Source organism: Podarcis vaucheri (genome assembly GCF_965113315.1).
Source record: "Podarcis vaucheri genome assembly, chromosome: 8".
NCBI lineage: Eukaryota > Metazoa > Chordata > Lepidosauria > Squamata > Lacertidae > Podarcis > Podarcis vaucheri.
In genome coordinates this window covers 77793863-77938041 of record NC_138766.1, presented here as the reverse complement: position 1 = coordinate 77938041, position 144179 = coordinate 77793863, and the positions used below count along the sequence as shown (strand labels likewise).

General features: G+C 44.5%; 2 protein-coding genes and 1 long non-coding RNA gene across 13 annotated transcripts; 2 read left to right on the top strand and 1 right to left on the bottom strand.

Annotated features, from left to right (window-relative positions):
- The first annotated feature begins 7505 nt into the window (after positions 1 to 7505).
- Positions 7506 to 9620, top strand: LOC309539675. Its single transcript, XR_014222941.1, has 3 exons — positions 7506 to 7541; positions 8487 to 8619; positions 8731 to 9620. It is a non-coding gene; the product is annotated as an uncharacterized lncRNA (long non-coding RNA).
- A 13144-nt stretch (positions 9621 to 22764) lies between these two features.
- SLC30A8 (solute carrier family 30 member 8) lies at positions 22765 to 85503 on the top strand. 11 transcript variants are annotated; one of them, XM_082235820.1, is made up of 10 exons: positions 68995 to 69256; positions 70273 to 70474; positions 70604 to 70732; positions 73305 to 73486; positions 76399 to 76545; positions 78396 to 78549; positions 80514 to 80703; positions 81609 to 81714; positions 82848 to 82982; positions 85106 to 85503. In XM_082235820.1, the coding sequence occupies exons 3-10, from the start codon at positions 70650 to 70652 to the stop codon at positions 85249 to 85251; spliced, it is 1143 nt and encodes a 380-aa protein (XP_082091946.1). In that variant the 5' UTR covers positions 68995 to 69256; positions 70273 to 70474; positions 70604 to 70649; the 3' UTR covers positions 85252 to 85503. The 11 variants fall into 11 exon arrangements, with proteins under 11 accessions (XP_082091951.1, XP_082091943.1, XP_082091944.1 ...); XM_082235825.1 differs by lacking the exons at positions 68995 to 69256; positions 70273 to 70474 and adding an exon at positions 22765 to 22770; XM_082235817.1 differs by lacking the exon at positions 68995 to 69256 and adding an exon at positions 68860 to 68978 and having other exon boundaries at positions 70273 to 70732.
- A 46563-nt stretch (positions 85504 to 132066) lies between these two features.
- AARD (alanine and arginine rich domain containing protein) lies at positions 132067 to 135530 on the bottom strand. The gene is made up of 2 exons (XM_082236050.1): positions 135065 to 135530; positions 132067 to 133250 (listed from the first exon to the last, which is right to left on the bottom strand). Exons 1-2 carry the CDS (start codon positions 135311 to 135313, stop codon positions 133110 to 133112), a joined length of 390 nt encoding a protein of 129 aa, XP_082092176.1. The 5' UTR covers positions 135314 to 135530; the 3' UTR covers positions 132067 to 133109.
- Between the last annotated feature and the right edge of the window lie 8649 nt (positions 135531 to 144179).

Here is a 144179-nt window from a genome sequence, read left to right as displayed (position 1 = left end):
GATTTGCTCTGTAATGCTCAAAGGCATGTTTGTTTATTATTAAATTGTTAATAGACTTCCTAGATTTTGGCCCAGCAGGCAGGCTCTCTTTTAATTTTACTCTGTATGGCACCACAGGTTATTAAGAAAGAATCAAGTGTTATTAAATCCACTGCTTGCCCTTGCCCATCATCTTTCTCCCCACCCCCAGTTGTGTCACCTGTGTCAAGTTTTATCATGTAATATCCTTTGGGCAAGATGGTCCTACAATAAACAAATATCACTGATAATACTTCTTCCCTCACTGGTATTCATGTCCACGTCAAGCAGTGCCCAGTGCCCAAAGACTAGGTTTAGTCTCCATTGGGCTGTTTTGGTTTTTATTTGTGGGAGGGTTGACACATTAGTACACAACTCCAGTAATGTTCAGTGTTGTAATTCTGCTGTTGATAGCTATAAGCAGCTTTCTCTTCCTTAAAGGTAAATGTAAAGAAACTGACCGTTAAGTCCAGTCGCGGACAACTCTGGGGTTGCAGCGCTCATTTTGCTTTACTGGCCGAGGGAGCTGGCGTACAGCTTCCGGGTCATGTGGCCAGCATGACTAAGCCGCTTCTGGCGAACCAGAGCAGCGCACGGAAACGCCGTTTACCTTTCCGCTGGAGTGGTACCTATTTATCTACTTGCACTTTGACGTGCTTTTGAACTGCTAGGTTGGCAGGAGCAGGGACCGAGCCCTAGGCTCTGTGGTTTAACTCACGTCCCATTCTCTTCCTTAGCACACTTAAAAACAGCTTCTCATTGTGAAGCTGCCCAAACAATGGTTCTTATTTACCCTTCATATCTTTATAAACGTTTCTATATGAATCTTTCCAGCCACTCCATAATTCTCTTTTCCCCTCCCACCTGTTTGTTTCATTTTTATTTGCTTAGGGTTTCCATTTTTTGAAAATATTTTGGGATTTCTGCTAGCCTTGGGATCATCCTGAGTCTCTCAGTACCTCTGGCTTGTGCATAGGTGGAACACTTTCAGCTACATAAGCATGGCTCACATCTATGAGTATATACAACTGGGGTCTTACAAGAAAGAAAGAAAGAAAGAAAGAAAGAAAGAAAGAAAGAAAGATGTGCTCTCCCAAGCCCACCTTCGCAGAAAAAAAGAAAAGCTTGTGTTCAGAATTCTTGAACATCATTCAGTGGTCCCTTCTTCCTCCCCCATGCACACATACCTATATCTATCAGTCTGCATGCCCACTGAGTGTGCTCAGTCCTTGCCTGTTTGGTGTTTGTTTTTGTTTGGCTATTTTGAGTGGGTGGGATGGACACACTTGTGCCCAGTCCCAGTTACATTAAATTAATTCATTTCTCAATTGAAGCCTTTGGGTATCTCTCCTGTCCCTCGGAGCATTTAAAAATAACTTTTCAGTGTGAACCAGGAAGAAAGGCATGGCACACACACACACGTCCAAAGTGAGGCTGGGTTAGCTAGCCATGCCATTTCCAGTATCAATTATGTGTCCATTAATTGCTTTGTGTACAGGCTAGCTTGTTTGTCCCAGTAGTCTGGAGAAGGGCATTGTTGGCATATGATGGCCACCAACGTGGATAGAGTTAAAAGGGGATTAGACAAATTCATGGAAGATCAGGCTAGTACAGTGGTACCTCGGTTTAAGAACGATTTGGTTTACAAACTCCACGTAACTGGAAATACAGTGGTACCTTGGATTAAGAACTTAATTCGTTCTGGAGGTCCGTTCTTAATCTGAAACTGTTCTTAACCTGAAGCACCAATTTAGCTAATGGGGCGTCCTGCTGCTGCCGCACCGTTGGAGCACAATTTCTGTTCTCACCCTGAAGCAAAGTTCTTAACCCGAGGTACTATTTCTGGGTTAGCGGAGTCTGTAACCTGAAGTGTCTGTTACCCAAGGTACCACTGTAGTGTCTTGGTTTGAGAACTTTACCTCAGTCTAAGAACAGAATCTGAATGCGGGACGCTTCATTAGGGAAAGCGCGCCTCGGTTTAAGAACGGTTTTGGTTTAAGAATGGACTTCCAGAACAGATGAAGTTTGTAAACCGAGGTACCACTGTAGCCATTGTGGTTATCTACTATCAGCACTGCTGGAGGCTGTTGGAGGCAGTATTCTTGTGAGTTTCAGTTGTTGGGAAATACAGGAGTAGAGAGTGGAGTTGTATTCTCGTCCTGCTTGCAGGCTTCCCAAGGGCAAGTATAGCCACCCTGAGGACAAGGTGGGCCATTGGTCTGATGTAGCAGGGCTATTCTGGTTGGCCTGGTGCTGAATTAGATGGATTTGGGAAGATTAAGCAGAGCTCTTGCGTTTTTGCATTCTAGGGCAGGCAGGAAAAACAATGGTTATACAGCCCTCAGCTGACAACCATATATCCACAGGGGGACTTTTGGATGAAAAGAGTAACCAGTTCAAAGAAACTGTGTCAAGGTATTCTGTATACTGATGGGACTCTCTTGAATGACGGTCAAAACAACTGCATCCATATGGTGGAAGGGATGAAATCAGCGCCTGCTTCCTTTCTTGTGCTGAGGCTGATAAGTATCAAAGTTCCCGTTTTTTGCAATTATTATCACACTTAGGACAGTTGTTGTAATGTGTCTGACACTGACCGCATGAGACGGCAGATTTATACACCAGTGATTTTCTATTTTATTTTTTGTATATAAAAAACGACAACAACTGTGCAGCGTTTCAAGATCAAAGAACAGGGCTGGAGTGGCGTTGCTGTGTTAAAACTGACGGCACGTACATTCTTCTGTATGCAGTGTGTAATGCTTGTAACTGGTTACGAATCAAAAAGTGCAGCTTGGTACACAGCCTTACTTAAAAGAGGGAAAAAGATGAAAGCAGTCAAGGAGCATTTAGGGATGAGAGCTGTATAAATTTTTGATAGGATTTAGCTTCCACAGAGAGCTTTACTAGGCTTGCCATACGTCCGGAAAATTCCGGACACGTACGGAAATAGGATGCCTGAAATGGCGTCCGGGGGGAGTTTTTGAATTTTAAGAGATGTCAGGAATTTCCAGGACATATGGCAACCCAACCCCCAACCCCGGTATTCTGTCCCCCCCCCCATTTTTTTGTTTTTGTTTTAAAAAAATTATGGGGAAGGCTGTGCCCTGGCAGCAGTGATGAGAGGTCACTTCCCTTGGCGGGGGGGGGGGCAGGAGGCGGGGGAGGGAGGGAGGCGCCGCTGCCGCGAGCCTGGCCATTTCTCTTTTTTTCCCAAGTTTTCTTCTGGGGTTTTCCTGCGTTTTTTATTTTTTGCAATTTTCCTGTCAGAACTGGGCAAAGTGGCCATCCATGTGTGCTGGGCAACAGTGGGCCGGCAGTGTCATGGTCCTACGACAGGACAGCTGGTGGGTCTCCTCCACCAGGGCTGGCAGTTATTCATAAAATCCTGCTACGTGTCAAGGACTGGGCAGAGGAGGAATGGTGGAGACGGCGTCCACATCCTGACCCGTCCAGGGAGCAGGAAGAGGAAGACAGTACAGTGGTACCTCGGGTTACATACGCTTTAGCTTACAGACGCTTCAGGTTAGAGACTCCGCTAACCCAGAAATAGTACCTCAGGTTAAGAACTTTGCTTCAGGATGAGAACAGAAATCGTGCGGCGGCAGCGGGAGGCCCCATTAGCTAAAGTGGTACCTCAGGTTAAGAACAGTTTCAGGTTAAGAACGGACCTCCAGAAGGAATTAAGTTCTTAACCAGAGGTACCACTGTATAGATATACAGCAGTGGTTTGTTGAGGTCACAGCTCAGTGGCAGATGAGGGGGAAACTTGGGAAATAATGGGAGAGAAGGAGGAAGCAGAGGTGGAGCAGCTGGCTGACACATTATCACTAGAAAGCATTCCAAGAAGCCGGCGAGCCTTAAAAGTAGGAGAGCAGAGGGCTCAGAAGCAAAGGACCCTCAGCGCCACCGGTAGAAGAGATGACGAATGAAGAAGAGGAGTGGAGATGGACAATGCCATTATTCCAAGAGGCTGCATTCCCAAGCCTCTCTCTGTAAATATGGAATAAAAACAGATGGTAAGGACTTGTCTTATCAGTTCCTGGCAACCTGCCGTGGGGGTTGGTTCCTCAGCCGTCTGACACTAAGTGTCCCTCATCTGCAGTTCAGGGCAGAAAAAGCTTCCGCATTTTGTGTCTTCCTCCTTGAAATCCACATCCAATGGGGAGAGCCCAGTGGCGTAGCGTGCGTTGTCAGCACCCGGGGCAAGGCAAGTAATTTGCGCCCCCTAACCCGTGGATTTGCGCCCCCTAACCCATGGATTTGCGCCCCCTAACCCATGGATTTGCGCCCCCTAACCCTAACCCCCAGATGTTGCGCCCGGTGTGGCCGGCCCCCCCTGCACCCCCCACGCTACGCCACTGGGAGAGCCCAGAGATGTTTCTGCTGCTGGCAGTTGCCTTCCTGGCCCAAGGCACAAGGTTCCTTTGAGGGTCCCCCTCCTGCAACAGAATGAGCGCAGCCAGACAGCCAGAGGTATACACGCAGCAGAATAGGGTGCTCGAGGGGCTAATGGTGGGAGGCTGCCCCACATTCTTACTCCTCCACCTCCTTAAGCAAGAAACCAAGGCAACACCTCTTCCCATCCCATCTGTGGTGAAGCTCAACAACTTTGGGGGGGGGTGTCAGCAATTTGACTTTTCGAAATATGGCAAGCTTGCTTTACCCTCTTCTCTAACCAAATCTAAAACACAGTAACACAGAAACATATTGTTTTTACTGATTGGTTACATATTACCCTACCAAAACCTCCATTATCTAAACTTTTTGTTGTCCTAAGACAGGGGACAGCAAACTTTTCCAGCAGGGGGCCAGTCCACTGTCCCTCAGACCTTGTGGGGGGCCAGACTATATTTGGGGGGGCGAACAAATTCCTATGCCCCACAAATAACCCAGTTCTTTTCAATAAAAGCACACATTCTACTCATGTTAAAACACCAGGCAGGCCCCACAAATAACCCAGAGATGCATTTTAAATAAAAGGACACATTCTCTCTAGGGCTGCAACCCTGGGAAGACTTGGACACAGCTGACCCTATTGATTTCAGTTGAGTTTCAGCATAGCTAAGATGCATAAACTCAGCATAAACTCTGATGACTGTCCAACAGCTAAATATCCTTTTTTCCTCCATAGACAGCTACAGGCAAGGGTACTCTCATTCTTACTGGGGAAGCAGGGTGTTATTTTCATTAGTCATTAGACGACAACTTTGAAACCAAAACCTACCCTTAGAGTAGACTTGGAAATTGATACCTGTGTGTAACCACAATCCCAGGGGGGAAAGGAAGCGACAGAGTTGCACCATAGGGCTCAGTGCTCTGATATTCCAGAGAAGACCAGTTTCAGAAAAGCTGGACAATCTGGTGGTCCTCAGCTCTCATCATTCTTGACCATTGGCCATGGTGGCTGGACTGATGGGAACAACCTCTGGAGCATACCACATTAACTGCTCCTGTCCTGCAGGATGTGGAAAGGGATAGCACAAAACCATTGTGATTTAGCGGTTGTTGCTGATGGAGGATCATTTCAAAGTCTGGGAGTGAAGATGCACCCACCTCCTTGACAGAGGACCACAAGATAGTGTGCAGGATAGTGGGCACCCCGGAAATGATCTCTTTTAGCTTCTGCCTTCTGGAAGACGGTACAGGATTATAAAGACTAGGACTAGCCGTCTGAGAAACAGTTTCTATCCAAATGTGATTTTGGTTTTAAATGCAGTATAAGGAGTCTCTATGGGAGTATACTGTATTTAATAATGGGGTGTCAGAGTTTTTAGGGGACTAACCAGGCTGGAATAGCTGGGATAGCAGGCTTGTTGGTTTTTGAATGTTTTACGTAGATTTTTCAGTTTCGTTGTTCTGTATGGGACAATGACAATAAGGATTATTGTCTCATAAGCAGCACTTTGGTTTGCCTAGGACTCCTCCCCACAGAACTGTCCCAACCCAGTCGCAAAATGCCATGTCCTTTGGATGGATTTTTGGCTTTCATGCTGCAGCAATATGGAATGCCTGTCTGCTGCACTTTGCATGAGGAGGAAGGAAGGGAGCTGTCTAGCTACAAGCTGTCAATCCTGCCAGCCGTTGCCATTTGCAGAATAGCTGACAGGAGACCAGATAAAAGTTTTATATATATTTCAAATGTAACATGAGCAAGAGCTTAAAATCTGTCAGCTCAAGCTGGCTGATGTGGCTGGGGAATCTGGCATTGCTGCAGTTTCACATGCTTATCAGCTTCAGGAACAGAAGTTCTGTCCCCCCCCCCCCGAATGGAGATGGTAATTAGAGATTTGAGATTTTAAAAAACAACAACCGAAGAAGCAAAAATGCTTATTAGCAAAGCAAGGAGAGTATCAGATGCTGAATAGCAGCATTGCGTGGAATAGGCATGCTAATACTTGCAGATGCTGTGGAGTTCAGATTTTGGCTAATGGGGAACATTTAAGCTTCACCCAGGTGAGATCTGATGGAATGGCAGAACCCAACCCCCTCCAGCCACTTCTAAAAACAGATAATGTTGCGTTTCTGCAGTCCTACTTGTACCTGTGTTCATAAATTTGGTATCACTTTCTGACTCAATTCAAAGGATAAGATTTGTTGTTGTTGCTGTTTAGTCATTTAGTCGTGTCCGACTCTGCGTGACCCAATGGACCAGAGCACGCCAGGCACTCCTGTCTTCCACTGCCTCCCACAGTTTGGTCAAACTCATGCTGGTGGCTTCGAGAACACTGTCCAACCATCTCGTCTTCTGTCGTCCCCTTCTCCTTATGCCCTCCATCTTTACCAACATCAGGGTCTTTTCCAGGGAGTCTTCTCTTCTCATGAGGTGGCCAAAGTATTGGAGCCTCAGCTTCAGGATCTGTCCTTCCAGTGAGCACTCAGGGCTGATTTCCTTCAGAATGGATAGGTTTGATCTTCTTGCAGTCCATGGGACTCTCAAGAGTCTGCTCCAACACGATAATTCAAAAGCATCAATTCTTCGGCGATCAGCCTTCTTTATGGTCCAGCTCTCACTTCCATACATCACTACTGGGAAAACCATAGCTTTAACTATACGGACCTTTGTTGGCAAGGTGATGTCTCTGCTTTTTAAGATGCTGTCTAGGTTTGTCATTGCTTTTCTCCCAAGAAGCAGGCATCTTTTAATTTCGTTTTGATAAGATTTACGCTTCATATTTTAGCACCAAAGGTCCAGAGGGCTCACGTTTTCTCTCCAAATGAAGCGCTCTGGATGCGTTGCGATACGGAGGTCATGTTGGAACCGGCCCACCGCCATCCTGCCTGCTTTCAGGGTCTTGCACAGAAGCAATCGATTTAAAACAAAGACAAAAAAAGCAAGACAATTGGAGCAAGACAATTTTATTCTCCATCTGCCCCATCTGTCCTTTGTGTGTTTGTTAAGAAACATGCTGGGCAAAAGGCTGCGAGTTCAAGGTTTGATCTGGGAGACACAGGAGCCAGGTGTGTTGTGTGGACCGTGGATTATTGAACCCAGAGCAGAGATTCTTTGGCTCGAGTTCTTGGTGAGCCATGAAACTCATTTGACGCCTCAGCTTACCCTCATAGGGTATTGCAGATTAAATAAATGAGACATCCCCATCTACATCACCCTGAACTCCCTGGAAGAAGCACAGTGGGCACAAGCTGGATGTTGTATGGTTGTCTTTGACATTTGAATTCCAGGGCTTTCTGAAATGCTAAAATGCATTTTGGGAACACTCGTCTGGATAAACATCTTTGTGAGGTGTGTGTGATGCACTCACAACAAATGTTCACAAGTTGTTAAGAGTCGTCAACAGGCTCATCTCAGCTATCTGCCAATCTCCCATTCCCACCACCCTTCTGAGTAATACCCCTCCCCACCTTCTCACTATATAGAAGGATCTGGCAACTTCTGTTTCAGTGTATCTGAAGAAGTGTGCATGCACACGAAAGCTCATACCAAGAACTAACTTAGTTGGTCTTTAAGGTGCTACTGGAAGGAATTTTTTTATTTTGACTATGGCAGACCAACACGGCTACCTATCTGTAACTGGAACAAATGTTCAGGTGCTCTTGCTAGTGTCCAAATGTGGCTTCGTGCCAGAGCAAAAAGGGGATAAGGAACCATTTCCCATTAATTAATTCATTGAAAACATTTATATCCCACTCAGCTAGAAAAGTTCCCACAGTGGATAACTGATCAATAAAAATAGCACAATCCCTGACATCAGGCGTACAATCTAAAAAAGCCACAACACAAAAAGGAAGGGGCGGGGAAGAGGGAACTGTTGGTGTATCCTGAATTCAGGATCTAAACAGAAATAACATATTCCAGTTCACACCTAGCAGAGGGAGATTGGCTTGATAGGACAGGCTGTTTTATCCATAACATGCAATGGGGTTTATCTCCTAGAGAAACTTTAGTTGTTCATGTGTGATCTCTAGAAATACAGAGCCTTCATCTTTACCTTTCTTGTATTTTACAGATGCAGATACCAAATTACTGTAACATGAAAAGCATATATAAATATCAAATTTAAAGGATAGATATATATGCAGCAAAACTCTTTTTACAGCCTTTAGAGAATCAAAGTCTTGGTCTTGAAAGCAAGCTTAAAGGTAAAAAGTCTGCGTCCTGTTGTTACTTCTATAGTTGAGATGAAAGAGTTTTTAATTTTATCTGGAATGTTTAAGGTTAACTGATACCGTATGTGTCTCGCATCCCTGCAGATTGATTCTTCCTTCAAAGCTGAAAACACATTTTATTCATGCAACGCTTCATGCTTCAGCTGGAGGGGAAATAACCAGGCAATGCCTTCTCATCAGAGAAGCCACTCATCTTTCTACAAGGCTGGTGGCCAATGGTCAGGCAGTCAACATACTTGAAGGGATGTGCGTGCAAGGAGTCTCAAGCCAGGAGTTCTGGCAACTGGGATCAAGCCTCTCTCCCCCACTTCCTCAACCACCACTGGAGCAAATAGGAGCATCCCTCCCCGCAGTGCAAAATGCAGAACTGATTTGAGACTACAACAGAGGGTTGTAGCTCCGTACCAGTTAAAGTCCCCAACCTCACCTTAGGATCCCAATGTGCCTTGGAGCCTCAGAAGCTGCAATTGGTGCCTTTTTAAAGTTTTATTATTAGGATGCAGGACACCAGAGATCCCTCCACTCTTGGAAGAGGGACTGTGAACAACACTGGGTGTTGTGTTCTTCCAGGATGAAGACAAAACTGCAAACCTGCCTTGTTATTTTTGCTGTTGGACGCTGAATGTTGTTTACATAATCTTGTTATATTTATAGTACAGTGGTACCTCTGGTTACAGACGCTTCAGGTTACAGCCGCTTCAGGTTACAGACTCCACTAGCCGAGAAATAGTACCTCGGGCTAAGAACTTTGCTTCAGGATGAGAACAGAAATCGTGTGGCGGCAGTGGGAGGCCCCATTAGCTAAAGTGCTACCTCAGGTTAAGAACAATTTCAGGTTAAGAATGGACCTCCAGAAGGAATTAAGTTCTTAACCCGAGGTACCACTGTACTGAAATGTTTTTGTATGTTATTAGATTTGCTGTTGTGTTGTTTTGCTGTGTTGTTCTGAAATGGTTTTTGCACTGTTTGGTTTTGAAACGCATTCCTGTTTTCTTTGAACATTCTCCCTACCCTCCTGTGTGGTAAAATGGCATACAAATAAAAGGAATAGAGACTGAGAAGGGGATGCAGAGGCGGGAAGCCAGTCCCATTCAGCGTTGCTTTTAGTTCATTCTTACAAAATGAAGAACAGATCTCAAAATATCTGGCCGTGGGCCTGACCTCCGCGCCAACCCCTCTTCAAATTCCTCTCAGAATTCCTAAAGTACTGAATCATTTAAAAAATGTACACAGTGATGCTGTTTCCATCACTGGGAGAAGCATAGTTCTTAGCTAATGCACAGTAATAAAGAAGGGCATGGGAAGGGGTCTTTCTGCAGCTTTTGTCTGATGACTAATAACTCCAGGCCTGGGAGAGAATTAACGGCTTAGCCAAAGTCACTCAAGGAAGGCAGCCTCAGTCTAGGGGTCAAGGCGTTTATTTTTTTAAAAGAAACATCACATGATGGCTACTTTGGGGTTACATTTCCAAGCCAAATCTCTCAATTGCATGAAAGACGAGGAGGATTTTGTGTTTTGATTTCTCCCAGGATTATCTGGTGGTTCTGTGCTGCAAAGGAATCCTGATGTCTCGGTGGCTTCAGACCAGTCTTTGCCCAAAGCTGAGGGGGGCAGGAGGGGTCTTCCTATCCGCGTCAGGTGGATGACCTCTACCTCAAATACAGTATCTCAGGACGAGGCTAGGTGTGACCATGATGTCAAGAGGTCTGTGATAGATCTCCAGCAGTTACAATCAAAAGTGAATAGCTGGGATGGGTGTGTGTGTGAGAGAGAATAAGATCTGTGATATGGAACTGGGCGATGGGGTTAACGGCCCCCCAGTGCCATTTTCTCAATTAGCACCCCCAGAATGATCAAATAATGCTATGGGTTTTGGTGAACAGAGGTCTGGGTTGCCTGGCCAAAATCCTGAACTTGGCAAATGAATGTCAGTAGCCCAGGGTGCTCCATTGATGTGCTTCCATGGGTACAAATGGTTAGATGATCTTCCTTAGGCAGATGGTACCTGCAAACAAGGGGAATAGCTTTCTCTCCACCACATATAGCTAGGAATAAGCTAGCAATCTAGGGGTCTCTATGTGAATAGAACAATATCTGTGGGTTCCGAGGGAGACTAAAGCCCTAGGCAGAGTTCCCAGACACAGGGAGAATTCGGAGCATGCTCAGTTAACCAAGTTTGCAAGACAAACACCCCTCCAGACGTTTCCCTTTCAAGACAGGGATATCTAAAGCAGATCAGAGGCATGTCAGGATATTGAGAGTGGAGCTTGTGTGCATACCCCTCCATACATTTAAACTCCCCAAGACAGAGGACTGAGATTGGACCCTGTAAGCCAACAGCATTTTGGGTGTTGGGTTGACTCTCTCTCTGAAGGGCAAGTGGGTTTGGCTGTCTGTGGGCAAGTCCGTTCTTAAACCAAAATCGTTCTTCAACCGAGGCGTGCTTTCCCTAATGAAGCCTCCCACCGCTGGTGCCCTTCCACCATTCAGATTTCATTCTTAGACTGAGGTAAAGTTCTTAAATTATTTCCGGTTTGCAGAGTTTATAAACCAAATCGTTCTTAAACCGGACTGTTCTGAAACCGAGGTACCACTGTATTGTCAAAAACAACAACAACAAAACAACAATGGTAAGGCTCCAGTGGCCTCCTTCAAAGGGAACCAAACCTTGATAACCGCTGCACTCCTAAAACACCTCACCACTTCAAAAAGTGGGATGAGCAGTAAAAAAATATATACTTGTTGCTAGGTAGGAAGAACATAATAATCTTTCTTTCTTTCTTTCTTTCTTTCTTTCTTTCTTTCTTTCTTTCTTTCTCTCTCTCTCTCTCTCTCTCTTTCCCCACCCATCTGGCTGGGTTTCCCCAGCCACTCTGGGCAGCTTTCGACAGAATATTAAAAACACGATAAAACATCAAATATTATAAACTTCCCCAAAAAGGGCTGCCTCCAGAGGTCTCCTAAAAGTCAAATAGTTTATTTCCTTGACATCTGATGAGAGGATGTTCCACAGATTGTGTGCCACTACCGAGAAGGCCCTCTGCCTGGTTCCTTGTAATGTAACCTCACTTCTCGCAGGGAGGGAACCGCCAGAAAGCCCTCAGAGCTGATCTCAGGGTCCAGTCAGAACGATGGGGGTGGAGATGCTCCTTCAGGTATACTGGGCCAAGGCCATTTAAGGCTTTAAAGGTCAGCACCAACACTTTGAATTGTGCTCGGAAACGCGCACAACAGCATCATTCACTGCTCAAATTACAGGAAGAGGGGGCACAACCCCCTATCCCTCTGTGACTCAGTGCTGGGAGCCACAGAATGGGAGGAGTGCTGTTGTGATTGTGTCCTGCTTGCTGGTTTCCCACAGGAATATCGTTGGCCACTGTGAGAATGGGATGCATGGGCCTGATCCACCAGCCTCATCCTGTGTGCTTTTGACCGCTGCCCCATGCTTTCAGAAATGCTTTGGGGAAGCCATGATTTGATTCCGTTTTTGAAAGGACAGAGGGTAGAGCTTGTAGATTTCATTAAGGGCTCTCTAACCCACTGCGGGAGGCAGTGGAAGACAGGAGTGCCTAGCGTGCTCTGGTCCATGGGGTCACAAAGAGTCGGACACCACTAAACGACTAAACAACAACAACAACCCACCCAAAAATAACTCGGAGCTGCTGTCATCTAGCAGGAAATCGGCTGCAATCACACCTACCACAGCTGCAAAGAGAATATTAAAGTCTATGTACTGATCTTTGGGGTTGTTTCCATTGTAGCCTAGCAGTGAACTTAGACTGGAGAGGTTCAGCCACAGAGTTCATTAGCTCAGTTGGTTAGAGTGTGGTGCTGATAATGCCAATATTGGAGGTCTGATCCCCTACTGTTATGTACTGAGTTGAATAGGATCCAAACTGCAGCAGTCTGATTGGTCCTAGAACAATAGGATCCAAATTGCAGCAGTCTGATTGGTCCAAGAACAATGCAGCAGTATGATTGGTTGGCAGGAACCACCCAATCATGCTCCAGATATAAGTGAATCCACAACCTGATTGGCTTACAGTAGAATTCCAGAATTAACCAATCATGTGCAGCCCATTGTGTAAATAATGTATATAAAGCAGATACTTTGAGGGGACTTTCATTCATTCCTCACCACCACTATGAGCTGAAAAAAAGCATGAAATCACTTTGCGACTCTGAGTATATTTCACCTACATTGAAGGGGGTTGGGCTAGATGATCCTGAGGGCCCCTTCCAACTCTATGATTCTGGGCCAGGCACTTTCTCTCATCTTAAAGTACTGCACAGAGTCCTGGTGCGGGGAGCTCCAGAAATGGGAGCGAGGGAGACATCATACATCAGCTCAACTCCCTTGGGAAGAAGACAGGATAAAAATGCAATAAATGCAATAAGCAAGGAGGGCCGCTGTAAAGAACCGTAGCTATGAGAGTTATGATTTGACAGCTTTGTTGACCAGTTCTTGTGAGAAAGAATTTATTTTCCTCTTTCCCACTGGAACCTTAGAAGCGGCGCAAAATACTTAGGCCAAGTAGGAGATGGAGGTCTGAAATATGCAGTTCTTTCAGAGCAGCCACAGAGCTATGCGTCCACAGCATAATAAAAACTCTCTCTCTCTCTCTCTCTATATATATATATTTGTGTGTGTGTGTGTTATTGAATATTTTCAATGAGAAAAGAAACAACAGAAAAGAAAAAAGAAAAAGAAATATATAAAACTGTGATACAATATGAAATATAGGCATATAAGTAATACAGTTTTTCTGAATTAAGGTAGGTAGCCGTGTTGGTCTGATGCAGTCAAAATATTTTTAAAAAAAATTGTCCAGCAACACCTTAGAGACCAACTACGTTAGTTCTTGGTATAAGCTTTCGTGTGCATGCACACTTCTTTAGATACTTCTTCAGATTTCACACGAAAGCTTATACCAAGAACAAACGTAGTTGGTCTCTAAGGTGCTACTGAACAATTTTTAATTTTATATATATATATATATTTAGACAGTTATTCCAACTAATGTAAAATTACTAACAGGACATTGAGATTTTTTATAAATGCATTTTTATGAATGCATCCCAAATATCATTGTATCTATATGCCATTTACCTTCCCGCCGGAGCGGTACCTATTTATCTACTTGCACTTTGACGTGCTTTTGAACTGCTAGGTTGGCAGGAGAAGGGGCCGAGCAACAGGAACTCACCCCGTCGCGGGGATTTGAACCACCGACCTTCTGATCGGCAAGCCCTAGTCTCTGTGGTTTAACCCGCTATCCATGCACAATCAGTGTCTAAAACAGGCATAGGCAAACTCGGCCCTCCAGATGTTTTGGGACTACAACTCCCATCATCCCTGACCACTGGTCCTGTTAGCTAGGGATAATGGGCGTTGCAATCCCAAAACATCTGGAGGGCCGAGTTTGCCTATGCCTGGTCTAAAAGCAGTCCGTTTATATCTTGTGAGAGTTTTCATATCTTCCACCCATTGCTCAAAGAGGGACATGGTATTATCTTTCCAATGAATCAATATCAGTCTTTTGGTGGAAGTTAGGGTGCGGAGAGTCCATCTACACTGACCTGCTGTCTTACCCCATGTCATTGGTATATGGTTTAAAATATTAGTCATCAGCAAAATCAACTTAAGGGGTGAGGAAACCATTCTTTGGTGCAAATGCCTCATTTCCTATTTTATTTCACCACATCTGTTTATTTTTAGGGCTGTTACCCAATCAAAGAAAGTTTGGCACAAACAGCAAGCCGCGAAAAACCTCACTTGCTGTTTGTTCCAGTTCAGCATTAAAGAGCAGGTTTCCTGGGGAAAGCAGTGGGGCTTAAGAAAAAACACCCAGACACAGATCAGGAAAGTGCAGGCCTATCCTGTGCCTAGAAAACATGGGGCTAAACATAAGTGTGAATGAACCCACAGTTAAACCAGGCATTACCGGTACCTATTTCAGAATGGCACCCACAAGCTGCAATTTTTGTAACCACTTCTACTAAAAGTAATTAACAAATTTTTCTTTGGCAGAAATGCTGTTGAATTAATTGAAAGCATGTTTTAATTTTTCAAACAGCTTTCAATTGATTAAACCATTAGATTATTCAACCAAACTTTGCAGCCCTGTTTTTTTTATTATTATTTATTTCTGTCCCTCAGTTTTGGCCTCTAACAAACCCTCTGGAAGCTGCTTATGATACAATGCTGAAAAGCAAGCATGCAATAAGCAGCCATGTAATATCTAGCAATACAGTGGTACCTCAGGTTAAGTACTTAATTCGTTCCAGAGGTCTGTTCTTAACCTGAAACTGTTCTTAACCTGAATCACCACTTTAGCTAATGGGGCCTCCTGCTGCCGCTGTGCCGCCGGAGCCCGATTTCTGTTCTCATCCTGAAGCAAAGTTCTTAACCTGAAGCACTATTTCTGGGTTAGCGGCGTCTGTAACCTGAAGTGTATGTAACCTGAGGTACCACTGTAATACTATATCTAGTAACACTACTAATATATTTTTAGCTATAGGGAGCAGGTGGCTCTGTGGTCTAAACTACTGAGCCTCTTGGACTTGCCGATCAGAAGGTCGGCAGTTCAAGTCCGTGTGATGGGGTGAGCTCCCTTTGCTCTGTTCCAGCTCCTGGCAGTTTGAAAGCACACCAGCATGAGTAGATAAATAGGTACCGCTGTGGCAGGCAGGTAAATGGCGTTTCCATGTGCTCTGGCACTCGTCACGGTGTCCCGTTGCACCAGCAGTGGTTTAGTCCTGCTGGCCACATAACCCAGAAAGCTGTCTGAGGACCAACGCTGGCTCCCTTGGCCTGAAGCGAGATGAGCACCACACCCCATAGTCAAGTTTGATGGGACTTAACCATCTGTGGGCACTTTACCTATACAGTCGTACCTTGGAAGTCAAACAGAATCTGTTCCAGAAGTCCATTTGACTTCCAAAACGAAACCAAAGTGTGGCTTCTGATTGGCTGCAGGAAGCTCCTGCAGCCAATCAGAAGCCCCGTTGGATGTTTGGTTTACAGAAGAACATTCAAAAACTGGAACATTCACTTCCGGGCTTTAATCGTTTGGGAGCCGATTTGTTCAGGAGCCAAGGCATTTGAGATCCAAGGTACGACTGTATCTTTAGCTACAAAATCAATCTGCATCTCGCTTTTCCGCTGATGCTTCTGCCGGTACTTCTATTCCAGTTTAGCGTGATGAAGTAGCTGAGCCCCACCAGTCTTCTATAAAAGCTGGCAGCTACCGGAGAACTCGGACAGTGTTGAGCCACTTCAGCTTTTTTTACTCAGGAAAATCTTGGCTAGATTTTACCATTTGTTGCAAATTGCCTTTTGTGGGGATGATCTCCGGTAGCCTCCGGGCAAAAATGAATCAACCGCAAAGAAGCCTGTAATTCATTTAGCAAGCGGATCTGGTAAGACGCTTTATAGCCTGCCCACGCAGGACTCTTTTAGAAAAGTCTGGCTGTGGATTCCCAGCGCAATCCTATGCATGTTTACTCAGAAGTAAGCCCCACTGTCAGTTTGCAGGTGCCTACTGCTGACAGGCAATTTCAGTGAAAAGGCAGGAGGCAGAGGGAATTGGGATTCGGACAACCATTTTGAAACGCCGTGTGATGCATGCTGCCAAATTTCCAATTCATCACCCTCCAAAGTTGTAAGGCTCAGCAGTTCCCCCCTCCCAGCACTTCTGAATCATCATTGACTTTATAGATTTCCCCCCTCCACCCCAGTCCTAAATCTCTTTCTCAGACTGTATCATTTTTCATTTTAGCAGATTATTATTTCTCGTGATTCCTTTTTTTGGCTTCCTGACTTAAAAGTTCAGAGTAATTCAGAAAACAAGGAGAAAAAAAGAGTTGATCAACGGCAACGAAGCTGCCAACTGAATTGGAACCTTTCTTTGGCTTGTTAACTTTTGTCCGCCCAAATTCTGGCATCTTACATGCAGAGCATCTTCTCCTTCAGAGGGCAGTAACACATTTAATATTTTTAAATGACTGGAGAGCAGTGCCTCTGAGCGTGAACAGAATACATTTCCAGTGATATTTAGTTGTCTGTCTGAAGCATTATCACCATACTCTTCAGCCAAAAAGGTTCCCAGAGTTGCTCACAAATGTTTACAATAGTACCTCAGGTTACATACGCTTCAGGTTACAGACTCTGCTAACCCAGAAATAGTACATCGGGTTAAAAACTTTACCTCAGGATGAGAACAGAAATTGCGTGGCGGCAGCGGGTGGCCCCATTAGCTAAAGTGGTGCTTCAGGTTAAGAACAGTTTCAGGTTAAGTACGGACCTCCGGAACGAATTAAGTACTTAACCTGAGGTACCACTGTAGTTAAAACAGGACAGTCTCTGCCCACAGGCTTGCAATCTTTTTAAAAAAGACACACAAGGGGCAAGGAATGGGGAGGGAAGAGGAAAAAAGCAAACTCGGGCACCTGTTCTTAAATAGCAGTTCAGAAAGACTTCAGGGATGGGAAGTGTCTGATGGAACTGGTCTTTCGGAAAAGCTGATAAAACGAGCCCGGCATCATGATTCCTGCCGATGGAATGAGCATGATTTTAGAGAGAAAAGTGGGGAGGAACAAATCACAGTATTCTTTGGGGCTTGTGCAAAGTGCCACTTTATAAACAGCACTATATTTTTAATATGAAAACTGCTACAACTATTAACAACAACATCCTGTAAAAGCATTTGTGGTATTGTTTGAATATCTATGCCTGGAAGAAGGAAAACTCTGCTCCTAAACCTCCACTGCCCTTGTGGCTATATTCACTCGTTAGAAAGGCTTCGGGAGTAAAGCCCAAGGAAAAATATGTACCTGCTGCCTTGTGGGACACCTTTGAGAGAAGAAAAGTGTTATGTACTGAGTTGAATAGGATCCAAAATGCAGCAGTCTGATTGGTCCTAGAACAATAGGACCCAGAATGCAGCAGTCTGATTGGGCCACAGGAGCCACCCAATCCAGCTCCAGGTGGAAGTGAATCTGCAACCTGATTGGCCTACAGGAGAATCCCGGAATTAGCCAATCACTTGGGGCCCATTGTGTAAATAATGTATATAAAGCAGACATTCTGGGGAAACTTCCATTCCTCCTCACCACTATGAGCTGAATAAAGAGCATGAAATCCACTCTCGACTCTGAGTATATTTCAAAAAGGCTAAGGAATAAACCCTACACAAATCCAGAGTGGAGTCCCTAAGGCAGTTGGATGGTGTCTTGTACGACTCCTTCCAGCAATTCCTGCAGCCAAGCTGGTGCCATACGCATTGCTCTGTTTTCCTTTGGACCACATCAGCGAGGCAGAGAGTGGAGTCTTGTCGACTCAGCAGCCCAGGACTGCCATACACACTGCGCAGGCTTGCGCCCCAGAGAGATCACTTCGGTGTTGCTAATGCAGCTAAAACCACACCGGAGGCAGCAGTTACAAGTTGCCGATTTCTGCAGCCTCAACAGTCGCTGTGATTCTCCATCAATTTGACTTCACCCCTGGAGGCGCACTCCATTGTCTCTCGAGACAGATGGATACCAACAACCTGGAAGAGCGGGGTGGTGGTGGTGTGTTAACTAGAAACTACACCTCTCTGGGTTCTGTGATAGAAGAATGGTGGGTTGTTATCAATGTCATAAGAATATTACATTAAAAAAATTAAACGAGAGATGTAGCTTTGAAGTGCTATGCGTCTTACAAACTTGAAATACGGTGTTTTTCGCTCTATAAGATGCACCAGACCACAAGACGCACCTAGTTTTCGGAGGAGGAAAACAAGAAAAAATTATTCTGAATCTCAGAAGCCAGAACAGCAAGAGGGATCGCTGTGCAGTGAAAGCAGCAATCCCTCTTGCTGTTCTGGCTTCTGGGATAGAGGCACAGCCTGCATTCGCTCCATAAGACACACACACATTTCCCCTTACTTTTTAGGAGGGGAAAAGTGAGTCTTATAGAGCAAAAAATACGGTATATATTTGCCATAACTTGGTGGGGTTACCAAGAGCCAAATGCAATTGCCTCAGAGGCTGGATCCAGCTTATGAGCTGCCAGAGTCCCACCCTTGCTTTATTTAATACAGTTGTACTGATGTGCAGAATTTTCCAGGAACCGTTCTGTCAAGGGAAGTGGGGAAACTCATGTTAGCATATTTGTTTATCTCTTATTGTTTGGCTTTGAAGTGCACTTTCTCCCTCTCTCTCTCCTTTTTTTATTATTATTATTCAGCAAGACGAGCAGCTGATCTGAATCTCTCTCGGATGACACGTTGACAAAACAAGAAGATTGGCTCGGGCACGAGAGCCTCTCTCTGCAGAATTCGGGACGGGCTTTGCAGCCAGGGAACTGTTCGCTTGTGACAACCTGCCATTTTGCTTCTCATTGTCCAAACTCCATCCTTATCTGCCAACAGTTCTTTTTCATGGATTTAGACATCCGTTGCTAGAGGGGCAACTTTTCTGCAGTGCTTTTTCAGGCCTCAGTGAAAGGATGCGTCCCTCTTGAATACCATGCCCCTCTCCCCACAATCCTCAGAGAATGCTAACAAAGGATGTTTTTTCAGCCTAGAAAGGCCTGGCAAGTTAAACTCTTCCTCCCTTTGATCCTTTCAACTAGATTGCAAGTGTGGCTATGCTCAGTATATTCCTACTGCGTCCTTTCGCTTTATTTTCCTTTCCCCCAGAAATGTGCTTCTTGCTTTCTAATCCTAAGGGATTTTCTCCTGAGCTCCGAGGCACACACACTCATAAATTATCTACTTTTTGTTAATATCTAGGGGTTTCTAGAGTATGTTAGTCATACTCATTGCAGACCTATCAACATGAATGGGCATGATTAAATTAGATCCATTAGCTTCAAAGGGTCTCTTTCTTCTGAGTAGACCTTTGTTGGAGACAACCCTAGGACAGCAACTAATTTAATAATAATAATAATAATAATAATAATAATAATAATAATAATAATACCCCACCCATCTGCCTGGATGCATTTTAATTAATTGATTATAAGGTCTTGGATCCTATCTAGGGTTCTGCTGGTTCAGTTCTACTCATGGGACATTCTCTTCATCAGAAGGTGGAATGACTTCCACCGATTTCCCTTCTACCTGCAGCTCCTCATGTCCTTTGCTTTGGAGGGTCAGGGGACCTCATAGAACAGCATGAGACATGGGGCTGGGGCTTGCAGAGATCAGAGGTATATGGTGAACATTCCCTTAATTCATTTTGCCAGAGGAATCCTCAGATGGATCTTAGTAGCAGCTCCCAGATGCAAATGAGAGGAGTCTTTCTCTTCACAGGCATCTGGTTAGGGTCCAAAGTACAGTGGTACCTCGGGTTACAGACTCTTCAGGTTACAGACTCCGCTAACCCAGAAACAGTACCTCAGGTTAAGAACTTTGCTTCAGGATGAGAACAGAAATCGCGTGGCGGCAGCGGGAGGCCCCATTAGCTAAAGTGGTACCTCAGGTTAAGAACAGTTTCAGGTTAAGAATGGACCTCCAGAACGAATTAAGTTCTTACCCCTGAGGTACCACTGTATTGGTTTTAGCATCCAAACCATTGATCTTAGTTGATGAATCAAATTTATATACAGGCAAAAACAATATTTCCGAAGCAAAAAGCATAGTTTCTTTGTTTTCAGGTGTATCGTGTTATATAGGAAAGGGGAAGAAAATAACCTGCGCAAAATAGTCAAACCAAGATGATGAAGTGTCTGGAAGCTGGGTATGTTTAGCTTGGAAAAGAGGAGACTGAGAGGAGATATGATAGCCACCTTCAAGTATCTAAAGTGCTGTCACATGGAAGATGGAGCAAGCTTGTTTTCTCCTGCTCTGGAAGGTAGGACTCGAACCAATGGCTTCAAGTTACAAGAAAGGAGATTCCAACTAAACACCAGGACAAACGTTCTGACAGTAAGAGCGGTTCAAGAATGGAACAGATTCCCTCGGGAAGTGGTGGACTCTCCTTCCTTGGAGGTTTTTAAGCAGAGGTTGGGTGGCCATACGCCATGGATGCTTTTGTTGAGCTTCCTGCATTGCAGGGGGTTGGGCTGGATGACCCTCAGGATTTAAGGTTGCCATAGGTCCTTGTTTTCCAGGACACGTCCTCTTTTTCAAGGGTAGAGTCGTCATAGTGATCCATAGCTAAAAGGAGAAGTTGGCAAGTGTGTCCTCTTCTTTGCTCTTCAAAATCTGGCAACCCTCTTTCTTCCACCTCTATGATTCTGTGTGAAGTAAGTCCCACTGAACTCCATGTGGAGTAAATTCACTTAGGATTGCAGCCTTAATAGACTATTTTGTCTTTCCTGCATCTTCCATTATCCACCTTCATTGGATGACCGCAGGTTCTATTATTATGGGAGGGAAAACCATATCTCCGCCTGCTTTTTCCATGTGAGGCATAATTTTGTAGACCTCTACCATGTCTCTCTTCTTAGATTTTTCTAATCTAAAAAGCCACAAGTGTTGCAATGCAGCCTTTTCTTATAGGGAAGTTGTTCTAGCCTCATGATAATTTTGGTTGCCCTTTTCTGAAATATGTCTGGTTCAATGGGCCTCTTCACCCTTTCCCTCTATACCGTTATATAGCAGTGAAGTGCTCAAGCATGGGGCGAACAGGGCTGTTTAATGCTTTATATCACATAAAAGGAAAGGGTTCCATGGATGGGGGAGGAAGTACCCTTTTCCCTTTTCCTCAGAACATTCCTCCCCGCCGGAATTATTCAACCATAAGCCCCTTGTTCCCCAAACTAGCAGCAGCCCCCATGCAATCCTGTCGGGGGATAGGAACAGACAGCGAGGTTTTGTATTGCTGTTTATATCTGGTTGTGAAACCGTTCTGGGAACCATTTCAGCTGAAGGGCAGCATAGTGTTCCAAATAAAAATAAGATTGAAACATGTTGTTGCAAGTCCCAGCGATTATGTGTGAAGCAGAGATATATCAATAGCAAGCACCAAGAGGAGAGAATAGAAAAAAAAACCCTCGTCTGATCATCTGTAAATTGTGCAGAAGGCAGACTTGATCCCAAGACTTTTTCCACCGACAAAAACATCAAGGATGACGGAAAGCTGCTGGGAGATCCCAATCCTACCCATGTTGACGAAAGAAGAAGTCTCATTGAGTTCGATGGGATTCATTCCCAAGTGAAGTTCTCTTCAGAGCAGTGAGAGTATAAACACGTGAGGGTGTGTGTGTAGATGAGTGTAGAATCATAGAATCATAGAATCATAGAATCATAGAATCATAGAGTTGGAAGAGACCACAAGGGCCATCGAGTCCAACCCCCTGCCAAGCAGGAAACACCATCAGAGCACTCCTGACATATGGTTGTCAAGCCTCTGCTTAAAGACCTCCAAAGTAGGAGACTCCACCACACTCCTTGGCAGCAAATTCCACTGTCGAACAGCTCTTACTGTCAGGAAGTTCTTCCTAATGTTTAGGTGGAATCTTCTTTCTTGTAGTTTGGATCCATTGCTCCGTGTCCGCTTCTCTGGAGCAGCAGAAAACAACCTTTCTTCCTCCTCTATGTGACATCCTTTTATATATTTGAACATAGCTATCATATCACCCCTTAACCTCCTCTTCTCCAGGCTAAACATGCCCAGCTCCCTTAGCCGTTCCTCATAAGGCATTGTTTCCAGGCCTTTGACCATTTTGGTTGACCTCCTCTGGACATGTTCCAGTTTGTCAGTGTCCTTCTTGAATTGTGGTGCCCAGAACTGGACACAGTACTCCAGGTGTGGTCTGACCAGAGCAGAATACAGTGGCACTATTACTTCCCTTGATCTAGATGCTATACTCCTATTGATGCAGCCCAGAATTGCATTGGCTTTTTTAGCTGCCGCGTCACACTGTTGGCTCATGTCAAGTTTGTGGTCAACCAAGACTCCTAGATCCTTTTCACATGTACTGCTCTCAAGCCAGGTGTCACCCATCTTGTATTTGTGCCTCTCATTTTTTTTTGCCCAAGTGCAATACTTTACATTTCTCCCTGTTAAAATTCATCTTGTTTGTTTTTGCCCAGTTCTCTAATCTGTCAAGGTCGTTTTGAAGTGTGATCCTGTCCTCTGGGGTGTTAGCCACCCCTCCCAGTTTGGTGTCATCTGCAAATTTGATCATTTGTGTAGCAGCTATAAAACTGCTGGCACATTCACAAAGCTAAGCAGGGTCCAGTAGGGTTTTAAACTGGATGAGAGACCTTGTGGTGAAATTCCTTTGCATTGCAAGGGGCTGGAAGGGACCACCTGCCGTTTAAGAACCTCAGTGTCAGGGACGGGGAGGAGTGGTGGGGAGCTTCAGCCAGAGAACCCACTAGGGAAACCTCAGAAGAAGAAGGCTTCAAGCCAGGGGAGTGATGGTGAGATATGGAAGACAGGTCAGAGGATGAAGAGGAGGGGGCAGAATGGTTGGATGATGAACATGCAACAGGCTTAAGTGAGAGAGAGGAAGAAGAGGCAGAAAGCACTGTGGACATAGGACAGGCAGCTGAGGAGACGTGGAGGCTGAGGCTACAACAGATCCACAGGAACCTGCCGGTCCTACTGTATTCAGCTCCCCTCCTCCCTTGTCTCCAAGGGCCTGAAGGGCTCTGCATGCAGCAGAGCAAAGAGCACTGAGAGTGTAGGGATTCCCTTCCTGTTGAAGTTTAAGACTGCTGGGGAAACAGCCAGAAGGGGAGGAGACTTCGGGGGAAGTGTGAGGCAGGGGATCGACCATTCTGGCAACTGCTTCACCGGGGCCAGTCTCGCCGTTGGTTTCCCTGTTTGTATTCTGTGTCCTTCAATAAAGAATCAACTTTGCTGCCCTTCTCTGAGCCTCTATAATGAGCTGCAGCTGACCCAGCCCTCAAAATTATACAGGGCATCCTGCAGAGATGGAAAAACCCTCTCTTCATATATGTTTTACCTTCATGACTGGAAGCAGTATGCCTCTGAATACCAATACAGTGGTGCCTCGCAAGACGAAATGAATTCGTTCCGCGAGTTTTTTTGTCTAGCGAATTTTTCGTCTTGCGAAGCACAGTGTCGGAAAAGTTTTGGAAAAGCTTCAAAAATCACCAAAAACCTCAAAACCTCAAAAAAGGCTACTCCTCGAAGTCAAGTCGCAACTGTATTAACGGTGTTAAGAAAAAGGAAACAAACTTGCAAGACGTTTTTGCCTTGCGAAGCAAGCCCATAGGGAAATTTGTCTTGCGAAGCAGCTCAAAAACCGCAAAACCCTTTCGTCTAGCGAGTTTTTCGTCTTGCGAGGCATTCGTCTTGCGGGGCACCACTGTACCTGGAAATCACAATTGTACAGAGGGCTATGGCACTCATCTCCTCCTCTTGGCAACCCACCGGAGTCTGGCTGGCCAGTGTGAGAACAAGATGCTGGACGAGGTAGACTAAGATGGCAGAGTTATTATGTCTGTCTGTTTATTATCATCCCTCTTTTATTCTATGCGGTTTGTGGTGTACAGGGAACCAGGCAGAGGGCCTTCTCAGTAGTGGCGCCCGCCCTGTAGAACGCCCTCCCTCCAGATGTCAAGGAAATAAACAACGATCTGACTTTTAGAAGACATCTGAAAGCAGCTCTGTTTAGGGAAGTTTTTAATGTTTGATGTTTTATTGTGTTTATAATATTCTTGTTGGGAGCCACCCAGAGTGGTTGGGGAAACCCAGCCAGATGGGCAGGGTATAAATAATAAAGTACTATTAGAAATAATACTATTAGAAATAATAAAGGACAGTGGTACCTCAGGTTAAGTACTTAATTCGTTCTGGAGGTCCATACTTAACCTGAAACTGTTCTTAACCTGAAGCACCACTTTAGCTAATGGGGCCTCCCACTGCCGCCGTGCCACCGGAGCACAATTTCTGTTCTCATCCTGAAGCAAAGTTCTTAACCTGAAGCACAATTTCTGGGTTAGCGGAGTCTGTAACCTGAAGCGTATGTAACCCGAGGTACCACTGTACTATGAGAAGAGAAGACTCCCTGGAAAAGACCCTGATGTTGGGAAAGATGGAGGGCACAAGGAGAAGGGGATGACAGAAGACGAGATGGTTGGACAGTGTTCTCGAAGCTACCAGCATGAGTTTGACCAAACTGTGGGAGGCAGTGGAAGACAGGAGTGCCTGGCGTGCTCTGGTCCATGGGGTCACGAAGAGTCGGACACGACTAAACGATTAAACAACATCATCATCATCATTATTATTATGAGTACCTAGTTCTCCTGCTCCCCATTTTATCCTCCTCACAGCAACCCTGGCCAGGCCAAGATATGGCAACAGGCCCAAGGTCACCCAGTAAGTTTCATGGCTGAGTAGAGATTTGAACCTTAGTCTCCTGGGTCTTCGTCCAACCCCCTAAGCCCCTACAGGTACGAAGAGGGTTGCATCTGGAGAATTGCTGCATTGGGCTGGGGGGGTCTTCTTTAAACCCTCCCTCCCTGCTTGCATTGATTCTTGTCAAATCTTGTCTTTTGCTATGTGACATGCACTTATGAGATGGACCGCTATTCCATACTATTCCCCTCGGGACGTCTTGGGCTCATTGAGCCAATGCTTTGTTGCGGCCACCTACTTACTTAGCTCACTGCTTGCTTTCCATAGCCTTTTGAATCCAATATGTCTGAAGACAACCTAACAGCAGTCGAGATGGGTGCCAAGATTATGTCTCTGCCTGGTTAATCCATCCAGAAGGGGATTGACAGGTACTGAAGGTATTCTGCAGTTTGATTTATTCGTCATAGCAGAGGTAAGAGGCTGTTCGTCCGCACATATACAGTACAGTAGCACTCTGGAGAATGCAAAGCTCAGAGCCTGGCTGCAAATAAAATGTCCCCTTGTCATTTCTGCTTTTCCTTGGTAAATCCAGCTCAAAGCAGCTTACGGCACTGAGGAATTTACATAAGATAATTCTCTCACAATTACGAGATGCAAAATTTAAATGGTCATATCAACAATAGGCTAATGAAAACATCTCATTTTAATAAATAGACCATAACATGGAACAATCCACTGATGACTCATAAGGAGATCTAATAAATAGACACGTAATCCAGATAACAGCAAAAGGAAAAGAAAAAACCATGCAACTCCAACTCCAAAAGCAAGTATTGATGCCAGCAGCAATTCTTAAAATAATATCCCACCCTGATGGACTCTGAATACCATGAGCAGCAGAAACAGCTTTTGTGGCTGCAGTAAAGGTAAAAGGTAAAGGTACCCCTGCCCGAACGGGCCAGTCTTGACAGACTCTGGGGTTTGTGCGCCCATCTCACTCAAGAGGCCGGGGGCCAGCGCTGTCCGGAGACACTTCCGGGTCACGTGGCCAGCGTGACAAAGCTGCATCTGGCGAGCCAGCGCAGCACACGGAACGCCGTTTACCTTCCCGCTGGTAAGCGGTACCTATTTATCTACTTGCACCCGGGGGTGCTTTCGAACTGCTAGGTTGGCAGGCACTGGGACCGAGCAGCGGGAGCGCACCCCGCCGCAGGGATTCGAACCGCCGACCTTTCGATCGGCAAGCCCTAGGCGCTGAGGCTTTTACCCACAGCGCCACCCGCGTCCCGTCTGTGGCTGCAGTAGGGATGGGCAAATCGGTACATTTCAATTTCCTCTCAATTATACATTTCTGCTTAAAAAGACAACAAAAAACTACATGAAAATTTGTCAGCATTTCAGCGCAAATGTCTACCACCACCACCACCATCATTATTTTCATTTGTATACCACTTTATATTTTTGAGAAGGGGAAAATCTCAAAGCAGTTTACATAAAACATTGAATAAAACAATCCAGAATAAAACATAGCTGAAGAAGGTCAAATAGAAAGCACATTAAAACACCAAATAAAACAATTCACAATAAAGCAGTACTGAAGAAAGTCAGATATAAAGTATACATTCCAAGCAACATAATTTACAGGAAACTGAAATATGATCTTTAAGATTTCAAAAGAAAGCCTTGCAGAGGATGCCAAGTATGGAATGCACATTTAACACAGAAAAGTTTTCCACCTGGTGTTGGAGGGTGCGGCCTTGACTGACTCCAGCTACAAAAGCTGAGGCGGCTGAAGAGGCAGAGACCACCTTAGTCATTGACCCTGAGTTTCCATAGCCACTGTCCGGCACGAACCACCTTTGGCAGGATTGGCAGTAATGGCAGCAGATAGGCTCCCTTCTTATTAAATTATCTTATTCTCTTTTTAACTATGCTGCTTTAAATGTGCATTTTATATTTGACTTCCTTTAGTAATGGTTTCTTTTGAAATGTTTAAGATAATGGTTTTTTGGTGGGTGGGTGTTTTGTTAACTTTGCTGCATTCTGCACTTGACCTCCTTTGTAATAATTCATTTTGAACTCCTTAAGATAATATTTTAACTTCCTTTCAATTATGTTGCATTGAATGTATACTTTATATCTGGCTTTCTTCAGTAATGCTTTATCGTGGATTGTTTTATTTGACGTTTTAATGTGCTGTAAACCTCTATGAGATTCTTTTTCTTAATTAATATAAAGCGGTATGAAAATGAAAATAATAAAAATAATACTTAAACCATTTCTACATTTGATATTTACCACTCCGGATATATGCCTTTTTACATCTCTCTTCCAGTCCCTGTATATTTTCATCCCCTCTGTACATATTTTTTTATTTTTTAATATAGCCAGCCACATAATCTGACTATCCTTTCATTTTCATTCTTTTATTTGTCTCCCTTCCTAAAGCTGACTGGTAATTAGAGAGAAGCTTTCATTTGTATATGAATTTATTTGCCCAGCTTCGTCACCACCTCCGCGCTGCTTACAAATAAGCATAACATCAATATTAAAACCTGGATATAGAAGAATAATAAATCACCAGAGATAACATTTACAAGAAATGACAGTGGAATATGAACCGTAAAATCAGAAAGGTATTCAAAAGTAAGTTGGGAAAGGTAAGCCTCGCACCTTTCTGCAGCTTCCCAGCTTTCTTGATGAGGAAAGAGGACCATTTTAATGCCACAAAATAAAATTACTGCCTTTAATTTTCTTTCAGCGCTTTAAAAGCATCCATTGTGCAGCAATTCTATTAATTTCTCTGAAGTATCCGACAGCGAGAAACATCGTCGAATGCAGTATTGCAATGTGCATGTTTCTAAAACCAATTAGCTTGAGATTCCTTTTGGGATGTTACTAAAATCCTCCGCATTAGGGAAGGATCGATATATAATTTATTTTCCAGATATTTGCATAGAATCTCACTGACCAGAAGAGCAAATTGTCGCTCTGTGAGTCTCAGTTACAGGGCAACGAAGAACCTGTAAGATGCCAGTGCCACCTGGTGCTCAAAACGCTAACAGTCAAGGGGAAGCAAAATCAAAGCAAAAGCTTACAGCTAGAAACCAGGGCTGGCATTTTTGGTCCTTCCAGACATCCTTGCTCACAGGGCAGTCTCACCCATTCACACTTTCAACACTGTTCATGCTTGCAAACATTTCGGGGTGGCTGCACTGCTTCATTTCCAACCAGTGCTCCTCGAAATCCCCAGACTTTTTATATCGCAAACGTAAGAAAGGTTGTTTTCTGCTGCTCCAGAGAAGCGGACACGGAGCAATGGATCCAAACTACAAGAAAGAAGATTCCACCTAAACATTAGGAAGAACTTCCTGACAGTAAGAGCTGTTCGACAGTGGAATTTGCTGCCAAGGAGTGTGGTGTAGTCTCCTTCTTTGGAGGTCTTTAAGCAGAGGCTTGACAACCATATGTCAGGAGTGCTCTGATGGTGTTTCCTGCTTGGCAGGGGGTTGGACTCGATGGCCCTTGTGGTCTCTTCCAACTCTATGATTCTATGATTCTGGTTTGTTTTTGCAACAGGGTTGGAGGAGCATCGCAGAACAAACTCGTGCAGAACAAATACACTATTCACGCTCTATTGTTGTCTCAAAAACCTGTTGTAGAATTCACCCACAATAAGTTAGTCCTATGGAGGCATCAGTTGTATATGTCAGTGTGGGGAACCTCAGGTCTGGGGCCTGAATGTGGCAGCACCTACTCTCTGGAAGTCCCTGCCTATAGATATTAGGCAGGCACATCTGCCGTATTGTTTTTGGCACCTGATAAAATCTTTTTTGCTTAGGGAAGCCTACCCAGACATTTAGGCTCATATGCAGTGTTGCAGCACCACTGGTGCAACAGACATCTGTTAAGTATAATTGTTTAATTGCACACCAAAATGGAGAATGTCTGTATGTTGCTAAGAGTTTAACACTTGGAAATTCCATTGGAAGAGCTCTCTGGGCTTGTAGCTGAGCTGATAATTAACTGTTGATGTCCTCTGCTAACCTTCATATCCAAGATTTCAAAGACGGTGCCCAGGCCTTTTTTACTTTTTGAAATATGGCAACCCTACAGAAGAGTTTAACCTTAGATCCCATGATTAAGGTATTCAGTTGCAAATTCGCCATTTTGAAAGGGAGTTGCCTCTGTTTTTTTGTTCCCAGGCACAGTGAGAGAAGGATGTGCTAAGCTGCCTCTCCAGGAGCTGCATAGCCTTATCAGGCTAGATGCTGGCTAATTTAGCAAGTTATGGGACATACAGAGCTTAGATTTCAGCTCGGGGCATAATTTCTTAATATATTTAAGAAGAAGAACCTATGTTTGAATATGCATATGCTTTGTACAACTTTCCGGATGTATCGTTGATGTTTTTGCACCCGTTTTTGAAGAAGTTCTGGTTAGTAAAGCTTTGATTAATAATTATGGGTCTGGACAATTTTTATTCTGAAAGGAGTGAACTTTTATGCATCCACTTGCTTCATGCTGCAGTACCCCATTGCTAGTATTGAAGTAGGAGTTGCTAATGCAAAGGGGCACGATGGTACAGCATGAGACTCCTAATCTCAGCGTCATGGGTTTGAGCCCCACATTGGGCAAAATATTCCTGCATTCCAGGGGGTGGACCCTACTGACTCCACAATTCTATGATCAAACCTCTCCATTCTGAAGGAAATCAGCCCTGAGTGCTCACTGGAAGGACAGATCCTGAAGCTGAGGCACCAATACTTTGGCCACCTCATGAGAAGAGAAGACTCCCTGGAAAAGACCCTAATGCTGGGAAAGATTGAGGGCACAAGGAGAAGGGGACGACAGAGGACGAGATGGTTGGACAGTGTTCTCGAAGCTACCAGCATGAGTTTGACCAAACTGCGGGAGGCAGTGGAAGACAGGAGTGCCTGGCGTGCTCTGGTCCATGGGGTCACAAAGAGTCGGACACGACTAAATGATTAAACAACAACAACATGTTGGAAGGGGTGTGCATGTGTGCAATTTTGCCCTTTGCCTCAGGCGGCAAAATGTCTTGGGCCAGCCTTGAATACATCCCATTGTGTGTCTGGGTGCCTCAGGCCAGAGGGAAGAGCGAAAGTCACTTCTTCACTGTTAGTAAGCTGTCTAAGCAACCCTGGTGGGTTCCAGCAACCACACGGATATGTACGGCTGTCCCAGAACACAATATACAGAAGATCTTCACACAACACAATGCTTCCTTCGTCTTCCCTTCGTTCCATGCCACTGCGTTTTTATATTGTAGCTTCGCTGGGTATATTTTTTGCCCCTGAGGCAAAATGCCAAATAGGATATTTTTTATTTTATAGTTCTAGTGAGAGCTGAACGAAAGCAACTGGCGAAAGAAAGGAAGGTTGGAGGGTGAAATTGAATGACTGGGCAAAGGGTAAGAGAAGCAATATGAAAAAGAATACACTATATGTTGCAGGAAGTAATAGGGAGCAAAGAACGCCTCAGGAACACGAAGACCTGGGAAATGGGGGGGAGGGTGAGCAAGGTTGAAATGAACAGGTGCTTTGAAATTGATTAAAAACCTCATAGGAAAACCTCATTTCTTTTCAGATTTTTTCCCCTGTTAAAAATGTTCACAATACAGGTCATATAATATGTTGCTATAAAGCCTTTGTAATTATAAAATGTTCATTCACTTCTCTAGCAGCTGCCATTTAATTGTTTGTGGGTCATTAATCGGACAGCCCAGTTTGGAAGGAAATAACTAGTAAAATCCAATAGGTTCAAAGGCCATTTTGAGCCGACTGAGCCAAACAGAAAAACCTTTTAAATGTTTTTTTGGTGGTGGTGGAAGCTAAATAATAATATTGACGATGGTGAAGCAGCAGCAGAGACATAAATGAGGAAGTAAAGTACAATAATTCCTGCTGGTGGAAGGTGGAGATTAGGCAAATTCTCATTAAAAAGAAAGGCAATTGGGTATATCTGAGATAGTGATGGATAAACTACCCCTCCGCCCCCACCTCATTCAGTCTGCAATTGGGGCCTGCAAAGCAAATTACTTCCTCACATGCACACGCTATACCTTTAAGGCACTTTAAAAGTGCATTCTATCCCTCAGAGAATTCTGGGTACTGTAGTTTACTTCTCACAGAGTTACAATTCCCATCAACCTTTAACTACAGTACCCAAGATTCTTTGAGGGGTGGGTGGTAGCATGCTTTGAATGTACTTTATATATACGCATCAACTGTCCCGGGGGAAAAAAATGGACATCCTGTTTTTTCTTGTGAGAGTACAACAGCCAAAATGGCTGCTGGCAGAATTTGTGTTTCTTGTGCATGAGAATAAAATAAGGTTAGGATGAGGCTGGGGCTCCTTTTGCAAAAGCGTGTATCAACAGCATTCTGAAGAACTTTTGCCCATTCAGAGTGAGGGTGAGGAACTCTTGCCCTCACTCTAATTTGGCTTCAAGGAATCATCACATACCCAAATCTGATTGGCTACTGAATGCTGCTATTTTATTTATTCATTTACTTTTATTAGAGCCTTCACCTTCCTCCAAAGGAACCCAGGGCTCCTCTAGAGTCATATTCACTACATGATCCCCATTGGGCTTAGATCACAATTCCAGGGAGAAGAAGACCCAGCTGTGGGACACAGTAGGGGAGTTAGGCGCTGAATTAGCATAAAAATATTTGTTTTTAAACAGCAAAATTCAGCTCAACCAGTCTAAAATTGGAGTTAGCCCAGCACACTAATTATTGAGGAGGGAGACATTTGCACCCACTCCAAACCACTAGGCTGTGTGGGGACCTCCCCATCCATCCTTCAGCTGTTTTTCCCCTTCCTTTTTGCTAGGGTTTTTTTTTGGGGGGGGGAATTGTTTAGGGGGTCAGATCAGGCTGGATTGGTGAAATATACTCGGAGTCGAGTGAGAATTTCATGCTCTTTATTCAGCTCATAGTAGCAATGAATGAAACTTTCCCCAAAACATCTAGCTATATATACATTATTTACACAATGGGCCCCACGTGATTGGCTAATTCCGGCCTGCTCCTGCAGGCCAATCAGGTTGCTGATTCACTTCATCCACGAGCCTGATTGGCTGCTCCTGCAGGCCAATCAAGTCACTGATTCATTTCCACCTGAAGCTGGATTGGGTGGCTTCTGCGGACCAATCAGAGTGCTGCATTCTGGATCCTATTGTTCTAGGATTCCGCTCAGTGCGTAACAATTGGCTACCGCATTCCCTCTAATACCAACTGTTATGTACTGAAGTTCTCACCCTGGGCCAGCAGGGGGATACTGTAGATAGTTCAGGTCCACATATGCAAATAAGGGATCTAAAGTGACGTTCAGTGATTGGATAGTTACAGAAAATGGTTACTGTTGCGATCTAGTGGAGCTCTATATAAGCAGGCTGGCTGAACCCTTCAGTTCAGTTCTGTTCTGGCCTGTGAATAAACAAGAGCTGTTTGAAGAATCGCTGCGCCGTCTGATATGTTCACCCACAACTTAACACCAACCACTCACATCTCCCCCAGTAACAAAAGTTTTCTCTTGGGATCCCCAAGACAAAGAAAGGAGGCTGTGTGACCTGTGGAAGATACTCTGCGGTGATAAACGGCAATCCACAAACCAGCTTGCAGAATTACAGGACAGATTGCGTCGTATGTCAAAGTAGCTTTGTTCCATGTATCAAAAAAAGGGGGGGAGAATAGGATGTGGAACCTGAGTTATGAAACGTTTGACGAAAGAAAAATGCCCTGATGTCACAAAACATTATTCATACTGCAAGGGGGTGGGGTGGGGGCATTTCTGTGAAACATTTCATGGTTTGCAATCATTCCTCCCTGCTTGTCTTACAGCAACCTTGAAGAAGAAAGCCAGAGTTTGGAAGACAAGTATGTCTGAGCAGCCTCATAAATACGATAGCCCAACGCATCTCCCAAAACCGTAAGATAAGCACATCAAATTTGTCCTTGGGAACGGCCAAGTTCCACCCGTAGCTCTAACAAAGTTTCTTACAATTTACAGTGGTACCTCAGGTTACAGACGCTTCAGGTTACAGACTCCGCTAACCCAGAAATAGTACCTCGGGTTAAGAACTTTGCTTCAGGATGAGAACAGAAATAGCGCGGAGGCAGCAGCGGGAGGCCCCATTAGCTAAAGTGCTACTTCAGGTTAAGAACAATTTCAGGTTAAGAACGGAACTCCGGAACGAATTAAGTTCTTAACCTGAGGTACCACTGTATTTGGAACCATACTAGTGCACTCCTAAAGAAATGTCATTCTTTAGCTGTATTGTCTTTACGGTGGTACCTCGGGTTACAGACACTTCAGGTTACACATGCTTCAGGTTATAGACTCTGCTAACCCAGAAATACAGTGGTACCTTGGGTTAAGACGATAATTCGTTCTGGAGGTCTGTTCTTAACCTGAAACTGTTCTTAACCTGAGGTACCATTTTAGCTAATGGGGCCTCCCGCTGCTGCAACCGTGCGATTTCTGTTCTCATGCTGAAGCAATGTTCTTAACCCGAGGTTCTATTTCTGGGTTAGTGGAGTCTGTAACCTGAAGCATCTGTAACCAGAAGCATCTGTAACCCGAGGTACCACTGTAGTACATCAGGTTAAGAACTTTGCTTCAGGATGAGAACAGAAATCGTGCTCCTGTGCTGCAGCGGCAACAGGAGGCCCCATTAGCTAAAGTGGTACCTCAGGTTAAGAACATTTTCAGGTTAAGAACGGACCTCCAGAATGAATTAGGTTCTTAACCAGAGGTACCACTGTACTCATGTGTGCTCCCCACACCTGGAGGGTACCCCCCCCCCGAGATCCACTGCCAATGGCCTGATATAGTATTAGGCAACTTCCTGTGTCCACTGTGGAGAATAATATGGTGGATTAGAAGAACCTTGAGACTTCTCCAGCAAGGCTGAAATAATTAGGTTATCTGTGATATACGGTTCTTTCATTCACATGGATGCTGCAAAGAAACAAAGAAATGGGAAGGGGGGCACGAAATTATCGATGTAATGAAGTTAGAAGAATCAGCATAAAGGGGATTACTCACTAAATACCGTATTTTTTGCTCTATAAGACTCACTTTTTCCCTCCTAAAAAAGTAAGGGGAAATGTGTGTGCGTCTTATGGAGCGAATGCAGGCTGTGCAGCTATCTCAGAAGCCAGAACAGCAAGAGGGATTGCTGCTTTCACTGCACAGCGATCCCTCTTGTTGTTCTGGCTTCTGAGATTCAGAATATTTTTTTTCTTGTTTTCCTCCTCCAAAAACTAGGTGCGTCTTGTCGTCTGGTGCGTCTTATAGAGCGAAAAACACGTACATAGAAGTGCTAAGTTGTGGGTTAAAATATCAGACGACCCAGTGATTCGTCAAACAGCTCTTGTTTATTCACAGGCCCAGAGCAGAACTGAACTGAAGGGTTCAGCCAACCTGCTTATATGGAGCTCAACTACAAAGCAACAGGAACAACTTTCTGTAACTATCCAATCACTGAACGTCACTTTCAATTCCTTATTTGCATATGTGGACCTGAGTGAAAACTATCTGCAGAATCCCCCTGCTGGCTCAGGGTGAGAACTTCAGTACATAACAAGAAGCATAGAATTGTAGAGTTGGAAGAGGCCTTTGCCATGCCCATCTTAGCAGACAAAATGACTTGTTATCAGAACAGCGTTTACATTTCCCAGGAAGTTTCCCTTAGTTTCCTTTTGCATCAGCCAAGTTTCCTGCCGTGCAGCGCATCGTGTTATTAAAAGCTGAATAAGAACATGAAGCCAAAATGGATCTTATTTGTACAAACAACTTGCAACGGAGTACTTTTATTTCCTTTTCCCAGTTGCCCTTTGTATCGCGGCTTTGTAATCTACATCACTCGTGCACCACACGAGACTCTCCAGATCCCAAAGCAGCCTGGGCTAAAGACCTATGAGAGCAGAAGAGGAGAAAATATTGTGTGTTTTATAATTGATCCCTGAAGCAAAGTACAAGAATCCGGAGGAGGAAATTGTTGTGGTTAAGAAGCATAAAGCATGTTTGTATCTAGGGTGAATTTAAAAGAGAGGCGGGGAAGAGAACTTCAAAGTGAGGTCGTCATTTGAATAGCATCAAAAATCCAGTGGTGCTTCATATAAATAGCTGCATCTGAGCTCTCTTAGCCAGGCTCTTCTCCAGTTAGACCCAGCAAAGTATTTTTGTGTGCATTTATTTCTAAAAACCCAAGGAGTTCTTTTCAAGTTTCAAATATCAACCCCAGATCAGTAGGGGGAGTCCTACTCACCTTCATTCTTCTTCTCCTTTGGCCATCACTCGTAGCCAAGTAAGATTGTCTTCCATAAATACAGTTTTAACAATGAATACGTAAGTGACTGTGGAGGCCAATTGTGGATCGACACGTCCTTCCACAGTGGGGACATTGGTTTCTGGGCGGGAGTCAATCACGGTGTGGATTTGCCAAGCGTGCCTTTCTCTTAGCATGTTTCTCCCTTTCCTCCCTAGTTTGAGTGTCTTCAAAGCCCATGACACCTTTTGTAAAGGCTTTTCTCCAACTGGAGCGCTCGCAGGCCAGTGTTTCCCAGTTGTCGGTGTTTATACTACATTTTTAAAGATTTGCCTTCAGATACAACTCAATTAGCCCTGTGCCCTTTATGAAAGCTTTAGATGCAGAAATCAGCAGTGAGGGAAGTTTCTCGCAAACATGAAGACTCGGCATGACCACTTGCTGTAGACTGAAAATCAAGCTGCTGTCTAAGTCACAGGGTATCAAGGCTCTTCTCAGCCAAAGGAATGCACATGGAATGTAGTTATTTATTGTCAAAGATAACACAGTTGCTTCTATAGCTCTGGATATCTGCAACCACCAATCTAATGGGTAGGAAGCTATTCCCAGGTCCTCTATCTAAAAGATCTTTGGATAAAGTGTGGTATATAAATTGAATTATTATTAATAATGATAATAATAATACAGAAACATAGTGTATGTTGTGCATTTTTAAAAATCAGATAACTGAGATAAGAGGAAGGATGAAATGTAACTTATAAAAATTTATTTTACCTTTTAGTATTGTTTTTATTTTGTGTGTAATAATTTTTATTAGTTTCAGTTACAATAACTCAATAAAAGCCTCATTGTCAATACCAAATTATAATACAATTAATAATGCCAATTGCTCAGATGCCAAATGTTATTATTTTGTTGGCCCCCCACGTGCTAGAATTGATTTGATAATTTACTTTAACTCTGCATTCCCAAAAACTTATAAATTCCAATTACACACCAGCAGAATAACAAACCTTTATACCGCAGCTGCAATTTTAGCGACTTTTGGTTTTGAATTATGTGGGGATGGGACCATAATCTTTTCAATGCTCAGGGCCTCTAAATGTCTTAATCTGGCCCTGCCGTTGCTTGATGGAATCCAATCCGATCCTGGCCCAATCAACTCTACATTGGTCAGCAATTTGCCTGCCTTTCACTCCAGCTGGCCTGCGTGGCAGAGGTGCAAATGTGGCAGTGGTTACATCACTCTGTTAAACCTGGCTGCTGCCTGACCAGGGTTGAGATTGCAGCCGGCCAACAATTAAAAAATAGCAAGAGGAGCTCTGCCATCCTTTGCGTCTGGTCGCCTTGTCAGAATCCAGAAGCACGTGAGAAATCTTGCAGGCTAACTGTAAATCACACCTGCGGATCCCTTTCTTCCATGGCAGTTGTGGCCATGAATCCAGACGCTCTCCACTTATCTGTTTCATTTATTTGCCCTATGAGCAAGCTTCCTAATTTATGAGCAGTCGGGAGACATAAGGGCAGCGTAATTGAAATTAAGGATGTGAAAACTGCCGTTAAGTTTAATTAGGACTGAGCACATTAATCGATTAATTGGCGCGATGAACTGATTAATAGCTCGGTGGCAAATTAAAAATACAACCCTGATTAATTGGAGCCGGCCATCTGGCCTCTTCCACTTAGCACCTCTGAGACCCTACGATTCTCTGTCATTGCTTATTCAAGCTTGCCTCTCCTTTCTGTCTTTTGCAACTGCAAAACTTTGCCTGCAACAGCTTTCACTCCTGAACATTCAAGCTGTTTTGCCAAATCTCGATGATGGTTTCAACCCAAATCAACAGAAATCAATTCCAGGGAGCTGCAACTAAGGGTGGATTTACACAAAGGGAAAATAAGTCATAGATTAAATCATTATAACAAAAGGGGGGAAACACTATGTAAAATTGCATAGAAAAGTTTTGTGCTCTACAGCGCCATCTGGTGTTGCATGTTTATAACATATCTAAAATGCTGTTTTTTGACTAATGTAGCTGAGTCCTAAGAATGTGGAAATATGTCACTTTGGGTTTCTCTCCGTTTCTTGTTTATCCAATCCTAGGGTTTTGCACATTTTTACATCAGTTTATTTTTATTTATTTCTTAAATCCTCATGAATAGCCTCATCGGCACTTTAGTGTGAATTAATATAAACAGTTTTGTACGCAATTTTGCCTAATATACACATCTTCACAACACAATTTCCCCTAAAATAATGCAGTTTTGTGTGTTATGTTCACTGATATATGTGCTTACAGTATATGTACATTTTGCCCCAGTGTATGTGTTTTTGTACACATTACATGACCAGAGAACAGCACTGCAAAATATGGAGATTTCAGAGGATGGCTGTGTTTCACTTCTCATATTGCCTCAAAATGTGCTAATTGGGTAGTTTCTCCATTCTATGCAAACGCAATCAAATACCTTCCCCATCCCTTGCTACTGCACACTTTAAAACTCTTATCAGTCATTCTATCTTACTCAGCATATTCACTAGTCACATGGCACTCTGATTTTGTCTGGCATTTGGACATAATGCGGTAAGAAGTCCTTTCCAAAGACCTGCTGGAAACAACAGAAACTTGTCAAAAATATTATCGCATGCTTGAGGGCTCGGTTTCATTTGGGTGAGAGAGAACATTGTAGACTTGCTCAGACCATTGGTCTATCTAGTTCAGGGGTCAGCAAACTTTTTCAGCAGGGGGCCGGTCCACTGTCCCTCAGACCTTGTGGGGTCAGACTATATATTTTTTTTTTGGGGGGGGATGAACGAATTTCTATGACCCACAAATAACCCAGAGATGCATTTTAAATAAAAGGACACATGCTACTCATGTAAAAACACGCTGATTCCAGGACTGTCCGTGGGCCGGATTTAAAAGGCAATTGGGTCAGATCCGGCCCCTGGGCCTTAGTTTGCCTACCCATGATCTAGTTTATATAGTCCATACTGACTGCCGGAGATTCTCCAGCGTTGCACATGGGGTCTTTTCCAGCCTGCTCAGAGATACTGGGACCTTCTGAATGCAAAGTAGATCCTCTACCAATGAGCTACAGCTCTTCTTCAGCTGGAGCTTCCAGGCCAGGCGCAAAGGTACCCCCCCCCACACACAGAGCACATTGCAATGCTCAGTTTTGAGGTTCCCAATGCACAAAGTACCGCAGCCACACTCGCCAGAGGTCTTGTGCGACCTTCTCAAGACACCGGTAACTGAGCCTTGCTTACCAGGGTCTTGGGAATGTTGTGTGAGGCTCTCACGAGAACTTGCCGGAACCCGGAAGCTGCCACAACCACCTCTCCTTGCTTCTCCAGTGGTGTGTGTGTGGAGGCGCCAGGGGCATAGGAAGGGGGTGCAGGGGTGCAGACCGCCCCGGGTGTCTCCCGAACGGAGGTGACAAAATGGTGGGAGGCAGTCACCGTGGGGCCTGCTACAGCGTGCCCAAGCCACGCGTCTCAGGCACCCGCAGGCTCAGCGCTGTCCACCTGCTGCCTCCCCCCACAACTGTAGGGTGGCTGAGGCCCCATGGCGTGCCCCATCCCTAGGGGTGCCATGTGCCCTGTTCCGTCCCCCTCTATGGGTGCCAGGTGCCCCGTCCCATCCCTCCCTAAGGGCCCAGCGTACCCTGTCCTGTCCCTATGGGTGCCGTGCACCCCCACCCCATGGGTGGTTTGCCCTAGGTGCCCGAGGAGCCCAGGTGCCCCAGGTGCCCAGGAGACTTCCTCCACCTCTGGGAGGTGCCCCTTAGATTCCACCACATGAGGCGACTGCCTCAGACAGCCCCACAGACAGGACAGCCCTGTCAACTGGGGAAACAGCCCTTCCTGGTCAAGAAGATGCCAGCTCTGATGTGAATTTTCGATGCAGCTATGGGACTCATCTCCCACACAGCCTCCCCCCCCAGCTGTTTTTGCACATCTTGTTTGCTTGTTCTCTATGCAACACTATCCGATCAGTGGCCAACCAGTTTGCCTATGGGAAGACCAACAAGCTGAGCAGGAGCAAGTGGTATTCAGAGATAAATGGTCTACCAATAAAGTGACTGGTTTTTGATGCCTAGCAGCCACTGATAGCTTTATCCTCCATGAATTGCCTTTTAAAGCCATTAAGCTGGTGGTCACTATATACTATATACTTTGGTAGCTAATTCCATAGTTTAGCTATGCACCCTGTAAATAGTTTACTTCTTACTTCTTACTATCTTTCCTCCAAGGAACTCCAGGTGGTGCATACATAGGGTTCTTCCCTTTCCATGTTATGCTCACAACAACAACAACAACAACAACAACAACAACATAATAATAATCATAATCATAATCATAATAAATTTATATGCCACCTCAGAGCCACTCTGGGCGGCTTCCAACATCAAACATAAAAAAATTCCCCAATACAGGACTGCCTTCAGATGTCTTCTAAAAGTCAGATAGTTGTTTATTTCCTTGACTTCTGTTGGGAGGGCATTCCACAGGGAGGGCGCCACTACAGAGAAGGCCCTCTGCCTGGTTCCCTGTTACCTCACTTCTCACAGTGAGGGAACCACCAGAAGGCCCTCGGAGCTGGACCTCAGTGTCCAGGCTGGATGACGAGGGTGGAGACACTCCTTCAGGTATGCGGGGCCGAAACCGTTTAGGTAGGTTTAGGGAGACCCTGTGAGGTAGGTTAGGCTAAGAGTACATGACGGGTCCAAGGTTATCCAATGAGGTCTGTGGCTCAGTGTGGATTTGAACCCTGATCTCCCAGGTCCTTTTCCAGTGATCTGACTGCTACTCCACACAGGCTTTGGTCTGTCCAGAATTTTCCACCTTCATTGGATGACCTGATCTTCTAGTATTGTTAGAAAGAGAGAAAAACCTCTTTATCCACTTCCTACACGCAATTCATAATTTAGTGCAATTTGTCATTTTGTTCCCCCACCAACAATCACTTCTTTTACTCAGCTAAAAAGTCGCAGTGCGCTGTAACCTTTCCTCTTAGGAAATCTACAAACAAAAACAGCATTACTGAACTTAGCTACTCTTATAGAACTAGCGTTTCCAATTAAGGTAATCACCAGGGAGCAATTGAAGGAGGAATGGAGATTTTTCTCATTTCCATAATTCAGCTTACTTGTATCTAGATGAAGAAGAACCTCCTACATTGGGGGTTGGGGGTTGGGGGAGAAACATAATTACCATTTGGTACTAATTACAAAGAGGAGGAGGATCATTTGAACCAATAATCAGAAAATGCTAGATGGAAGTTTGTTAACGAGTGGAATAACCTAGAAAAGATTAAAGTTATGATGCATGATAATCCGAGGCAAAAGCCAATAAAACTCCCTTTGACTTTCTATTTTATAGATGCCTCATAAAATCAAATTGTTACAGAGATCTAGATGTATCTATATTAATTGATTCTGGCCCTTACTTATTAAATAAAACTGTTAACAGACCCCCCAAAAAAGGTGACACCCTCCAAATTGGCACGATACTTGGTTGTATATTTCTTAGTGCTTACTAGGCTAGGAAATGTATTTCTAAGCCAATAGGCTTGCAGGCAGTCAGGCCCTGCAATTAGTTCTCGGTTGTAATTTGCACAGGAGCATAAAATTTCTGTAAAACAGAAGGCCCTGTCTGCGGTCTAGCTCACTAAATCTTGGTCACGCGTGCTTTTGCCTGTCTGGGAATGATTGCGATGAAATTACCAAGTCAAAAGCTCCGTGAAGTTCATCTGCATGTATGGTAAGATTTGGCTTACAACGTTTAGTCCATTAATCAGATTAATCCAACCATCACCAATCTGATGCCTGTTGTCATAAAGTGACTGGGCACTTTATGAACCCTCCGAAAGCAGCGTCCAGGGCTTTCCTTCTGGCAATGAAAGGAATCAACCAGCTGGAGGGATGGAATTTGCTGCAATTCTCATTCTCTGTTGTTTACCTTGCCGACAAAGGTCCGTATAGTTAAAGCTATGGTTTTCCCAGTAGTGATGTATGGAAGTGAGAGCTGGACCATAAAGAAGGCTGATCACTGAAGAATTGATGCTTTTGAATTATGGTGCTGGAGGAGACTCTTGAGAGTCCCATGGACTGCAAGAAGATCAAACCTATCCATTCTGAAGGAAATCAGCCCTGAGCGCTCACTGGAAGGACAGATCATGAAGCTGAGGCTCCAATACTTTGGACACCTCATGAGAAGAGAAGACTCCCTGGAAAAGACCCTGATGCTGGGAAAGATGGAGGGCACAAGGAGAAGGGGACGACAGAGGACAAGATGGCTGGACAGTGTTCTCAAAGCTACAAGCATGAGTTTGACCAAACTGCGGGAGGCAGTGGAAGACAGAAGTGCCTGGCGTGCTCTGGTCCATGGGGTCACAAAGAGTCGGACACTAAACAACTCATTCTCTGTCAAGGGGAATTCCAGGTGGGAAATTTCTGGCCATTGTAATAAGCCAGTGTGGCCTAATGGTTCGGGCATTATGTACTTATTTTCTCAATTTTGTTCCTGTCCTTCACCGTAAAGATCCCAGCATGGGTTTCAACAATGTAAAAATATTATTATTTTTCTTCATTTATTTGTTTATTCAATTTCTACACTGCTGTTCATCTGAGGATCATAGGGTGGTTTGCAATATAAAATGTAAATAATAATAATAATAATAATAATAATAATAATAATAATAATAATAATAATAAATTTATACCCCACCTATCTGGCTGGGCTTCCCCAGCCACTCTGGGTGGCTTCCAATGAGATATTAAAATACAGTAATGCATCAAACATTAAAAGCTTCCCTAAACAGGGCTGCCTTCAGATGTCGTCTAAAAGTCTGGTAGTTGTTGTTCTCTTTGACATCTGGTGGGAGGGAGTTCCACAGGGAAGATGCCACTACTGAGAAGGCCCTCTGCCTGGTACCCTGGTATCAGTTTAAATGATTTAGAATCGAAAGAATTGAGTGGGTCCCCTATATTCAATTCAATTTAATACAAGTATATGCAATGTCTCTTTTTTCAAGTTATGTTTTCTATGGATAAGTTTCATTTGTTGTGAGACATTAGTGTTGCATTAGGAAGAAAAGGGGGAAAGAGGTGGAGGGGGAAATGGTGAGTGGGGTGGGGTCGGGGAGCAATGCTTCTATTCTACTTAGTGTGGGGAGGGGGTTGTGTCAGTGTCACTTGTGTGGTTTAATATTGCATTTTATATTTAAACACACACACACCAAGGTAAAAAGGTGCATCTACAGCATACTGTGATGGGTGGCGCTGTGGGTTAAACCACAGAGCCTAGGACTTGCCAATCAGAAGGTCGGAGGTTCAAATCCCCACGACGGGGTGAGCTCCCGTTGCTCGGTCCCTGCTCCTGCCAACCTAGCAGTTCGAAAGCACACCAGTGCAAGTAGATAAATAGGTACCACTCCGGTGGGAAGGTAAAGGTGCACTGCTCTGGTTCGCCAGAAGCAGCTTAGTCATGCTGGCCACATGACCCGGAAGCTGTATGCCTGCTCCCTCAGCCTATAAAGGGAGATGAGCGCCACAACCCCAGAGTCGGCCACGACTGGACCTAATGGTCAGGGGTCCCTTTACCTTTACAGCATACTGTATGATGAAAACTAAGTGAACAAGGTGCCAAGAAAAATCTCTGTGTGGAGGGAATGCCACACAGAATGCTCTCTCATGGGCAACCAGTACCTCCAAACTTCCTAGCGTGGGGGAAACACCAAGAAGGCCCTCTCTCTTCATCTTATCTTCTGAGAAGGAAGTCTTTCAGACATCTGAGGACATGTTCCAAGTCCTCAGTCCCCACTCAGCCACAAAACTCATTGGGTGAGCTTGAGGCAGCCACATTTTGCCGCCCTAACTTGGCCTCACAAGGTCGCCACGCCGACAGCAGTGTGAAGAGGTGCCCCAGGCTCTGTGGCGAAAGCATGGGATGTACCCCAATATTACTTACTCATCTTTTGGTTTTGGTTTTTATCTGCACAGCAGAGAAGCACAATTTCTCACCATCGCTGTTGGGTCATGCTTGAGGTGAATTCTGTCTTGTGATTAATTGATTAACGTTAAGGATAATGGAATATTTATGCAAATAGTTTTTTTTTGCATCTTAATCCTCTGGAAATTTTTTAATTATGCTATCTCTTTTGAATCATTATGTGCTTCATTGCGGCAATGACCTTGGCTGTAAGATGTCCAAGGGTGCATAAACTTAAAAACTGCCCTTGATAAGTCTTTTCCTCCTTTCAGCTCCTGCCATGTGGGATTAAACCTGAATTTGCTGCTTTGCTGGAGAGTTGTGGCCCTTGCCAAGCCCTGCTTCCTTGCATGTGTTGCAAGGATGTATTTGTCATCTTCCAACAGGTATGCCATAAAACACGGAGGGGGAAGTGGATGTGGCTGAGGGCAAGATCTTTCTCTCTTCCCCTGCCCTGGCCATGGTCACCTACCTGTCAATCACCACACACCTGATCTATTTGTTTATTATTTATTTCTCACCCCACCCATCCTTCAAGTGTTCTAACAAGGAAGACATGGCGGACACACACCACACATCTCAGATATTCAAGCTTCCCTTATCTGTCTTTAAAGTTAGGGTGGGCGCTACCGCTAGATGTATTTAGACATCCATTTAGTCAAACGTATAAGCTGCTTTGCTTCAGTGTTGCAGTCCTCTTCATTGCTTTTAAGGGTGGTCTCAAAAAATCCTCAGGGTCTGCAAACATCCCTGAAAACAAGAAAGCAGAGACAATTAGGGGGATGGCAACCGTTTGACAAAATGACCCTGGCACCTCCACCAGCTTCTGGCTGGCCACTTCAACCGCTAACTTCATTCTGCCAACTTCCAAAGGTGTTATCAATCAATGAATACTGAAATATACTCGGAGTCGCGTAGTGATTTCATGCTTTTTATTGCAGCTCGTAAAACAGTAAATGAATCCCCCCCCCAACCCTCAGGCTTTATATACATTATTTACACAATGAGTCCCATCTGATTAGCTGATTCTGCTTCCCTCCTGGAGCCTGATTGGGATGCTCCTGCAGGCCAATCAGATGGATACATTCTAGGATCCTACCTGCCTTTTGCTCTAGGATCCAAGTGTTATGTACTGAAGTTCTCACCCTGGGCCAGCAGGGGGATTCTGTAGATAGTTTTCACTCAGGTCCACATATGCAAATAAGGAATTGAAATTGACGCTCAGTGATTGGATAGTTACAGAAAGTTGTTACTGTTGCGTTGTAGTGGAGCTCTATATAAGCAGGCTGGCTGAACCCTTCAGATAATAACTCCTTGCCTAACCCCAGCCTAATAAATAGTCCAACAGCCCCCTGGTTCTTTGCACTGTGGAAGATAAGAGGGAAACCTTGGCAGGCTCCATGTAAGCTACACTGAGCTTCCTAAGGGAAGAGCAGGAGAAGGATGATCCTATATACTGTCGTCCCTTGGATCCCAAAAGCCTTGCGACTCAAACATTTTGTCTCCCGAATGCCGTAGACCCAGAAGTGAGTGTTCTGGTTTGCAAACATTCTTTGGAACCTGAACGTACTCCACGGCTTCCGATTAAATGCAGGAAGCTCCTGCAGTCAATCAGAAGACGCGCCTTACTTGTCAGACGTTTTCGGAAGTCAAGCGGAATGGGTTCCATTTGACAGCCAAGGTACGACTGTACTAATAAGCATGGAAACCTATGTAGCAAAAGCAGCTTGTGCACAAGAGAGAGCTATCAGCAGGCTTGGAAACGCCAAGCTTAGCAGAAGTACCAAACATATTTGAGGGCAAAAAATAGCCCCAAACTGCCCAATGAGCATGCTTAGTGGCTGCAGAACGTCTGTTGGGGATTGAGCATGGAAACGATGGAATGGAGCACCCTGGAAAACAGCATTGTTGGCTGGCTGAAGCCCTTCACACTGCAGTCTTTTGTTGCCGATCTTACTTGTAAATATAATACAGTAAGAGTTCAGCAGACATTTGCAAATCTGGGTTTTTCTGGATCCTCTAGATGGCAGGCATGCTCCACTGAAAAATAAAACAAATTCAAAAAAACCCCACCAATATCCAAACCTTAATTAGGTCACGTGCTTTGGAAATTCTTCTGTACGCCAACAGTGGAGAAATGGGACGCTGGATATTGACTGGTCCAATGACCTCTTCCTCCTCCAGATTTAATTGCCGCTGCTCTGCCTGGATTCCTTACACCCACACAGACACTGTGCAAAAAGCTGGTATCTTTTTTTCTTTTCTTTTTTAATGTTGCCTCTCATTGCAGTTTTGTTATCTTTCTTTCCTGCATAATGATTGTGCAGATTTCATTAGGCTGCATCTAATAAGATGCTGTGTCTTCTCTGGCGCACACGGATGTTCTTGACTTCGTGTCTATCTGCGGAAAGTCAACAGCAACAGTCATTGAACCCTGGCACATTCTACAGGTGGGGTGGGAGATCTCAGGAAGCAGCTCTCCAGGCCTCGTTCTCTGACCTTCAGGGCTCTGCTCTGACCTCCAGGCCACATGCCTCACGTGGAGGGTGGTGTGTGTCTGGCCACAGATACTTTTGCCGCAATTGGTGCTGGTATGTGGCCCCCAGAAGTCTGACGAGGAGGCAAAGTGGCCCTCGGGATGAAAAAGGTTCCCCAGCCCTGTTCTGCAAAGCCATTGCTTCCTTTTGAAACCATTTCACAAGCCTAGAGGCAGGCTGAGCATCTCCCAATCCAACCATCTCATTTCGTCCTGTCACAGAGGAAGCGGGAAATATCTCAAGGGTTAGAGAATGTGAAAATGCTTGTAGCTGTTATTTTTTAGTTGTTCGTGACTGCAAAGCATCCCACGTCAAAGTCACTGGAGAAATGCAGTTGTCCACATTAGCACTGGCATTTTTGTAAAGTATTACTTTACATCTTACTTCTGAAGAGCAGATTTTGAAGGATGGCTGTGTTTCGGATCGCATCTTGTTTCAGAAAGCGTGAATTGGGCAGGTTCACCTTCAAATGCAAACTGAACTGAATTTTACTCCCATCCCTACAGTGCCGGTTAGACTATTTCCAGATTGTATTGCACATTCATTCTGATCTGTTTGCAGAGTATTATATGCCTTCCATAATAATTTGTCCATCCCACATTTTTAAGTATGCTATGTGGCAGTTTCCTGAGTACATCCAAATCTTTCCCCCCACCCTTCTTTTTAAAGCAGATTTGTTGTGCTGGGCTAACAGATCACTTTAACCCACTTTAGTTTGTGCAACGCTAAATTTCCAGCAAAATAGTGACAGTCCAGAAGCACACCTGGAGGAACAAGGCCAACTGGCTTGCTGTGTTACACAGAGGGCCAACTGGCTTCAGTTGCAAGCCAGGCATTTAGTGTTACCGTTTCCCGGCTGTGGAACACTCTTTCAGCAAAGAAATTCAGCCAGCATCTCTGAGACCTTGGCCTATGTGTGTGTGTGTTAGGATGCCTAAAGAGCAGAACCTCATAGCATATAGCTACATGGGGGCTCTGTTCAGGCATCCTCATACATGCATATAGGTTGTGGAGTAGAGCTTGCTACTGCAATGCCACAGAGCTTTCAGCTTGGGTAGCTCAGTTGGTTAGAGCTTGGTGCTGATAATGCCAAGGTTGCAGGTTCGATCCCCGTTTGGGACAGCTGCATCTTCGCTCATTGCAGGGAGTTGGATTACAGGATCCCCAGGGTCCCTTCCAACACTACAATTCTATGATTGTCAGGGACTTCTCTGAAGGGCAGGGCTGCGAAATGTCCAGAGAACTGCTAAGATTAGAGATATTGAGAGAAGGAGGCGGAGTTGGAGAACAGATAGCTGACTGTCAGGAACGAGCCAGCTCCCAGTGAAGGTTTGCAGCCAACTGAGGAAAGCAGCCAGGAACAGAGAGGGTTAGCTTTCATACAAGATGAACAGCCTAGAGAGGTAACTCCCCCGCCCCTTGGAATGCCAGCTGATAAGGGAATGACTGTGTGCAGGCTGAAACCCTGTCAATGCTCTCAGGAAAGTCAATCAGGCAGGAACAGAGAGGGAAGTGGTATGTCAGACCACTGATCCAATCTCTCCTAAGAGTCAGCTAAAGGGCGGGTTGTTAGACTGGAAGCAAATCAAACGAAGCTGGGTTCGAAAGTTCAATATCTTCTGTAGAACCCAGAAACAGTCTTCAGAAGGGTCCTCATGACTGATGATGTCAGAGGCTCATTACAGCCGTCCAGAGTTATCTGTTTTGGCAATAAAGTCTCTTTTTTAGTACGTGTACTGTGTTATCAAACTGAGAACCTGGACTCCTGACAATGACACATTCTTAGAGAGCTTGGGAACCCTTCCCCCTTCTCCAAGGACACTTTGGTCAGTCAGGATTCAAGAGCAAAGAATGCAGAGATGTGTGACTCCTCCTCCTGAGACCTTTACAACAGGAGGTTGGTGGGGAAGGAAGAGGAGGGGCTCAGAGTGAGCAACGTCATAATGGCGCCTAGCACTGCTCTGATCCACAGTTGCTGAATAAAACCATAAATATGAACTTCCTCGTTCCTTCTTTGCTCCTGGAGGTTGCCGGGGGAGGAGAGAATCCCTCGAGTCTGACAACGATTCTATGAATTCCCACACAATCCCCCCCCCAGCCTCCTGAACATTCCTTATACAGTGGTACCTCAGGTTAAATACACTTCAGGTTACATATGCTTCAGGTTACAGACTCTGCTAACCCAGAATTAGTGCTTCAGGTTAAGAACTTTGCTTCAGGATGAGAACAGAAATCGTGTTCCAGTGGCGCGGCAGCAGCAGGAGGCCCCATTAGCTAAAGTGGTGCTTCAGGTTAAGAACAGATTCAGGTTAAGTACAGACCTCCAGAACGAATTAAGTACTTAACCTGAGGTACCACTGTATACACTAACTGAAGGTCCACATACCTCTGGTATAGTGCAGCCCTAACTGTGTCTATGCAATGTCCTAATGAATTCAGTGCTATTTAGATTCAGTGTGGTTAGGACCTCAATGGCCTCAATGTCCATTGATTTCAGTGGGTGTACTCTGAGTATGATGTATTCTGATACCACTCTTAATAATGGCAGTAGAGAGCTTTAGCTAATAAATCATATGAGTTTTAGTCAGCAATACCCTGCCCACATACCTGGGAGTACAACCCATTGAACTCACTGATGGCGATTCTCAGCAACTGGTATTAGGAGGCTTTCTGCCTCCAACAGTGAGGTAGGACATAGCCCACCATGACTAGTTGACACTGAAGACTTCTTCTTCTTCTTCTTTGGAAATCATTTGTAGTTGACATAAGGCATATGGCAGTATTTTACAAATATGCAAGGTGAGTGTCGGTGGAGGAGGCACAGCTCAACATCCTGCAAATCCACCAGCTCTGGGTTGTATCCAACAAAGTCATGTTGCTACTGCAAGGATTTTCATTGGCACAACAGGATTCACCGGCAGAACTCTCCTCCCTCCCTCTCTCCTGTTCTGGGTTCTCCTCCACCTTCTAGAGGAGATTTAGGGGAGGTCCTTGCAGGGAGCTGAGAAAAAGAGATCCCATTGCAGAGGCAGAAGTCCGTGTGCTAATGGGATGACTTTGTTGGATACACAACCCTGCAAGAATCAGCATCAGAGGGGCTAAAAGGAGATAAATGGAGCAACTGAGCTCTGGTCTCAACTGGTAAAATTTTGAACATCACCACAAAAAATGTACTTAAGAGGTAAAAGAATGACATTTTACTTCTTCCTCCTTTTTTCATGTCTCTACGGCTTTGATTTTCTTCCTTCCCCAGACCCCCCTGCTGTCCGGGTTTGTCAGTGACAACTCCAAGGCTACTTGACAGCTACTGTATTGCTCTGTTCCATCCCTTTTCCCTGTGCGTTGTGTAGCATCAATTTACAGCAGAGAGAGAAAAAGAGAAAGATGGTTCCACCACCACAGAGCTCACAGAGATGCTCTGGGAGCTAGCAACAAGGACACCTGGACCATTCCTTATTGAGCATTTTTCAGAGAACAAGTGTTGCCACTTTGTGAGGTGTAAATATAAAATTTAACCTAAAGGCCAGATGGTATATCTTAAAAGCGACCTTCATGCTAAATAACTGTATGGGAGCTGGCAGGTTATTCCTCCTAGAACAAGGACACAATCCATGTCTTAATAATATTTTATTTCTTCCTGTCACAAACTGATGCCCTGCGGAACAATATTTTTCTCTGCCCTTCATTTGTGATTTATTAGATAAAATACATGAACACAGACTGTATTCATATTGGTCCTCTCCCACATACAAATGTTCATTCTCCTTTGACCTTGAAGGTCCCTTGTCGGACCATGCTGCATATCTAACTAACTAACTAACTAACTAACTAACTAACTAACACAATCTAATAGCAAATTCAGGTATTTGAGTGCTCCTAGAGTGTAGCACAAATGAGGCCACTGAGAAATAAGATGAACAAATCCAAATTCTCAGGGCAACTCTAACATTTCAGATTGTTTGTGGAGAGAGAGAGTAAGAGAAAAAAAACCAGCCAAATGACATCTGAGAATGTTCAATATCCATGTAATTTGGAATAACCACTGGAACATAAAAAATGGAGTGTGGCAGGAGTGTAGCAGGTGAAGAGTGAAATGTCTAGCTTGGAAGGATAACTGGCTGGGACCCTGAAAAGTAAGCTTTTACTACCTGTTTCTATAGATCTTACTATATAATAAAAATGTAGCGGTGTCATCATGCAGCAGTAGTTCACATGGCCACCAACAGATGGTGCTGAAGACTACAGAACAATGACATAATTCTGAGAGCTGTAAGGGAAAATCGAGACATTGGAGGGTATGTGATGTGGCAGTGATGCTGCTGCTGCTGGGAGGCAGGTCTGCAGCAGAGCCCATCCCCCCTCACTGGCCACTTGTGCTATCAATTTTTTTGTGAACCCCTTGTTTCCTGGCTGTCCTTGAACCTGAACCTTTTGCTGTACCTGACCATGTATAATGGAACCTGACTTCTGTTCGTTGAACTGCCTTTCTGGAATTTGTATTAGCCGGCCTAATCTGACACTGCACAGTGGAGGCAGGAAGAAGAGACTCAGTCAATATTATGTCACTCCCTTAGAATCAGAGCCCAGCCACCCCACCCCAGTCTGGGCTAGATGTGTTCTCCAGCTGGGACTGCTAACTGAAACAGAACTATTTATATGATCGGTGTCGTTTCTTTAAAAAAAAAAAAATATCTGGAGACTTTGGTCCCCACTGGTCTAGTTCTTTATTCCAGAACAGCATAAACTGGGCCATTTCTATGTCTCTTGGGGAAACAAGTGTTCACTTATTAAAAGAAATGGCAAATCTTTTCCCCAGGCAAGCAGAACGAAAAAGGTTCATTGGATTAGCAATATAAATAGGATAAATTTGGGGATGGGGGTGAGAGAAAAGAGAATCTGCAGAATATTCCCACCGGTACCTGTATTATTTATTTATTTAGTCAACATTTATTTTTATATCCTCCTTACTGGTCACAAGGCCCTCAAAGCAGTCTGTAATAAAAAGAGAGTGCCACATCATAAATACATCATAAAGCAAGTCTTTAAAATGGTAAGATGGTAAAATTCCTACACCCACACAGCAATCTATTAAACATATTAAACTGAAGTGGGGAGGGGGAGCAGGGGAAGAAAAATGTCTTTGATTTTGAAGGAGAATTGATGGCTTAACTCTTAAGGTGTACCTGATGGACCAAATTAATTCCTTAAACTCCTGTCTAGAGTGGTCTCCTTCACCACCTTTCCCAGACAAGCCAGAATGGTAAGGTTTGTGTCGTCCCCACGCCCAGACATTCAACCAAAACATTCAATTATTTTTAAAGGTTTATTGGAATAACAAAATCTCTATTACAGGAGCTATAGCCGGGCAGTAACTTATGCACGTACAATTTCCTGATAATGGCAATGGAGTGAAGAATCTCTCAGGGGTGGGGGGGCAACAGAGATTCACGGGGATTCATACAGGACTCCTCCGGACTGGTGGGGTGGTTTGGGGAGGGGTTATCTGCAACATATCATTGAGACAATAATAGTATGCTGGTGCTGGATTTATATCAAGCCGTCCACAAATAATTCTGCTTCCTTAGTTGTTTTGCAATGCTTCCCAAATGTTGTTGTAGTAGTAGTAGTGGTAGTGGTAGTAGTAGTAGTAGTAGTAGTAGTAGTAGTTTAGTCATTTAATTGTGTCCGACTCTTCGTGACCCTATGGACCAGAGCATGCCAGGCACTCCTGTCTTCCACTGCTGCCCGCAGTTTGGTCAAACTCATGTTAGTAGCTTCGAGAACACTGTCCAACCATTTCGTCCTCTGTCGTTCCCTTCTCCTTGTGCCCTCCATCTTTCCCAACACCAGGGTCTTTTCCAAGGAGTCTTCTCTTCTCATGAGGTGGCCAAAGTATTGGAGCCTCAGCTTCAGGATCTGTCCTTCCAGTGAGCACTCCGGGCTGATTTCCTTCAGAATGGAGAGGTTTGATCTTCTTGCAGTCCATGGGACTCTCCAGAATCTCCTCCAGCACGATAATTCAAAAGCATCAATTCTTTGGCGAACAGCCTTCTTTATGGTCCAGCTCTCACTTCCATACATCACTACCGGGAAAACCATAGCTGTAACTATACAGACCTTTGTTGGCAAGTTGATGTCTCTGCTTTTTAAGATGCTGTCTAGGTTTGTCATCACTTTTCTCCCAAGAAGCAGGCGTCTTTTAATTTTGTGACTGCTGTCACCATCGGCAGTGATCATGGAGCCCAAGACGGGCAGGTCATAGTGGAGAGTTATGAGTTTTGACTAAACATCATCCACCTGGAGCAGGAACCGGCAAGCCATTCCAGTATCCCTGCCAAGAAAACTGCATGGCTCCCAAATGTAGGGTTCTGCAATTAGGCAGGAAGAACCAGATGCACAAATATAAGATGGCAGACACTATCTAGGTCTCAACCTGTGGGCCCCCAGATGTTGTTGGACTACAACTCCCATCACCCCTAGCTAGCAAGACCAGAGCTCAGGGACGATGGAAGTTGTAGTCCAACAACATTTGGCGACCCACAGGTTGAGAACTGCTGATCTAGGGGGTCTTAGTAGACCACAAGCTTAACCTATGTTGACTGTGTGATGCAGCAGCAAAAAAAAAAGCTAATGCTGTTCTTGACTGCTTCAGTAGAAGTCTAGTGTCCAGATCTATTCTGCCGTGGTCACTCAGACCACACCTGGAGTACTGTGTCCAGTCTTGGCACCACAATTTAAGGATACTGACACGCTGGAACGTGTGCAGAGCAGGGTAACCAATATTATCAAGGGTCTGGAAACTAGAGGTTATGGGGAATGGTTGAGGGAGTTGAGTATCACTAGCCTGGAAAAGAGGAGACTGGGAGGAGATACGATATCCATCTTCAAATATCTGAAGGGTTGTCACAGGGAGGATGGAACAAACTTGTTTTCTCTTGCTCTGGAGGAGAAAAAGGACTTGTGGCAGTGGATTCAAGTTAAAAGAATGGCGATTCCAACTAAATACCAGGACAAACTTTCTGCAGTGGAACCATTGGACTAGATAACCCCTGGGATTCTTCTCAACTCTATGATTCTATTATTCCATGAAATGTTATCTGCTGTCTGGAAGGGCACTTCTGTGCTACAGGACAACAAAAGCCAGACTAAAAACAACAACACCTAAAATATTTGTGGCATAAAAAGTTACAGTATTTCAGCAGGGAGTTATTTGATTAGAAATGAAGTGGCACGCCCACCCCTTTTTGCAGGCCCAAACAGTGTATTGCATATCGCTGCCCTGAGAACAAATCACCACTTTCATTCCACTTTAATAACAATCTACCTAATTTGCACTTTGGAAACAATACGTGGTTTTTGAACATATATTTCAGAATGGGTAAAAATGGCCTTTTATGCAAATGTCCCAATGTAAAATAGCACACAGGAGATACAAAAATCAAATCAGACTGAAAGTTAAAACACAATACAATAATCCAGTCTGGTAAACATGTCAAGAAAACATGCATGAAGCAAAATGCAGCTACTCTTTGAAAATTGCATTTCCACCAATCCTTCAAAAATGCACCTACATGAATTGAACAAAGATGGAGACAGTTCTCAAAATCAAAAAGAGAACTCCAACAAATATAATAACAATAACAATAATAATTTATTTATACCCTACCCATCTGGCTGAGTTTCCCCAGCCACTCTGGGTGGCTCCCAATCGAGTGTTAAAAACAATACAGCATTAAAACTTCCCTAAACAGATCTGCCTTCAGATGTGTTTTAAAAATAAGATCGCTGTTTATTTCCTTGACATCAAAGGCAGCTTGACATAGAGAAAAGAACTCTGAAAGGGCTAGCCAGAAAATTGTCCTTAACTTCACTGAGTGGTGCAAACAGGGAGGAACAGATGTTGTTTCAATGTTATCTGCAAGGTGATAGAATGATCAAATAAATATAGATATACATTTGCCAAAGGGGGAGTGAGAGGGTGGGAATCGAAGCATGTGCTCTCAGTGTGGGCAGCTAACATCATCGCCTCAAACTCCGAGTCAGATGCACTTAGAGAGATGTCGGGAAAGCAAAATAAATACAGCTGCCACTGTATGAAAACAATTAGGGCTTGCAACACAGCGGGAAGTGTAGTTTCTCTTCCTGCTTGCTCTCGGAAGGTTAAAGCAGGCAAGAGCAACAATACGGTGTGAGAGCGATGTCTTTTCCATAAACAAAATGAGGGGCTTTCTAAAGCAACCTCCTGCAACACACACTTTCTCCAGCATTCTTGTTATTTGTTGAGACAATTAAGTAGGAAGAGCCTCAGTTAAGCACCTGGAGGAAGTTTCTCATTCAAAAACCCATCCCCACGACAGCAGAGTGATTTAACCAGGGGGTGCCATCATCATCACCACCAATCATAATACAGTGGTACCACGGGTTAAGTACTTAATTTGTTCCAGAGGTCCGTACTTAACCTGAAACTGTTCTTAACCTGGAGCACCAATTTAGCTAATGGGGCCTCCTGCTGCTGCTGCGCCGCCGGAGCACGATTTCTGTTATCATCCTGAAGCAAAGTTCTTAACCTGAAGCACAATTTCTGGGTTAGCGGAGTCTGTAACCTGAAGCGTATGTTACCTGCAGCGTATGTAACCCGAGGTACCACTGTATTTATTATATTCCTCCTCCAATCATACAGAGTCTTACAGAGTTAATTATGCACACAACTATTTTAATAGTGTATCATGGGACAAAGCATTCCACCAGGTCGGAGCCATCACTGAGAAGGCCCTGGACCTGATGGAGGATAGTCTGATTTCCTTAGGGCCCGGGACCTCTAAACTATGGTTATTCATGGACCTTAAGGTCCTGTGCGGGGCATACCAGGAGAGGTAGTAATCAGAAACCGGGAGGGCTTCTGTAAATCTGGGACTATCCCTGGAAAATAGGGACAGTTGAATAGGGTCTGCGTATTCAGGTGGCCATTGTGAGAATAGGACGCTGGACTAGATGGGTCAGATTTAGCGGGAATCTTTTTACGTATTTTGCTGCCCTCACAGAAGAGGCCATGGTAACAGTTTCAGATTATAGGGAGATGTAAGATATATAAAGAGGGATGCGGGTGGCACTGTGGGTTAAGCCACAGAGCCTAGGACTTGCCGATCAGAAGGTCGGTGGTTCAAATCCCCACGATGGGGTGAGCTCCCGTTGCTCGGTCCCTGCTCCCGCCAACCTAGCAGTTCGAAAGCACACCAAACGTGCAAGTAGATAAATAGGTACCGCTCCGGCAGGAAGGTAAACGGCGTTTCCGTGCACTGCTCTGGTTCGCCAGAAGCGGATTAGTCATGCTGGCCACATGACCTGGAAGCTGTATGCCGGCTCCCTCAGCCAATAAAGCGAGATGAGCGCCGCAACCCCAGAGTCAGTCATGACTAATGGTCAGGGTTCCCTTTACCCTTTACCTTAAGATGTATAAAAAGTGAATGGAGGGATCCTGTGGCTACTTACTTCAGAGTAATCCCACTGAAACTAACATCCAAGAAAACACACATATGTTTGATTTACAGAGCTACAAGGGTTGGTGACCTTTAGTTACTGCCCTAGCTTTTCCATCACATTTGTGCGTGAGACTGACAGAAAGAGAGAAAGAACATTGCTTCCATACAGGAGGTTGAGGGAAAAAATTTTTTTTTGCTTACCTACAGTAGGCAATGAGTGACTGATCTGAATGATACAGTCAGAGTTCCCTGTGATAAAAACAAGGTATTGATTCAAGGAGATTTCAATTTAGATAAGTTCACGTAAATTGAGTAATAAATTGAAAAGGCCTTAGCGTGGCTCACGTTCGGAATGAGTTATCATAGCACCAAAGCAAAAGGTCTGGCAGGGAACAATTCTGCCACAGGCTTAACCAAGTCCCACATTTTCAAATGATCAAGATCTGCACAATTTGGACATGTGCAAGGAGAATTGTGTGTGTGTGAATTAAACCCTCCAGCCAAGGATAAATGAGGAGGGATACATTGGTAGCAAGGGTTCGATACATTCAGAATGCTTAATGGCTCAATTAAATAATTCAGAATTCTTGGTAGAGCAGTTAAGATAATCTAGTAATTTCAGAACTTAAAATGTAGGTTTTAATGAAACAGTCATAACAAAAAACCAGAAGGTGTTCTACAACGATCATCTCTAGCATAGAGTATTAGCCTTAGGTTGGATCTACACTGAACTGTAAAAACGTTATTAAATATAACGTTATATAGCTCTCAATGCAGTTTTCCATTGTTGAAGGCTCGCTGCTCTACAGCGACCTCTGGTGTCACATTTTAATAGCACATTTTAACACTATAAACGACCAGTGTAGATTCGTCCTTAGCCCAAGAAATGCTGGGTTTCAATCACTGCTCATACATTGCCTTGGATCTACACTGGGGTGTCAGGCAGGGGACATTTCGAAGCCAAGGATCACATTCCCTTCTGGGCAAATGTTCTGGGAGGCGTATACCAGTGCTGGGGAGGATGAGAGGCAAAAGTGAATAGAGCAGTGAATATACCGTAAATACTGCTTTGTACAGTAGGCTACTTTCTACTTTCTAATTTGTTTTGTATCTCCCCAGTCCCATATGCACTACACATTTAAAGCAGTAAGGTAAAGGTAAAGGGACCCCTGACCATTAGGTCCAGTCGTGGCCGACTCTGGGGTTGCGGCGCTCAACTTGGTTTTCTGGCCGAGGGAGCCGGCGTACAGCTTCCAGGTCATGTGGCCAGCATGACTAATCCGCTTCTGGTGAACCAGAGCAGCGCACGGAAATGCCATTTACCTTCCCACCAGAGCGGTACCTATTTATCTACTTGCACGTTTGGCGTGCTTTCGAACTGCTAGGTTGGCAGGAGCAGGGACTGAGCAACGGGAGCTCACCCCGTCATGGGGATTCAAACCACCGACCTTCTGATCGGCAAGTCCTAGGGTCTCTGGTTTAACCCACAGCGCCACCCGCATCCCTATTTAAAGCAGTATCATACCGTTTAAAACAGTCATGGCTTCTCCCAAAAAATCCTGGCAGTTGTGGCTTATTAAGGGTGCCGTGAGTCCTTAGTAGACTATTCCCCTCACAAGAACTATGATTCCCAGAGTGCCCTGAGAAGAGGGCTTGATTGTTAAACCTCTCTGGAAATTGTAGCTCTCTGAGGGGAACAAGGAGACTCTGAACAACGCTCAGCACCCTTAACAAATGGCGGCTCCATGATGCTTTGGGAGAAAGGATGACTGTTTAAAGAGTTGTAATACTGCTATAAATGTGCAGTGCAGATGGGGAGGAGCAGCCATCCAAATTCCACCTTAAATAGTGCCAGTTTCCATTTAAGGAGAGAGCATTGGAGGCAGGTGTTAGAATTCCTGCTCCGTGATTGCAGTCATGGGATTTTTGTCAATCACATGACGGTGTATGTTTTGACTCCACAAAGTGAGAAGTGATGGAGACAGGATGTTTGTGTTACTGTGTTCTGTGAAGTGGGACTATTGCCTTTGTTCTTTTTTTCTCTTTGCTGTCTGATGCTAGAGAGAGAGGGAGCCATGTTGCAGTGCTCCATGTGTGTTTATATGTAAATAAAGTAGATTAGCCAAAATGCTGAGTTGCTGAGGTCTGTTATGCGAGATGCGCAAACTCTGCAGATCCCTAAGCGTGCCGGTGTCAGTTGGCATCGGTCGCTGTGATGTTCGGGCAGAAGAAAGCTTTTGAAGCTCCCGAACGAAAGACCAGGAGGGAGAGAACATGCCAGTCGGGCATGGGTCTCTGCCAGGGTCCTACTCGAGTGTAGGCTGAGCTCCTAACAGCAGGTGCCCCTGCACTCCATTACTGTTTCCTCTTAGGTGGGGCTGCGTTAAGGAAATTCAGGGTTTCTCACCTGAACAATCCTGTTGTCATGGAGCAGGGAGGTAGTGCTTATAGAATGCATACTATATAGGCTTTGGCTCAAACATTGCTTGGCCATACAGTCCCTTTATTGCCTGTAGCCCCTAGAGGAGAACAAAGATGAGGTTGCAAGGCCATGTAACATGACCAAACACTGAGCATCCTACTCCTTTCCCGTCAAGGGCACATCCAGCCACATGGCAGATAGACAACTCTTTATTGTCGAAGGTAACACAGCCACTTCTACAGCTCTAGATACCTCTGCACACCAATCTAGCATCTAGGCAGCTATTCCCAGGTCCCTGCTCCATTCAGCAACAGGGGACCACTCCCTCTCCACCAATGGGCTCCGTGCATGCAGCCAGAGACTGTGCCTACACGGAAACTGCCTCTGCTCATCGCTTTTCAGTCCCTTCCTGGTTCTGGGAGACAGTGGTACAGGAGAGGGTGGGGAAGCACCTGGCCCTTCACTTGCCTGATGGTGTAGTGGTTAAGAGTGGTAGATTCGTAATCTGGTGAACCAGGTTCGCGTCTCTGCTCCTCCACATGCAGCTGCTGGGTGACCTTGGGCCAGTCACACTTCTCTGAAGTCTCTCAGCCCCACTCACCTCACAGAGTGTTTGCTGTGGGGGAGGAAGGGAAAAGAGAATGTTAGCTGCTTTGAGGCTCCTTTGGGTAGTGATAAAGCGGGATATCAAATCCAAACACTTCTTCTTCTTATGAGGTCCCTATCCTGTTCTCTACCCTCCAGCTCTGAAGCTTCCCCAGCCTCTGCCTCTTGCCTCCTGGCTGGTACAGGGCTCTACAAATCACTGAACCCCTCTCCCGAGTAACACTCCACACTTCCTATCCCCAGTGCACACTCGTCCTGCCAGATCCTGACATTTCCCATATGAAACAGCTCAGCCCTGCTGGATGGGGCAAAAGCTAACCCAGCATCCTGTTTCTCAAGTGACTGCAAGCAGGATTATTACCGCCCAGTCAGTCTGACATCAATACCAGGGAAGATTCTGGAGCAGATCATTAAGCAAACAGTCTGTGAGCACCTAGAAAGGAATGCTGTGATCACCAATAGTCAGCATGGATTTCTGAAAAATAAGTCATGTCAGACTAACCTGATCTCGTTTTTTGACAGAATTACAAGCCTGGTAGATGAAGGGAACGCAGTGGATGTAGCCTACCTTGATTTCAGCAAGGCATTTGACAAGGTGCCCCATGATATTCTTGTAAAGAAGCTGGTAAAATGCGGTCTTGACTATGCTACCACTCAGTGGATTTGTAACTGGCTGACTGACCGAACCCAAAGGGTGCTCATCAATGGTTCCTCTTCATCCTGGAGAAGAGTGACTAGTGGGGTGCCACAGGGTTCTGTCTTGGGCCCGGTCTTATTCAACATCTTTATCAACGACTTGGATGATGGACTCAAGGGCATCCTGATCAAATTTGCAGATGACACCAAACTGGGAGGGGTGGCTAACACCCCAGAGGACAGGATCACACTTCAAAACAACCTTGACAGGTGGAATTTGCTGCCAAGGAGTGTGGTGGAGTCTCCTACTTTGGAGGTCTTTAAGCAGAGGCTTGACAACCATATGTCAGGAGTGCTCTGATGGTGTTTCCTGCTTGGCAGGGGGTTGGACTCGATGGCCCTTGTGGTCTCTTCCAGCTCTATGATTCTATGATTCTAGGACAGGGGAGCAATAGTGTCCTCCTCTTCTGTCCCCCTATCTTGGGCTCCTCAGCAACTTGACATTCAGCAACACTCTGCTTCTCCACTCCTGGATGTAATATATAGCTATCATGACAAGCCCCTATTTGCTAGCCTTTTCCCTCCGTGATTTTGTCCAACCTCAAGTTTGCAGGCATTTTCTCTTGCCTTACATTTATTCCTTCTGCTTTATCAATTTCCTCCCTTAGTCCTGGATTTATTTTCTACGTGCCTTAAATTGGGAGACGCACATTTCAGAAACAGATAGTAGAACAGAACACTTCTCCTTTTAACCAGGATAACAGCTCACTGTTTAATCTCCTGCTTCTGATTTATTTATCGCTGCCTCTGTGCTATAATGGAGACTCCTTGTGGAAAGGCTTAGCTTGCTAGATATCCTGGGGGTAATTTGGGGCACATTAGCTTAAAGAGTTGTCTTCCTTTGTTCCCCGGTGAATATGTAGCGCTAATATATACAAGATAACTTCTTAAGTCTCCAGATTCATCACGTTAGGAAAATGTCCACTGAATCTAAACTCCCGGGAGCAGTTTTTCATAGTAAACAGTGCAAGCGTTTAGCTACTAAGTATTGCAGGAAATGTCTGAGTTTTCACGCAGCAAGTCAGTTGCAGGAAGAAGGTATAGCAGGATAAGTTTTCCGGAAGTCTCTTTTGTCATTGTTTCGTTTCAGTGAAATTATTTGAGATACGTGCTTCAGAGTTCGTTTGTCAGTTTTCTCTATTATTACAATCTGTGCTGGTTCAGGGGGCACATTCTGCTGGCATCCTGAGCGCTAAAGAAGTACTGAAATATACTCGGAGTCGAGAGTGGATTTCATGCTCTTTATTCAGCTCATAGTGGTGAGGAGGAATGGAAGTTCCCCCAGAATGTCTGCTTTATATACATTATTTACACAATGGGCCCCACGTGATTGGCTAATTCTGGGATTCTCCTGTAGGCCAATCAGGTTGCGGATTCACTTCCACCTGGAGCTGGATTGGGTGGCTCCTGTGGACCACTCAGACTGCTGCATTCTGGGTCCTATTGTTCTAGGACCCATCAGACTGCTGCATTCTGAGTCCTATTGTTCTAGGACCAATCAGACTGCTGCATTTTGGATCCTATTCAACTCAGTACATAACAAATACAATTCACAAAATGAATATTTTGTGTCTTCTTGTCCCTACTGCAGCCAGCTGCATCCCTGCCACCTTTGCCAACACCTCTCTGAATTGTTAAGAGTCCGCCTATGTGGGATGGGGGGGGAAACAACTTGTGGTGGGCTAGATGACACTCATGGTCCCTTCCAACCAGGCGTGCCAAGTTGGGGAGGGGGGCAAGATGTCACAAGTGTGACACCCCACCCCCGTGTCGGGCCACAGTTGCCGGGCCACACGGCCGAGTGCCAGGATGCTCTGATGATCATGGCGGGGTGTGATGACGGTGAAAATGGCCTTTCAAGCCTCTCTCTCTTGTCTGGCAGGCCAGCGCTTGCCCGGGGGCAGTGGGGGATGGCAGCACCCTCAATATTGGGGGGGGGGCTCAGCCTCCTGCATCAAAATACTGAGGGGAATGAAGCCCCTTCTACCCCCTATTACTGGCACCCCTGCTTCCAACTCTACAATTCTATGATTCTAAGTTTTAAAAATTTAAAGCAGCGGGGGGAGGCGAGGACAAAGGGTGAAGGAAGTGCTTTTAGAAACTCAGCAAACTTGCTGCCCCTGGAGCTGGGTGGGCAGCTGAATGGGACACTGCTGTGGGCAGCCGAAGGAAACACCATTCATCTTGGGCCTGTTCATAAATGCAAGTCTAGAGTGAGAGTCTAGGGTGATGCCCACTTTTGTGGGTGAGCTGGGAGTTTCTTTGGACACTGGGGAAGAACCCAGAACCTGAGTAGGAGGGTGTTTCAGAAGAAAAATGAATCGATAATGATATTGTGGTGTTTGCCCTCCTAGGTGTGTGACATCATACTGGGTTCATAAGGAAAGGGTTAACTAATTGTAAAATGACTAACCAATAGGAACCCAAGAGAACTGAGTTAGTGAGTTAGAGTTAGAGTTAGAGTTAGAGTTAGAGTTAGAGGAGTTAGAGTTAGAGTTGTTAGAGTTAGAGTTGTTAGAGTTAGAGTTGTTAGAGTTAGAGTTAGAGTTGTTAGAGTTAGAGTTAGAGTTGTTAGAGTTAGAGTTAGAGTTGTTAGAGTTAGAGTTAGAGAGTTAGAGTTAGAGAGTTAGAGTTAGAGAGTTAGAGTTAGAGAGTTAGAGTTAGAGAGTTAGAGAGTTAGAGAGTTAGAGTTAGAGTTAGAGTTAGAGTTAGAGTTAGAGTTAGAGTTAGAGTTAGAGTTAGAGTTAGTTAGAGTTAGAGTAGTTGAGAAGACAGTCTGGAGTTAGAAGAGAGAGAGAGGATACGTCTGTGGGTTGGGCTAGTCTGATGTGAGAGAGTGAGAGAATTTGTTAAGAGGAATCAGTCAAACAGTTGAGATAATCAGTCAGAAGGTATTAGGAAGGTATAGGTCGGTAAAGAAACTAAAGTTAAGATACTGACAGGAATATTATCTGAGAAACCATAAACTTGTTAATGTTTATAAAATAAACTTATTTATTTGGTTCACTTTTAACAACTGTCTGGACTCAGTGTTTTACCCGAGAGTAACGGGTTGGTGGCAGTGGGGAAGCGAGCACAGTGGTGGCACAGGGATCAATAGACCGTTAAATGTCTGGGGACCCTGTGTGATTACACACACTCTCTCTCTCTCTTTTTTTATAAATTTTTTTATTGGTTTTACAAATTTTTTAGGACAATACAAACATATAAAAAGACATACATACACGTATAGTTTCATAACCTTTTTTCATAAACCGTGTTTCTCCGACTTCCCCATACCTCCCCTTTCTGCATCCCAATGTCCAAAAGTTTTTAGCAACTCTAAGTACATCTGTCAGTCCTCTGTCCTCTTACTCTTTTCTTCATCTAATCTTATTTCGCTGTAACCCTTTCTTACTCAAACCTCGACATTCTAACATTCAGCGAGTTTATAGTAGTCCTTAAGGTAAATCTTAAATTTCTTCCATTCTTCTTCCGCCGTCTCCTTTCCCCGATCACGGATTCTGCCAGTCATCTCAGCTAGTGTCATATAGTCCATCACTTTCATCTGCCATTCTTCCAAGGTGGGTAGATCTTGTGTCTTCCAATACTTTGCGATGAGTATTCTTGCTGCTGTTGTAGCATACATAAAGAAAGTTCTGTCCTTCTTTGACACCAATTGGCCGACAATGCCCAAGAGAAAGGCCTCTGGTTTACTCTCTCTCTCTCTATATATATATATGCGCGCAATTTTGCTTTAATGTAACATTTTATAGGTAACACTGTATTTTTGTAATATTTTATGTTGCCGTTGCTTCAGTTCTGTGTGAACTGCTTAAATATATTTTAAATATATTAAGTGGTAAAGAAATTAAGTAATCAATCAATCAATCAATCAATCAATCCTGCTGTTGCACTTCCAACACCAAGATCATAGCATTGCCAGTAAGCAGGTCATGACAATCCTCTCGCCCCCTTTTCTTTCTTTCTTTTTTGGTAGAGTGGATCACCTCTAGCGCACACCCAAATGAAGTTAATGAGAGTTGTGCACGAGTTCAGATGTATCCATTCATGTCTCTCATTTGTCTCAACAGACATTCTTTGGGGATTGCTTTCCTCCTCCTCTTTCCTCACTGCCACTTATGATGGGACCAGTTGGCTGAACACGCACAGCAATTTGAGCATCGCTAGCAAATGAGATGGGTAAAAGGAATCCTCAGCCACTTAAGCCTGCAGGTGACACAGAGTGCCAACGCTGAAATAATTGATGCAGTTGCTAAGTGACAAGGTTTATCTGCGTGATTCATTCACCAGGCAACGAAAGTAGCAACTCACTCTAAAACCGGGCCATCCTTCAAAGGGAAGGATTGTTATACCCGCGTTTTACCACTAAACATAAATGGGAATGTCATTTTTATCCGAACCATCTGTAATTCTCACAGGGTATGTGTCTCATGTTGAAGTGTTGGGGGTGGGGTGGGACATAAAAACTGGATGAACTTCGTCTCAATGGTCGTACCCAAGAAATCAAACGCACCGGACCCAACTCTTTGAGCTCTATGTAATGAGTTGTTGCTCTGGCGTGAGACTGGCTAGGATGCCCAGTGAGTTACTGGGATGGTGAAGTATGAAGGTGAGAGGGTTTAAACGCCCACCCTGAAGCCAGGAATTTATGTGGGACAGTGACACTTGACTGTTACCAGAATCAATTGGCTTCTTACTAACAGGGCATATGAGAAGATTTATGAAGTGTAGGTGGGTTCCCACGAGGCAAGACACAGTGATAACAGCAAGAACCTTTACTGAACTAACAGAACTGGACAACAGGGGCAAAGCAACTGCTTATATACATTTCTGAAGGCCTGGGCCACTCCCACTCCCAACGTGATTGGCTATCTAAACTTTCAAGCTGCGAATCATAACTCAGTGTTTAAGGACCAATGGCAGAGGCCCAATTCCTGAATTGTTCTGTGATTGGATATCATGTATCGAATCAGAACACAGGGGCTCAGAATCCTTAGTCCAAACTCAAGCTCAGGCAAACACAGACTACTGAATACATAACAATTTAAAGGTGATATTCCAAAAGAAAAAACTACCCCCCCCCACGCGACATCAGTGGCAAGAATTCTGGTGGCTAAATACTGGAAGGGTAACCAGGTACCGACCAAAGAGGAATGGTTATGTAAATTATTTGAATATTTGGAACTGGCCAAATTGGCGGATATAATTGTTAGGATATTTCCGTTCCACCTTAAACAGGGAGCAGGCTGTTGTTTGAGTCACAGCCTGCGTAGTTCCGGCTCACAGGAAGTTTCTCTTTTGTATATAGCTTTTGTTTCTCTCTCTGTGCCTCAACACGCAGGCAGGCAGGTAGTCATGTTTTTCTTTGTTCTGACCAACACTGAATAAAGTTGTAAATAATGCTCTCCTGAGTGCATCTTTCGTTGTGCGAACTCTGCGAATGGGCGTGCACAAGTCCTTGGAATGTGGACAGCTGTTTCTGAGGCTTCTGAGGCTTGTGTCGCTAATTGACTGATACTGCATTTCTACGGGAGATTGATGGATCATCCGGAATCAACATGGAGGCCTTTGTCTCCCTGGCAGTATCCCAACAACAATAAGACTAAAGCCAATGAATACAGTCAAGAAGGAATGGAATTGCTTGAATGTCTATTTAGAAATAATAACAATAATAATTTATTCCCCAGCCACTCTGGGCGGCTTCCAACAGAATATTAAAATACAATAGCATATTAAACATTAAAAGCTTCCCCAAACAAGGTTCAAATGTAAAAATTTGGCTGTGTCTAGAATGACCTTGTGAATGGAACAGGGGAAATATACATCTATACACATCAATATATTAAGATGAAAATAATACTGAAATACGATAAAATATGAAAGGTGAAAGGAAGTGTTGTGAGAGTGATGGAAGTCTATTATTATTATTATTATTTTGTAAAATAGTGTTTATTGTATTGAAATATTATACTTTTCTTTCTTTTTCTTCTTTGCTTTTTCTTTCTTTCTGCTTCATTGGATATTATTCTTTAGATATGATTTTGTTTTGATGTATTTACTTTGCAATATAATAATTTTTTATTTTTTAAAAAAACCATTTAAAGGCACTGAACTAGCTCCCCAGGAAAACAAGCAACACGTACGGAGAAGTCCCAAATGGACATGGTTTGAAGGCCCTCTTGCTACCTGGTTGCCAGGAAATATTGAAGTGTGTGGCTGCCTGCCTTCATTTTCACCAAGCTGCTGTCTTGATTTACAGTTATGTGTATGATAACATGTTAAGTAAATATTTGCACGATGGTTGGGGGGAACTGGCTGGTCTTGCACTGGGTGAGAAATAATGTAGCTGAACCACCCAGCACCAATTGTATCAAATAAAAATAAAAAGGAAATTGTGACCGAAAATAGGCCTTGGTCTTAATCTAGTGGGCTGATAGATAGATAGATAGATAGATAGATAGATAGATAGATAGATGATAGATAGATAGATGATAGATAGATAGATAGATAGATAGATAGATAATTTATTATGTTCAAAGACCAGCTCACGTAACCTAACACAATAAAAACAGTGTTCATAAAGATAAGATATACAATCGGAGTAGATTGCAGCAATAGCTCATGAGTTAAAATTGAGATATATACATACAACTGAGATTTGGGCTACCATAAAAAAATTGACCCTGAGGTGCCCCCAAGGGCAATTTCAGCATTTCCCTAGTGAGCTATTTTATTCTAGAGGATGATCTGTGCCTACAAATTTGGGCACAGAATCTGGCTACCAGCCAGGTCATCTTGTGATCTTTGTCTAAGAGGAGAGAATTAAGTTTAGACTTGTCTGAAAGATCGGCGAGCCTCTTCAGCAAAGGATCAACGGTGTCTCTAAGAATCTCAACATAAAAAGGGCATCTAAAAAATATATGCTTCCTATTTCCCCTAATGGGCAGGCGCAAAGTCTCTGTGCATACGGGACTCTTCTATAGGAGCCTTCCAGAACCGGTGAGGGCAAGGCCAAACTTCTAGCAAGAATAAAAGCCCTTCTTGCATTTCTGGATGTGAGGAAATAGAGATATGTTGCTGGAGTGGCTACGTATCTTCCATTTTCTATTTTATCATCAGGGACCCTTGTACAGTCGTGTTGTCTCTCTATGTCCATGATTCTTTGCCTAACCACGGATCTAGCTTGGCCCAGGCCCATAGTTATGAGGGTTTGGGGAGCAAGGCCCAGTTTCTGAAGAGTGTTTAAGACTGCTATTTGCCAGCAACACTGAAACTGGTCGCTCAGAATCAATGGGGCTATTCCTCGGGGAAGCAGTTTCAGAGTTAGCCACTTATATAATGATGTTAGACTAATATGAGCCTCGACTTTCATCATGCCTGTTTCTAGTCTGATCCATGCATTTGAAACGCATCTAGGAACTTGTAGAAGAGCTCTGAGGAATTTGGATTGCACTCTTTCAAGGGGAATGAACGAGAAGGGAGGCGGTCCCAGAAAGGATCCATAAAGGAGCTGTGCCAACGTTTTGGCTTATATAATTTTAGTGCCGCGGGGACATAAAAACCTCCTTGAGTTCTAAAAAATTTAAGGATAGCATATGCAGATCTTTCTTTGGCACAACTCACAAAGAGTCGGACACGACTAAACAACTGAACAACAACAACAGGCTTCTTCTTCTTGTGCATTGAACACTTTCCCCTTAAGGAAGATTTCTTGGGGGCAAGTGGTTTTTCCACCTGGCCTGGTTTAGTTCTAGTTGTTTTTCTATTTTCTGTGCCTGACTGGATTATATTTCCATTCGGCTTGTCGTTGACTGCTTTATGGGGACGGCAGTCTTCTTTTCTCCTAATTAGCTCAGTCAGGGAAGTAAGCAGGCCCAAACATTCTGAGAGGAAATTTCTGATTGGCTCAAGTTCTTTGCTTATCTGTGTTGAGTGGTCTTTCAGCAGATCTTTATACAGCCCTATCAGAATGTTGGGATAATTGTCCAAGTCCAAATATTGTGCTCTTGTGTTCTTAAGCCACTCCTCCGACTCAGTCAAGGGGGGGATCCCTTCTTCTCTCTGGGCAAAGGGGATTGGGTGGGCTTGTTGGTCCTAGTTTCTGAGTTTCCCAATAGTAACTCCTGCTCCTCAGGGACCTCGTTTTCTAAAGTTGCTTGTTGTAGCTCAGTTGCCAGCTCAACTCCCTCCCCTCCTCTGTTTGCTTCTGTATCCTTCCCATGCCAGGTACAGTCGACAGACCATCCGTGAGAGTGCAGGCTCTCTGTGTTTCTTGAAATAGTGTAAGATTTTGGCCTGCTTTTTCCTTGGGGGGTTTCTGCAGCTTGTGTAAGAGAAATTCCCAGTTCTTTATAACTCTGTCTTGTGAGAACCATCCCCGACTAGGTTTGGGTTACTTTGTCCCGTCTGTATATTTGAGGGCTTTGTTTGAAAGAAATTTGGAGTGTTGTAATTAGTCTCAAATAGTTTTAGATAACCGCAAGGAGTTTTGGGTGGCTTCAGCAGGATTTCAAAGCAGCTTTAGAAGAGCCTCAAAGGAAGGGAGGATGTTCAAAATGCTGTCCAGCGACTCCCGAAGTCCTTATCTGGCTGGGATATAAGCTTGTTTTCCGGGAATGTGTCTTTTTCCCTTATTATTTTTTAAAAGCTCCTACTCACTCTGGTGAGGCTCACAGGAGACTTGCTTCAGGCGCCATCTTCTCAATCTAGTGGGCTGTTCTTCTGCTCTGAGCCCCAAGTTCCACCAGCAAAGAGAAAAAGAAAAGAAAAGGGCTTAGGAAGATGTGTAGAAACATACTCTTTAATCAGGCGAGATGTTACACAAGGCAGAGGTATTGACAATAATCAGGCTGATGTTGTAGCCATGAGGTCAGCTTGGAGACTTGGCTCTAAGATGAACATGAAACCAGGTCCCTTCCTACTCGTCGCTTATCTGCTAAACATCACCTCTGCCTTTTCTTTTTTGCTGCCAGAATGTTTCTGTTCTTACTAACAAGAGCCCATCCCCAAAGAAAAAGAAGTGCATCCAAGAGATATTGTAAGCAACCTAATTACAGACTTAATTCCTCAGCAGATTCCAGACATCATAAAAATGAAAACAAATGAGAGAACATCTGTTGTGGCCATGCTGCAAAATGAAAAGAGCAACTAAGGGTTCTATCTAGCACTGGTCATACTTGGGGCAGACCCATTGAAATGAGTGAATATAATGAACACAGGTCCATTCATTTCTATGGTTCTATGGGCACTACATAGCAGGACAGAGTCTCAAAGAAGATGTGCTCTCCCAAGCCCAGATTCCCAGCATGTTCGTACTCCTGTCTCAGCGACATCAACACTGGCTTGATCATGTCCACAGAATGGAAGATGGCAGGATCTCCAAGGATGTGCTCTGTGGGGAGCTGGCTTCAGGCACCAGGCCCATTGGTATTGCAAATTCATGATGATGGCCACCTGTCTAATTTCAACTGGGCATTGATTCCAGAGGGCTGGAGCTGCAGCACTAAAAAGCCCAGTGCCTAATACAGATTAAGGTACTCTCAGCAGTGCCTCATCTGAGGGTGCAGTTGCCAGGCAGGGATATATATGGTGGAAAATAGTCCCTTAGGGTTAATCTGTTCCCAAGTTCTCAACCTGTTTCATTATACAGGACAAAGAGAGGACAGCTGACAGGAATACAATCCTTTCCAACAACTTGCTTACTTCATTTGATGTCAGTATGATGCCCCGGCTACTACTGCTTATCTTCCCAACCTATTGCTGGCTTGGTATCATTTGTGTGTGTGTGTGTGTGTGTTTCCTGTCTTCCTGCAGCAATTCTTGTCCACTGAAGATGTCCTAGCGACTGTGATGATGTCACAAAGCCTTTTCCCCACCCTCCCTTTTCATAACAGCGTCACCAGACCGGAGCACCCCAGACCCTGTTGACTCAGGGGGCACAAAGTGATGTCACAAAGCCTATCATTAACCCTTTAGCACGGAGACACTTTGCAATGGTTGCACAGTAAACACTAGAATTAGTGCTTGGGTGAGCATTGTGAGGGGTGGGGAGCGGGGGTGTCAATATGCCAACCCTCCAGGGCATGGGGAGTTCCGGCAGAGGGGTCTTGTCTCGCCAAAGGAGGTGAAAGGAGGACTTCTGGCTGCAGGTGCCCCCCATGGCTGTTGCTACCCCCTGCCAGCGAGGTCTGGGTCATTCTGTTAATCTGGCCTCTGCTCCAGTAGTGGTGTTAGTATATGCTGAATCGATCCGGAATGAAGCAGCTGCTATCCATTAATTGATCATTGGTAAGAGGGGCTGTCCTGGTATGTATTACTGGGACTGGGGCAGGTGTAAACTGAGGGGGAAAGCAAGCCTATTCCAGCTTTGTCCACTTGTGTTCTCAGTATAGCATTGAGGCAGATCAGAAAGAAGGGCAGTAAAGGTAAAAATGTAAAGGACCCCTGGACGGTTAAGTCCAGTCAAAGGCAACTATGGGGTTGTGGCACTCATCTCACTTTCAGGCCTAGGGAGCCAGCGTTTGTCCACAGACAGCTTTCTGGTCATGTAGCCAGCATGACTAAAACACTTCTGGTGCAACGGGACACCATGATGTAAGCCAGAGCACACGGAAACGCCGTTTACCTTCCCGCTACAGTGGTACCTATTGATCTACTTGCACTGGTGTGCTTTCAAACTGCTAGGTTGGCAGGAGCTGAGACAGAGCAACGGGAGCTCACCCCGTTGCAGAGATTTGAACTGTGACCTTCTGATCGGCAAGCCCAAGAGGCTCAGTGGTTTAGACCACAGCGCCACCCTCGTCCCAGTAGCCACGGTCACTACATGTCTTTAGGCTCCAGGCAAAAACATTCCTCTTTACCCAAGCCTATGGCTATCTGTGGCCCATGAAAGTGTCGAGGAGAGAGGTCTGCTATTATGGTGACTATTTTATTATTAGGTTGTCTGTCATTATGGATTTTTATTATGTTCTTATCATTGGTGTTCTGTAATGTGTTTTTAATGTTGTACACCGCCCTGGGATCTTCTGATTCAACATAAATTGAATAAATAAGAAAATAAATAAAATGCAATTTAAATGGGAATAGAATAGGGAGCTGGGGAAGATTGTGACCGGGTGCCTGCTTAGTCAGTTTAAACTGGGGTTAATTTGGACAGTTCTTCAAAGAGAGGACACTTTCAAATCTATAAAGTAGGACACATGGAGATCATGCACCGAGCCTGTAACTGGAATAACAAACAGTCTTTTGGAGCAAGTAATGCATAAGCACAAGAGAAATCTGTTATGAAATCCTCAGGCTTAAATGGTTTTCTGTCCATGCAGGTCAAATGACCCAGGCTGTGGCTGCTAAGCGGTGAACAGCTGATTAGCTGTTTCAGAGAAGCCAGCACTGTTCTGCAGCCACCTGTTGCAAGGGTTTGAGTGAACCTGAGTCAGCAAATCTTGTGCATTTGACTGTGTCAGTTGGGGGCTGTCAGAAAGCAGGAAGGCACAGAGACCGAACAGCAGATTTATATCCCGGGAGGTAAACAGAGATGCTCTCAGCAGTTGAGCAGTTATTGGGTCCCTGGGGATGATTCAGGAGATGGCTAACCTTGGAAACTTCGGCAGCCATTTCTCTTGAGCTACAAGAACCGTCTTAATTCCTCATCAGCATCCAAAGAGTGACACAGCCGTCATCTGGGATAAACTTGGCCACCATGACAACTATGGCAAAGGGTGCCGAAAAGACTTCCCTTGTGAATGAAAGAGGTGGAAAGAGGTACACCATAGATCTTCCCAGGTAACCATGTCATGCCTGTTTCATACTATTGCTTTACTCTCTGCAGAATATCAAGATAAGCATATTCTAAAGATGTTACTGTTACTTTTATAATTTGCTGGAAGTTGCCCAGAGTTGCTGGGGCAATGCAGACAGATGTGTGGCATATTTATTATTATTATTATTATTATTAGGAAACATTATTGGTTCTAGACTTGCTGCAAGCTGCAGCATCACTTACTACAGAACATTCTCATTAATGTGGGATAAGTTGTGGATAGGCACAGCAGTGGAATTCAATTCAGTTTGCCACTGATAGGTAAGCCTACCTAATTTGATCCTTCCAAAACAATACACAAACTGAAACACTGTGCACCTTTGAAATTTGCATTTCTCTGAATTTGCAATGTGGTTCTCCAATCAAGTAATGGTGTAGAAAACTGCATATACTGAGGTAAAATGTCCGTAAAAATGGATATATTAGTGAAAACAGGATGCAAAAAGGCATTATATTAAAAAAATGTATATTAGGCAAAACTGCATACTTAGATGTGTATATTAGGAGAATATACACCCTAAAATGCTGCTAAACTTTCATGAGGACTTTGTAAAATAAGTAAATCACAAACAGATGTGGAAATGTGAGAACAGAACTTATGAATGAAGCTGGGAGAAACCAAAACTGACAGATTCACTCATTTTCAGTTATGGATTACAAGTTTAACTTACTTGATATATTCTGTTATCCTACTGTATTGTAAGCCACTTTTGTTATCCTACAAAATACTGAAGTATAAATATTGAAGCTAATTATTTAGATAGCTGCAAACTTGGCTCCGTCTCCCTTTTCCTGTAATACATTTCCTCCCAAATATTTTGCACAATCCTCACATGTCTACTCAGAAGTAAGCCCAGTGGGTTCCGTGGACCTTGCTCCCAGGTCAGTGTGTATAGGATTGCCATTATAGTGAACTAGATGATTTAGAGTTAGGTTGCAACCTTATATATAGTTTACTAGGAATGAACCCCACTGAAGTCTGTGGACCTACTTCTGAGTAAGTTTACAGATGATTGCCCTGTTATCATCCAAGTAAACTGGGGGAGGAGCTATGGCCGAAAAGATATGCAAGAAATCTATTAACTTTATTCTTTTTTTAGTGTTAAATTGGTTCAAGAGGCTTCATAGGATGTGATTCATATAAATCGGGCTTCCTCAACCTCGGCCCTCCAGATGTTTTTGGCCTACAACTCCCATGATCCCTAGCTAGCAGGACCAGTAGTCAGGGATGATGGGAATTGTAGTCTCAAAACATCTGGAGGGCTGAGGTGAGGAAGCCTGATATAAATAGAAGTAAAGAAACAAATTGTAGCCACCTTGGTTATTTGTCACAGTCACATCCAAGGAATATTGACACACACTCTTCGTTACTTCAGACTGATGTATTTTGCGCCACCAGTCTGAGCCACACCACTATAATACCAATAACTCACTCGTCGAATTGAGAGCAGAGTGGGATGTTTACTCAGTCAGCCTAGCAAATTTACTGTCGCACAGCATAGCACATTAATTACATGCTATTGGCGTGTAATTTATTCAAGGCCCCCACTGAATGCATAAAACCTCTTAAGATAAGCAGGCTAGTAAATTAACGAAAGAAATCTAAACCAGCAGCCTGATCCCCAAAGTCTTGGAAATCTGTGATTTCACAAATATGGACCCCACGTTTCCATACTCTCGTGTGCAGAGAATCTCTCACTTGGCAGATAACCTGTATCCTAAGGATCTCAGATGCCTGCCCTTGATTTAAAAGGAGCACAATTCTAGTCTTTGTGGCTGCAAAGGTGAGCATGAAAATGTGTCGTCAGCAGAGGTGCCACCATGGCTGAAGATTGGGGGGGGCACAGCGTGAGTGTGAAATCACGCATGTGGTGAGTGGCGCGTGCACACTGTCGGGAGGAGGCGTGTCATTGGGAACAGACCTTGCCCAGTGCTGTGCAGCTTCAATGGCTGTAGCTCCTCCTCTCTCACACTCAGGAGGAATCTGCCTTTGATGTCGTGCCACGCTCAGCTTGGTGACTCAGCCTCTTCTGCCCCCTCAATAATGGGGAGCTAAGCAGCCTCCTAAGAAATACAGGTAAAACTCGAAAAATTAGAATATCGCGGAAAAGCTCATTTATTTCAGCAATTCAACTTAAAATTATAACAAATAAAGGCTTGACATATCTCGCTTTGCATGTCATGAGTCTATTTCATATATTAGCTTCACCTTTTAAGCTGAATTACTGAAATAAATGAACTTTCCCACGATATTCTAATTTTTCGAGTTTCACCTGTATTGAGGGGGCGGATGACACTTCTGCGCTCCAGAGTTGGTGGTCAGTGCCTGGTGAAAGCTGAGGTGCCAGTGGCAGGCTGGCAAGGCTTACTGGGCAACTGGGGAGAGGGCTTGGTAATTTATTCAGCTCACAGAATGTGGCTTTTCTTGGAACAGAAATGATGGAGAGGGAGGGAAGGCTTGTGTAGAGAATAGAAAGTCGTTGAATTCACAAACGCTTCTTGTTCCTCTCTCACACATGACACTGATCTACTAAGGAATAATCCACACAAAGAGAACCACAGTGAGAAATCAGCAAATGTTGTGCCGGTTTCAAGGTATCACTGCCATAACCACTCAGAAGCCTATGAGGAGAGAAAGGGAGAGGAGCGGCAAGCCAAGAAGAAGCTTTACCTGGCATCGGCAATCTGCTGCATCTTCATGATAACGGAAGTCGTAGGTGGGAGTTCACTATTTCTCTTGTTAAATCTCTCTCTCTCTCTCTCTCTCTCTCTCTCTCTCTCTCTCTCTCTCACACACACACACACACACACACCCTCTCTAATCGAGATAAATGGGAAGTGCAGTCAAACCTCAGTTGTCAAACTTAATGCATTCCGGAAGCCCGTTTGGCTTCTGAAATGTTCAACAACCGAGGTCCAGCTTCCTGCACTCAAGTGGAAGCCGCGTCGGATGTTCGGCTTCCAAAAAAGGTTCAAAAATCGGAGCATCTACTGCAAGACAGAGCTGTTCCGCCTGCCCTTTGGTTTGGTCTGACCCTTATGTTTCCCTCCCCTTATGGTTTGGATTTATGGGCTACTATTAAAATGAAGCCTCATTTTAAATTGTATTTTAACCCATATTTTAGTAAACTGGTTTGTTGGTTAGTTTGTTTCCCCCCTATTATGTTTGATTTTTTTTTTATTGGTGTTAGCCGCCCTGAGCCCAGCTTTGGCCAGGGAGGGCGGGGTATAAATTAATAATAATAATAATAATAATAATAATAATAATAATAATAATAATAATAGTTGTTAACAACACAAGGTTTTCCCCATCTCTAGTTTATAAATCGTTTAAATTGTTGTTGTGCCAGCTTTAAGCAGGGCTCTCTTTTTTTGCTGCAGAACTTTAAGCTCTGATGAAACACGTATTAACTGCTAGTACAGACAGCAGTCTCTTTGACATTGCAACGATGAAACTGTTTTATTTTCAAAATCAGTCTAGACAGTGCTTGCTGGATGATTGACCACTGAGTGACTGACAGTTCCCATTGCTGTGTTAGTGCACAAAGCAGTAAACAAGTCACTGTGAATAACGCTCCATCTCGGAAACAATTTGGTAGGAACATCATTACAAAGCAATAAAGACTTGCTAATCTGAAAGAAGCATTTGTCTTTAAAATAATGAGAGAAGAAATTATCCTTCCATCCTGCTCTTAGGGGCAAACACAACTGATACAGTGGTCTGGATCACACACAACGCTACACCAAAGCTATTACCTCAGGTGGACAAGGAAGTGCACAGCTGCACAGAGCAAAACGAGCCAAAGCCACTTTGCTCCTTCCTTGATCCTGCTGCTGCTGGACCACCTGGAGCTAAGCTACGGTTTGGATCAATGTTGTTTTCATAAGGACTTTTTAAACAACAAACAAAAAAAAACCAACATGGACGTGGCAATGTGGAGAACTGACTTTAAGATTGGAAAAATGATGGCTAACCTGATCCAAAACACCCACCCACCCCACTCACACATGAAAACAAAGACCACCACAGCCAACCACAAATGAACAACTTCACCCTAGGCCAACCCCAACCTCTCTCACCACCAAAGGAAAACAAGTGAACAACAAAGAACCTGCACAAGCAACAGTGACACCAAGCCCTACATATAGTAATTAAAATAGAAACATTGTCACCCGACCCCACCCCTACCCATCTTTCCCCCCCCCCTCCACCTCTTTCTCCCTTTTCTTCCTAATGTCTCAACAAATGAAACTGATTTGTGAAAATGTTACATGGGGGGGGGAGAAATACAAGAGAGGCATTGCAAACACTTTTGTAAATCAAGAAAATCTTTAATAAAAATATTAATAAAAAAAGATTGGAAAAATGAGAAACTGAGAGAAACCCCAATTGTCAGATTCAACAATACCTAAGCTAATGTGAACCAGAGGATGGAAAGATTCTGGTTTGAAGGACACAGTGGCGCTCTCTCTCTCTCTCTCTCTCTCTCTCTCTCACACACACACACACACACACACATGTCCAGCCATCTAATAGTTACATCAGTCATGCCTTGTAGGGACCAGCTGAGAGGCCCAAACCCCAGTAGGAGACCCACTACCAATCCCAGGGTGCCTCCTATCCCTGGTGACCTTCCTCTGTGCTGTTCTTGTTTCTTCTCCTGGCGCCCATGACCAAGCCTTGAAAGGAACCCTGAGAAAGTGCTGTAAAGTCCACATTCCTTGTCCCGTCTCTGTCTCGAAGATCTGGAAGATACAGTGTCCTGGATCTTGAGGGGGAGGATAGGCTGAGTGAGGATGGAGGGGAGAAGCGGTCTGCAGAGGATCCAAAGGTTTTCCTGCAATGGCCACTCCTGAGTAAAAATATGTAAGTTTTGAGTGACAAAAAGACTACCGCATATCCTCCAACGTTCCTCAGATGCAAATAGGGGCATTCTATTCTACATCAGTATCACTGCTAGTTAGTTGTATTTATTGATTTGGGGGTTTTCTGTTTCCTTCAGGCTTTCCTAACCACAATACATAAATTCAAAGATTCCTATGCTTAAAAAACTGCACTGTTTCCTGTAATAACTTTTGTACTTGATCAACCAGGAGGAAAATGGGACGCGGGTGGCGCTGTGGGCTAAAGCCTCAGCGCCTAGGGCTTGCCGATCGAAAGGTCGGCGGTTCGAATCCCCGCGGCGGGGTGCGCTCCCGCTGCTCGGTCCCAGCGCCTGCCCACCTAGCAGTTCGAAAGCACCCCCGGGGGCAAGTAGATAAATAGGTACCGCTTACCAGCGGGAAGGTAAACGGCGTTCCGTGTGCGGCTCTGGCTCGCCAGAGCAGCGTTGTCACGCTGGCCACGTGACCCGGAAGTGTCTTCGGACAGCGCTGGCCCCCGGCCAATAGATGTGAGATGGGCGCACAAACCCCAGAGTCTGTCAAGACTGGCCCGTTCGGGCAGGGGTACCTTTACCTTTAACCAGGAGGAAAGGTTCAAGCAGTGATACTGATGTGGAACACAATGTCTATATTTTCGTCTGGGGAACGTTGGAGGGTATGCTACCACTGTCTTTTGTGTGCCATCTGTTTTGAATTTTTGCTTCCTTCCTTGGATTGAGTAACTATCATCATTGCTTTGACCTAGGTGGACACATGGCAGGTAGCCTTGCTGTGATGATGGATGCATCCCATGTAATGGTGGACCTGATGAGCTTTCTGATCAGCCTCTTTTCTCTGTGGCTGTCATCTAAACCCCCCAGTAAGAGATTCACCTATGGATGGCACAGAGCAGGTACCATACGTTATTGCAATGTGAAAACTATGAAAAGCAATCCCTATCAACAATGGATCAGATGCCGAGATCAGCACAGGGTAGGGTTCCTCAAGCTTGGGTCTCTAGCTGTTTTGGGACCGTAACACCAATCATCCCTAGCTAGCAGGACCAATGTGGTCAGGGATGATGGGAATTCTAGTCCAAAAACAACTGGAGGGGTTGTAAAATGTTTCGGGTTATAGCCAACTAAGGTCCTACTCAGAGTAGACCCATTGAAATTAATAAACCTAAGTTCATGTCTATTAACTTCATTGGGGCTATTTCAGGCTTCAGGAGGATCTCCAGAGCCTTGGAATTAAGAAACAGATTGCTTCTGAGCATATGCTTAGTCCAGGAATTTGTCCACAGTGTCAGAATGGAGCTCACCATCATGTGATAAATAAATTAACTCCTGGTTTTCCCCGAAGCTTTCTTCTTCAGAGCAGATTGATTTCGAGGACAAAAATGTCTCTCTCCTTTTTTTTACTGTTACTATTGTTAAGCAAGTGGGAGTTGGAAATCACTGTCAAACTACTCTGAATAATTTTATGTGGACTGCTTTGGGGTCCTTGTTAGGTTGCTTTTATGAATGACTGGGGGCCCCTCCACCAGATGTGGGGTTTTTTGCTGCTATATTCTGCAACGTGCCATTGATATAATAATACTGCATTTGTGGCAAATTTGTACTGGACTATTCACATATCATTCCACTTTGTTAGCTGTTGTGCGATGCTTCCTCCGTTTTTACCCTATTACTGTACTGCTATCTGGAAGGACACCTTTGCACTACAGTGTAAAAAAATAAATGAGAGACATAAAACAAACCCCAAAACCTTTGTGGCATGAAGAATTTCAGCAGAAAGCTAATGGGACATGTACTGATTGGAAATGAAGCAATGTGTCTGCCTTGAAACTCTTGCAGTACAGAATCATGTGTGACCTCCCCATAGCATCATGTCTACAAATCATCATGAATGCACAATAAAAGGGAGGTCCAGAATGAATGAATGAATGAATGAATGAAGTGTCATGACTTCCCCAAAGGAATCCTGGGAATCAGGAGTTCTGTTGGCGAATTCTACCTTCTTCACAGCACGACATATCCCAGGATTCCCTGGTGCAATGGAATGACCATTAACAACTTCTTCTCCTTCTCCTCCTCCTCCTCCTCCTCCTCCTCCTCCTTCTCTTTCTTCTTTAATGAATTTATAGACTGCCCTATACCCGGGGATCTCAGAGCAGTTCACAGAATAAAATCAAGATATAAAACCACAAAATACATAACAAAAATCCAATAGCCACCCCCACAAAAAAAAAAAAAAACATTTCAAAGGGGCATAGAATGTAAATCAGATCAACCAAAGGCCTGGTTAAAAAGGAACGTTTTTGCCTGGTGCCTAAAGGTGTATAATGAAGGTGTCAGGCAAGCTTCCCTGGGGAAAGAATTCCACAGATGGGGAGCCACTTCAATGAAGGCCCCTTCTCTTGTTGCCGTCCTCCAGACCTCTCAAGTAGGCAGCACATGAAGAAGGGCCTCAGAAGATGATCTCAGGGTCTGAGTAGGTTCTTATGGAAAGAGGTGGTCCTTGAGATATTGCGGTCCTGAGCTGTTTAAGGCTTTCTGGGTCAAAACCAGCACTTTGAGCTGGGCCTGGAAACTAATTGGTAGCCAGTGCAGTCGGACCAGAACTAGCGCAGTCGAACCAGCACCAGTCTATAGTGTAGGTAGATGATCATATACCCTACATCCAGTTGGGGGGGGGTGACAGTTTTTCACTGGAAAAATATTTTAGTTATCCTACTATCCTAACAATTATTTGAATCACTAGAAATCCTTGGAGCTTTCCTGTCAATTATCGTCATCTGGGTGGTGACTGGCATATTGACGTTTTTAGCCGTCATGAGGCTGTGGCACCCACATTATGAAATTGAAAGTACAGTCATGCTCATTACGTCTGCCTGCGCAGTAATAGCCAACATAATGTAAGTGGTCCTTTATTTTTGTTTTAATCTTAAATGCTACTGTGTCGAGAAAAATGTCATGTTATCATGAGCAATCTCCGCCCCCCCCCTTTAAAAGTCTAGCTGGGTTCTGCGGTTATATTTCAGCAGGGGAAAACTGCAAGAGAATATAGAGTTCAACTAAGCTGGATATTTTGACATCGCTGGAATGGGCTGGGATGCTCAGGGGAGGGATGCTAAGATGTCGGATTCACACAAAGAAGAGCTGTGTAAGACAAACTGGGTTTGCTTCAAGTCCTGATTCAGCAATTGTGGTCGGCCCCCAGTTTATTTTGGAACGTGCCATGTCTCACCTGACCCAGGTGCTGAACCAAATTGGTGAACTTCCACAACCCCTGGGTCAGGCAGCAAGGAGAAGCATGGAACAAGGAATGGATGTCTCTCTTACATCATCTCTTTCCCCCTGCCTCACTGCCCAAACACATGTTTAATATCCTCCACCCCTTTTGACAGCTCTGGGTTGCTCTGGGTGAATCCGATCCATGCAGATCCATTCTTAGGATCCAGGCAGATCCAGCCTTAACCCATTCCGGAAAAATCTCAGAACAGCCCAAATCAGCTCAATTGAGATTTGTCTGGTCTAGATGCATGGGCCTAGTTGTTATCTAAATGTTACTGCAATCATTTGGAATAGCATTAAGGAAATAATGAATGGCATTGGTCTCAAGGAGCTTACAGCCTAAATGTTGACAACTGGGAAGACAACAGAGGAAGGGAAGGGGGGAGGGAGAAATGCAATTACAATTAAACATAATTAGGCTTCATTACAATTTGCTTCTTGGGAAAAGTAGGTGATTCAAAGGAGGAGCAGGGAGGCCGCCACGTACACTGGTACCTTGGTTCTCAAATGCCTTGGTACTCAAACAACTTGGAACCCAAACACTACAAACCCAGAAGTAAGTGTCCCAGTTTGCAAACATTTTTCGGAAGCCAAAAATTATATGTTTTGAGTGTTACACTTCCGATTTGAGTGCCACACTTCTGTTGTGAGTGTTACGCTGAGGTCTGTCTGTTTTTGCTATTTATTTTGCATTTTTGTTTTTGTGGCTCTTTTTGTTTGTTTTTGTGACTGTGTGGAACCCAGTTCAGCTACTGATTGGTTGATTGTGTGACTGCAGTACATTGTTTATTGATTTCATTTTATGGATCACTGGTCTCGTTAGATAGTAAAATTCATGTTAAATTTCTGTTTTAGGGGTTGTTTTTTTAAAAATCTCGAATGGATTAATCCATTTTGCATTACTTTCTATCGGAAAGCACGCCTTGGTTTTGGGACGCTTTGGTTTTGGGACAGACTTCCGGAACGGATTAAGTTTGAGAACCAAGCTACCACTGTACAAGTGTTCCAACAGTCTTGTGGAGGGAGACAGGAAGATAAAAATGCACTTGTCTGCCCAAACTCATCCCCATAACTGCAACCGCCTAATCAGGGTATTTAAACATAGATTTTGGCTACACTCATAATAGAAAAACTTGTTTGACACCAATTCATCTGCCTGCATCACAAACTGCGAGGATATTTGCTTCATATGCTCAAGAAACAGGAGAGAGAATTATATAGCTATGGGATGTTTTCAATTATATATCATAGCGTGCAGAAATTGTACGTGTTATGCCGATTCCAATAACTTGTTTTTATGTGCGTTTGATGTTTTTGCATTTGGCAAAGACTGTAAAGAAAGTGTAGGGGTTTTTCTGGTTCCGTTGACCTTTAGAACATATATCGCTTTTCTAATTAAAAAGGAACAAAAATCCAAAGTGGTGTACACAATCAAATTAAAGATTAAAACAGCACATTAAAAAACAGCTGAACGGAAACCAGAAAACATAGAGCATCGGAACCTGATTTTAATAGCTTCGTCAATGATGTGCTGGAAAAGCAAAGGGGTAAGGGGATGATGGTCTTGCTCGTGTGATTCTTGCAGATTAAGCTTCACCCTGCACCCAAAGGGGAAGGAGCATCTTCATCACGGCCACAAAGCCCATCACTGCAGACCTTCGGATTCAGAGCAAGTGTTAAACAATGCCAGTATAAGAGCCGCTTTTGTCCACGCCATCGGAGATCTGTTCCAGAGCCTTAGCGTACTAATCAGTGCGCTTATAATCTTCTTTAAGGTCCGTTTTATTGAGTTGACTCACCTCCATAGCAATTAAGCATGCAACTGTTTTCATACCACGTCCCATTTTTATGCAGTGCAGCATTTTGTTCTCACAGTGGCCAACCTATGGGAAGCCTGAAGAGGGCATGAGTGTAACTATTGGGAGGGATGTTGCCTCAGATACTGGAGGTGTGTTGCCATTTGAGGGAATGCCAAAGTCTCACTTCCCACAACTTGTCTTGCAAAATTTCACTCAGGTCCACACCATACATTTACACCCTTATACTACCTTAACAGCTATATGTGTTCTCCCAAGGAATCCTGGGAACTGAAGTCTATTAAGGAGGCTGACCTCTGGATCCAAAGTTCCCAGGATCCTCTGTGACTATTAAAGGTATATGGCAGTGCTTTAAAGGCAATGGTGTGGATCTGGCCTCGCTCAATCATTAGTTGTTGTTTATTAAACCGCCAATGTTGCACTGAGTCATTTTGTCCTGACTTCCTTCCTCAAAGTGCCACCTCTGTTACTGACATTGCTATGAGGGTGAGGGTGGAGAGAACAGACCCCAAATTCTGGGTTCCAGTATGGTTAATACTTATTAACTGGTTCAACCTATTTACAAACCTGTGATGACAACCACAAGGCATTTGGTTTACAAAGCAAATTTTATATTACAAAGCATTTTTTTAAGTGCTTGTTAACAGAAAGTGGTTTATCATTGGGCTGCTGAATGGAAAAAAATAGTGATGCAATTGACTTCCGACAAGCACACAGAGTGCGAACAAGATTGAGTGTATGGGGGGGCTCATTTAATTTCACTGCATACAGGTGGTGTAGTGACAATAAAGGTTTTTTATTATTATTATTATTATTATTATTATTATTATTATTATTATTCACTGAATATCTATTTTTTCTAGCCAGAATACAAAATAGCTGACCCTATCTGCACATTTGTATTTTCTGTACTTATTCTGGCAACAACCTTCACTATTTTACGGGACATTTCAGTTGTGCTGATGGAAGGTAAGGTGTTTTGTTTGTAGAGCAACTTTTTTCCTGCAGAATCCTTCCTTCCTTCCTTCCTTCCTTCCTTCCTTCCTTCCTTTCTTCCTTCCTTCCTTCTTTCCTTATAGCTACACTACTTATTATCCCACCTTGTTTGCGTGATGAACCTCAAAGTGAGATACGTCAGAGGTGTCCAGGTGGCATCCCATTCATGAGCAAAGCCACCTACAGAATATCAAAGTATGAACCAGCATAGATCTAAATATTGAATTCAACAATAAAACATCATGTAAGCATGACAGCATCCCCAGTTCTTAATGGCTGTCCAGGTAGCTCCCTGATTTTCTAGGGAGTTTCATCTGATGAAGATGGCCATGGTTAGGACTGCTGGTGGCATAAGCCTCAGCGTGACTATGCATTCATTCAAAAATTATGGGATTTCATTATTACATTCCTCCTGTCCCAGCAGATATCAATGAACATGGGGTGCAGGAAATACCCAGCAGACCCAAACCTAGGAGGTCAACAGCAGAGCTCTTATTGTTTTGCTTAGATATCTAGAAGCAACTGAGCTGTGTGAAGGAGCAGACCAGAAGCTGTTTGCATCATCCTTTGGCCAGAACTTTGATTGGTCTGATTATCTAACCTGATCCAACCATTCTGGGGTTTCTCTTAGCTCTCTGAACAAGCCTCCTGTTCAAAGGAACCTGCCATTCCACTGTGGAACCCCCCCCCCTAATTTACTTTAAAGAAGGACCAGTTCACATATGTATGCAGCCTGGTGGTCTTTCACATGCTGTACTGGTGGGCTATTTCTCTTCCCCTCTCTCCTTCCCTCTCTCTCAGATACGCAGTGCAACATGCAAAGCCCTTACGTAGAAAGATTGGGGTTGCACAAACTTTCCAATGATAACAAGGGAGGCAGAAATAATGGTGGGGCTGTGTGTATTCTTCTAACGTTGTATGCATGGTGAATGAGGTTGTTGTGGATATACCTCTCTTTCCACAATGGGAAGAAATTAGATTGGCTTGGTCAACACGCAGACAAGCTCAGAAATGAAGCATTTCTAATGATCTGTGATGAAAAATTCTCTTTAACTGTAGGAATCTGTATTTGGAAATAAAAAAGGCATTTACCCCCTTTTCTACAGGATCCCCAGGGGTACTTCCCTATGATGAGGTGAAAGAGAGAATTCTAGCAATAGAAAAAGTGGAGTCTGTTCACAGCCTTCATCTTTGGTGTCTGACAATGAATCAGATACTCCTATCAGCTCACATCGTCACAGGTCAGTACACTTCTGTAACATAAAAAAATGAGTGTTTTCTTGTGAAAGGAGGTCAAGCTGAAGTAAAGGGCACTATTTATCTGTGGTCACTGCTTGGTTGTTTTAAAAAGGGTACGCAAGAAGATAAAAAAAATAAAATGTTGTGGATCTTATGGTCCCAACTCAGAACATACATCCCACTGACATCAAATGGCAGTTCCTTCTATGCGCTTGTAATTGTAGCCTACCTGAGTGTAGGCTGTGAGCCAGAAGTTCAGATCTTAGCCACAAGGTAGCCTTTGCTAGGGGGTCGAACGGACACCACATATCAGGCACAGGGAATCTAATCCCACGACGGCAGCCCAGAATCAGAGAAACGATAAAAGTCCTTACCAAGCAATTTATTCAATAATTTACAGAGAATGATGAAGGATATATATAAAATATATAAAAGGATGTCACATAGAGGAGGGAGAAAGGTTGTTTTCTGCTGCTCCAGAGAAGCGGACACGGAGCAATGGATCCAAACTACAAGAAAGAAGATTCCACCTAAACATTAGGAAGAACCTCCTGACAGTAAGAGCTGTTCGACAGTGGAATTTGCTGCCAAGGAGTGTGGTGGAGTCTCCTACTTTGGAGGTCTTTAAGCAGAGGCTTGACAACCATATGTCAGGAGTGCTCTGAAGGTGTTTCCTGCTTGGCAGAGGGTTGGACTCGATGGCCCTTGTGGTCTCTTCCAACTCTATGATTCTATGATTCTATGAAGGAATGCAGCTGTCCCTAATAATGGTGTTGCTCCAAGTAAAGTCCCACCCCTCCTAAAAGGTAAAGGGACCCCTGACCGTTAGGTCCAGTCATGGACGACTCGGGGGTTGCAGTTTTCGCTTTACTGGCAGAGGGAGCCGGCGTACAGCTTCCGGGTCATGACTAAGCTGCTTTTGGCGAACCAGAGCAGTGCACGTAAACGCCGTTTACCTTCCTGCCAGAGTTGTATCTATTTATCTACTTGCACTTTGACATGCTTTCAAACTGCTAGGTTGGCAGAAGTAACGGAAGCTCACCCTGTTGCAGGGATTTGAACCGCCGACCTTCTGATTGGCAAGCCCTAGGTTTAGAACACAGCGCCACCCGCATCCTAGCCTACCCCTCCTTTGTTGTTTAGTCGTTTAGTCGTGTCCGACTCTTCATGACCCCATGGACCAGAGCACGCCAGGCACTCCTGTCTTCCCACCCCTCCTACATCTCCCTTATTTGACATCACTCCTGCGTCGGTTAATCTGAGCTTTCTGCCTCTGAGCTCTCTGTTTTAATACCCTCAATGCCCGTCTGGTCTTAGGAATTCCAGAAATTGGGGTTCCAGGAATGCTTTCCAAGGACACTGAGTCTGTCAGCTGTCTCTCCCCTGGTGCTTCTTCTTCTCCTCCTTCCTGCTGTTCTCCTTTCAGTATTTCCTAGCTTCTGCCCTCTGCAGCCTCTGCATTATGCCCTTCTGTAAACCGCTGTTCTAAATCTATACTATCCTCCTGTTCTCAGGAGGGTTCAGGAGAAGAGGGGGCAGGCCCCACCATTCTTCTTCAGTCCAGTCCCTGACACTACAGCTCTCTCAAGCTCAGAGCCCTCTGTCTGAGATATGAAGATGATAATTATACTGACCAGGAAAAAAGGGAATGGAAAGAAGAAAAGTTACACTTGAAAGTCACTAGGGTCCTGTTTACTGGGCATTTGTCCTGATTTGTTCACAAACAGTTTTATGACATCCACGATTACTGAGCATTTATCCAGATTATCTTGCACAAAGATTGTGGGGAGTTTATATGACATATTGTGCATTCATTCTGATTTTTCTGTGGGGAGGTTATATGATGTCACGTCAAATAATTGTTATCCCATCATTTCCACTGCATTTACCTGTCAGTTTCCTTAATGCAAAAAGCCTGGGTTGTTCTTTTAAGCAGCTTTGTTTCCCAAGTGTACCAAAAACACTTTAATTGTTTAACCTGAATTTGAATTCTTCCCTACAGATTAGCAACAGTCTGGAAGCCGCCTAGTTTTTGTGAGCCCCACCCCTTGTTCGACAAACTCTTCTCCTTAGGACTGCAAGATGTGCACTGTATCCATTAATTCCTTGTGTTTGTCTCCTACAGTGGATGCTGCAGACAAACAACAGATTTTGAATAAAATTACTGAAGTTCTATTTGACACTCACCATTTCTACGCAGTCACCCTTCAAATTGAAGCCAAAGCAGACCAGAAACCAGGCTGTGTTTTCTGTCAGGACCCAAGAGACTGAAGTTATTGGGTTGCACTAATAATCAGTCATTTGAAGGGTCCGTGGCTACTAAACGAGATGGATTAATAGGCTTTGCTTTGGCCCCAAATCAAACTGCATTGAAAACACAATGGCCTAAGCATTGTGAAGATTGCAGAACGAGTGATTAGGAATCAGTGATTTAATCCATTTCCTCTCCTTACAACTTTTGTGTATGTTCATCCATAAGTCCTTTCCATTCTGTTTCCATATTAATATTCTTTATTTTAAAAAAGTCTGCAATTATGTATTTAAATTCTATTTTGAAATGTATTTTCTCATAAATAAGCATTTAAAAATGTGTTTTCTCTCAAAATGTGTGCGGCTTTCTTCTGTTCCGTTTTCTTGTGCTGAGTATTACATTGAAGCAGTGCAAAAGTCAGTGTATAAGTAACAGAGTGATCCCAACCGCCCCACCCCCTTATTCGGGGGTTGGTTGAACACCTCCACCTAACAAGGGGTGAGAAAATGTGTCAAATTTATTTTCTTATTTTTCCTATCTTAAGTTCAGTTTTCCACATTTCCTCACCAGGTTGCAATATTTTAAGTCCTCGTCAAAATTTGCCCCCAGATTAGTGTGAAATTCTCCTAATGTATGCAGTTTTGTCTAATGCACACATTTTTCAAAACAATTTTCCTTACTGCGATGCATTTTTGTATGCTGTCTCCACTAATGTATGCATTCATGTGCAGAACATACCCAAGTACATGCATTTTTGGCTGCAGAACAGCATTGCAAAATTCAGAGAAGTGTAAAGTTTGAAGGATGATGAAGAAGAAGAGTTTGGATTTGATATCCCGCCTTTCACTCCCTTTAAGGAGTCTCAAAGCGGCTAACATTCTCCATTCCCTTCCTCCCCCACAACAAACACTCTGTGAGGTGAGTGGGGCTGAGAGACTTCAGAGAAGTGTGACTGGCCCAAGGTCACCCAGCAGCTGCATGTGGAGGAGCAGGAAAGCAAACCTGGTTCACCAGATTATGAGACTACCGCTCTTAACCACCACACCACACTGGCTCTGTGTTTCAGTTTGCATATTGTTTCAGAAGGTGCAAATTGGGTAAGCTCATCTTTAAATGTGAACTGGATTGAATTGCCATACCATTCCTACACCCAGCTAAGCTGGCTGCCATTGCTGCAACATGATGCAAGCATCACTCTGTCAATGCAGAGCTTCTTCTGCCTACCAAACATGCAGGTGGGAGGAAGGCTGCCAGTGGAAGACCCCAAAACGACACCTCCTGAAGGCTAGGATGGCTCAGCTGGCCTGGGATCTGCTGGCCCCACCACTGTCACATGATAGCATTGGTCCCAATCGCTATATCAGCTCCAAACTAGAACAACCACCATCCTGCACCTCCACCTTCTGCTGTAATGATCCAGTTGCTACATAAAGCCTCACTGTTCAGCAACCAAGGTCTGAATTGTCCTATGAGTTCCAATCCACCCATTAGTCTGGGAGATGCCAATCAAGTCAGTTCACATCATAGACTCAGATACTTGGAAGGGACTTTGGAGGTCATTTAGTAACACCTACCTACTCCCTGTCCATTGCAATGTCTGCAATTCTGGACACAATTACAGCATCCCTGACACACAGATCCCCAGCCTCTCATTAAATAACAAGCAAATGAGAGTTCTCCTTCTCCTTCTCCTTCTCCTTCTTCTCCTTCTCCTCCTCCTTCTTCTTCTCCTCCTTCTTCTTCCCTGCCTATCTGACTGGGTTGCCCCAGGCACTCTCCGCAAGTACTGAGTTCCTCAAACATCCCTACTAGTGTCAGGCTTTAGGGAATCTGCCCCCCCCCCCATGGTAGGCAGCCAAGAATAGGATAAGGGAGAGTTCTTACCTGTGCTGGGCCCGGGGGTAACCCAAGTCACATGGTCCAGATCTGGTCCCGAATCCAAGGGTTCCACGAGAAGTCAGTCCGGCAGGGCCAAGGCAGGACATGAGACAGAAAACTGGACCGGGTCAGGCACAGGATCACAAGCAGGTTCTGATAAACAGCAATGTTGCTCCCAACAACCTGGGGCGGGGTCCGACAGCCTTTTATATTTGTTGGGGTAACGGCTGGTCCTGATTCTCTGGTGACTCACCTCCCTGTCTCGCCCGAAGGTGAGCACTCCTCCTGCGAGTACTCAGGTCTCTCCTTCTCTCAGACCTTAGTCTCTCCAGCTCGGGAGATGTCGGTGGGTTACTAGACCCTCAGCCTCCCCTGACCCAACTGGTAGTGGAGCAGCTGTAAGTGATTGTCCAGCTGGAGGCAACGAGGTAATTCCCACATCTGGAGCCAGGGCAGGATCAGGCCTCTGACTCGGCCCAGCTAGTGCTTGTTGCAGGGGAACCTGTACAGACTGGGGCTCTTCAGAATCAGGCCCCAGACTAGGTTCGGATGCCGCCTGAGGCAACGGATCTGGTGCAGACTGAGACTCCTCTGGCTCGAGTCCGAGTCCCAGGCCATTACATTACCAAGTCTTTTTATTCAATATTCACAGAGAGGGGCTTAGAAAGGAGCTCTTGTAGTACTAATGGTGTTGCTCTGAGTAAAGCCCCCCACCCCTCCGTCTCTCCTATTATACGTCATCCCTACATTGGCTAAGCTGAGCTTTCTGCCTCTGAGCTTTCTGTTCTCCTACTTTCAATGCCTGCTGGGTTCTGGGAGAAGCAGGGGTCTGGAATGCTTTCTAAAGACACTGAGTCTGTCTGCTGTCTCTCCCCTGGTGCTGCTTCTTCTTCCTGCTCCTCTTCCAATATTTCCCAGCTTCTCCCCTCTGCAGCCTCTGGACTGGGACCTTTCACAACCCACCATTGTACAGGTGAAACTCAGAAAATTAGAATATCGTGGAAAAGTTCATTTATTTCAGTAATTCAACTTAAAAGGTGAAACTATATGAGATAGACTCATTACATGCAAAGTGAGATATGTCAAGCCTTTATTTGTTATAATTGTGATGATCATGGTGTACAACTGATGAAAACCCCAAATTAACAATCTCAGAAAATTAGAATATTAAAAGAAATCCGCAAAACAAGCACTGCAAATAAAGCAATATTGGACCTCTGAGAAGTAGAAGCATGCATATGTACTCAGTACTTGGTTTGGGCCCCTTTTGCATCAATTACTGCCTCAATGCGGCGTGGCATGGATGCTATCAGCCTGTGGCACTGCTGAGGTGTTATGGAAGACCAGGATGCTTCAGTAGCAGCCTTCAGCTCTTCTGCATTGCTCGGTCTCATGTCTCTCATCTGTCTCTTGGCAGTGCCCCATAGATTCTCTATGGGGTTCGGATCAGGCGAGTTTGCTGGCCAATCAAGCACAGTAATCCCATGGACATTGAACCAGGTTTTGGTACTTTTGGCAGTGTGGGCAGGTGCCAAGGTCCTGCTGGAAAATGAAGTCAGCATCCCCATAAAGCTCGTCTGCGGAAGGAAGCATGAAGTGCTCCAAAATCTCCTGGTAGACGGCTGTGTTGACCTTGGACAACGAAGCACAGTGGACCAACACCAGCTGATGACAAGGCTCCCCAAATCTCTTTTCTGATGAGAGCAGCTTTTGCATCTCATTTGGAAACCAAGGACCCAGAATCTGGAGGAAGAATGGGGAGGCACACAATGCCAGATGCTTGAAGTCCAGTGTGAAGTTTCCATAGTCTGTGTTGATTTGGGGAGCCATGTTATCAGCTGGTGTTGGTCCACTGTTCCCCCCTCCTCTGCCCAGTCAGTATCTGACAACTAGTAATGAAAGGAAGCAACCCATTCCATCTTATTTCTACGCTGGCATACAAACCATGCCTTGTCAGGGGCTGCCAAAAAATATATTAAACCATTGGCCATGCTGGCTGGGGGTGATGGGAGCTGGCCACTCCTGCTGCCATAGAAAGGTTTGGGGAAACCCCATGCACAACCCCATAAATGTTTGGACTGCATCCTATCAGCCCTAGTTAGCATGGCTAAGGTTAAGGAATGATGGGAGGTGCAGCCCCACTGGCAGAGGAAGAGGAGTGTGGTGGGAGCGCACTGCCACCAGCAGTGCGATCCCAGTGGGGTGCCATCAGGCTGCCCCTCTGCCCACGCTGGGTGCCATGCCCCCACCTGCTCTCCGCCCCCCCCCCAGCGCTGGAGCATGAAGCTCTGCCCCTGTGCAGTCCACTGATATCTGTAGGGCCACAGGGCCCCCCCTCCCCATTCCTGCCATCAGTCATCCTTGCCTTGGGCCCTAGGAAGGAAAAGGAGCTTGTAAACTCTGTATAAACCCAGAAGTCTTCCTGAAGCATGCACAGCGAAATAGCACGCACGGGCTCTAATTTACCACACTGCCTCAATTTCAATAAGTAATAAAATATTGAACGAAACGTTTAAAAAGAAGCCGGTGGAATCATTAACTACTGAAAACGAGCAAAACAACAAGATGCTTCTTTAATTGCCTCTCCCCCTTCCCGACGCACAAAGACACAGTTTATGGAATGAGACACTATTGTGAGACAAAAAGATAATCAATGCTGAGTGGTTGTTCTAGTGAGCTGTGCGGCAATTTAACAGCGCAAACAGACCAGAGAGGCTGGAGACCCAACGTAGCCTTAAATTAGGGTCTTGGGATATTAGAACGGAAAGGCCAGCTGAAGGAACACAAGCCAAAGAAGCATAAAATTACCAAATGCACAGTATTGCTGCTGCCATAGATGTAGCGACTCATGCAAGGAAGCATTGTGGGGTGACCCAGTTCAGGGATAAGGAATCTGTGGCCCCACAGATGTTGTTGGGCTACCATCATCCTGGTCAGTGGCAGTGCTGGCTGTGGGTAATGCAAGTTGGAGTCCTACAGCACCTGGGGGGGGGCTGCCTGCTCCCTCAGGGTCTCGCCCTCCAGTTCTTAAATAAGTTCTCAGTTTGAGCTAACTCCATCGGTGCTGAAGGAACAGCTCCTCTGGAAGCCAAAGCCCTTGGGACCAGTCTTCCTTGGAGCAGAAAAGTGGACAAGTGGAAGATGCTGTTCCATGTCTTCACTCTCACCACTGCTTGGATGCTCAAGAGTGGACAGACAAGCAGCAGCAGCAGCAGCAATAGAGTGGCCTCACATCCTGCTTTACAGAGGTCAGGCCTCTGTCTGTCCAAGTGTGGTTTAAAGACAGGTGTCTTAAGAAAGAGCAGAAGCCTTGACAGTGGCCCATCGACAGGGCACAACACCTGAGCATCAGGCTGAACAGAGACACACCACCTGGACACAGTCTTCCCCAATATGATCTATTTATTGTGCTTCCATTCAGATTTCGGCATCTGTACATCAACCTAGCCACATTTTGTGCAAATCTGTGCCCTTTTATGGCGACCCTCTCAGGTTTTTTTATTATTATTTCAAAAGGGGGAAAAAATCCAAACATCAAATTCAAAATCCATATTCATTTTCTAACATAAGCCTATTACATAGATTACCTAAATTAAAATATATCTAAGTGCTCTAGGCTTCCCTTTGCTATATGTAAATACAATACAATCAACAAATTATATTATAAATGATATTATAGGTTCCCATCTACCCCCCACTCCCCTTCACCATGTGTGATCTCAATATTTTGCTTCTTCCATCTTGTTGTGTTGTTATACAGTGGTACCTCGGGTTAAGTACTTAATTCGTTCCGAAGGTCTGTTCTTAACCTGAAACTGTTCTTAACCTGAAGCACCACTTTAGCTAATGGGGCCTCCAGCTGCTGCCGTGGTGCCAGAGCACGATTTCTGTTCTCACCCTGAAGCAAAGTTCTTAACCCGAGGTACTATTTCTGGATTAGTGGAGTCTGTAACCTGAAGCGTATGTAACCTGATGCGTATGTAACCCGAGGTACCACTGTAATTTAATAATTATTCAATTGATTCTATTATTATTTTCTTGCTTACCCCTGCACGTTTTGTTGTTGTTGTTTAGTTGTTTAGTCGTGTCCGACTCTTTGTGACCCCATGGACCAGAGCACGCCAGGCACTTCTGTCCTCCACTGCCTCCTGCAGTTTGATCAAACTCATGCTGGTAGCTTCAAGAACACCATCCAACCATCTCATCCTCTGTCGTCCCCTTCTCCTTGTGCCCTCCATCTTTCCCAACATCAGGGAAACATTTTACACATTTTCTATTAATATTTCAATTCCGGAACCATATCTTTTCATGTATTTCTTCACTTTATCTCACTCTCTAATTATTCTCTGATTTGAGTGGCTTTTAAAAATTGCCGCCAGTTTTGTATGGCGACCATCTCAGTTTTTTCCGCAATGCATTAGAAGGAAGGAAGATGAACAAAAGAGTCAGGAGGCTCTGGAGTCAACGGTGGAAGCCCCCAGAATTGTGTTGGCCTCAGCAGATGCCCAACTATTCCACCACCCTCCCACTGGCTAACATATGCTCAAACTGTGAGCTTAATTTGCAAAGTAATGGCTTTTTCTTCATTGCAAAGGTTAAAGGTGTCCCTTTTACTGTGCATTTATGATTATTTGTGCTCATGATGGCATTGGTGTACGCAATCCCACTTTCAACACTGTTTATGCCTGGAAAGGATTTGGGGTAGACACATGGGTGTAGAACGGGGGAGCATGGGAGGGCAGCTGCTCCACCTTAAATCAAGTAAATTAAAAAAAATAGAAGTAGAAATTGCAGAAATATTTTGACAGATTTTTCCAAGCACTTGGGGTCAAAAGAAAGTAATTTAAATCAACTGTTGTTGGGACATTTCATTCCTAATCAGCTAGACAGAGCCAAACAGAGGATGATGTCAGCCTTGCCCCCCCCCCCCAAATATATCTTGGCTACACCCATGGGTGGAAAGACTGCTTTGTGCATGTCCATCAGTGCATGTCCTGTAACTTCCTGCTGAAATCCTGTAATTTTTCGTATCACAAATGTCTCGCTTTCATTCTGCCATAGTGCAAGAGTGCCGTGCCATATGGCAATCATGCAATAACTTTGGGAAAGCATAACGGAACAACTAAGAAAGTGGAATGATGTGGAGAGGATCCAGTATAAATCCACCGCTAATGTCCTATGATTGCATCAGTGACATATTGCAGAATAAACTCACAAAAATAGCCCTCACACCAATCTGGAAGCGCCTTGAGAAGCTCATCCTTTACCCTGTTTATACAAGAATCCTTGCAGTGTTTCCCCCTCTTTCTTAAGAATATTTTTTATTGCTTTCCCCCTAAGGTGTGATATACTAGGGAAGTGCTCCTTGGGCAGCTCTGAGTCTTCTCCCTTCTTTAATGAATCCAGCACAATTGGATCTGGACTTTAATTTGAAAAGCCAAGCTGCTAGTAACCCAGGAATGATTACACATGACGACTCCCACTGCCTGCCTGGCTGGACTTTAAAAGAATTACATCTCCCTGGCCCCATACTAAATCTTATATTTATCATGGAGCCTACATTAAACAGGTCAGTTGCTTTGGCAGAGAAAAGATTCCATTGAAATGCCAAAGACTTCCCTTTTTCAAAATTAAGTTTCTATACAGCGATTTTACTGCTTTTCCAGTGTTAGCAACAATTTCGTTGTTAACTTTTTCCTACCCAAATATGCAGGAAAGTGTGCTTTAAAATGTCTGGCTGCTTTACCTTTGGGTAGGGATGGCGGAGAATTCTGACAGAAACAGAAACAGGAGAGGAAATTGGTCATATTTGCCAAATTGCCCCATCTCTAGAAAAGAAAGCAAGTCAGAGAATACGATTGGTGTTCACTGCTGTTGCTTTCAATCTGCAAATGATACATAACTGATTACATTCCTCCATTTGTATTGTGTTTCCTTTTCATTGAAATGAATGGGGTGGAATAATGTAAAGACAACATAGTTTATGTAATCAACAGTTATCTGTGTAAATTACATAATTTCGCCACAGAGTACTGTGAGACAGTTATTTTTGGCAGAAGTGGAACAGCAGTGGAACGGAAACAGTGATGCATGTGATGAATACAGGGGGGAAATGGAAAATGACGCTTTCTTACATCCAAGCATTTGGACTTAGCACTCCTTCAAGGCAGAGGCCCTGATGCCTCTGTGTTGCTTAGGCTACCTCTTGACTACTACCCTCTTGAAGGCAAGTTTGGTTTGTTTTCTCCAACCTTTCCCCCTTTCTGCTCAGGGACAGGACTGGTCTACTCATGCCAGAGGCATAGCCGTCCCAGAACTGGTGCCCTTCAGAAGTTTGAGCACAACCTCTATAATCTCTGGCTTTGGCCATGCTGGCTGAGGCTGATGGCCGTTTTTGTGCAAAACATCTGGAAGACATCAAGTTAAGGAAAGGTGATGCTGAGCAGGGATGCTGTTAGACACCAGCTCTCATCAGCCCCAAACCACCATGGCCAGTGGTCAAACAGGAGGATGGTTGCAGAGCAGAATATTGCAGAGAAAGCAATACTGAATTAGATGGACCAATCTAATGATTTGATTTAGTATAAGGAATCTTCTGTCATACTGCCTAGTCAGTTTCTCCAGTCTTAAATTCCATAGACATAGTTATTATGTATATTGCATATTTATACATTTGGATTTTAAAAAATGTAAATCGTCTGAAATCATGCTTATTGGACAGCTAGGTATTTTGATTGTGTGTTTTGATTTTCCTTATTGCAAACTGCTTCAACATCTATGGGCAGTGGTTTTTGTTGCCATTTGGGAGACAATGGATTGTGGAGTCAAACTGCTACGTCAGCTGCACCAAAGTGTTCTCCCCAAGTCACATTTTCATTGTGCTACATACTTTTGCCTCTGGCACTGCCCTGAACTGGCATGTGGCCCCAGAAGGCTCTCCAAGAAGAAATGAGGTTCCTGGACTGAAAACGTCCAACACCTTTGGCCTATAGAATGACTTGCTTTCTTCCATGTAACTGTTAAAGCCAAATTGCCCTCCTTTGTACTTGCCTTTCTCTCTGCCCACCCCCTGGCCCAGAATTTCCAGGCTCCGTTTATGCAATTCACACACCCAGCATCTGGAAATTAAACAGTGAGCTAAACAACGGCTCCCTTGTGATTAGGACCAAGTAATGTAAATTTATGCTCCGAATTTTTATAACTTTTAAATATCGCTAAATGAAATTGAGACCCTGAATGCTGATTTCATTATATGTGATTTCCAGATCGCTCCCAAGTCAGCCATAGCTATTCATAATAATTTATTCTAACCTAGTCATGATGACTATAGTTAGTCCCTAAGCACCCTCCTCTTATCAGGGGTAGCACAGAATTGCTAAAATCCTCAGCCTAGATGAAAGCATGGAATTTCTGGAGCTGGAAGAAAGTGTTAGAGATGAGATACAGAGTTATCGTGTCATGGTCTGGTTCACTGGTGGTCGAAGTCCTGGCTGAGGACGTCGGGACTGGGGGCAAGATGGCTGGGTGGGAGCAGGAAGGGGACTCCGGAAGCCAGGAGTCAGGGAGCCAAGAGTCCGAGGGTCAAAGAGCCAGGAGTCAGAAACCAAATGTCTAAGGGTTGAGGAAGCAAGGAGTCACGAAGTCAGGGGTCCGAGGATCAAGAAGCAAGAAGCCAAACACAGCAAGGCAGGAAGCGTGTTGCTGTGGCAAAGAGCTGAAGGGAAAATGCTGACCTTATATCCCTTCCTGGCTCTTGCCACCAGGTGCTGTGAGTTACCAATCGGCCTCACCTGTGAGGCCGCGCCTTCCCTCTTCAGAACAAACTTAGGAAGGCCCCAGTCCTGCAAAGTCCTATTGGTCACAGGGCCTGGCTCCTGCCCACACACCTGACATATCGATTCCAACCAGTAGCTCAGCCTATTACTCCAGAAGTTGTCGGATTTCAGCTGGGCTATGCAATAGGGGGCTCCTCCAGTTGACCTGTTTATTGAGTATTCATACATGGACTGGCAGTGCCTCTCCAGGGTTTCAAACAGGGGGACATTCCCACCCCTGCCTGGAGGTGTCAGGAATTGAACCTGGGAGCCATCTGCATGTGAAGCGTTCTCCTGATGAGCTGCAGCCCTTCACATCATGACGCCCATTCAGATCACACTTTCCCTAACTCCCAGGCAGCATGGCTGGTGATCAAGGATGATGGGAGTTATAGTTCACAACATTTGGAGGGTGCCACACAGCCTACCACTGTGTAAACAGCTATTTCCTACACCCCTGCAAAAGAAAACATTATCTGCGACGTAGTTCTGAGTTGGGATCCGAACTAAGCTTGTTGGCAGCCATCTGTCTCAAGAGACAATGGAGTGTGCCTCCAGAGGTGAAGTCAAACGGATGCATTAGCAGAACCAAAGAAACCTCCTTGGGGCACAAACCTGGGCAGTGTGTATGGAGGTCCAAAGGAAAGCAGAGCAATACGTTTGACACCAGATTGGCTGCAGTAGTTGCTGGAAGCAGGGACTCCACTTCGGATTCATGTAGGGTATACTCCTTAGCCTTTTCTTCTCCCAAAGGTATTGAGTTTTCCTTCTCCTAGAGGGCTACCTTCCAAGGCTTGCAAGTCCCATCTGCCACTCACCTCCCTCTACAGAACATGCAGAAATTGCCTACTTTGGACCCACTATTGGGCTCGTCTGCTCATTCCGCCAGAGCCTGAACTAAGGTAAAGGTAAAGGGACCCCTGACCATTAGGTCCAGTTGTGGCCGACTTTGGGGTTGTGGTGCTCATCTTGCTTTATTGGCCGAGGGAGCTGGCGTACAGCTTCTGGGTCATGTGGCCAGCATGACTAAACCGCTTCTGGCGAACCAGAGCAGTGCACGGAAACGCTATTTACCTTCCCGCCAGAGCAGTACCTATTTATCTACTTGCACTTTGACGTGCTTTCGAACTGCTAGGTTGGCAGGAGCAGGGACCGAGCAATGGGAGCTCACCCCGTCGCGGGGATTCGAACCGCCGACCTTCTGATCGGCAAGTCCTAGGCTCTGTGGTTTAACTCACAGCACCACCCGCATCCCTTGAACTAAGGCAGGCTACAGCTAACTGATTGTGCCATTTCCTTCACCAGACAGCTTTCTGAATCTGCGATAATGTGTTCTCAGTGTGTGTGTGTTATAAATGCATAGTTTTTACTTTGAATGTCCTCCCATTTCATCCCATGCATGATCCTTGATCTGTTCATTTCACGAACGCGGCCAAGAACTCTGCAACATGTCACCAAGCGATATTATAAAGAGTAATGTTTATCCTGTAAGAACAGCAGGCCTACCATGATCTTGGAATGGATTTGCAATCAAAATAGCTGCTATGCTTTAAAGCCAGCACTTGTAGAAAAATGGCGTTTTATAGCTATTTCTCCTAATGCCAGTTCTGATGTAGTTTTTACCCCTGCAACTTATAAACTTTCAAGTGCGGTGGAAGATGATTTATCTAATCTATATGATACAGTTAGAACGCTCTGCTGTAAAAAATATATATGAGCTATTGATCTCAGGAGATTCTAATTTAGATTAGCTTCCGGCGGGGTGGAGGCAGGAGAGACAGCAATATACTGAAGCATTCTTTGTAGGCATCGCATTCTGAATGTCTTATCAAGAAGTTAAAAATAGCCTTGGTCAGCACTAATTTTTAACACCATAAAATCTTATGCCACAGTCTGGCTGAGCTGGTCCTCGCAGAGATCATTCAAGATAGGGTAGTTTATTTAATTCTTAGCATTCATAATCCTGCCTTTGTTTCTTGTTGCATTGATAGTCCCAGATTTCTTCCACCAATGAAAGCAAGGCCACATACACTGCATTTTTTAAAGCAGTTCAGTGAAAGGAGGCAGGAAATTCTATGAAAACTAGAATTATTGGCTGTGGTTCAACCCGTGGTTGTGGGTCCACTGTTTGGGCTCCCTGCCTTCCATCCTACCAGTTGCAATAAGCACCAGTCCTCACTACTGCCTATAACTACACTGTAAACAAATCACAACAAATGCTCAGTATAAACAGGACATAGAGTAACTACCATCAGGGCTCTTTTTCAGTTAGATCTTACAGGAAATGAGTTTTGGCACCTCTCAGGTGGGTGCCTTTGCCATTCTAAGAGAACGAGGGAGGCATTCATGGTGAATTCCAGCACCTCCTTTTCTAGAAAAATAGTACTGACTACCATGTAAGATTTGTGAAAGCAAATAGGGATGGATGCTGAATAAAGATATAATTTGGGGGAACCCAGTGATCTGAGAATCATAGCTACCTCTCTTGTGTGTGTCTCCAACATGTTGAGTTTACATTTATTCATTTATTTATTTAAATCAGTTTATGGGTGGATTTACACAGGGGGGAGGAATGCTATAAATAGGTCAGAAATTAAATCACTATAACAAAAGAAAACACTGTGTAAAAATCACATAGAATTTTTTTTTGCTCTCTGGTGCCCTCTGGTGTTGCATACTTATAACACATTCAAATTGTCTTTAATCACCTATTGAAAGAACTGTTAGCTGTCCTCTACAAAATGTATTCTGCATGGCAGCCTATGTGGACTTGGTAACTGAGCGACCCCTTATTTGCTCCTCACTTATAACTGCTTGTCACTTAAATCTCTTTCTCCCAAGAAATTGTCCTTTGTGCTTTCTGTGCCTGTCATCATCAAACTGGAGCCCTTTATTAAAAGCTTAGGTCGCTTGACAAAACTGAGAAGCCTCAGAGCCCACTACAATGAGATAGTAATTCATCAGTTCTTGCAAGGGAAGGTAATAAAGGTTTAAATGAATGTATTGGAGTTCAACAGACAATGGTCTGTTCATCAGATGCAATCATGAAACGTAAACTCCCCAACCTAGAGAACTTGTTATTTGAGGGATTAAAAACCTGGTTGTAATTTACCACCAATTGATTGATTGATTGATTAGATTTATTGCGGCCATTGGCCCATATCGAAACAATACATCAGAATTTATCCATAAACAATACAGTTTAAACAGTTCCAAGTTAAAACACCCATATAGAACCAATTTTACTTCAGTTAAGTAAACACTATACACAATAAGCTCCCTCCCAATAAGCTTAAAAAACCATCTTTAGACCCGGCCAGTATGGCCAACTATCGCCCAGTCTCAAATCTTCCATTCTTGGGCAAGGTGATTGAGCGTGTGGTTGCTGAACAACTCCAGGCACGCCTGGAGGATGCGGACCATTTGGATCCCTTCCAATCAGGGTTCAGGCCTCATCATGGGACTGAAACTGCCTTGGTCGCACTGGTTGATGATCTCCGGCGAGCTAGGGACAAAGGTAAGAGTTGTTTCCTAGTTCTGCTGGATCTCTCAGCGGCCTTTGATACAATCGACCATAACATCCTTCTGGACCGTCTAGAGGGGTTGGGAGCTGGGGGCACTGTTATACAGTGGTTTCGCTCCTTCCTTCTGGGCCGTGTTCAGAAAGTGGTGGTGGGGGATGAGTGTTCAGACCCCTGGGCTCTCACTTGTGGGGTGCCTCAGGGTTCCGTCCTCTCCCCCATGCTTTTTAACATCTATATGAAGCCGCTGGGAGAGATCATCAGGGGGTTTGGACTGGGTGTCCATCAATATGCAGATGATACCCAGCTCTACCTTTCTTTCAAATCAGAACCAGTGAAGGCGGTGAACGTCCTGTGTGAGTGCCTGGAGGCGGTTGGAGGATGGATGGCGGCTAATGGATTGAAGTTGAATCCTGACAAGACAGAAGTACTGTTTTTGGGGGACAGGGGGCGGGCTGGTGTGGAGGACTCCCTGGTCCTGAATAGGGTAACTGTGCCCCTGAAGGACCAGGTGCGTAGCCTAGGAGTCATTTTGGACTCACAGCTGTCCATGGAGGCGCAGGTCAATTCTGTATCCAGGGCAGCTGTCTACCAACTCCACCTGGTACGCAGGCTGAGACCCTACCTGCCCGCGGACTGTCTGGCCAGAGTGGTGCATGCTCTAGTTATCTCCCGCTTGGACTACTGCAATGCGCTCTACGTGGGGCTACCTTTGAAGGTGACTCGGAAACTACAGCTAATCCAGAATGCGGCAGCTAGACTGGTGACTGGGGGCGGCCGCCGAGACCACATAACACCGGTCTTGAAAGACCTACATTGGCTCCCAGTACGTTTCCGAGCACAATTCAAAGTGCTGGTGTTGACCTTTAAAGCCCTAAACGGCTTCGGCCCAGTATACCTGAAGGAGCGTCTCCACCCCCATCGTTCTGCCCGGACACTGAGGTCCAGCGCCGAGGGCCTCCTGGCGGTTCCCTCATTACGAGAAGCGAAGCTACAGGGAACCAGGCAGAGGGCCTTTTCGGTGGTGGCGCCCGCCCTGTGGAACGCCCTCCCATTGGATGTCAAGGTGATGGACAACTACCTGACATTCAGAAGACATCTTAAGGCGGCCCTATTCAGGGAAGCTTTTAATGTATGATATTTTAGTGTTTTTTGGTTTCTGTGGAAGCCGCCCAGAGTGGCTGGGGAAACCCAGCCAGATGGGCGGGGTAGAAATAATAAATTATTATTATTATTATTATTATTATTATTATTATTATTATTATTATCTATGTAAACCGCCATTCAGATCCATCAGATTTTGGGGGGTATGCATCTTAGTTCTGGCACTTATTGATGGTTCTTAAGTTTAGCTAAGCTGTCAGAGACATACAGTGATCCATTTCTCCTCTTTTGAAATAAAACATTAATCAGGTATCTAGCGACTGCAAGGGATCTACTTGTATCTTTGTCGTTTAATAAGTGTATTATTTGGGCTTCCTGAGGACCGTCAGCAATTCTCGATAAATATGGGGTCAGAAACTTGGACCATGCAGCCGAATGTAATGGACAACAGAAGATTATATGATATAACGATTCTATAGATCCACTTTTACAGTCACAGAGGAGTGAGATCTGACCATAGGAGAGTCTGTTACCCAACATGTTTGATGGGAAAACATTGAGTCTAGCCTTTATAAAGACATACCTGTGCGTCACCACAGATAAGGTAGTTAAGTAAGATGGAAGTTTCGTTGAACCACCAATATTTTAATTATTTCATGCAGCTCTCTGAGAGCAGTGCTCAAGGTGTGTGCATGACATGGGGACATAACCTCAGAGCTGCTGCTGAAAGAACTGCAGCTCCCTCAGGCCTGTGTCTAAGAGCTACTTCACATCTAATTTTAAAATGGGGCTGTGCAACCTTCTTGACGCTGCTTTGTCTTATTCCCAGCTCTCTTTACAAAGTAGATTCATCCCTTTCTATTAAGCCACTTGTGCTGTAGGGTGAGTCAAAGGGTGCTTCCAAACAGAGGGCCTGAGGCAGTGGTGTAGCATTGGTTGCCAGTGCCCGGGGGGGGGGAGGCAGGAAGGGAAACGGACTGACTGCCTAACAGCGCCCACTTCACCCAGGAGATTGTAGGCGCAGAGATAAGAAGAGTTATTCCATTGTCTGGACCATAAAGAAGGCTGATCGCCGAAGAATTGATGCTTTTGAATTATGGTGCTGGAGGAGACTCTTGAGAGTCCCATGGACTGCAAGAAGATCAAACTTATCCATTCTGAAGGAAATCAGCCCTGAGTGCTCACTGGAAGGACAGATTCTGAAGCTGAGGCTCCAATACTTTGGCCACCTTATGAGAAGAGAAGACTCCCTGGAAAAGACCCTGATGGTGGGAAAGATGGAGGGCACAAGGAGAAGGGGACGACAGAGGACGAGATGGTTGGACAGTGTTCTCGAAGCTACCAGCATGAGATTGACCAAACTGAGGGAGGCAGTGGAAGACAGGAGGGCCTGGCGTGCTCTGGTCCATGGGGTCACAAAGAGTCAGACACGACTAAACGACTAAACAACAACAATTCCATTGTCTGGAGAGATCACTTCCTGCTTAGCATGCAGCCATGTTATGGAAGTGCACAGCTGTGTTGAGGCAGCACTGGGTGTTAAAATGTTGCACCCTTAACAATTTTGCACCCGGGGCAACCACCCCTGTACCCCCCACCCACTACACCACTGGCTTGATTGGAGTATGACAAAGATTTAATGCAAACACATACCCCAAGACTAGATTTCTCAACTAGCCAGCATTTTCGCTCGGATTCTGTCAGGCACAACAACTCATCAGATTCTGCCTGGCTCTACTTCTCCTCCCCTGCCTGATTCTTCTCTGTCTCCACCTCAATTTGCCTAGCTAACAGTCAGAGCTAATTCCTACAGAATTGTGCAAATTTATGTAGATCCAGTTGGTTAGATAAGACTAATCAATGGAGGATGAAGTCCTGCACACAATTACATGTGTGTAAGTCCAGCTGAACTCAGTCTGACTAACTGCTGGTAAACACATATAGAACTTCACTGTAAGCTTTCTTCAGTTGGGTGATATGTTCTAGTTGAAATGAGACTTCTCAGATACATGCAATGAATTCTGATAATTGGGAGATTAATAGTGAAGATACGGATCTTAGAAGCTGTGCTGAAAAGAGAAGGAGGCTATAAAACTCTAGCCTCTTTTTCCACTGCACAAGTAATTGAATGAGAAAATGGGGCTGAATTTGTGAGTCATCTTGCATTATCATCAACGGGTCCGGTTGGGAGTTGGCGAAAATTCATTATAAGACATATTTGAACATGATTTAAATGGACCTCACATGCAGCCTGCCACATGTCTAAGCACACTTGCTATTTACCTTATTTTTAAAAGTTCATTTCTTGGCTCACCACTGTCTTTTTAAAACTGCCTATGTGCTCTTGAAGACAAAAATGGTGTGAAAGGATGAAGGTACACAAGAACAAAAGGATAGTGGGAGAGAAAAAATATTCTGTTTTCCTCAGGAATGAACTGGGAAGGTATCTGCTTCTAATCAAGGACAGGGCTGTACACATATTTTATTTCTTTTGAAGGAATTAAATATGTGTCAGTCAAAGAAGAATCATGAGATTCATATTGATATTTTATAATCTGTATCCCCGCAGGTCCCATCAGTTCTCTTGCCTATGGATTTCCAATTTCATTCTTAACACAAGCCTGCCACTGTCTGATTACAGTTAACTTCTGATACAATATTTATTTTAAAGTTAAATCCCAAGGTGGCTTCTTAAAAAACCCCAACCCAGACTTTATTCCTGCTAATGCCTTTTCAATTCATACCAGCATCTGCTGAATTGTTCCAAACCAACCGAGTTCAAACTTCTTACCCTGAGGGCAACTTTTCCACAACCATCCAAACTGTGGCATAACCCTTATGCACTGCCAGAGATTCTGGGCACATCCTCTGGCACACTTGCCATTTGCTAGAAACTAGACAAAGCCATCCGAGCCACATCACACAAGCGCACGTCCTCTCCTGACTCACAGACTGCGAGTATTTGTTGGAAGGGATTCGAGAACACACCCAAACTTTAGGTTTGTGCTGTAAAAGTGGATTAAAGAGCTCTGTCACCCTGCACAACAAATCCACTTAAAAAGAATAAGACATTTTGCACCTGTGCAGAAGGTTCCAGGTTCAATCTCTGTCATCCGTGGAGGAGGACAATTTAAACACGTTGCAGAGTTCCCTAAAAATAGACCAGAGGCAATTGTATTTCATCCAGCAGAGCTTTACTGCTACTGAAGGCAAATGAGCACAATGGTCACAAATCCAATACATTCAGGATTGGCACTGTCCATAAGAAATCCAGTTGCAGCAGACTTAACTTAAATTTGACTTAGAACTTATAGATATAGGTAGGTAGCCGTGTTGGTCTGCCGTAGTTGAAACAGAATAAAAAAATTCCTTCCAGTAGCACCTTAGAGACCAACTAAGTTTGTTATTGCTATGAACTTTCATGTGCATGCACACTTCTTCAGATATGTATCTGATAAAGCTCATACCAATAACAAACTTAGTTGGTCTCTAAGGTGCTACTGGAAGGAATTTTTTTATTTTGTTAGAACTTATAGTAAGATTAAACCTTAACACTATAGCATACAGAACACCACACCAGAACAAAGAGATAGAAAGAGAAAGTGAGTGAAACCCAGGCTCCTTCAGGCCCTACGATTATAGTCAGCATGACCTTGACAGAAAGGATAAGAGAATCAGTTTAAACCAGCTGTACTCAGCTTCCCAGAAGGAATAACCTGAACTTCGTGAAGTTTATTTCGCACAGAGAAGCTTCCTGAACCCTCTTGAATTATGTAGAATAGGAAATATCTCTACACATCAGATCAATACTTTCTGTACTAAGAAATGCAAACTGACCATCTCCAGGAAGGGCTGAGAAAAACCCTCCTTTGAAAACCCTAGAGAGCCACTGACAGTCAGTGTAGACAGTACTGAGTTAGATGGACCAATGGCCTGACTCTGTATAAAGCAGCATCCTATGTTACTAGCTTTCCAGATTCTAATACAGTGGTACCTCGGGTTACAGATGCTTCAGGTTACAGACGCTTCAGGTTACAGACTTGTTTTCTGCTTGGCAGGGGGTTGGACTCGATGGCCCTTGTGGTCTCTTCCAACTCCATGATTCTATGATTCTATGACTCCGCTAATCCATAAATAGTACCTCAGGTTAAGAACTTTGCTTCAGGATGAGAACAAAAATTGTGCAGCAGCGGTGTGGTGGCAGCGGGAGACCCCATTAGCTAAAGTGGCGCTTCAGGTTAAGAACAGTTTCAGGTTAAGAACGGACCTCCAGAACGAATTAAGTTCTTAACCTGAGGTACCACTGTACTGGTAATCTGTCATTGAACACAATGGCTTATTGATAACCTTGTGAGTTGGTGGAAGCACTTAAACTTGGCCCTGAAGTTCCCAGACTGCTGCAGTCAGGCCTGGCCCACCCATGAGGCAGGGTGAAGCAGCCACCTCGGGTGGCAGAATTCCCTGAGGCGGCGCTTACATGGTACCTGGCTGCTTTCGTCACCAGCAGAGAAGCGGCGCTGTTATCAGTGCCAGTTTTTGGCGAGCTCTCACAAGAAATCACCAAGATCTCACAAGATCAGGCAGAGCGTGCAAAATCTCGTGATATTGCAGTGAGATCTCGCCAGAAATCAGCGCTGATGTCAGCCCTGGTTGCAAGTCTGCCCTTGACCTCAATATGTACTCCAAGAAACAGGAAGAAAACACAAAAATGATTCCTCAAGAAGGAACAGGGAGCTTAGAAACAAATGGAAAGGGATATGGTGAGTAATCTGAGAGAAGAGGAGGCTATTTTCAGGTTGGAGATAATGGACGCAGAGAAGCAGTTAGAGATGAAATACCATGCAGATGAGGAGACAGAATGACAACTGTGGATGGATTTTTCCTTTGTGGTGTTCTACCACCTCTTTGACTTTGTTCTCCCTCTGGGAGAAATTACACAGCTGGCAAAAATTGAGTGCAGCTGGCAATTACTGTCACTAACTAGCGAGAATATAATATTGATGTGAAAAGACTCCAAACTTCAGTTGTCCCAAATGATTCTTCCATCAAACACATTATAAAACAAAAGAAGACTGTAGTAGAAAACTTCCTTCGTAGCGCTGTCTTTCATTTAAAATAATCATGGCATACCAATTTGTTATTCTGTGACTGTACAGATTCTATAGGCAGGGATCAGGTACATACTGCCAGGGACACACATAACCTCCGTTTTACAGCAGCTACACCGAGCTTACATCCACAACATACATTTAAAGCATTCTTATACCACTCGGCCAATAAAGCGAGATGAGCGCCGCAACCCCAGAGTCAGCCACGACTGGACCTAATGGTTAGGGGTCCCTTTACCTTTACCTTATACCACTTTGGCAGTCATGGCTTCCCCCCAAGAACCCTGGGTTTGTAATGGGTGCTGACCTCGCAGACTTACAATTCTCACCACCCTGAACAAACTACAGATGAGATGTTAAAACCTCTTCCTCAATAATATTCAACTAGTTATCAAATTCTTGTTAAAAATGAGCAGGTATGGGGAGAAACCAAGACCACGGATCTTCTCTCCGACATCTCATTTGATGTGTGCAATTCTTCCTTTTCTTTTTCTGTATGCTGAATCCTCAATCGTGTGATTTTCCACCTCTCTCCCTCCAAGTTGGACACTCCAGGAACAGTTTTAAACCTCACCTGCGGTTTGTGTGAATGGTGTCCATGCAAAACAATTTCCCTTGGTATTGGGAAGATATTCCTATTTCCAATTTGATATGCTGGTTCTCCCCAACCCTGAGCGTTTGAGGTTAGAGGCTCAGAATATTCAGCAAGACTTGAGTGACCTTGATTAGTCACAACATGTTCGGTTTTAATTGGCTAAAAAAACTCATTAGGTTTCAACTCTTAGCTCAGTTGACTAACGACACAAGGGCACGAGCCTATTACAGCTAAGCCAGTGGTTGTCCAAATTTCCTACCTGTGGGAGCTGAGCTATCCATGCCACCTTACATGGCGGAAATCCCCTGAGCAGCACCTGCCTGTGTGTTGTAGAAAACTCTGGGGCATAATCTAAGCCTGATGTGTGGACCTCAAATAACTCTGAAGGCCACTTTTACATTTTCATTACTTCAAAAGGCTGCATTGCTGAGTTAACACAGAACAGTATTTTTGTTGCAGTTTTCACTCTTGTTTTCTTTTTTAAGACTCCCCTTTTCTCTTCACAACCATCACAGGTGTCTCTCAGCTCCTTGGCCAAGCTCCCTGGCTTTTCTTTCTGCACACCATGGGTCTCTCTCTCTCTCTCTCTCTCTCTCTCTCTCTCTCTCTCTCTGCACCCCATAGTATGGTCAACAGACCCAGAGGTGCCATTGTGTCTATGACACCTGCAAATACACATTCAAAAAGCCTCAATGCTCAAGAAGCTGCTCTTCCTGCTCAGTTCCTGTTTGTACCACCTTAGTCTCCCCTGTAATGAAAACACACCCTTACATGTTCCCACATTTCATTGGATGCCATGACTGGATACCCTCCTTGCCTTCCGAACAAAGGAGAAGTGCAAAGAGTTTCTCTCCATGAGCAAGCACAGTGGTGACTGATACGGGTGCCTCTTTTCCACTATTGAGGGTGGGGATAATTCCTGCACCATTCTACGATCCTTTCTCTTTCTCTTTTTTAGATGCAACACTTATTTTGTGTTATGCCACACTCCACGGCAGCCATTTTGTGACTGGCACCCCTGGTAATTCTCTCTCTCTCTCTCTCCCTCTCTCTGTGTCTCTCTCTCATTTTTATTAAATTTTCTGTTTTACAATTTAGAATACTCTTTTAAACATCCTTAAAATATCCATGACTTCCATTCTTCTCTTTCCATGGTTCATTTTGCATATCACAACTTCCGGGTTAGCGCCTTCGACAATGGTGGATTTCCTCTGACTGGGAGGAATCTGCTTCGTGGAAATTAGGGTCTGGACCGCCACGGCGAGGCGGAGACCCACTAAAAACCACAGGCGGGAGAAGCCTGTGGACGTGGGATTCGGCTGGCACCTTTTGCACCTCCCCTACTCACGGGGAAACCCGGTTTTGGGGATCCGGAGCGACATGGGGTGAGCGGCGCGGTGCTTCGAATCGACTGCTCTTTTCACGGAGTGAAGCCGCATTGCTGTTGCCGGAGAGCGCTGACTTTTTCCTGTGGACAATTGGACTTTAAACAACTACCCATGAGTAGAACGGAAAATTGGACTATGAAACATCTTAATTTGGCACCAAAGTGGGAAGGTCTAAACAGGAAGTCCGCCTTCCACTTTTGTAAGTAGATTGAAGCAAAGACATTGCAAGCTAAAGTCTGGAAAGTCGTTTGTAAAGGACTAAATTTCCATCAGCTAAAACTACCAAACCCCCCTTGGAAGCAGGAGAAGAGGGGGGAAATCTTAGATTGTTTAAACCTGCAGGAGAGAGAGTAAAGAAAGATAAATTTCCACCGTCTTGAACCTGGGAACGGGGTGTCAGAGACAGACGCTTTGGGGAAGTTCATTGACTGTGAATAAAATGTTTTTTGACAGATAGTTAAAAAAGAGAAACATATTGATTCCAGTGTTTCCTTTTGCATTTAAAAGGAACAAAATATCTGAAAAATGAAAGTAATTTTGTTGCGGGATCTGCTTTCAAAAAGACGGATACAAACAGAAATTGTCTCCTCTAGAGGGAGCTTGTGAAACTGTTGCTGGAGCCGATCTGGGGAATTCTACAGCTGTAGAGATTAAAGACCGTGGGAACCAGACATTGACCTTGAACAAGAATGTGCCCGGAAGAAGCCTTAGTGCTTGCTTTTTGCAAGACAAGTGCTTTATTGGAACAGCTACATGAGAAGATGGATTTGATGACTGTTGCAGTTAGCAATTTTGGACAAACAGTGAATACCTATATAGAAACCACTCAGGAACCAACCCAGGAATTTGCTTTGACAGGGCAAGTTGTGCAGAAGACAAAGGAGGTTGAACCCCAAGTAATAGAAATGGAGAGAGCCGCGGCCTTGCAGGAACATAAGTTGTTGTTTCTGACGACTGAATCTGGAGAAAGTCAGATTTGGAGAGATGGAGTACTGTTTGGTTTGGAGATGGGAAGTTGGATAGATCCCCCTATGCAGGGATGTTTTGACTTTTGGGATCTGGTTTTGGGCCAGGGGGAGTTTGGAGTTCTGGGGGCCCTTAACCTTGGAGGGACTTTGAAACATGCCTTCAAATATTTTTTGGATTTCAGTGCTGACTATGGAGAATGGGCTGACCTGTCGAGAAGGGATAAAGATATTGTCAAGTTGGAGTCTCCCCGAGATCTACCCCTCAGTGAGAAAGGAAGGAAATTAAGAATAAGATCAGCAGAAGACAAAATAAAGTGCAGGTATAAACATGAAGAAGACCTGCAGAAGGGACATGGAAAAGACTTAAGAGCCTCGGATAGAAGGTCACCAGGTTGATGGACTAGATGGAAGGGATAGAAAGGACTGACAAAACCCGAGACCAGGAAGAAGAGACGATGGATGAAAATTGGAAGAAAGTTTAAAAATTCATTTAGAGAATTATTGTAAAATTAATGAGTGTTAGAAAAAATGCTGGAATGAAACTATTTGGCTTTAGTAGAAATCCTATAAGGAATTATGTATAAATAAGTTTTAAGTTTTAAGCTTTAGGGCTTTTTATGGTAAGATAAGGTTAAAATAAATTAAGGTAATTTAATGACAGAATATAGTGAAAGATGGAAAGGATTTGCTGAGATAATTAATAACTAGAATACAAAAAAGGGAGGTGTGAGGAGGTCGATGAAACAAGTTAACGAAAGATAAAGATTTGGGAATATTGGATTTGTTTTTAAATTTTTTGTTTGCTTTTGTTTTTGGTTTTGATGCATTGTGTGTTTTGTTTTTTGTTTTTTGTTTTTATTGACTTGTATTGTTCAATTCCTTTTTTGTCTATTTTTTCCTTTTTCTTTCTTTTCTCTGTAATTTTAAATTCTCAATAAATATCATTTAAAAAAAACATTTTGCATATCACAAATCTCTGCATATTTTACATAAACTAAACCATTCAGTATTCCATTATTACATCCATCAAAACTTATTTACACAGTTGAATTCATCTTAATGCTGTACACAATTTCCCCCATATATTCAATAAACATTTTCCATTCTTCTCTAAACATATGTTCTTCTTGTTCTTTTGTTCTATTTGTTAAGTCTGCATGTTGTACATATTCCATCAGCTTAAGTTGCCACTCTTCTTTAGTTGGGATCTCGCTCGTTTTCCATTTTTGGGCTAACAAAACACGGGCCGCAGTAGTGGCATACATAAATAATGATTTTTGACACCGGGGAATTTCCGTTTGGATTATCCCCAACAAAAAAGGACCCCTGGTAATTATTCAGCACTCCAGGTGTACGCACCGGGTCACAAAGGTTTGGGACATTCCAGAATTGCAGAAGCCAATCCTGGCTTCTGTCTGCATCCTGAAATGTACTGGGGGTTTTGGTCACACCAGAGACCCGGACCAAAAGACACTCACTTCAGCGCTTGTCAGCAGGTTGGCTCCAGAGTGCCTTCCGGGCTCTTCCAACACATGCCAGAGAAGGCACTCTGGCATGGTCCTGCCAACATCCTGATTTGGGGAAGGAAAATGTTGGAGGGTATGAAACACAGACAGAGAAAGGCTTAGGTGGGCTTACACCTGGCCACAAGGAGATGAGAATGGGTTGCAAACAACTGGATTTTGTGAGTTTCTGCAGGAGCTGTAAATAGTCAGGGAAGGAAACACAACTGCTATATGGCCCTAAGGATGTAGAGGACTTGTTCTAATATCCAGATTATATGATTCAGTATAAAGCAGTTTCCTATGTCCCTAGGCCAAGTTAGGTGATCTTCTGTATGTCACACAGCAAATAGGTGGTGGAACAATAATTTAAACTTAAAGAGCCTAGATGCTGTATCTTTATTTTTAATTATTTGTTTCCATTTGTGCCTCTGGTGAGAATTTTTATTTGTTTCTTGCTTAATTTAAATGTCAATCACTGCAATTATTTATTCATCATGGCTTGAGCTCAGGCTAATGAAAATCCAATTGAAAGTTGACAAAGAGCAGATAAGAGTCAGATTAACTGATAAGACAATTACCTTTTCCTCCTCAGCCTCAGAGGAAACAAAGCTGAGTCTCTGGCTGAGAGTAAACAAACAAATGAAAAAAAATCCTCACCGGGACCAAATAATGATTAAAATTTAATACTTTTCTGTGTGTTTTCAAACAATTTCTCAGGCATTAATCCCACGGCAGACCAGGCGTTTCGCTTGCCTGTCGTTCACTCTTGATGAAAAATGACAACTAATTCCTTGCTTCACCTTTGGATGTCTTGAATCTCAACAACATACTGTTCTGCATACCCCCAGTCTCCAATCAATTACATACAATCAATTAAAACAAGTCAGTCCCTGCCTGAGGCTTACAATCTGAAAAACATGACACACGAGGGAACTGGACCAAGGAGGGAAGGCAGGAAAAGCAAATATGCGTTTTGTAAGAAGTTGCATTCGATTGTGCGTTTCTTATTGTTACAATTGCCTTTGTGTAACTGTCATGATTTTTGTACCGTGTAGGTATTACATTATATATGCTGACATTTGTGTTCTATGCTACAGACCTGCTACATGGCCTTTTGATGAGGGGCAGTGCATAAATTAAATAAATAAAAAATCAAATAAAAATAATTATGAAGCAGGAGCAAAATCCTCTTGTATATCTTTGTGGTGTGTGGTTTACTTTACGGAAGACATCTGAAGGCAGCCCTGTTTAGGGAAGCTTTTAATGTTTGATGCGTTACTGTATTTTAATATTTTGTTGGAAGCCGCCCAGAGTGGCTGGAGAAGCCTAGCCAGATGGGTGGAGTATAAATTATTATTATTATTATTATTATTATTATTATTATTATTATTATTCACAGCATTAACACTCCAACACATTTGCTTCCCTGAAATCTACCTGTAATTTAAGCCCCTCAAATCTAGGCCTGCCTCTGAGGCAGTGGAGGGCAGGTCTTAGCCCCTTCTGATATTCTCTTTCGCATGTTACACCGAACACAGATACAAGCAGTCTCCATGCATGTGTGAAAGAGTCATATGGCTCAACAGTTCTGTACATAGGCTCTGCATTTCTTGAGCTCTACATGTGGGGGACACGGGTGGCGCTGTGGGTTAAACCACAGAGCCTAGGACTTGCTGATCGAAAGGTTAGCGGTTCGAATCCCCGCGGTGGGGTGAGCTCCCGTCTTTCGGTCCCAGCTCCTGCCCACCTATCAGTTTGAAAGCACCCTTAAGTGCAAGCAGATAAATAGGGACCGCTTTCTAGCGGGAAGGTAAACGGCGTTTCCGTGTGCGGCGCTGGTGCTGGCTCGCCAGATGCAGCTTTGTCACGCTGGCCACGTGACCCAGAAGTGTCTTCGGACAGCACCGGCTCCCAGGCTCTTGAGCGAGATGAGCGCACAACCCTAGAGTCGGTCACGACTGGCCCTGACGGGCAGGGGTACCTTTACCTGCCTTTACATGTGAATAGCTGTTCAACTCAGTTAACTGTGTGCACATGTGAACACCCCTGCGGTGACAGTCCCTAAGACATATGAAGGGTGCCCTGGAGTCCCCTCTCGCTTTTCTTCTCCAGCTTAAACAGACCTAGTTCTTTCAACCTTTCCCTATATGGCTTGTTTTCCATGCTGCTGACCATCTTTGCTGCCCTGCTCTCAACCTCTTCCAACCTTTCTTAAAGTGTGAAACCCAGAATGGGTCGCAAGATCACTTCAAAGCCGGGTCCTCCTGATAGACTGAAACCCTGAGCACCGTAAACAAGGTCTTTCTCTCGGCTCGGTGGTTCCTTTGGAACACAAGATGGCAGCACCAGCTTAGGTTTCGGAGATGAAAGCAGAACGCTGTTCAGTTTGTCCCTGCAGAGTGCATTTCCTGTCATTTTATCACAATCGATAGATAGGCAACGAATATAAAGGTCACCTTTCATCTTCCCTAATACATACGTTTTGTTTGTAATGGAAAACAATCAATACAGACTATAGTATAATGGATGGGAACATCATTCTCAGGTCTAAAGGTCATTTGAGTCAATTGGAAAGGAATTCTGCAGATGCACAGAGGTACTTTCTTCATTGCTATTCTGCTCATTATTATTACTTCCCATGTGCTAAAGTTAAGGCCTTCTGGTGAAACAGGTTTTGTTGCTAAGCCCTGGTGAGCTTTGGTGCAAATTAAGCCGCAACTATCAAGGCAATAGGGACGCGGGTGGCGCTGTGGGTAAAACCTCAGCGCCTAGGGCTTGCTGATCGCATGGTCGGCAATTCAAATCCCCACGGCGGGGTGAGCTCCCATCTTTCGGTCCCAGCTCCTGCCCACCTAGCAGTTCGAAAGCACCCCTAAGTGCAAGTAGATAAATAGGGACCGCTTACCTAGCAGGAAGGTAAACGGCGTTTCTGTGTGCTGCTCTGGTGCTGGCTCACCAGAGCAGCTTCGTCACGCTGGCCACGTGACCCGGAAGTGTCTGCGGACAGCGCTGGCCCCCGGCCTCTTAAGTGAGATGGGCGCACAACCCTAGAGTCAGATACGACTGGCCCGTATGGGCAGGGGTACCTTTACCTTTATCAAGGCAATAGGGACGTGGGTGGCGCTGTGGGTTAAACCACAGAGCCTAGGAGTTGCCGATCAGAAGGTTGGCGGTTCAAATCCCTGTGGCTGGGTGAGCTCCCATTTCTTAGTCCCTGCTCCTGCCAACCTAGCAGTTCAAAAGCACGTCAAAGTGCAAGTAGATAAATAGGTACCGCTCCGGCGGGAAGGTAAACGCCGTTTCCGTGCGCTGCTCTGGTTTGCCAGAAGCGGCTTAGTCATGCTGGTCACATGACCCAGAAGCTGTACGCTGGCTCCCCTGGCCAATAAAGCGAGATGAGCACCGCAACCCCAGAGTCGGTCACGACTGGACCTAATGGTCAGGGGCCCCTTTACCTTTATCAAGGCAATAACCTCTCCTCTGCGGATTTGCACACAATGCATTGTTTCATTGTTATCATTTATTTCTGCAGCGTACAGTGTCCCTTCAATTCCCCTCCTCTCTCATAGAGTCATAGAATCATAGGACTGTAGAGACTGAAGGGACACCAAGGGTCATCTAGTCCAATCCCCGGCGATGCAGGAATCTCAAGTAATGCATCCATGACAGATGACCATCCAACCTCTGCTTAAAAACCTCCAAGTGAGTTCCCTCTTCCATGTGACAGCCCTTGAGATATTTGAAGATGGCTATCATATCTCACTCTCCTCTCTTTCAGGCTAAACATACCCAGTTCCTTCAACTGTTCCTCATAAGGCTTAGTTTCCAGACCCCTGATCATCTTGGTCGCCATCCTCTGCACACGTTCCAGCCTGTCAATATCCTTCTTAAATTGTGGCACCCAGAAGTGGACACAGTACTCCAGGTGTGGTCTGACCAAGGCACAATTGAGTGGTACTATTACTTCCCTTGATCTGGACGCTATACTTCTGTTGATGAAGCCTAGAATAGCATTAGCTTTTTTTGTTGATGTTGTTCCTGCTGCTGCATCACAGTGTTAACTCATGTCAAGCTTGTGGTCCACTAAGACCCCTAGATCCTTTTCACCTGTACTACTGGTAAGCCCGGTGTCCTCCATCTTATATTTGCGCATCTGGTTCTTCCTGCCTAAGTGCAGAACCTGACATTTGTCCAACTGAAATTCATTTTGTTAGCTTGGGCTCTGTTCGCCAATCTGTTCAGGTCATCTTGAAGCCCAATTGAACTTGGGGAACTTGTCTTCTCCGGCATTAGCTATCCCTCCCTGTTTGGTGTCACCTGCAATGCAGTAGTGCAGTTGTGGTGGACCTAATATTCTCACTGGCATCATATCTTCTGACAGTAATGTGTATTAATTTGTAAAAATGTGGTACATTAGCCCTGCTGTGTTTAGGGCTCCTCCTGCTTGTTCTGAGTGGGGTCAAAGTCCTGTGTTGAATTCACCACTACAGCAATGACCCTCATGGCAGAACAAGGGAGGACTAAAGATCTACATTGGGGTTTGCTGCCCCTCTGGATCCTTCCACCTGAGGCAGTTACCTTACCTTGCCTCATGGGTGGGTCACTACTGATTTGCACTGTGCCAGTCTCCTTCCAGCAAGCAACAGCTACTCCACCTGGCAAGCATCAGGTTCCCTGAAACCCCCAAGTTCAATGCTATATCTATAGAGCAGTGATGGGGAACCTGTGGCCCTCCAGCTGTTTCTAGATCTCTCATTCTCCAGACCATTGACTGTGCTGGCTCAGACAGATGCTCACAGTCCAAAAACCATCCGCAGGACTTCATCCCTGCTATAAAGCCAATATCTTCTAAAAGAGTGGGAAGCCAAATGAAATATATAGTTCAGATATTTATTGGCATTAGTACATTGGCTTTTATTGTCAGGTCCAAGCAGACATCCTTCATCATAAAGACAGCATAATTGTCTTTCAATGTTATAAAAGGTGAAATTCAGTCTCCTGGAAATTAAAGAGACTGCTGCAAAGCCCCACTTTGAAAGGAAGCAGGGAGGGGGGTGGGCTGGTTGATACAGATTATACAAAGCAGGGGCTTTAAATTTCTGCCTTTAAACCCGGAGTAAAGCTACTGAGAATTAGTCGGCAATGAAGACTGTAATAACCTGAAATTAGTTTAGATATCCTTCCAATCTCATTTTTCATGTTGTACGACTATTCATCATGAAATGTGTTTTCCTCCACTGGCGGTATTTAAGCAGCCTACACTCTGAATGAAAGCAATAAAGGGACAATGAAGGCACTAAATGAAATATACATTATATCTTCCCAAAGAGGTGGCCCAGCAAAAGACGGAGAGCCGAGAGTTCATCTCAGCGTTTGCTTCTAATTATGCAGAGCTCTTCAGAGCAGAGTTGCAGATTCAGCAAAATGATGAGGTAGAGAGAACCATTTGCAGACTATAGGGCAGAGGTCACCAACGCGGTGCCCACAGGTACCCACAGAGGCCTTTCCTGGTCTCCAGAGGGCCCCTTCCCCGTTAGGCTTGAAAGAAGCATTCTGTGGTCAACATCAGTAGAAACAAAAGAAGGAAGCACTGCTGGCTCGAAACATTTTGGAATTCAAACACCTTTCTACTCTGGCTTTTAAACAACATGGTTTCCTCCAGATACTGTTGGACTACAACTCCCATTATCTCTGAGCATTGGCCATGTTGGTTGGGGCTGATGGGAGCTGGAATCCAAGAAGATCTGGAGGGCATCACATGGCCTACTCCTGCTATATAAAACATCTTGCTGTACTATTCAGGCATCTGTTATTGTCTTCATCTATTCCATGTCCCCACCGATCTCATCCCTTTGTGCCAGCTGAAGCAGGTCACTTCACCAGCCCTGCTTACAGGTGAGACAACATCTATGTCTTGATATCATGATAAACCATGTTTTATTGTGATAGGAATGAGCCTAGCTGCCTGGGCTCATGCACTCCTTCCTTTGGCATAGTCACAAGACAGAGTTTGGAATAATCACTCTATTAGATTAAGCACAGCTTGCCATGGTGTCCGAACCCAACAAACCAAACGGTTTAGATCCAAATCCTGAATTGTGATTAATCTTAAATATGGTTTGTTTTAAACCAGTCACCTTTAAGCCCTTATCTATGAAAACGGCTAGTGTCAACAAACCATTGTTAAGATTAACCACAATTTACGATATGGGTCTGAAGCTAAACTGTGGTTAGCTGAAATCAGAAGTGAAAGCTGCACAAAAGGAAAAGGGCATTGACGTGTGGGTGGCCTCATTCCCATCATAACAAACCTTGTTTACAAAGCTATTGTACTACCAGTATTACTGTATGCTTGTGAAACATGGACCACTTATAAACGCCATCTCCAACTCCTCAAAAGATTCCATCAACAGTGTCTCCAAAAATTTTTACACATCACCTGGGAAGACAGGCAAACTAATACCAGTGTACTGGAAGAAGCAAAGATCACCAGTGTTGAAGGAATGATTCTTCAACATCAACTTCGTTGGACTGGTCATGTTGTGCAGATGCCTGATTATTGTCTTCCAAGCAACTACTCTATTCCGAACTTAAAAATGGAAAGCGTAATGCTGGTGGTCAACAAAAGAGGTTTAAAAACTGTCTCAAGGCAAATCTAAAACAATGTACTATAAACACTAACAATTGGGAAACACTTGCCTGCGAGCGCTTCAATTGGAAAACAGCCTTTACCAAAGGTGTCATGGGCTGTGAAGACACTTGAATTCGGGACGCAAAGGAGAAACGTGCTAAGAAGAAGGCACGCTTGGCAAATCCTCACTCCTGCCCAGAAACCAATGTCCCCACTGTGGAAGGACATGTGGATCCAGAATTGGCCTCCACAGTCACTTACGGACTCACTGTTAAAACTGTTTATGGAAGACAATCTTACTAGGCTACAAGTGATCGCCAGAGAAGAAGATAGCTAACAAACCATGGTTTATTGTGATGGCCAAATGCTTTCCCTACTTTCCTTAGGAAATGGGGTCAAAGTGCATGTTATATTAAACAAGCCTTTTTAAATAGTGTGCTTCAGGAGGACACCTTGGCTTTGAAGGAAAAGAAACTGCAGCGCAGCAGTGTGGATGGGGGCCTGCATGCTAGCTAATCACTACACACACACACACACACACTTTATGCCCCCAAAGGTACTATTTAGTGCAAAGTGGTGTTTGAAATGCAAGATGTTTAAAGGCAGTGGCATTTGGCCCAGCTGCAAAATTGTCAGGGGCACAAAATTTCAACAGCTGGTACTGCCTCAATATAGTTGCATGGTTCCATCGCTTGGTTCCATTGAAAATGGCTTCTCCATATGAACCAGGAAGTGACTTCTCCAGACAACAGAACAGACTCTTCTTTTCTGATCTCTGTGGCTACTATCTCCTCGGTGATGCAGACACCATTAGGCAATTGAATGTGCCTGTGTGCTCCATCTGTTTCCCTCCCTTCCCTTCCATCCCTCCCTCTCCATGCGGCCCCAGGTGCTGGCAACCCACGCTATGTCACTGTTTCAAGGTTCTCTTTTGAAAATGCAGGAAAAGCAGAAAACAAACATTTTTAAAATGGGGTGCGTGTGATGTGCTTCGTGATTTAGCTCAGGTGGTACCATGTCTGCAAAAGTGGAGATGGGTGAAGTCTGTGCCAGCTGATTCACACACTTACCTTGCTTAGAAGTATATACACACTACTTCAATATCGCTTAAGTGCTACTACATTTTAAACCCCTCACCTTGGAATTCCATGGAAGCTACGGAAGCATGACACAAGGAATGAAACAGCAAGGCTATGAATAATGGTGCCCTTTCCTATTGGACCTTCTGTCCCTGCGCCTTTAGTTCCTCCCACATGTGGTTTCCAGGGCACCCAGAATCATTTTGCAAAGCTCCGTTAGCCTTGACGAAAGCTTTATCCTTCACAGCTGACTTGAAAGTTAGACAGATGAAGCTGCTTCTGACACACGACTAAAAGGTTCCCTGATCTGCCACATTTAACCGGAAATGTATGAAAGCATTCTATTTTTGCACCTTTCACAGAGAGACTGTTGAGGAGAGTTTTGGCTGCACAACCACAGTACCAGATAAAGCTGTTTAGGAAGCAGGAGTGACCTTGCTTATGGATGTTTCAGTCTGAGACCGCATTTCATATTTAATTTCCCTACCTTCTGTTAGCAGAAGCAGATTAACAAAACAGTCTGAATCCAGAAAGCAGAGGGCCTGGCAAACTTTACTGAGGTCACTTCCAGATGAGCTGTTTATTCAGCATTCATCCTGATGGGTTTGCACAAAGTTTGCAAAGTTATATGACATCCACCATTTATTGAGCATTCATTCTGATTTGTTTGCCTCTTGCAACGCGTATTGGCTGCATGACATCACACCTAGGAATTGCTATCCCACATTTTCCAGTTCGTTTTCCTTACCACCCAAAGTCAGGAGGGCTGGGGTAGGGAAAGCAGGTTTGTTGCACAAGAGTGCCCAATTCACTTTGATTGTGGATTAAAGAGGGGTGGCTAAACCCAGGCTATGGGTTTGAATGTAACAAACCATAAGAGGTTGTGGATTGGACATAACACTAAGCCAAACTATGGCTTGTTTGCTGGCAATGCAGCAGCAGCAGCAGAACCAATGAAGGAGTGAGGTGCCCACGATTTCACCAGTGTTGACCAACACTCTACATGTTCACATTAAACCATAGTTTCTTTTAACTATGGTTTAATGTGGCATGCAATGTGGCTTGTGATAGGTCAGGTTAAGATTTTACATCACAGCATCATAATTCTTTGGTGACCTATCTCTGTATAGTCTGTTTTGGAAAGAAAGAGGCTATCGATTTGTAAAATATATTTTGGCAAATGTCAGCATATGGTAGGAAGAGGGTGAAAAGTTCTTCATTTCCATTCCATATTGGCCTGAAAGCAATAAATAACGCTTTCTGCATGCCTTAATATTTGGAAACTTTCCACGAAAATGGGATTGCTCTTAGGACTCTTTTTAAGAAATGAAGGTACATGGAAACCATTTGCAAATCCTGATTCGTTTTTATCAGCCAAAATGAAGCATACCCAAGCAGACAGAGAAGATAAATGCTGTTATTAGTTTGAATCTCTAGCAGAACACCCAAAAATGCTGACAAGCCACTAATCTCAATAAAATATATATAAGTTAATTATAAGTGAGGTGTACGAGAGGCAGCGAGCAGATTGTGATCAACAAGATTCAGTGAAGGAACACTTTGTTCTTTGCTGTTACAGAGACAAAGTTGTTCTCTCTTCCATTCTCTCTCACTTAATTACGGGCGCACAGGCTCAAAAAAGGTAGAACCCAGAAAGAAATGAACCATTTTTCAAAACTCCATGTGTTGACAGAGTGTACTTTATACATTTATACATTCATTACATTCATCACTGCAAGCTTCAGTTGGTAGATTAATGAACAAAAGTTTTGCAAACCCACTTTCTACCATGGCTAAAAACTGTGGTTTAGTGATAAATGCAATACAGCTACGAATGTGGCATTAACCATTGTTAGCTCCGAAATACTAGTAGAAGAGAGAAGGAGAGCAGGGGAGAAACATGCAAGTTTTGTGTGTGTGGTGGTCTCATGACAACCTAACCATGTTTAGAAGATCAAGCAGCACAAACTATGGCTTAGTGAAGACCATGCAAATAGGCAAGTTGAAGAATTCTGCTGGATGTCAAAGAATTCTGCGTTTGTCAGGAATGGAAATCCATCAAAGCAAATGACATTGTTTATTAAATTGTTTCCTTTACATTGCCACCAATGCAGGATGGAGCAGAGGAACACAAGTGCAGCCAACCAAGCAGGATTTAATCCTTCGTCCATCAGCTGATGGGTGGTGGGTTAAATCCTGATTTCTTCAAGGCTGAGCTGTGCAAAGGAGTTCCATGCAGGGACGTTTCCTCCTCTCCTTCCCATATACATCCCCTAAATCTGTTCTCGGTTCTCCTCCAACCCCCAAGAGCAGAATTAGGGAAGGTGCAGGCAGTGGCAGAGGAAGCCACTCATGCGCCTGGGGCGGTGCGCCTAGGAGTGGGGCAAGCCACCCATAGGGGTGGGGCGCACCGCGGGGCCTCCGGAGTCTGCCTGCCTCCTCCCACTCAGCCACCCTGCAGCTGGCGGGGAGGCAGCGGGTGGACCATTTGGGGCAGCATGGAGCATGCGGATGCCCCAGCCACTGCGTCACTCCCAGGAGAGACGCATGACTCGGGTGCGTTGCAGGCCCTGCGATGAGTGCCGCCTGGCATTTTGTCACCCCCCTCAGTGGTGACACCCAGGGCCACCCGCACCCACCGCACCCCCTTCCTCCACCCTTGGGTGCAGGGTATGCATGGGAGGGGAAGAGAAGGATGTTCCATTGCAAAGTGCAAATCCTTGTGCTCACAGAATGGGTGTATTTGATACCACCCTGAATTCTTTTCAAACTGTCAATTTGCATTTCTTAGTACAGAAAGTATGGCTCTGGTGTGTAGAGATCTTTCCTCTTCTGCTTAATTCAAGAAGCTTCTCTGTGTGAAAAAAATATCATGATGTTTGGGTTATTCCTTCAGAGAAGCTGAGTATCAGCTGCTTTAAACTGGTTCTGTTATCCTTCTATCAAGGTCATGGTGACCATAATAATAGGGCCAGGAGGAGCCTGGCCTTCACACTTTCTCTTTCTATCTCTTTTCCTTCTGGCGTGGTGTTCTGTATACTTAGTATTAAGGTTTAGTCTTATCATACATTATTTTAAGTTTTATTGTAAGTGCTGCAACTGGATTTCTTATGGACAGTGCCAATCCTGAATGTATTGGATTTGTGACCATTATGCTCATTCACCTTTGGTGCCAGTAAAGCTCTGCTGGATGAAATATTAATTGCCTCTGGTCTATTTTTGGGGAATCCTGCAACGTGTTTAAGTTGTTACTCTGCTAACTATACATTGGAATCTACTCTGGATTAATACAGTAGACTTTAAATGACACCGACAGGCAGAAACAGCCCTCCTATCTGCACAGAAGAGCTTAAAAGAGGATGTGTGAACCACTCATTCTCCACTGTCATATCTTCATACCAGAATCTTTTCAGCTTTGGGAGATTCCACAACCAAAGGTCTATTCCCAAAGCTGAGAAGGAGTGCTGCTGGTTCCTTTCATAGGATGTTCGATACATGAAATAACTGCAAAATCTCCCATGCAAGCAATGCCTTTAATTCTGAGAGCTGAGCAAAAGGTGCTGTTATCTATGCAGACACATATGGCGAGGGGAATAACGGTGCACATTCTCCTTTTTTTACAAATCGAAAACAATTCTGTGTATCTCTAGAGAACCCCAAATGCTTTATAAAAAAATCATTTCAAAGATTTTCCAGCAAATCTTACAAAAAAAAAAAGGCCTCTTTCTGAAATATGATAGCGTGCCGTATTTGGCTAGAGGACAGGAACAGAATTGAAGCAAATGTAGCAATTTGTATAATACATGTGCCCATTTAAATGAATTTCTTCAGAAAGATAAACATGGCAGGTTGCTAAATATGCAGCTGCGTAAAACATTCAGGCAAGTGCCCGTCATACGTATCATAGGCTCTTCTCTCCTCCTCTCCTGTGACGGCTGTTTCACTTCCGACTACCAGCTGCATGTTCCAGGCAAGATGTTTTCGACTATATCTCCCATTAACCACAAGCAGGAAGCTGATGAGACTTGGGTTACAACTACTGTACACTAAAGCATTCTTATGCCACTCTAGCAGTCATGGCTTTCCTCAAAGAATCTAAGAAACTGTAGTTGGTTAAGGGTGATGAGAATTGTGGCTCTGCAAGGGAATTTCCAATGAGAACAGTTTTCATTGAACTGCTGATAGACTAGTCGTCAGCCTGAACCGGACTCCAGGATTGGGGAATTGAGTAGTGAGAGATAAAGCGATCCCCACAACTTTTTTGAATCAGCCCTTTTACGTATGCAGGAAGAAACCTATCATCCTTTTTATCAAGTTTATATATATTTATTTAATCATTTTTTACACCACTTAACACCACAGTTTCTAGGTGGTGAACAATAAGGTAGGATATTATTATTATTATTATTATTATTATTATTATTATTATTATTATTAATACCCCACCCAATTGGTTCAGACTTCTTCTGAAAGCATGCAAACTGACAATCAACTGAGGGTGGGCAGTTGTCCAAATTGGTGCAGTTTAAGCTACCGTACTGCTGGTAGTCACCCTTACGTTGGAGGAATTGGACAAGTAAAACAGAGTTGGGAACCTTCTATTTCAACTCCTATCAACCCCAGCCAGCATGGCCAAGAGACAGGGATGATGGGATTTGTAGTCCTGAAAGGCCCCAGCTCCCTCATGCATGATATAGAGAGTACATCCTGTAACATAAAACAAGAAATTCTCAAGCAAAGACTTGATAAGTTTCAGCTGGGAGTAAAAGTTTATGGCTGATAGCTAAACTTGTTTTAATTTTTTTTTTAAAAAAGGGTGTATAATGGGAAAGCTGACACAATCTGAATTCCTGTACAGAGAGCCATATTGTCAAGCAAGATTTAGAAACAAACAATTAAATGTATTTTTATGGCTTTGTTTTTAATAGCGGCAGTATTTACAATCCTTCACCACCCGAACAACGAAGTAAACATAATCTAGCATCTACACATTTCGCTGATGAAGCAATACGAGAGGAGAGGGAAAACGTTTTTAAAATAATGAGCCAGCCTTGTAAAAATTAATGTTTTTGTACCTTATCATCCAAATATACTAAATTATAGATTTGATTAGCAGAAGTGAAGTGCTTATATCCTTACCTAATAAAGAAAGGCATACAGTGAAAATGCCCCCAGGATCATCAAGTTTTGACATTCCTAATTAATAGCTTTGACTGTTCTTTTTATTGTTTGCTTATTATATTCCTTAGGGCCTGGGCCTAGATATGCGGGAAGCAAAGGACAAGATGGTGGCTGCCTCCATTCCACATACAGTGGCCTACTGAACTGGAAGTTGAATCTTATTACAACGCTGGTGTTGGACAATGAAAACAACAAAGGCAGCCCCTTCCTTCTTCCATCAATAATGGGCAAGAGGGACAATTAGGAGATTTGCTGGCCGTGACTGTCAGCCCCTTAATGGGCACCGAGGAGCAGGAAGGTGACCATGAATGGCTGCCACGTTGCCACAGCAATGTGTCCACACACAAGGAGGAATGCCTGTCAGGGCCCTGGGTGGACCCATGTGAGGCCATGAGACCATGCACAGTTTGTAGCACCTACGGTACTTTGAAAGGCAAGGAGTCAGCTTCGCCTGTTGGATAGCAGCCTGAAAGAGGAGAAAGCAGAGTGACTCCACCTCCAGCTGATCAGCCCTCCCAGAGGAGAAGGAACGGATAAGAAGCAGCTGGTTCTGGCCTTCTTAAACAAAGCTCTCAACAGCAGTCAGATGCTGGAAACAATCCCTGTGTTTCTTGGCCCCACCTTACCATTTCCTGCTCTCCATCTGGATTCCCTGACCTCTAGGCTGTCTGACTTGGTACAGTGGTACCTCAGGTTACATACGCTTCAGGTTACGTACGCTTCAGGTTACAGACTCTGATAACCCAGAAATAGTGCTTCAGGTTAAGAACTTTGCTTCAGGATGAGAACAGAAATCGTGCTCCGGCGGTGCGGCAGCAGTGGGAGGCCCCATTAGCTAAAGTGGTGCTTCAGGTTAAGTACTGTTTCAGGTTAAGTACAGACCTCCGGAACGAATTAAGTACTTAATGCGAGGTACCACTGTATGTGTATTCTGCTCTCAGGCAAGAGTTCATCAGAGACTCCTAGCCCTTACTTGGATGGGGCAATGACCTGCTGGTTGGACTGGCGACTGGTCTTGTGGCTCTGCCTTTGGTGGTGGTAGCAGAGTATGAGCCAGAGCCAGAGAATTGCAATGCTGTCAGCCCCTTGATATCTGAGGCCTGAGGAGAAACAGGACTGATATAGAGGGGTACCAAGATCCTGTCAAGGCACACAGTATGGGTCTCAGGCAGCTAGCCTTTGCACCATACATCCTGTGCTCTCTGCCCGCCTTCCTCAACCCAGTCAGAGTAGCCTCTGGACTGCAGTTCTGCCTGTGCCTGAAGATAGTTGGCTCAGCTGACCCTACAGGTCAATAAAGGCACACCAGGGCCTTATAAAAACTTCTGCACCCAAGTAGGTTTCTCTGGCCATGCAAGTCACTTCATTGAGTAGCCACGCAGACTCCTCTGCTGTATATCCATGAGTTGAAGCAATTAAAGCTGCAATCCTGCACCTTCTTACTCAGATGCAAGGCCCTCTGAATTCATTTGAGACAGGCATAGGCAAACTCGGCCCTCCAGATGTTTTGGGACTACAACTCCCACCATCCCTGACCACTCTTGAAAATAGACAGCATTGAGCTGAAAGGGACCTACTCTGGTTGTGTACAACGTTGCCTTTGCCTCTCTTCCCACCTGCCTTTAGGGGGCTTCAGGCAACCCTCCTTCACATTAAAGGCATGAGTGAGGGGACTCAAGGCTGAACAGGCCAGTCCCACCCCCTGATGGAAGCATGTTTAAGGCACTGGTGTCCATGCATCAAGCTCCTCTGTGTTGTGGGGTATTCTGGTTGGCCCATGAGACCTCTTTGCATGGTACATGAGAAGGATTGTAGCTTAGTGGTACAGCATCAGCTCTGCATGCAGAAGGTGTTGGGCTCAATCCCTGGCATTTCCACGTAGATCTGGGAGAGTCCCTGGTCTGAATATCAGGAGAGCCACTAGCAGTCAGTGTGGTCAGTACCAAGCAATCTGGATTGATGGTCCAGCTTTCCGTAAGGCAGATTCCTAAGCTCCTATGCTACGAGTTGCTAAGAGACTCCTAGTCCTCTCCCACAGCTTTAATACCCTGAGTGGTTTATCAGGCAATCACTCTTCCCAGGTGTGGGAATGTTCAGGGATGCGGGAGAGGATATATTGTTTGGTTATATCCTTTTCCAACTTGTGTTAACAAGTTCCACAATTTTAGCAGAGTAACATTCCCCTTTTTAAACTTGCAGCAGATGCATTTGCTCAGGCTCTCTAAAGCCTCTGTAATAACTGTTCTGGTATTTCCCCCTTATTCCCTCATAAAAGATAAGACACAACACAGTCTTCTATAAAAGTATTAAAAAAGTTTACTCACATATCATTTTGTTCACGATAGGACCCCAGAAGGCAGACTTAGCTTAGAAAAGTTACATTTACCTAGAAACTATCTCATAAGAAGACAGTCCATTTGTCCTCTCTTGGCTGGAGCCAAGAGAGCATCTTTGCCTAAGCAGATGTTGCTTCTTTGATGCATGTAGTCAAAAGAGAGAGAGATGGCTGCCCTGCCCTGTGCTTTTGTCGTTACCTGCAAAGGTGAGGCCACGCCCGCCTCTAGTCACATGTAGAGGAAGTCTGTCCCAGCCCAGAAGGAAACAGGAAGTTTACTTGCTGCCTGGACAAACATTCCTCCCCATGTGTAAACATGTTAACTCTAGGAATGTTGTACTTGATTGCTCTTGTGTTTCACATCCCACACCAGGGGATTCTAGGGACTGTAAATCTAGAAGGGGAATAGGGTTCTCCAAACAACTCTCTGCACCCGTAACAAACTGCAGCTCCCATGATGATTTGGGGGAAGCCATGACTGTTCAAGGTGCTTTAAAAGTATGGTGTGAATGTGTCACTGGTAACAGTGCATTGATGGTGGTTTGCTATTGGAGTGTCTGCACATCATTCTGTTTCATTAGTTTCCCCAGTGTTGTTGCATTATGGCGCCTGGCGGGATCCTCTTGCGCTATAGTGCAATGAAAGCAGAATGAAGGAAACAAGCGGGAACATTTGTGGTATAAAATGTGACCAGTGCAAACCACATCAAAAGTGGGGCTGTGTTTAACCAGCTCAATATCATCATGAACGCAAATCACCATGTCTACACGATGACTTATCATGTAAAAATGTCTAGAGGGGCCTTAGGAAGAAAGGTGATTAGAATGACTGTTGTGGATAGTATTTATTTATTGTAGGAGTTTGAAAAAAAGTTATATATATTTCTGAGTGAAGAGAATATAATGGGAAATTATAGTTTGCTTCTTTGCAAAGTGGTATGTTGGGTTAATTAGCATTTGTGTGCGAGAGAGAAAGAGAATGTTAAAATCACGTGGCTGTGCTGCGCTACTGTGTTCAGAATCAAGGTGTGTCTGTGTGGAGAATGTGTGTGCTTCTATAAGATTTAAGTTCAGTTTCTGCGTGGATTTTTTAAAAAGCAATATATTAAGAAAGAGAAGCATTTCATCTAGCTAGTTGGCTGTCTCAGTTTTGAATTCCCTCCTGTAGTATTTATGCTGAACTTTACTGACATTGCAGTTCATTGATGCAAATAATTTCAGCGCGTTTTTAGCCAAATAAATCTCCAGTGAGGAATTGTTTTTAGTTAATAACCTCCACAGCAGCAGACAGAAATATTTCAGTGGTGCCATAAATTCTGGCTTGGTTTTTACAGCTCTGCTGAAGTAGAGATCGTTATAGCTTTCTGGTCCCTCTCCTGCCAATGCTGTCCTGCCAATCAAATTGATGGGCAGAATGCCTGCTGTTCAGAAGGATGAACCTTGGAAATGTTGGCTACTTCAGAAGATTCCGAGCTGGAGCCAACTAAGCCCTATGCAGAGTACACCCGCTGAAATCAATACACCTAAGTTAGTTGTGCCTACTAATTTCAGTGGGTCTACTAGACGGCTCCCTTCTATTTCGATTTTCCCAAATCACCATCCTCACAACATTTTTTTAATCAATTTCTTTATTTCATTTCTTCCATTTATATGGGGAAAGTCTCTGGGGAACTCGAATGCAACCCACATACCCCACCCAAATATTAACAATTGTCCAGGCGTTTGCGTGATGTTTTATACTGCAGGTATTAACCGTTGTCTTTTTATCCTGTTTTGAGTGGATGCATTAAGTGTTCTCTGTATAGGGCGGGATTACAATTGTTAGCTGCCTCAGGTTCCCTTTTGGGAGGGCATAATTTTGGGAGAGAGAAAAAAGATAATAGAGTAAGTAAGCTACGCTGGTGTGGTTCTGCATATAAATCTGCGCATACCTGCTTTGCAGACAAGCAAACAAAGAATGCCTGGGGGGGGTGAGCTGGCTCAGGGCCAGCCCAAGATATTTTGGCCCCTGAGGTGAACCCCAAAATGGCACCTGCTGACAGGAAAGAATTAGTAGTAATAATAGTACAGTGCCCAGTGCTTTTTTCTGGGGTATGCATACCCCTAAACATTTTGTGAATCTAATGGGAGAAGAAACTTAAAAAAAAACAATAGTTTCTTCTTTAGCACAGTGAATCGTCAGTTCCATTGCTACCCGCGATGGCGGCCTCATTTCCTGTCACGGTTTTCCTGAGCCTCAAACAGAAGCAAGCGTTTAATGTGTGAAGCAGTGTGGAATGTGGATGTATGGTGTTTTACTGATGAAAGTTTGGCCTCATTGAGGGGCAGTATTTCAATATGAGTAATGCATGTTCTTTGCACTTTTGTCCATTTTCTGTATTTATTTCCCCTTATTTCAACTATAAAAGGGTGGGTTTCTTGAATCAAAATGAAAGTACCCTTAAACATGTTTTTTAAAGAAAAAAAGCACTGACCGCCCCCATCTGACTGGGTTCCCTAGCCACTCTGGGCGGCTTCCAACATATATAAAAACATAATAAAATATTTTGTGAGTGACTGTCTACATCATGAACAAGGAGCGAATAAAGATCTACATTGGGATCTGCCACCTGAGGCAGTTGCTTCACCTTGCCTCATGCGTGGGCCACCCCTGGACTTGTTGCCACAGTTCTGCCCCTTCCATGCACATTTAAATGCACAGAAGGTATTTTAACACCAGGCAAATGTCATACAGGATTGCTACAACAGTCTCTGCCAAAATATAGTGCTGGAAGAGTTTGATGAGTTTTCTCTAGCATTTAAAAAACTGTTCTTGGTTTTCTTTCTTTCTTTTAAGAAAAGATAGAAATAAATCAACACCTGAAGCAGTGTTCTGTTGTCCCGTTTCTGCCTAATGTGTCTATGCATGTTAATAAGCGGTATTCCAGTGACTGAAGCTACAGCTATTATCCCCCTGGCTCAGTCAGCAGAGCATGAGACTTTTAATGCAGGAGTTGTGGGTTCAAGCCCCACATTGGGTTAAAAGTTTCCTTCATTGCAGACAAGATGGCCCTCATGATCCCTTCCAACTCTACACTTCCTATTGAAAGGTGTGGGGAACCAATACTTGCCCTCTGCAGAGTAGACCCATCAAAAGTAAAGCTTACGACTAGATTAAAAAGGTAAAGGGCCCCCTGACCATTAGGTTCAGTCGTGACCGACTCTGGGGTTGCAGCACTCATCTCGCTTTACTGGCCGAGGGAGCTTCCGGGTCATGTGGCCAGCATGACTAAGCTGCTTCTGGCGAACCAGAGCAGCGCACGGAAACGCCATTTACCTTCCCACCAGAGCAGTACCTATTTATCTACTTGCACTTTGAAGTGCTTTCGAATTGCTATGTTGGCAGGAGCTGGGACCAAGAAACGGGAGCTCACCTCGTCGCGGGGATTCGAACCGCCGACCTTCGGATCGGTAAGTCCTAGGCTCTGTGGTTTAACCCACAGCGCCACCCATGTCCCTTCACGACTAGCTTAGCTCCATTAATTTTAGTGGGCCAACTCTGAGTAGGACTTAGTTGGATCTGACCCTTTGGATCACCGGCACGTTGCTGAGCTACAACTCCCATCGTCCCTGACCGTTGTCCATGCTTGCTGGGGCAGATAGGAGATGTAGTTCTGCAACATCTGGATAGAGAAAGGTTCGCTACACCTGCCCTGTGCGGAGCTGGTCCTTCCACTCACTGGAAGCATCACACAGCTCGGAACACTTTAAATACTGGTATGCAAAGCAGCCTCGTCTCCTGTGAACTTTGCACATTGTACGAAATCTGGATATAATGGGCTAGCTAGCAAAGCTTATTTCTGGATTACTGCCTGCATTATTTATAAGCCGTATTATTTCAAGCTCCCAGCATGTATAAGTGTATGGGTAACTGCAAGGCTTGCTGGCCTCATAATCACGGCATTTTTGAGCTTGGTGGCAGCATTTAATCCCCCCCCAAAAAAAAAGTATCATTTATGTATAATCTGTGTGTAGGTGACTGTAAGCTCGTTTTCGCAGAGATTTAATGCTACTTTGAAATCCGAGGTGTTTAGGACCCTAACAGCTTGTTGTTGCAAATGTCGTCATTTGTCACCCTTACTTCTGCCACCAGCCGTAGGGTGAGAGAACTATTTTAATTAAAAAGTTTGTCTGCGCACATATTTCACCGTTTACGCACGGCAAACGGCACCAACCGCCCTGTGGGTTTTGCGCGCTGCCGTCTCTGAACAACAAGCATTTTCTTCAGGGGTTGGTGCCTTTCAGGTAAAGAGGGCACAGTCATTGTATATATCCACTTATTGTTTTTTTCAAAAAGGAAAAGGAAGGAAGATATCTATTTTTACCTGCTGTTTTACATATTTTCTTCATTAAGGGCTCCATCTGCATTAGTTTTTCAATGCACGCCAGTCGTAAATTGAGACATATGAATCAGCCTTTCATCTTACTAGTGGCATTTGCAGGATAAGGCTGCCATCAGGTGTGAAGAGGCCTCTGTCAAGGTGCCCCCTAGCTGCCCCCTTCCAAAATTGTCCCCATTTGGCAGGCTTCAGCATCACTGCCAGCACCTTCAGTGGTGGGTTGTCACGGACTGGTTAGACGCAGAGGAATGGTGAGAGGAACCAGCTGGGGACCCACGAAGGGAAGAAGGCTCAGTGTCCGGGGATTTGTGGAGTGACAACGATGAGTGGTCACAGGGAGAAGAGAGAGGAGACTGGGAGGAGGAGGTTTTGGAAGCTGAAGAGGTAACAGGGTTTAGTGGGCAGGGAGAGTCTGTGGCAGAGAGAAGTTCAGAATCAGGAGAGGCTGGTGAAGAAGCCAGGGTGTCTCATGCTGTGACAATCTCCCATTCCCCCCGTCTCCCAGAACCAGGAGGGGCATGAAAAGGGCGGAGGAGATGTTGGCTGCAAGAAGGCACAGTTTCGGATTGCTTGGAAAACGCCCTGGATAGGATGGGACTTAGATGGCTGTAAAGGAGGCAGGGACTTTCAGTCTTGGCAACTGATTTTCATGGGGTTAGGACCACTGGGAATGAGCTGCTCTGCTCATTAGGCCTGACACTGATAAGCTGCGATTGCTTAGCTGGCAGAGCATGAAACTCTTATTAATCTCAGACTTCCGGGTCAGCGCCATCGGTGAATGGCGGAGTTCCTCCGTTCGGAGGAACGGGCTCCGTGGAAACTGGGTCTTCCCACCGCGGCGAAGGTGGGGACCCGCTAGAAATCCCAGGCGGAGGAAGCCTGGGAACGTGGGGTTCGGCAGGGCACCAGGAGCGCCTCCCTACTCACAGGGAATCCCATTTAGGGGCTCCGGAGCAAAGTGGGGTGAGAAGCGCGGTGCTGCGAACTGACTGCTACTTTCACGGAGTGAAGCCACACAGCCATTGCCGGAGAGTGCTGACTTTTTCCTGTGGACAATTGGATTTAAAACAAGTACCCATGAGTAGAAACGGAAAATTGGATCAAGAAATTTCTTAATTTGGTAACGAAGCGGGAAGGTTCAAAACAGGAAGTCTGCCTTCCGCTTTTTGTATATAGACTAAAGCAAAAACTTTGTAAGCTAAAGCTTGGAAAGCTGTCAAAAAAGTCTAAATTTCCTTCATTTAAAATTACTGAAACCCCCTTGGAAGCAGGAGAAAAGGGGGGGGGACTTTGTTCAACCCTAGCAGGAGAGGGAGTGAAGAAGGATAAGTTTCCACCGTCTCTAACCAGGGAACGGGGTGTCAGAGACAGAAATTGTTGGAGAGGTTCATTGACTGTCAATGGAATATTTTGACAGATAGCTAAAGAAGAGAAACAAGCTGATTCCAATGTTGCCTTTTGCATTTTAAAGAAACAAAATATCTGAAAAATATCTGAAAAAACGAAAGTAATTTTCCTTTGTTGGACTTGCTTAAAAAAAATGGATACAAATAGAAATTGCCTCCTCTAGAGGGAGCTTGTCAAATTGTTGCTGCAGTACATTTGAGGGCTCAACAGATGTGAGATTAAGACCGTGGGAACAGGCTTTTCTGACCTTGACTAAAGATGAGTTGGAAAGAAGAATGGATGCTTGCCTTATGCAAGACAAGTGCCCTGCTGGAACAGATGCATGAGAAGATGGACTTGATGAATGAGAAAATAGATTTGACTGTTGCAGTTAATAACTGTGGGCAAACAGGGAATATTAATACAGAAATTATCCAGGGACCAACTCATGAATCTGTACTGACTGGGCAAGTGCAGAAGATAATGGAGGATGCGGTTGCACCCAAAATAATACAAATGGAGAGTCCCGAGGCCCTACAGGAGTATGAGCCGTTGTCATTGAAGATTGAAGTTGGAGTGGGCCAGGGGGCGTCTGGAGTTGAGGAGGTTCCCAACATTGGAGAGACCTTGGAATATGCTTTTAAATACTTTTTGGACTATATTGAGGATTGTGGGGAGTGGGACTGTGGGGAATGGGCGGGTTTGATGAAGGGAGATGGAGACAATTTTGGCTTGGAATCCCCCAGAGGCCTACCCCTCAATGAGAAAGGAAAGAAACTAAGAAAGAGACCAACAAAAGACAAGGAAAAGGGCAAGTATAAACAAGAAGAAGAATTGCAGAAGGTACATGGAAGAGACTTAAGGGCCTCGGACATAAGGCTTCCAGGTTGATGGACTAGATGGAATGGACAGTAAGGACTGACACGATCCGAGACCAGGAAGAAGGGACATTGGATGAAGATTGGAAGAAAATTTATAAAGAAAATTTTCTATTGGGGAATTGGCTAAAAATTAATGAATACTAGGGAAAATGTTGCAATGAAATCATATGACTTTAGCAGAAATGATAGTAGGAGTAATGTATATTTGATAACTAAGATTCAAGCTTTAAGGTGTTTTAGGGTAAGATAAGGTTAAATTAATTAAGGTAATGTGAATAATAGAATATGGGGAAAGATAGAAAGGATTGGTTGAGTTAATTATTAGATTAAATTGTTAGGATAAACTTTTTAACAAAAATTGAGAAGGATGGAAAGAATTTGCTGAAATAACTAATTAAACTAGAATACAAAAAGGGAGGTGTGAGGAAGTCAGTGAAACAAGCAAATGGAAGTTTTAGATATGTAATCTGGGATTTGTGTTGTTTTCTTTTTTCTTTTTATTTTTTTGCTGTATTGTTGTATTGGTTTTTGCGTTTTTTCCTTTTTTCTTGTCTATTACAGTGTTGCTTTTTAATATTTTTTTTCCTTTTTTATAATTCTGAAAACTAGTAATAAATATTTTTTTAAAAAAAGAAACTCTTATTAATCTCAGAACATGGGTTCGAGTCCTGTGCTGGGCAAAGGATTCCTTCCAACTCCATGGTTTTGTGATATAAACCACTCACATCTCCCCCTGCAATTTTCTAACTGGACCATAAGCGTTATCCCAACCACACCCACCTAGCTCAATACTGTAGACACAGACTGGCAGTGGTTCTGCAGGGATTCAGGCAGTCCTACCTGGAGACACCGGGGACTGAACCTGGGACCTTCTGCATGCAGGACAGGTGATCCACCACTAAGCTACAGCTCTCGCCAATTCAGCTGCTATCAGATCTCAGCTGATGGGGACAGTGATGTCAGGAGCAGGCTGTGGGGAGGCCAATGGGAGCTGGAGTTTTACACAAGCACACCACATGCATGTCTCCCTTTGCTTGTCAAATCAGGACCCCACTTTCATGTGTGCTTTTGCCAGACATGGAGTCAAAGACACACGTTTGTGTTTATTGAGAATACATCTGAAGGCAGCCCTGTACAGGGAAGTGTTTAATGTTTTGTTGTGTTTTTAATAGTTTGTTGGGAGCTACCCAGAGTGGGAAGAGTGTACTGAAATTGAATTAAATTTGTTGAATTGTTTGAAACCTAATAAAAAATTATGGGGTGGGGGTGGGGAAGCTTTGTTAGTTTCGTAGTAGATTCCCCCCCCCCCCCGGCTACATTTTGCCTTTTGGATAAAAAACTGAGACACTCAATCATAGTTGTGCCCTGCTTTCACAGTGAGATACTCTAGAGAACCCTTTTTAAAAAACAGTTCACCCCATTTGCTTGCATAAAGTTTGCAGGGATATTAGACAATGTCGGCTATTTATTGAATATTTGCTTTCAGTGAGCTTAGACGGCATTACATCAAGCCAATGTGACCCCACGCTTCCCCCCCATCACTTTCCTTATTGCAGGCAGTTCAGTCTTTCGCAGGAGAAGTGGGCTTGTGGCACAAGAGTGCTAAACCGTCTTGGATTGCACAACCTGAATTTGTCAGCATGTGCCCACTAAAGTTAGTAGTGGCAATCTGGAACTGCCCTGAATGTTTGGTCTGCAACAGACATTGCTCATTCACTCTTTTGTAAGGGAGGATCCAGATAACTGCCAAACCACTGCATTTCAGAGGGTTGTGTGTGTGTGTGTGTGTGTTGCCCTCCCATCTTTTTAGTGACCTGACGAGTGGCGGCGATTGTTCTGAACTAAGCAGATTAAACAGGCAGCAATCATTTGCAAAGTAAAGCAGACATTCCATTCTTTGTAGGTGCCCCATTCTTTCCTCTACTCCAAAGGAGGCATTGAATTCTCATATAATAACTAAGATTCCGTCTCCAGCCAAGTTAACGGGAGTTCTCATTAATATTCAAGCCATGTTCCCCAACCAATTCGGACCTAACGGTGCAACATAATCTTCCAATTTTGCCAGGCTCGCCGGTGGGATTGTGTGCTGCGTCTTCTGGCTTTCTTCCTGAAACGCAGCAGCTCTGTTATTCTGAGCTTGCAGCAAAGCTCAGGGCCTTTGATTCTAGAGCAGTTGGCACGTCAGCTTCGTTTCTCAGCCTCTGTATTTCCATGCTTAAATCCAGCAAAGTTTGGGCAAGCTTGTGGTTCTGGGACTTCATCTCCAACTGCAAAGAACAAAAAGACGATAATTACTTTTTAGCAGGCGATCACCACCCAGAAGGGCTCAATTAGTGCCAGCGCTTAGCCCTGGCATTGTGTCAGTGTCCAAATCCATTCCTGGACTGCATGTAGTTGAAGTAGGTTAAAAGGGGGGGGGCTCCTGATCAGGGGCAGGGCGGATTTTCCTCATTACAGAGCAACAGAAGCCCCATGCTAACATTTGCCAAACTGGTGCAAATATTTTGGACTACAACTCCCATCACCGCCACCCAGCTGTCGTCTGCAAATGTTTGGATGATCATCTCTCCGCATGGCTTCTACATATGGACAATGGCAAGTTCTGGCTGATTATTTTTTTAAAGCAGGGTTTGGGCGGCTATCTGTCATGGATGCTTCCGCTGAGATACCTGGGGGTTGGACTACATGCCTCTGGGGGTTCCTTCGAACTCCACAATTCTAGGATTCTATTCTGTGACTGGTAACCCCACCGTTTTTGAGCTCCTGCTCACATGGAGAGAACAAGTGTTGGGAGCCGGAACCAGGAGTAGGTCATCAGTAAAAACACCTGTGTCAGTGAAGTTAACTATTCTTAAAAAAATTGCAAGTAGGATTCAAGCAGGAGAACAGTCTCTCCTCTTACCATTTCCAGCATTAATGTCTCCAATTTTTAACATACACACTGCCTGATCCTCATCAAGGCAAGTCCCTGTACTGGTGAGTTGAAGCACTAATCCTTCTATGATCTGCAGACTTTGCTCCTCCTCTCCCTAAACTGGTTATCATTTATTGCATTTATACCCTTCCTTTCTCTCCAAAGAGCTCAAGGCGGAATATGTGGTTCTCCTCCTCCTCATTTAATCCCCTACCCTGTGTGGTAGATTAGGCTGAGAGGCAGCGACCAGCCCCTGGCCACTCAGTGAGCTTCGTGGCCAAGCCTGGATTTGAACCCTGGACCCATGGAAGACAGAGCAAACTTGTTTCCTCCTGCTTCAAACTGATGGCTTCAAGCCACACAGAAGGAGATTTGGACTGAACATCAGGAAGAACATTCTGATGGTAAGAGGTGTTTGACTGCGGAACAGGCTCCCACTAGAGGTGATGGACTCTCCTTCCTTGGAGGTTATCAAGCAGAGGTTGGATGCATAGCTGCCAACTTTTCCCTTTTCTTGCGAGGAATCCTATTCGGAATACGGGAATTTCCCTTAAAAAGGGGGGAAAGTTGACAGCTATGGTTGGGTGGCCATCTGTCAGATATGAGCTAGTTGAGATTTCTGTATGGCAAGGGGCTTGGATTAGTTGGAAACCCGCCTCCCGTCCCTTCCAAATCTCCAGTTCTATGCTTTTTGCAATTCTTGTTTTCATCTGTAAGCTGCCTGGGCGTGGGGGTGGGGTCAGGGGTAAAGTGACCCCTGACCATTAGGTCCAGTCATGGCTGACTCTGGGGTTGTGGTGCTCATTTCACTTTACTGGCCGAGGGAGCCGGCGTACAGCTTCTGGATCATGTGGCTAGCACGACTAAGCTGCTTCTGGTGAACCAGAGCAGCGCATGGAAACACAGTTTACCTTCCCGCCAGAGCGGTACCTATTTATCTATTTGTACTTTGACGTGCTTTCGAACTGCTAGGTTGGCAGGAGCAGGGACCGAACAATGGGAGCTCACCCAGTTGCGGGGATTCGAACCGCCGACCTTCTGATCAAGAAGTCCTAGGCTCTGTGGTTTAACCCACAGCGCCACCCGCGTCCTAGGGGGTGGGATAAGGCGGGGTAAAAATAAGTATCTAATAACAGATCTCTATAATAACCCCCCCCCATCACTCACCAGTTCCACCCGGAGCCAGGCAATGGCGCCCTCGACGTGCGCCCTGCGCGCTTCCTCCCGGGGCACCTCGACCCCTCTGCCTTTGCCAGGCGCCGCGGGCCTGGACGGCATCAGCAGCTGCTGGGGAGCGGCGGCTCCCCCCGGTCCCCGGAAGGCGTGCAGCAGCCTCTGCTTGATGTCGTCCAGCAGCGAGCTGCAAAAAGCTTCCTCGCAGGCAGCCTGCTCCGCGCTCGTCTTGTTGGGCTCCATCAGACGGGCCCGGTCGTCGGGCAAGGATGCGGGGAATTGGAGAGATGGAGCGCAGATCTCTGCTGCCAGCCTCACTCCAACAACAAGCGCTCTCCTCTTCCTCCTCCTCCTCCCAGGCCAGGCCTTTTGTTTCCTAGCCCCTGGCCAGCGCGGCTCCTTTTCTTCAGGGGAAAAAACAAAACATCTTCACCTCCCACCCCCGATGTCATTCCAAAGAAAGTGGGAGAGGAGAGGGAAGAGGAGAGGCGTTTCTCACGCTTGGGAACCGACCCCTGGCCCGGTCTGGGTTCTGCTTGAAGGAGATGCGCAGCCCCTGCGTAGAAATAACACCACTTCGTGCATCGAAACGGTTTTTAGTTGCATTATTTAATAATGCAATAATAACTGTGGTGGTGGTTGTTTTATATTTATTAATACTCTGCTTTCCGGGACTCATCAAGGCAGCTTACCGATAAAAATTAAGAGCCGCTCAAAACTGAATGGGATAAATCATTGAAAAAGAATTGAACAGTAATAGAATTAAAACTATATAATCAAAATTACAAGGAAAGGTATTGGTGATTGTGTTTTTGTTGCTATTAAATAATAGCTTTTATTCATTGTTTTATTATTAAATAATGCAACTTAAAAACCCATTCTATAAACACTGCTTAAGTTTTCGTTTCCCCCCTCTTCCCTCCCTGTCCCTTTTTCCTTTTATGCTGTAAACCTGCAGGTAGGAACTCCCTTTGATTGGACATAAGCTGCTCTGGGAGCCTATTTGACTGAAGCACAGGAGGCGGCTGCTCTAAACTAGGGATTTCCACATGGTGATCCATGGACCATCAGTGGTCCATGATCTTCATTCATGTGGTCCTCAGTGTTGCATCTGTGGATCTTGTGGTGGAAGACAGGAGATGCCACATCCACAGCACTAAATAGTCATATTAATCATGTTTTTATCTCTTTTTGCATTTCTCATATAGCATTACAATTTCCATTCTGTGGACCTGAGATGGCAGTGCAATATACAAGAAATAAAAGAAGTAATAAAAATAAAATTCAAAATCATACACCATCTAGCGCAGTATATTACAGTTGCCACCGAGACTCTCAGCCATCTTCCAAGTGGTCTGTGTGGACGGGTGTTTGGGAACCACTGCTTTGAACAAAAAAACCCTATTGTGGTACAGTGGTTAGAGTTTCAGACTACGGCCTGCTAGACCAGAGTTCAAATCCCCACTCAGCCATGAAGCTCACTGGGTGGTCTTGGGCCATTCACTGCCTCTCAGCCTAACTTACCTCCCAGGGTTTTTGTGAGGATTACGCGACCTTGAACTCCTCAGAGAGAAAAAAGGTAGAATATAAATGCCCTAAATTAATAAATAAAATCAATTTCCTCCTGCTGTTTAGTCAAAATCTACTTCCCTGCAACTTTCACTCACTGGTCCCCATCCTGCCCTTGGGAGCAACAGACTCCACCAGGGCTGCATTAACCATTAGGCAAATAAAGCACTTGCTTAGGGTATCAAAGGAAGTGTCCCCCCCACAGAAAAGGTTCATTGCCAGATTTTTAACATTAATGGTCGCAAATTGCTCAGCTGAGCAACTGAACAACAATGCAACAAGGCAGGCTAGATGCCTTATCTCTACTACGTAGAAGCAGATGTGTTACGTAAAATCAGTCTGGAGGATCTGATCAAAGACTTTGCAGTTAGAAAAAGCAGGAGAACTCTTTCTTTCAAATACAGTGGTACCTCGGGTTACATACACTTCAGGTTACATACGCTTTAGGTTACAGACTCCACTAACCCTGAAATAGTACCTCAGGTTAAGAACTTTGCTTCAGGATGAGAACAGAAATCGTGCTCCGGCGGCGCGGCGGCAGCAGGAAGCCCCATTAGCTAAAGTGGTGCTTCAGGTTAAGAACAGTTTCAGGATAAGAACAGACCTCCGGAACGAATTAAGTACTTAACCCAAGGTACCACTGTATAAATAAAGTGGAAGAAACATTATTTTCCATAGAATCATAGAGTTGGAATAGACCACAAGGGCCATCGAGTCCAACCCCCTGCCAAGCAGGAAACACCATCAGAGCACTCCTGACATATGGTTGTCAAGCCTCTGCTTAAAGACCTCCAAAGTAGGAGACTCCACCACACTCCTTGGCAGCAAATTCCACTGTCGAACAGCTCTTACTGTCAGGAAGTTCTTCCTAATGTTTAGGTGGAATCTTCTTTCTTGTAGTTTGGATCCATTGCTCTGTGTCCGCTTCTCTGGAGCAGCAGAAAACAACCTTTCTCCCTCCTCTATGTGACATCCTTTTATATATTTGAACATGGCTATCATATCACCCCTTAACCTCCTCTTCTCCAGGCTAATCTTCCTGTGCGTTTTGTTTCATTTAAAAAATCAAAATGTTATTTTATTGTTTATTATCGTTTATATTTTGAATTAGATATATATGAGGGCACCAAAATCTTTTAAGTGCTTAGGGCCTCTAAAGGTCTTTATCTATCCCTGTGTGATAACCTCATCAGAGAGGACCACAGGCTGCTGTTTGGTCGTGTGACTTGGTCTCAAAAGAGAAAAAAAAAAACCAAGGGAGTGCAAATAGCTGTGGGACTTAAGCAAATAAGTCCTCCCTTAAGCAGAAATGGTGAACAGAGTAGAATTCTCTCCTTATTTGCCATCATTTAAGCTAGGTAAACTAGGTCAATCCCCCCTCCTCCATTTTCTCCCAAGCCTTGCAATCTTGCAAATTGCAAGGCTACAAAAGAAATTAGAGTAACTTGTTGCACATTTATCCTTTCCATGGGGCACCCCACATAGTTCGGAGCTAATGGAAAGGCCCACCAAGTACACAAATGCAATTATGATGCAAAACACTTAAGGACAGCGTGAAACAGCCACAAATTTCAAGGGAAGGATTTAGCCTTTTTGTTGTGGAAATGAAGTTCCCAGACTATAAACTGGAAGCAAGGAATGGCACAAGCTATAAAAGCTCTTCTCAATTTCTTTAACAATGTCAGCAGATTTTTTCACCATAAAAAAACAAAAATCCTCCTTGCAGCAGGGAGGTGGGTGTGAGGGAAGGGGTGCTACAATGTGGATGCATGGATTGTTTCTGCCAAATGGATCTTAGCAACAAGTCAAGGCCAAATACAGTGGTACCTCAGGTTAAGAACTTAATTCATTCTGGAGGTCCGTTCTTAACCTGAAACTGTTCTTAACCTGAGGTACCACTTTAGCTAATGGGGCCTGCTGCTGCTGCTGCGCCGCCAGAGCACGATTTCTGTTCTCGTCCTGAAGCAAAGTTCTTAACCCGAGGTACTATTTCTGGGTTAGCAGAGTCTGTAACCTGAAGCGTCTGTAACCTGAAGCGTCTGTGACCTGAGGTACCACTGTACTGGTTTGGGCATTCTGCAATAAACCTCAACTCCTTGTTGTTGAAGGAGCTACCTGCATGAAGAAACCTTCAGAAGATACATGCAGTAATATCGATCTATAGTTTTTATTTATTTTCGTAGATCTACAGAAGGTTCTGCTGCACACCACAGTCAAATGTACGTATAAAACAATTGCCAAAAGAAACAAGAATGAAAAGCGGTTGGTGTTTTAAATTCGGTGGTTTGTCAATATTCATTATTTAAGTTGTGTTCAAAACACGTCTAAAGCACATGGCTTCCCCCCAAAATCATTCTAGGAACTGAAGTGCAGCACACACAGAGGTTTTCATTCCCAGCATCTTTAACAAACTACAGGATTTTTTTTGGGGGGGGTGTCATGTGTTTTACGTTTATGGTGCATGCACAGCCTTTGAGTCATGGGTAGCATGAGATATTTTTGTGCAAAGGATAAGATCATGCCTGAAAAAGCCAACTGGACTGGGAGGCAAGCTGAGGGAGCTGAGGGCAGGTTGTGTGGCACACACAAGTGGAATCCACAAACATATAAAAACCGTTCTGATTTTTTTTTTTTAAAGAATCGTTTTAAAAAATACACTGAATTTTCCATAAGGCTCACCATCGCCATCTAGTGTCATATTGTATATTGCACCTAAAACACTTTAAACAGGCATCCCAAAACTTGGCCCTCCAGATGTTTTTTGGACTACAATTCCCATCATCCCTGACCACTGGGCCTGTTAGCTAGGGATGATGGGCGTTGTAGTCCCAAAACATCTGGAGGGCCGAGTTTGAGTGTGCCTGACTTAAAATGTTTTATTTGCAGCTGTATAGCTGAGTCTACGGTTCTGTCCTCCAGCTCTTCAATGCCCATCCTGTTGGCCTGCTCAAACAAATGCTGCCCTGCGGAAGTGTCCATTGAGCAGAGCAAATTTTGCACATATGCCAAGCCTGCTTATTTCTGCCTGCTTGCTCAGGGGCACTGTCTGTGACACTTCAGAAGGCTACTAGGCACGACTGCTAGTCAGCTCAGGTCAGCGCTGTGCAAGCACTGCCACAGTAGGGCTGCCAGTTTGGGAGGGTGGGAGCTGCCCTTGCTGCTTCTGTCTTAACATCTGTTGCCTGAGGTGGCTGCCTCACTTTGCTTAATGATAGGGCTGTCCTTATTGCATAGGCTAGAGTAGGCATGTCCAGCTTTCAAGAGATTCAGATCTACTCCCGCTATAAAAAAACGCTGGCAGTGATCTACCAAAGTTGTTGAGCTTTTAAGGGAGCCAAAGTTGTTAAGTTGTTAAGCTTTTTTGGGTGGGGAGGGTCCAGTGATCTACCGCGGACACCCCACGATCTACCAGTAGATCACAATCTACCTGTTGGACATCCCTGGGCTAGATCAAGGGTACATTTTGGTCCAGCTGTGGTCAACCAAAAACCTCTGTGAAGCTGAAAAGCAAAGTAGGATGGTAAACGAAACAAAATGACATGTGGTCGCATCCGCACCATTATTCTAAAGCACTCTTACACCTCACAGAGCTACAATTTTCAGAGCGTTTTAACAAGGCAAACCTCTTAGCAGGGAGCTCTGGGGCTTGTCACCCTGTGAGGGGTCACTCAGCCTGTGAGAAGTCTTCTAACAACTCTCAGCATCCTTAACAACTACAATTCCCAAGATCCTTTGGGGGAAGCTATGGATGCTTAAAGTGCCTCAAGCTCAAAACAACAGATGCAGCCTAGGAACTGCTACTGAATAGAGGGGGCATGGTCATGATTAACTGCATTGCACACTTCAACAATTATTTGCAAAAATGCCACATGTGGAGGAGGAAGAGAGAGGAAATTTCTGAATAAATCCAGAAGAACATTTCCCCATATATTCCCCAGGGCAGATCAATAACATAAAGGACACAGTAACAGAACCCTCAGGCACTGAATGTAAGCACAGCTCCCTTGGACTTAAATGGGGGCCACATCCAGAGAAGTCTCTCAAATCTGCGCAAAGTGCAACAGGCTTGGTTGGCAGATACTGTATATCTTTGACCTTGCTTCTGGAAGGGGAGATGATGGATTAACATACATGGACGTCTGCCAGCCATTGAGAAAGAGAATAGAATTTCTAGACAAAATAAGATCAGTCAGAGCTATGGAACAATCTGGCCGTTAACACGCAAATGAAAATATCTGAGGGAAATTATATCTAGATTGGTGAATGACTCTGCCCTGTGAAGTGTACCAGCGGCAGAGTTCTAAAGAGGCTTACGGCACAGTTTTGTTCTCCTCAGAAAGGAAAGAAAAAAACAATGGAGCCTGAACCAGGGCCATTATTTAAGTTGGTCCAGGTCTCAGTCCTAATGTGGAGTGGCTGGTACCCATAAAAATGGTCAGGGCAGCAGTTAGGGAGGCCAACAGTAGGGGGAGCCAGAGGAAGTGACAGGCAGAGCCACCCACTGGGCTGGTTGTCATTTAGAAGACAGATAAGTGGGTGCTCTCTGAGGGCAGATTGAGGTTGCTGGGGCAATGCCTCATTCACCCTAATGAACCAGTCTTCGCTTCAGAGGCCACCCGTGCCAGGTTTCCAGGTGCAAGAGAAACAAATACCGATTCAATAATCTGGATCTGCTCGTAGCAGTACTGAAAGCAAGATGGTGTGTGATTGCCCAATCGTGAGCACAAATGATCATGAATGCCTAACAAAAAAAGGACGGCTGGAGGTGCCTATATTTCTGAGAGTCTTGATTTCCTGGCTAATTGCCTTCCTTCAGCTGTACTGGATGGGTTTGGGGGGTATTTCTAATAACTAATAATAATAATAATAATAATAATAATAAAATTTATACCCCGCCCATCTGGCTGGGTTTCCCCAGCCACTCTGGGTGGCTCCCAACAGAACAATAAAAACACAATAAGAAATCAAACATTAAAAACTTCCCTAAACATACATAATGAATGGAGCAGTAAAACTGCCAATACCTGTTATATTTTGTATGTAACTTTTTCAGAGATGAGTGAAACAGGTTATTTACTTCTTACTAAAATACCCAGGAATGACTTTTGAGTGGTATTTGGCTGAATTACTGGCTGATACCACAAGCAATAACGGAGGTAGTTGCTATATTTATTTGGGGTTTTTTTTTTTTTTGCTGCAAAGCTTGGGTCAGTTTAAGTGCAGTTCCAGTTCAGGTTGGCTTTCTCTTCTCTGTGTGTCCCATATATTTCAATTTGTTTCTGGTTACAACTTGTATGATGTTGGTGTTTCATCTTGCATTTAAAGGCTGTGTGCAATAAAATTGATTGATTGTTTTTTTCCTGGCATTTGGACAAAACTGATATTATAAATGGTTGATACACAGCGTTTGACATTTGAGATCTATCTTTTAAGGCCCACCCTATTTTTCTGAATATTCTTCCGATCTGATTTGTTGATGTAGTTTTTTTAAACAGGTTGTAAAGCTTTCAAGAATGTTCCCTATTTTCTGGTACCTGTCGTTTTTAAATTAGTCCCTGTTTTCTTCCAATTTGTTGCCCTTTAAAAACATTGTTATGTGTTCTTCATTTCCTTCCCCAATTAGAAATACATAGAAATATATTTCACCATAGTGTCTGCTGTTAGGTGCTAGCTGTTGATGGGCAACTTACTGTTATTTTAGAGTAAGGCATCTACTTTTACCTACCCTCCAACATTTCTCCGATGAAAATAGGGACATCCTATACTATTATTATTATTACTACTACTACTACATCCCACCCATTTGACTGGGTTGCCTCAGCCACTCTGGGTGGCTTCCAACATATATAAAAACATAATAAAACATCAAACATTAAAAAAACTTCCCTATACAGGGCTGCCTTCAGAAGTCTTCTAAAGGTTGTATAGTTAGTTATCTCCTGGGCTCGGGGGTTACAAAACTCCATACCCTCCAACATTTTTCTGATGAAAATAGGGACGTCCTAAGGAAAAGCAGGACATTCTAGAATCAAATCAGAAACTGGGACAACTTCTGTAAATCTGGGACTGTCCCTGGAAAATAGGGACAATTAGAGGGTCTGCCTTTATTATTGATTATTTAAATATAAAATCCAGTGACCTCAAGATGGCACAAATGGCTCTCCCCCAACACCTCTGTTTTATTCTCACATCAACCCTGTAAAGCAGGTCAGGATGAGAACTGTGGCAGGCCCAAGGTCACCTGTCAGGGTTACTTCCAGATCCTAGCTCACAGAGGATCACGCTAGCCAGCGATCGTTAAATAAAAGTCTTTATTGAGTTACAGTCTCCATTCTCGAGCTGCTGCGTGCAACCCTACGTCTTATGCTTAGATCGGCGAAGCTCCGTCTGAGTCTCCGCCCCTTGCGCACCAACTTAATATCCTAGCCCTGCTCCACCTTTTCCGCCTGACAGTTCTCCTCTGGGTCCCTCTGCCCCCCTGGGTCTCTTCCTTCCGGGATTCTTCTGACGCTGACCCCCCTGACTCTCCTGTCTCCTTGCGCCGGGCTTTAGGACCTGGCTCCCTTTCCGGGCTGCCTACTGCGCCACCTTCCTGTGCATTTGAACTTGGCGCGCGCGCCCAACCTTCCACTTTCCGTCTAACCGTCACTTCGCTCCCCGATGAAGGTGTGGCCACTCCTGACTCGTGCCCTCCCTCCTGTTGCGAGCTGCCAGCGCTTGATCCCTGGCGCTCTTCCTCTTTCCTACTCTCTGGCGGTGACGCTGGTCCCGATCTCCAACTGCTCCCCTCTGAGTCCCCTCTGGCTCTATCTTCCTGGGGTGTCCCCCTAGTCTCCCCCCTTGCCCTGGCCACTGGTGCTCCTTTTTGTGAATCTTCTGATTCACTGGAAAGACTCGGAGATCTCGGGTCGTCGTCATCACTCATCCTTTCTTCTGCCTCCTCCCCCTCGCTCTCTGTTTCCTCCCTTGCCCTCGCCTCTGCTCCTGAACCCCTGACATCACCCATCAAGTTTCACGGTTGAGTGGGGATTTGAACCCTCCTCTCCCAGGGTCCAGCACTCTAACCACTACACCACACTTGCTCTCAATGCTCTCGTGGTTCTTTATCTTTAAACCAACAGAGTGTTTTCCTTTGGCTATCTTAACCATGGCCATCTTAACTGTGGTCTCTTAGCTGGCTGCTTGCCATTTTTCTACAGTGAATTTCACAGTCTATCACACTATCTTTAAATTCAGTCAAAGCTTCAGATTTCACACAAAGTCCCCAAGGTCTTTTGTAGCCCTGAATAATCTTATCAGCAGCAGCTTGGAACACCCAGAGCAAGGTCTCTTTAACAGTTACTGAAAGGCTCTATCTGATGCAACCTCTGACTCAGATAGAACAACAGATTTTGCTGAAAGAGTTTGTCAGAAAATGCCAAAAATCCTGCAAGTCTTTCAGCAAACTAGAACTGCTTGTGTCCATCAGATCATTGGGGTCCCAAGCATTTTTAATAAAATATCCTGATCCATTTCCTATAATCCCCCTCTTCTCTGTTGC

Bases quoted from the DNA above. Each gene is read 5' to 3' on its own strand.
- AARD (XM_082236050.1), bottom strand. From the start codon at position 135,313: ATGGAGCCCAACAAGACGAGCGCGGAGCAGGCTGCCTGCGAGGAAGCT. The intron at 133,251-135,064 runs GTGAGTGATGGG...TGTTCTTTGCAG, and splicing joins CCTGGCTCCGGGTGGAACTG to TTGGAGATGAAGTCCCAGAA.
- SLC30A8 (XM_082235825.1), top strand. From the start codon at position 70,650: ATGACAACTATGGCAAAGGGTGCCGAAAAGACTTCCCTTGTGAATGAA. The intron at 78,550-80,513 runs GTAAGTGGTCCT...TGATTCTTGCAG, and splicing joins GCAGTAATAGCCAACATAAT to ATTAAGCTTCACCCTGCACC. The intron at 80,704-81,608 runs GTCCGTTTTATT...TATTTTTTCTAG, and splicing joins CGCTTATAATCTTCTTTAAG to CCAGAATACAAAATAGCTGA.